This window comes from Saccostrea echinata, unplaced genomic scaffold, assembly GCF_033153115.1.
Source record: "Saccostrea echinata isolate AGI-Se365-2 ecotype Australia unplaced genomic scaffold, CSIRO_AGI_Sech_v1 ptg000016l, whole genome shotgun sequence".
In the NCBI taxonomy this organism is placed as follows: Eukaryota; Metazoa; Mollusca; class Bivalvia; order Ostreida; family Ostreidae; genus Saccostrea; species Saccostrea echinata.
The window spans coordinates 5,219,709-5,341,604 of record NW_026889765.1 but is presented as its reverse complement, the minus strand read 5'-3'; the positions used below and the strand labels follow the sequence as shown (position 1 = coordinate 5,341,604).

Below are 121,896 nucleotides of genomic sequence, written 5' to 3'. Positions count from 1 at the left end.
GATGTCCTAAATTATATTATTAAGGCAGCCATCTAACATTGAACTCATTTATTAATTTTTCATTTGACATATGCAGTCTGCCTCTTGTAAAAATGCCCTTTGCAATTGCAGTTGATATTACCAACATTAATACTGAGTTCAAAGACAAACTGCCTGACGAATACGTATTGAAAATTGATATTTCGATCATTGCGCTCTTGAATATCGATACGTATCGACAAATCGTTTACATAAAAAAAAAACATGTTTGTGTTTATTATGAAAATATTGAGAAGGACAAGTCAAAAAAGTAAAGGACACTTTTTAAAGGAGATTTTAAATGGACCATACTCAGTCTGTTATTTTTGTTTAATGTTTTATCCATAGAGAATATAGCCTTTTTTAATAAGAATCCTTACCCCTTTAATTTTCTGTCCCGTGTATTAGGATAATAAGGACAAACTAACATAACAAGAAATGAAGAAATAATAATAATACTACCACTCAAAGACAGAAAAATGCTCGCATTTTGTACCTAATAAATAAATGTCAGGCCCATAGGAAGCAATTTCATTTTGAGGTAGCACAACCATACATTTTCAGTTGGAAAGGGGGCACTATCAAGTACCAAATTTCCTTGACTAGCAAAAAAAAAAAATAAATAAATAAATAAAAATAAAAAAGGTCATCAGACGCGTTATTATTGAAGGGGAGGGATCATAAAGTAGGTATATTTTCTATAGTAATCTAAATATCGGCGAAACTATTGGGGGTTGGGCACAACCCCCCCCCCCCCTCCCGCCACAGCACCCCTGGTTCCTACGGCCATGCATTTAAATGATGAACATCATGTTAATCATAAAAACAAATATGTTGAAAAAAAGTCTGTCTTGCAGTGATTTATGGTGTGTTGTGATTTATGATGTGTTAAGATATATTGACATTTCAGATCATAGACCAGTTAATAATATCCAACATGAGATCGTTAATTAAACGTATCGTTTCACATACACAAATACATCAAAGACGTTTTGCAATGTAACAATATTTCGGCGTTATCATGGCATACAGGGTTTCTTTGATAAAGTACCGTCTGGTTTCTTGATCGTTAAGATTTTTTTTTTTTTTTTATAAATTTCTCCAGAAATTCATTGATATCATCCTGCATGTAGTTTGTTTTTTGCTTTTTCTTAGTGGAATATCCTCATACCAGGGAGGGACTCCTAAACATTATAACATTGCTTACATTATTTTTCATTCAATTAAAGCTTCTTCCTATTAGCCTTAACAAATCTTATTATTGTTTTGACTTAGTTCTTACTATTTTTTTTATTCCAAATGGGAGGTCGAAAAGACCCAACGTTATACACATCATCTCTCCTTTATGTAAGAAATACGCACATTTCGTTATTTAAGATATTGTTTAATATTTGAAATGTACCATGATATAACCGTACCCATGGCCATCATTTCCTAAAATGAATACGGTAATAAACCTCATGAATATTCAATGAATTTAAAAGTTTTGTCTCCCTTTTCGCAGTTCGAAACTTTCATGTTGATATTTGGTATTTAAAACACTGAATGATGCATTTCTGCTTCATTGTAAACAGCAATTATTTCCCATGATTGAATTTTACATGTACAGCACAGTCTCTCCAAACGCAATCCAGCTCAAGAAGAACAAAGCAAAAAACATTCATATTTCCATTCCTACCAATTACAACAGCAATAACACTGATTACATAAGATATTAAAACTGCCGAGAACACGCGTGCAGTTTTATTTTTTGTTGTTTTTTTTTTTCCATCCAAGTACGAGATATGGAATTTAAATAAAATATACATGTGCAAGATGATGAACATGTCATTATGTATCTAATCTATACAGACGAACAGAAAAGAATTAAAATAAACATTATGTAGTTAACACAACTACTAACAAGAGGCTCATAGGCCACAGCGCTCACCTAAGAAACTAGGCCCTTCTGTTCTTTATCCGGAATTTTTCCCAATATATTCCTATTTAAAATTAAGATAATATTTGGTCATCCCGCCCTACCCCCAGCCCCACCCAACCCCCTCATGTGTCATGATTTGTGCAAACTTGAATCTGAGGATGCTTCTATACATGAATAATCATGGCTTTGCTGTTCTGAAGAAGAAGACTTAAACAAGATTTTTCCTTTATATTAATTATTATGTAAAACTTTGATTATGGCCCCATCCTACCCCAGGGGATCATGATTTGAAAAACTAGAATCTTTACTACCTGAAGATGCTTCAGTATAAATACAACTAACGATCGCTTTGCTGTTTTTGAAATGAAGAATTTTAAAGGTTTTCCCAAATTAGATGAAAAACTTTGATCGCACATAGAGGCCCCACCCTACTCCCGGGGGTCATGATTTGGACAAACTTAATATGACTTATCATGACCTTGTTGTTCTTGAGAAGAAGAATTTTAAAGATTTCCCCCATGTATTCCTATGTAAAACTTTGATCGCCCATTATTAAGACTTACGATTTGCGAGTTATGATTAAATTAGCTGCAGAACTGTAGCCTTATGGTTTTATATTTTAGTCTTTGACCGTAACGCTACAGATCTCGTGATGCAAATATGGTGCAATTTACAGCGCAAGATTTTTTGCGCACTATTGGGGAGAATTTCTCTGCTTTACAGCATTGATCAATCAACTACCTCCCACTCCCTAATTTTAGACATATTCTTCAACCAACCTAAATATTTTATCCACCTCCTAACCCTTTACAGTCGTCTCTACAAACAGTAATCTTGCTTGTTTTGAACTTTCTGCCATCCGACAAAAAATTCAAAAGAAGCGAGTTTATTGGTCTGTAGAGACGACTTTAAACGGAAAGGAGGTGGATAAGATATACAGGTTGGTTAAAGAATATGTCTAGAATGGTTAGGGAGTGAAATATAGTTGGTTGATCAATGCTGGAAAGTGAATGAAATCTCCCCAACAGTGCGTGCGCAAAAAAGGCGCTGTAAATCGCACCATACATGTATCTGCATTACTAGATCAATGGCGTTATGGTCAAAGACTAACATATAAAACCATATAACGCTACAGTTCTACAGCTACGATTAAAGTTGCTTGCAAGTCTACGGGCAGTCAGGGGCACTCGCAAATTGACTTGCGAGCACGTAGATAAACGAAAATGGCGTCTGTTTTCCTGGAAGCAGACGATGCTTAACAAAACCTGATTCTTGGTATTTGAGTTTACCTTGTCGAGTTACAGATCAAGTTGGCATTTTCGAATCGTTTTGATGATTTTGACAGAATTACAGCCTTTTTAATTTTTGAGGAGAAGCAGAATACACTTACCGATAGGGGGACTAGTATTGCTTATGCAAAACTCTCAGAATGCTTGTTTTGATTTGATTTCATCTGCTATAGAATTTTAAAAAATGTATATACTGTGAAAACATATATTTTCAATACATGTATTTATTTTATACATTGTAAATAGATTTGTAGAAATGAAAAAAAAAAAAAAAACAAGTTAAAAAAACTTTTTACCCGAACAAAAAGGGAGAGACAGGAACATTACACCGTCAAAAATCAGAAGTTACAGGAACAAATACCAGTGGAATTATTCTGAAATGCAGTTAACTGTAGACGAAGAGAACTATCGTTGCTAGGAATTACAAATAGCGCTTGAAATAATGTAAAATAATATATAAAATACAGTTTATTATGTAGCATAGTAACCATTGTAAATATATATGTAAGCTCATTATATTGAAATGCAAATCTGATCATTATGTATTACGAATGATTCATTAAAACAATAATTTGCAGAATAAGTGCGCACATCTTTTGAAACATTTTAAAGGTTCTTGTCATATTCGTTGATCCTCACAGTTCTACTTAATTCTATGATCGTTACTATTGTTATTTTTTAAAACTCTTTCTTTTGTAATGTTTTTATGATCTCCTGTTTCTAAATCAAATCTTCTCCATGAAAAACTTATAACCCCGTTCTTTCATGCCAAACGATTAGCCGCTTTTACATTTATAATATTTTCTTTTGTTTATTCTCTTCAAAGTCCTAAATTTATTTTTATTTTAGAAATGTGATTCTTTATTGCCTGACGCCACGTGCATATAAGGCAGTATAAGGATTAATTTTTCCATGATCCGAATCTAAGCGATCATTTTTAATAAACTAGATTTTGTGCAAGCTGATTCACATCGGAATTTGTTACCTGCATTTAAACAAATACAGTTTGCAGAAGAAAGAATCATATTACTGATGCAAAATAATGATGTGTTTCATTCCTTCAGTTTTTTTTTTTTTTTGCATGCACATGTTTAATCTTTGCGATTCTTTGTACGGACATGTCCGTTTAACATTTTTTCTGTGTTTCTAAACAACTGTATCAGTCCATTTGCCTTCTACGAAAGGGGTGACACAATCATTTCGCGCCAAATGTCACATGTAAATTATCTCGCGCCTTTTTCTTTGATTGTTCTATTGAATGGGTGTGATAACTTCTATGGAAATATTCTTTTAACCTGATTCTTAAGCTTCTTCTGCCCTTTTCACAAAAAATCTTACGACTAAGATTAAAATTTGACAATTCTGCAATTTTTTGTTCTATAAAGATATTTAATTTTTTCTTTAAATATTATTTACAATGTAATCTAGTTAAATAGAAATATGAATTTTGGTGATCTACTACAGTTAAGATACTTCTTAGAGAATGGGAAAATATTTATCTTAGTCGTAAGATTCTTTGTGAAAAAGGCCATAGATTTTTTTATAAACAGTAAATTTTATCTCATATTTTAAAACACCTTGTATACGGGCAGGCAACACTAAAGCAATGGATTTGCTGATTATTCTTACTATTTATCCCATAAGTGGACTAGTCCAATCATAAACAAACTCCCTCCACCTAGTAAATGGGACATCTCTTTGATTCAGTCTGCCCCCCCCCTTTTTTCAATATTACATTTATTAATAATGTACGTTACAAGGTTAGGTTTTTTAAGAAAGCTCAGAAAGTCTTCCAGTAGCATATCATTTCATGCTTTTTGATGAACAAGGGTTTCCTTTTAATACAGTGATAAGAGTGTAGGCCAGTACCCGTAGAGGAATGGGCTTCACTCCCGTAAGGTTCTAAGTAAAGAATCGGCAAAACGAAGAAGGCACTCATCATGATCCGTACTAGTTTTCATTTCATAAAAAGCACGTTATTATAATTATGAGAAAGGTCCTGAAATTGATTGAGAAGAACAACTAAACAATTTTAAAACTGTACATAAAGATGTATTTTAAACTCATTTATAATACTTGTACATCTATATATGGTAAAACCATCATCGCGTGAGTTTTGTCGGGGGTGGGGGTGGTGAGGGAGGGGGGTGGTGGTGGTGTCGTTACATGTATTGATATCTTGTTTTGCTCTAGCTATAAAGTGTACAGGCCATTTACTTTGCGTCCTAGAGCAGCATTGAAGCATTTTTGTCTCAAACACTTCAAGACAACTTTCCCAGTTAAAACTGTTCATAATTTACATAACGACGGAAAATAGACCAGTCTATAAATAGAGACCGTCTCATCAGTCTATCACTGACCAGAGAGTGTGCATGAAGAAGCGCGCCCTCTAGTAAGAGAGTACATGTAATATGAATTTCTTTAAAACGAATCATCTAACTATTTTTCCCAGAATTATAATCTACGCTAGCGCACTTGCAGTTTCATCCCAACGTAACTAGTCAGCCCGTAGGCTAACTAATAAATGACCAAATAGTGGCATGTCTTAGATATTCGTTAATTTGTAGTATTTCGTTATGAGAAAGTCAATTGTACATCTTGTGTAATGAAGTATCGCAACACTGTCGCTCCTTGATGACGGAAACGTTTAGCACCTCTCTTGCTTATACGTTCCATAGATATTGATTGATTAGTCAGGCAAGCTTTTTGAAAAGCTATTACTTGTTTTAGCTTAAAGTTGTCTTAAATGCGCTAAGTTTAACGACATTGGATATATCTAGCATTGTTCTTGTATTTTCCAACGATATGTAAGTATCTGCATGTCTCTCAGTGATAAACATCCAAGGTCAAAATAATTTATATAAAATGAAGAGAAATCAAAACCCAATTTACAGAATTGTATCTTTGTGTCGTCTACTTATGAACCAAGTTTCATATAAATCATATCAACCTGTATGAAGAGTAACGTTTTGAAAGAAAAAAAACAATTACGAATTTTTCTAATTTTTGAACTTTCACAACGTCTTTTATAAGGACTGATTTAAAAATTGTTAATCGTAGTGTAGTCTACTATAGTATGTTTAAGTTCTATTGAAGTTGGACCAAACCCATAGGAGGTGTAGCATTTTGAATAAAAATTTCCAGAACTTTTATATATTTAGTAACATTGGCAATGGTAACACTTTTCATCAAAATAAAAAAAAAACCCCGATCTTAAGATTTATTTATCCACTTAAGATAGTCTCCCATATACCAAGTTTTACTGAAATCAAACCAAAGCTGCCTTTCATACAGCTTGAGTTGGATTAGTATCAAAATCTCAGTAAACTACGGAACACAAGGAAAAATTTAAAAGAATATTTGTTCATATGACATAAATTGGTATTTCTGTCTTTCCACCTGAGAAACAGAGGGAGAAGGTATGTATTTATGAAGAAAAAGAATGAAATGAATAAAACACATTTCACTTTTCTTTGGTACAAGTTCTTTATGATATTTTTTCATGATCCAAATATTTTGATAACTACTTTGTCTATGTTTTTACACTAAGATACTCCTTATATCTATGTGCTGTAATTCCCATCGCTGAGTATGTTTATTATATAAAATAGAGAAATTATTTTTCTTTCTAAGTTATAATTCTTCTTTCAAATACTGTTATATGTCCCTTTCTTCCCTCGTCGAACTATAAATAACACACCATCCTTCAATAAAAACAAAGATATTATATTATATTCTAATAATCTCTTTCAAAATCGTTGATTTACTCCGATAAAAGTAATTTTTTTTAAAAGTAAAGAAAAGAAGATATAATCTTAATTACACATTTATTAGCGCACAATCTTCCTCATAAACTGATAAGCGTAATCATGAATTAGCACGACTTCTACACGTATTTGCTATTGAATAATCATATATTAGTGTGTACATTAGCGACCAAGAATCAGCGCGAAAGGCGCTAAAGTCTGATTACTGCTAGATTAAGTAAGTTAACAGTAATCTAATTTTTTTGTTCGATTCTTAACCTGGAAGTAATAATTAAACCTCTCGCTGATATACCAACAAGAATGGGGGAAGAAGAACCCAACAATATCTTATATAAATTCAAAGAATCAGACACCAGACACATTTCTGCCAACCTCTTCATTTATTATCCTTATTAATATGGGGAGTTGCGAAGTGAATTGTACATTTCATTCTAAATGAGATCAATGTGCTCTGTTTTTTTTTTTTTTTTTTTTTTTGAAATTCATGCATATCACAATACATGCTTTTCCAATTTAAATATTGGGATATAAAATTTGCTTGAGAATTGGGTGTCCGTTTCCTGAAAGTTTACTAATAATGAAAAATGTTCATGTCTATGCTGTGATTTAATAATAAATACTCAAATAATTTTGAGAATTTTGAATGGTATCGTATGTAACGGTGCTTCCAAGAAGTGCCTGTAGCGCACATATACTTCTGTCCTGACATTGTAAGTCTTAAACTTAAATCTTGCCTTGCGAAAAGATTCATGAGAAAGATGATCGAAAAGAAGTATTTAAAAAAATGAAATATAAATTAATAATTGTTAAAAAGATCTATCTTGGAGAATACCTTAATGAGACCTGGAAGTCCGAACCAGAAACTAGAATTAGGTATTGCATGCTTGCCACTATTCTTCTTGATAAAGATTTGGAATAACACTCCGCCAATCAAATAAACAAATAACAGGCTAAAAAATCTAAAATAGAAAAACACGTTCCAAATATGGCGACTTCAATGGAAACAAAATGTTGTTTTTATCAATATTGTTTTGGTAAAAATTTATAATTGACTGCATGTCATATTGAAAATTCGAAATCTAATAATCAGAAACAAAATCCATATTAAACAGTTTTAAAATACGGTGTTTAACACAGCTGCTCTTATTAAAATCTCCATAATCCTATATAATACCATGATTGTACTTACATTATAATTAATATGGTTCCTGCAGATATCCCACTTTCCTTTCGGGGACATGCGTATTTACTTTGAAAAGTTAATACCTAAAATGCAAATGATGTATACATGTACGCTATAAACATTGGAGGACTTACACCCTCCCTCTAGCACCCATTGAAAACAAAATATGATATAGAGATTATTACAATATTTTTTGTGATATATGCTATACTTGAAGAGATATATCATTATTTTGTCTATTCTTTAATGGATGTTTTCTAAGCTGATAATGTTAATATTCATGGGTAAAAATTATAAACTTAAAAGAAGGTATTACTCGTCTCATCTAATTTAATTCATGGTCATGACTTGTCTAATTTATGTCAGATGAAATAAAGTTGAAAGCAATTACAATACGGTTAGTGATGTTTCCTAGCTAGACAACATCTAATAATCTAGCTTTTTGAAGTACTTATATTTTGTATATGATGATGACTGCTAATTTTTATAGGTAGACATATATATTTTTGAATACGCACATAAGTTCCTTGGGTCGTTTCTCCAGCAGGTGTAAAGACATCCGGGCCTTGAGCACACTTTAGATATAACATTGTTGTTCTTAAAATGAAAAAAGAAGATACATGTAAAGAAGGTATATTGCACTGTACTACCAATAAATTTCATATTGACAGAATGCTGAAAAGTACTTGCACCTTAAGGAGACCAACCTAATTAGTTTAAAGTTGAAAATCATGTCGTTTAAGCTTAAGACAGTGCACAATAGATAGGCCAATTTTTCCCTCAAATTCAATTTTATTCAAACTTTGATATTTTGTTCTAGGATACAAAATCTCTGTTTATATGTAATATGAAAAAACAAAACACAAAACAAAAAACAACCATACATTTTTTACCCACATAGTTTGAAATATGACCCATCAGACCCCAGTGCAAAAAGGTTGTAAAATCAGACAGCCGACATGAGATTGTGCATTATTTTCAAATAACCAATTGATCTATTGCAAACTTGTGTGATGCTATTTATGAAGGCAACCTTTTTTGTACTAAAATTTAGTAAAATAGTTTGATACCAGTATATTTGAGTAAAATGTGATGTAAAAAAAAAAAGAACATACATAGTCCGGATATTGCAATTTACATGTAAATATGCCACACATTAAGTCCTCTTCAAAGAAAATGTATAATTCTATTTTTACAAATAATCAATAGAATAATTGAAATGGAACCTGGATTAAAATATGTCAAAAAGAGGAAATTTGAACAGACAGTTTTAGATATTTCGGCGATTTTAAATAAATCAAATGCAAAGTGTAAAGATTCATCAGATGAAGTCACTTTATATGACCTTTGTCCTCTTAATATGACCTTGACCTTTTTTGTACAAAAAATCGAGACTCCTTATAGATATGTCCAAATATCAGGTCTCTACTATAAATGGATCAAAAGTTACATTGCATTTAATAACAGACAGTCATATGGCATGTGGATGGCATAAACACGATCCAAAATGTAGGCTCCCGAATGACCAATATATAGGATGTCTCTAAATTTTTTTCAAAATATGGAGAAAACATGTCGCAGCTTTTTATTTTTCTTAAAAAATCCTTAATTATTGACCTTATAGTGAAATTATTCTTTTCTCTGGTGTACTTTATAAGATATGCAATAAAACAGATTTCATGGGTGTTGTGTACTACCTTAAGTTTATACTATCTATACAGTCATGTAATTAGAAAAAAAGATAATCTTTACTTATATACAGTATCTTAAACATGTTTTTCTCAGTATTTCCCTATAGAATATTATGTGTTATTGGAACATATAGAAAACAATGGTTCCAAACAAATACCAGTAGACTTCCTATATATATATCCCAACCGATCTTACCTGAGGTCATTGCTCTTTGTAACAGTATCTGCGCTGTATGTTATTGTGTATAGTTGATTAGTAGTATCATAATCAAATACAGCACTGTCTTGTGTACCGCAGTTATACTGTAGGCTAGCGTGGGTCTGACATACCTATAGAGTAAATTAAACACTGCTTTTACAAAAAAGAAATGAAAAATCGGAAACTCTAGATCGATCTTTGAATAATTTAACGTGATTTCAAAAATGATATTAAATCGTTTGGACATTGAACCCAATGTAGTCTCGTATAAATTAATTGATCATTTATGATTTCAAAAATATGTTAACCTTATCAAAGATATATACAAAGCTTTCTTTACTTAATAGAATGTCGAATCTGAATCATTATTAAAGTTAGTTATAACATATGAATAAACTAAATTAGTTAATTCGGAATTCGGATATTCCATTTAAGATGTGTTACATATGTATGTTTTAAAAAAAACAACAACAACAGTATAATGCCAACTAAATTTATTACCTTACAGGTAACTATATTTTCCCGTTTCTATAGATATAACTCAGATACTGATTCCTACATTTTATTTCGAAAACATCGACTGTGACCTTGAAAGTATCTGAAATGTTTTATCGAAATAAAAAAAATTATTTGCATCGGTTTGAACGCTCGACGAGTAAGGCTACTAAGAAATAAGTTGATGTTACAATTATTTCAACAACCTCGTACAAAGTCAGCATTTTCTAGATTCTATGGTCGTTATTATGACCTTGTAAACAAATATAACCTATCATTAGGTCGTTTTTTTTTGGCCGAGGTATTTGAGAAAACACTGACTTTAATATTAAAATAAATAACACAACAATTGAAGATCAAAAAAAAATATGGGTTGGTACATGTAATGAATTTTAAAAGATTTTATACTTATAGTGGAGTGCACAAGTCTGTTACAATGTGAATGATAAAAGCATGCCCTCAAGAGTGATAGAACGTAGCAATAGTCAACATTCCTTGACGACGGGTGACATTCCCAGAACAATGTTGACTGCACAGAAATTATGCGCTGACGGTTCACCAATATATGCATGCATGTACATGTATTGTATAAAATATTCAATATAATAAATATTGCATGAAGTTGAGGGTAACATTAAACCTCCCCCCTCCCCCCCGAAAACTTTTTTCCTTGTGGTGAAAATGTTCTTGGTTTTACTCAACAGCATGCAGTATTTATGTAATATACATTCACAAAATTATACGAGGGTTGATCTAAAAGTAATGTCACAACTACTATAAAATCTTTAATAATCGAAAGTTATCAACAAAAAATTATATACTACCTTTATATATTTGGACTTCTGCCTTATAATTTCATTCAGATCTATGCAGTACGTTTAAAATAAACACAACGCTGGCTCTCGTCTATCGGCGCGTGTACTGGCGTCGTTATGACGTTTCTCTTTGACACTCTTTTTTCAGTTCATCTGCAACTAAGATCTTCGCAAAAAGGAACGAATTTAAAAATATCATCAAGACAAAGTCCAAATGATTTTAATAAAGCAACTCAAAACAAGACGCTTTATAACAAAATTGCACTAAGATTATTAAAAAGAAACACCTGAGAGGTTAATCAAGATATACGGATGAACTGAAAATTAAGTGCCGAAAAAAAGAAACGTCATAAATTCGTCGGTAAAATTCTTGCGGCGATAGACAAAACCTAACGTTTTTTAAAAAATATTTTATATAACTGAATGAAATTTTTCAGGTAAACAAAATAGATAGAGGAATTACTTTGTAACAATTTGCTGATAACATTCCATTATTAAAGATTTTATAGCAGTTGTGACATTACTTTTTAGATCAGATACGTAAATTTATGTTAAAGATATAAGCGCAGTATACGGTATTTTGGGACAACACTCATGAATATACTGTTCAACGGCTGATTTAAGACACTTTCATATGTACATCAGATGGTTTAAAGTGTGAGACTACACGTTTGTGAATCGAAGTAGATTTATGCATACATTCGACGACTTCCAAATCAATTCCCTTGCCTACTTAAACGTTCGTAAACAGCTGAACGCGATTTCAAATTTTACAATGCTCAACATAAAATTAATATTTATAGACCTCAACATAACCCCCCCCCCCCCCCCCCGGACTGGACAGTCTTATAATTTTATTTTAAGTTACCGCTGCATTGGTGCACGCTCCTTCTGAGAAAGATTTACATGGATTCCAAGAATACTGGTCAAGCTGCGCAACGTCAATAACGTCAAGAAAGCTGTATGAAAGGAAAAGATATCAATTTCTAATACATTTTTCATATATATTCTATTTACATATCTAATATTTATATCATTATCATCATTATTATTAATTATCATTATTGCATAAAAATTGAGTTTGATCCCAACAAATAGGGAAGGCTTGCCTTTGCAAATCCTATGATTATATCATAACTTAGAATAAAGTGCATTTATTGTCTACTTAATCTTACTATTTAAGATCCATTCACATATTTAGCCACTGATATAAACTACTATACAATAGCATAGCTAACCTAATATTATCAATCGTAAAACGTTCTAAACATCGCAAAAAAAAGAATGACTTACGCAGGTCCATTAGATTTTGCCACTGGATCCAAGTCTATTACTTTTCCATCATCCAATTTACATTTACAAGAATTCACTTTTTTACATGCACCTTGCCCAGCTATAAATCCCGATAACTTAAACAGAGTTAATATCACCATTAAATATTTCATGGCTGCCGATATATTAGACTAAATGGACGGTTTATCTCATCCCCACTGACTTCATAAAGATTTCTATATCTACATGTGATACCTCATAAAAATAAACACTGACCATCGATATCGTCAATACAGATAAAGGTAGGTAGGCTTGTCATAAATTAAGGGTAGCTTCCTGTTTAAAAAATCATAAACATATATGAATGTAAATTAAATAAATTTGTTTGAATGGGACAGGTTTTCAGTATGTCACATAAATATATAATAATTAGTCATAAAATATATATATTTGTCTAATTGGAACAGGATTTCAATAAGTCATATAAAACCTCACATTTGATAAGGCAGGTGTAAGTTATTTATATACAAATTATATATTGTTGCTGATATGAGCTTATTATGATAAAAACCTATCATTAGTAATTCTAATCTAAACTATTTATATAGGTTTTTAGTATTTTATCAGGAATGATAAATGTTCCAGTAACTATGAATCATATTACTTCCCAAAACAAATGTAGCTGTATATAAATTTCATGTTTTCTATTTCATAAGACGATAGGTTAATAATTACGACATTGCCCATGCATATATGCAATATGTTTTTACAATGAATTATCAGAGATCAGCAATAGTCTTTCATACGGATGTACCATAATAAAATCTGCACACATCATCAAAGGACGGAATTTTTTATTCTTAAATATATAACAGCAATAGGGTATAATCTTATAATAACTTGATTTTAATCATCATTTTCAGAGGGCTGAAAACAGAGTCCAGTTTTTACAACAGGGTGTTTATTTTCCCACAAGCTTCATATACTGTTGTATGATCCTTTCTTCCCTCCTCTTCTAATAATGAGAAATACACCATCCTAGAAAAAAAAAACCAATTTCAGTCTATAAAGATTCAACACATATAGAGAGTTTGAGGAGCATATGTTTATTAACATTTAAATATTAGAAAGAAGACAAAATAGTCCATGTTGATGAGGAATTCTAAATTTCGTGTATTTTAAGCAAAAGTTAAAATTCGATTTTGGAAATCCTGTTTTTTTATGCCCCCGGATCGAAAGATCCCGGGGGTATATTGTTTTTGTCCTGTCTGTCTGTTTATCTGTTTGTCTGTCTGTTGTCAACTTTAACCTTGCCCATAACTTTTGATTGGTTGGAGCTATGACTTTCATATTTCACATGTGTATTCCTTGTGACAAGACCTTTCTTTGGGTACCATCATATTTGACCTTTTGACCTTGACCTTGGAGTTTGACCCACTTTTGCAAAATTTTATGAGACTTTAACCTTGGCCATAACTTCTGAACAGTTGGTGCTTGGGGTTTCAAACTTCACATGTGTATTCTTTGTGACAAGGCCTTTCTTTGGATACCAACAACTTTGACCTTTTTACCTTGACCTTGGAGTTTGACCTACTTTTGAAAAACTTTAACCTTGGCCATAACTTTTGAACAATTGGTGCTTAGGGTTTCAAACTTCACATGTGTATTCCTTGTGACAAGACCTTCCTCTGGATATCAACCACTTTGACCCTTTGACCTTGACCTAGGAGTTTGACCTACTTTTGAAAAACTTTAACCTTGGCCATAACTTTTGAATGGTTGGACCTAGGGCTTTCATACTTCACATATGTAATCCTTGTGACAAGACCTTCTTTCGATACCAACCACTTTGACCCTTTGACCTTGACCAAGGAGTTTGACCTACTTTTGAAAAACTTTAACCTTGGCAATAACTTTTGAATGGTTGGTGCTAGGGCTTTCATACTTCACATATGTAATCCTTGTGACAAGATCTTCCTTTGGATACCAACCACTTTGACCTTGACCTTGACGTTTGACTTTTATTTAAAAAACTTTAACCTTCGCCATAACTTTTGAACAGTTGTATCTTGGTATTTCAAATTTCACAGGTGTATTCCTCGAGACAAGACCTTTCTTTGGGTATCAACATTTTTTATCTTTTGGCCAGGATTTTGACTTGCATTTGAAGAAACTTTAACCTTCGCCATAAGCTGCCATTCGGGGGCATCAGTGTTTCACAAACACATCTTGTTTTAATGATGTTTTAATTATTAATTTATTTTACCCATCAAACACCAATTAGAGCGAAAGGAACGGTTTTCTTTACTCATTTAAACTACTATTACATTATTTAAAAAAAAAAAAAAATATCTGCCTGATGAAGGGCATATCATACCAAGCAAGGAGTAAATTACAACACGATTGCATTGAAATAATATTTTATTGATGCAATAAAAATTCCAAATCATAATCATTATAAAGATATTGCATGTAGTTGAAAGCAACATTGAAAATTTTCACCCCAAGAAAACCTTTGTCAACTGAAGCACAGCAATCAACATTTTTAGGCACTTTTACACTGGAGGGCGTGGTCTCATCATTTACAAGGCAATATAATATTTTTTAACAATTGTTTCTCGACGAATCAGATTTAACTAATTCACATGTACATAAACGTATAATATTGTTTTGAACAAACTTTCCTCTACAAATCAGATATAGAAACAAATATTTAAATACCCACCTTAATTAGTCCCGGAAGTCCAAACCAGAAATTTGAATTAGGTATGGCATTTTTACCACTATTCTTCTTGACAAATATTTGAAATAATACTCCGCCAATCAAATAAACAACTAGTAGGCTAAAAAATCTATAACAGAAAACATTCTTATGTGAATGCACACACTTTGGCATTGTTTCCTGTATATTTTAGGCAATATATGTTTATGTGCATGTTATTTATATTGTGGGAATTAAGAAATATTGTTTAACGTACAGTACTCATGTATCAGAATGTTTAAATAACTGTTTCTTTAAACTCAGAGTAAAGGAAGTTTGAACACCTACATACGTATCTAATCTGCATACTTCAAGGTACAGATTTTTACTATCAAAATTCTCCTAGGAGTCTAGTGTACAAAGAAAACGCTGAAAATTTCCAGCGCACTAATTCACAATATGAATTAATGATCACTGATTATGATAAATTACTTGACTTATGCGTGAATTTTCCGAACAAGTAATTCCTATATAGACTTACATGATTATTAATATGGAACCTGCAGAAATTCCCGCACTCGCGGTCCTTGGGCATGCGTATTTACCTTTGAAAATCAATGCCTGAAAATCAAAGTAAGTATACAGTTGTTAAAGCCGCCGCATATTAAACATATTCTTAGCGAGGAAATATTTCTCATGATTTTTGTCTACTTTACTTTACAATTGCCTTAACAGCATCAGGTAATTAAAAAAAATAATGCAATTTTAATCATGGTAGACACAGTGCCTGGGAAGGTCAAGCAACAGGTGGGGTCAATGGCCCCACTAGCTGTTCATAAAATGATGGGGCCATTTTGAAATTTAAGGGGCCGAGGGGAAATAAATTGGGGCCATTCTAAAATAAATGATAGTATGATGCTATATGATAATGCATATATCTCTGACAACAAAATTTAGGAAAATTAAAAAGAGAGAGATTATTACGTCAGGCCAAAAACTCTCTCGGACGTTATCGTATAAGCGATACATTCTTAGTGTACCTCCGTTGCGTTTACTTGAGGAATTTTCAACGCAATGACTGCAGTGCTGTTTAAGGATTAATTGTGGGATTCTTACGAGATGCATAGTCAATCCGATAGCATGAACTAAGACAGAAATATATGTAGAGACAGTGTGAACCGACATTTTAGGTTAAAATAAAATAAATTCATGTTTTTAAACCCAGAAAGACCAGTGGGGGTACAACGTAAACAAATCGAAGTGGCATACCTTTCTCTCGTATAATGTATAGTGTGGTATTTTTGTGTGGAACGATTATTTGGGGGGTTTCACGATTTTTTCCTATGGTACACATGATGAATAAGTGCAATAAGTATAATTTGTGAAAAAAATGACCGACAAGCCCCGGGGTTGAATATCAGAATATCAAGGAGGGGGGGGGGGTCTTGTGGAACTTACAAAGTAATAAAACATGGAATCCGGGTCATTTCCCTCCAGTGTCTGTTCCGCCTAGGTCATTTCAACCCAGGTCATTTCTCTCCTAGGTCATTTCCCTCTCTTACCCGGGTCATTTCACTCCAAACATAAAAGTTATCGGTTTATCTATGGAAATGATTTTCGTGATCATGGTGGACAGACACGTTTTCGATGAGCTCGTGATTTCTTATGATTAGCAGTGTTTTAAGATGTCCAGTTCCATTTGAAAAGTGTGGAATTTACAATATAAATGGTACTAGTGTATGCTAGTCACTTTGCATTGTTATTATGGGAGGTTCAAGGAAGAAAAGAAAGAAGTCAAACAGTTCAGACGTCAGTGGCAGTGAGAACAGTTTATCGCCATTGGTCAGTAGCGTTATAAACGAAGTTAACAAAGTTTTGTATGGAGCGCCAGTAGAGACAATCAACACCACTGATCCCTGCGAGCCGGGAACCACAGAATCAGATACTATGACAGATGATATGGCTACATCCACCCCAAAAGCAGCATCGCAGAATCTGACGGAGCTAATCGATGTGTCAACTAAATTCGCAGTGCTTCAGAAACAAACTGAATCAACCAATAAAAAGCTAGACATTATAACAAGTAAGTTATCAAAATTAGACACCATTGAAGCAAAATTAGTAGAAATGGAGAGATCTGTTAAGAATTTAAATTCCAGAGTTGGGAGACTCGAAAACAAAAATCACGAAATTGAAGAATCGGTCAACTTTATGTCAGACAAGTTTGATAGTGAAAGTAGCCATATGGCAACATTAACGAAAGAGATTCAGTTGCAAATGAAAGATCAGGAGAAACAAATACTGGGTCTGCAATAACATATAACAAATATAAAAGAATTAAATGCAAAGGTCATGGAAAACGCCACAAAAGAAAAAAAAGAAACAATGCGGCACTCAAACATGATTGAAAACATGTCCAAAAATTTGGATCAAATGAGACGTGACGAGAAGGAAATGGAAGAGCGATTAGTGGATCTTCAGTATCGATCAATGAAGATGAACCTAATTTTTGAAAACCTGGGAGGTGAAGGTAGAGATGAAGATATTTACTACAGCTTAGATGTTTTCTAGCAAATGAATCAAACATACAGCACGATGTTCAGTTTGCAAATGTGCATAGATTTGGACGGCACTACAGAGGAAAAAATCGTCCGGTGGTCGCTAGATTTATATATCAGGAGGATCTTGATCTCTGTTTACAGCGAGCATCATTTCTAAGAGGGACGCCGTTCCGAGTCTACAGGCAGTACCCAGCATCAATGGCTGAAAGGCGACGCACTCTTATTCCAATCATGAATAAATTCTGGAACGATGGATCTCGAGTGAAACTTGTACGCGATCGTCTTTTTTTGACGGTGTACTCTATGATCCGAGTGATGATCAGTGGATGGAAGAACACACCGAGGAAGTCCAACCGATGGACGTTACGAGGGAGGCAAGGACTGAACGCGAGCTTACAGCTGGAAGCCGTCAGAGTAAATAGGATCACGCGGTCGCGGGATCGAACACAGACAACAGCGCAACTAATAGCCGCGGCCCCGAGACACTTAATGTGCTATCGTGGAACATTGGAAAGGGACTTAGAGTTAAACAGAAGGATAGTGATTTTTTATCTATTATCAATAGTGTAGATATAGCATGCTTAACTGAGTGTTAGATAACGGATGTCAACAGTGAAGAAATCAAGATATCTGGGTATGAGTCTTTAATTTTTCCAAGGAAGAAAGGTAAAGGAGGAGGATTAGTAATTTTTATGAAGCAAGAAATACATAAATATATAAGTGTGGAAGAAAATTTTTTAGATACCATTTTGGTTATACAACATACACATTGTAAAATTGAAAATAGACCAATTTTTCTGTTTTTCTGTTATATACCACCTGAGGGTAGTGTTTTTTATCGTAAAGAAGATATAGATTTATTTCAATGTATGTATGATCTAATTAGTAAATACACATCACTTGGATGTGTATTTTTGTCAGGCGATCTAAATGCTAGGTGTGGGCTAAAGGAAGACTTTATTGTAAATGATAATCTTTCTGAACATGTATCTGATGCAATACAACATTTGGTATCATATACTTCAGATATGTGTAATATTAATAGGAAAAGTCAGGACAGTTATATAAACCAGCACGGTAGAAAGTTTTTGAATTTATGTAAATCCACAGGTTTCCGAATTGTAAATGGTAGGCATTCCGGAGATTCTAAGGGAAGTATAACTTTCTACGGTGCCAATGGAGTCAGTTTAATTGACTACCTTATATGTCGACAGGAAACTATGCAGTATATCTTAGAATTTTCTTCTGGAATATTTAATACTTTATCTGATCATTCGCCTCTATTTTTCAAAATCAATTGCAATAATCTTCATGAAAGTACATATTCTTCTAACGACATGTCAACAAATCACTTTAGAGTAGAGTGGAAAAATGTAAGATGGAACGAGGACGAAAAAGACAGTATAAATCATGATCTAAGTAATAATGCAGAAACATTAATTAACATAGTAAATTGTCAGTTAAAAGACCAACAAGAAGTAGACAATTGTGTTAATAATCTGTGTAATGTTATAAATGAAATTGTTTTACCAAAATGTCAAACAAAACGGGAGCAATATACAAGTGAAAATTCACAAAATAAGCATAAATCTAGAAGAGATGATAAACCTTGGTTTAGTGATGTATGTAAAAAGAAATATTTGGACTATAAAAACGCTTTGCATATTTTTAATGTAAATAAATCAACGGAAAACAGAAACAAACTATTGCAGGTAAAATCAATTTATAAAACACTCGAAAGAAAACTTAAAAGAGCTTATAAATGTCAAGAAGGTAATATGATACAATCGTTAAGAAAAACCAATCCACGAAAATTCTACAAACATTTTTCAAAAAGGAAAATCAAATGTCCTGCAACTGAAATAGGGTTGGAAAATTTTTATAACCATTTTAGGAATCTAACTCAGAATACAAACTCGGAGGAAGATCAATATAACCCAGATATTGATAATTTTATTGAACCTGTATTTGATGAATTGGATTATGAAATTTCTGTCGAGGAAATTAGACATTGTATACAAGATTTAAAAAGAAATGAGTTGTAGTGAGGATTTCATACTAAATGAACTATTTATAGACTGTAGTGAGACACTCATACCGGTTTTACATAAAATGTTTAATGCTATATTTATGTCTGGGTTTTTCCCACAATCTTGGTCAAAGGCTATAATTGTACCAGTATATAAAAAGGGAGACGTTAATGACACAAACAATTATAGGGGTATTTCCTTGGTTAGTTGTATGGGTAAACTTTTTACTTCTATTCTAAATCAACGACTACTGAAGTGGGATAAAGATATATCTGTCATAACAGATGCCCAATTTGGCTTTAGACATGGTTATGGGACTGTTGATGCAATTTTTGTATTACAATCATTGGTAAATAAGTTTCTACGTAAGAAGGGTAGGAGATTATACTGCTGTTTCATAGACTATAAAAAAGCATTTGATTTTGTTAATAGGAGCAAATTATGGGCTAAGTTATGTAAGCTTGGAATACAGGGTAAATTATTGAAGATAATTAAATCTCTTTACGAAAATATCAAATCGTGCGTAAAATATGATGGTGTCCTTTCCGAATATTTTGGAAGTCAAGTTGGACTCTTTCAAGGTGAAATTTTATCCCCAATATTATACTCTTTTTATGTAAACGATTTTGAAATGCATTTGTTGAGCGAGAACTGTCCATCGATTGAAATTAATCTAATTAATATATTCCTTATTATGTATGCTGATGACACTGTTATATTAGCAGAAACACCCGAAGCTTTACAAGAAATACTTAACTCTTTGCACAATTATTGTAAGAAATGGAATCTTACTGTAAATACAGATAAAACTAAAATAATGGTTTTTAGAAATGGAGGAAAAATAAAAGAAAATGAGAAGTGGTTCCATGACAAAAATGAATTAGAAATAGTAAATGAGTTTAATTATCTTGGATTATTATTAAATTATAACGGTAAATTTACTAAAGCACAACAGAAGCTGGCAGAACAGGGGAGAAAAGCTCTTTTTAGTGTTCAAAGTAAACTTTATGATTATTACTTTAATACTCAAACAAAATGCTCCGTTTTCGACACTTACGTCAATAGTATACTTTCGTATGCTTCCGAAGTATGGGGTTTAAACAAAGGAATTGATATAGAAAAAGTTCATGTACTGTTCTGTAAAAAAATTTTAGGGTTAAAAAAGAATGCTAGTAATAAGCTTCTTTATCTTGAACTAGGTAGATTTCCCTGCCATATTTTAAGAAAAATAAAAATTATGAAATATTGGTTAAAGCTGAGAAAAACAGAAAATTGTATTCTGAAGACGTGTTATGAAGAAATGGTACAGGAAAATGATGAATGGATTGTAAACATTAAAACAGAACTAGATAAATTAGGATTAAACTTCTTGATGCATACATATTATGATGAAAAATATGCATTTAAACTTATTGAACAAAGAATGAAAGATATTTACATTCAAGAAATAAGAGCAGAAATTAACATTATGCCCAAAGCTAATTTATACAAATATCTTACAGAAACACATTGCCTTCAATATTACCTAAACAAGCCTTTAAGTGTTAAAAATCGAGAAATAATTTCAAAATTTAGGATGTCTGATCACAATTTATATATTGAAAGGGGTAGATACACGAATACTAGTAGAAATGATAGAAAATGCATATTATGTAATCAGGATGAAATAGAAGATGAATTTCACTTTATTTTACAGTGCCCAACATATGAAAATATAAGAAAGAAATATATTAAAAGATATTATTATCAAAATAGTAGTGTATATAAATTAATACAACTATTTAGCGCTCGAAATGTAAAGGAATTAAGGGGTCTTGGAAATTTTTTAAGAGAAGCAAGTCATATACGGGAAAATAAATTAGAACTACACGTATAATATTAATTTTTTAAGAGTGATTTACTATGTCACAACAATATATATATATATATATATATATATATATATATATATATATATATATATATATATATATATATATATATATATATATATATATATATATATATATATATATATATGTAAACATTTAATCTCAATGTCACTTTAAATTGTGTGAATATATTGTAATATATATTATATATATTCTCTTCTTTAGCCATGTCAATTATGTATATACTATATGTAATTACATGCATGTAATATTGTATCTCTGATGTATCTGTTGATACAAGGAATAAAAGAAATGAACTGAACTGAACAATAAATGTATAAATGTGATAGGATTTTTTAAAGTAATTTAATTATTTATTTCCAATTTTAAATTCTATTTGAATTATTAAACTATTAGTATTCTCATACTAGCCCAACTTATACTAATACAATTATTATTTAAAAAATAATTATTTAAATCTGTAAACATTTGTGGGTTAATTAATTCTTATTTAATTACTCTTGTTTAATGATTGATCAAATAAAATGTGAACGCAGTAATACAAGTCTTTTTACAAGTACAGTAACCAGATGAAATCCCGTGCAAGCCCGGGGAATTGAATTTCATAACCGCTGACTGATCATTTCAAATAATATATAATTATCTTAAGTTTCTTCTGACAATTAATTACAGGCGTATAGCAGGAAGAAACAAAATCCCGCAGTTAGTTTAGGAACTAACTTAAAAACTATCAATTTCATTGACGTTTTCTTTTTACGTGCGACTCTATTTTGATACTACTATGTCATTACTGTCATACTTTGGGAACTCTGTTTTCATTTCCATAAGAGGTTAAAGAATCGGATATGCACATATTTGGGGGTAAAAAAGCCTTTCCACCCCCCCCCCCCCAGTATTTAATATTTCAAAAGATTGTATGTAGAAAAACCACTGAAATGTATTGGTTAAAGCATACTTAATTTTTAAAAGCTTTAGTAAAAAATGTGAAAACCTAGAATATAGCACTTTTCTTCTTTATGTTAACAATAATTTATCCATCAATTGACTTTTTTTCTTCTTCTAATTTTAGCAAGTTTATTACTATATTTAAATTGTACTTCGTATTCGTTTCCATTATGCTCTTAATGGCGAATATGCACTAGTACTACTATCAAGACTCCGATCAGATATTCATATAAAGGATTTGCACATCTTAATTTGTAATCAATAATCAAAACTTATTCACTCTATATTAGTTAAAACGAATTTTGATCGAATAATTCATTAATGACGTTTTATCAAATATTTAAACGATTGTTTTTTGTTAGTTTCATGAAAATGAATTTGTATGAACTCTGTTGCAGGCGTTTCGGAGTTTATCTGCAAAATTTATTATGTAGTTTATAAGTATAGATTTTATAGAATTTAAAGTCTATTTATGTTTTATTTATTTATTTATTTATTTTTGAAGACTTAACAATATCGATTATAAAAATATTTAAAAAAAACAAAACAAAACAAAACAAAACAAAACAAAAAAACAGTACCCGATATATAATCTTTGTTCTCTTTGCTTTATCTTTTTATTGCTTTTATCAAGAATATGTAATGTAAAAATGCTAATTTTTAAGTTGTTGTCTATCAGATTTATGACACATTATACGAAGGCAATAAATTATACATGTATACATGCTGTGAGCATATGTTTATGTGTGAATTTTCAATTGCTTTAATTCATTATCAAGATCGAGAATCCATTGTTATTGATTATCCATTTTGGAAAGGAACATTAAGCAGTTATATTTTTTTTGAAATAGAAAAAGACATAAAATTGCAAAATTTAAGGAAACTTGCTAGTTTTGAATTCTAAACATTTCCCGATCAAAATCAAACTGATCCCGACTGGAGTTAAATAATGTAAACATGTTTATTTGTATTCACAAATACACTAGATTGCTTTGTTTTAATATCGTGTGAAAATTGACTGAACTTAAAAAGTGAATTATTTTTCTGCGGTTAATGCATCAGTAATGTGATTTTCTTTTTTTTATGTTGCTTCAATTTTTATCAGAATTGGTGCAAATGTGAAAATAAAGGACTTTTCACAAAGATATATACATGCAGTACATTTATTTCATATACGAAGCGTTTGATTCATAATCAATGAGTTTTTTTTTTCAAAAATAAAGCTTCAAATAGTTCTTGTATTTTTTTTTTCAACAGTCTCACCTACTTTAAATGGCGTTCATGTTATAGACATACCTTCAGTATTGTAACGCGACGCATCCGAACTAAATTAATATATTTCCACAGATCATCAATTCTTTTGGCGATATGCAAATAAAGATATTATCATAACATTTGACAATTAAATAGCCATGGTTTCTAGTATTAATTTATCTGGGGCTGAGTATTAGGATGAAATAATTACAACAGTGTTTTCTTATAGGTTAGTTTGGGCAAACTGAGTACACGTGTAAATCAATTTTTAAAACTGATAAACCGTTTAACTGCTTCTACAATTTATTTCAGTTAATATATTGTAGTCAAGTGTATAACTCTAGAGGCTACTAAATGAATGTTATTTACACTTTTAATATGTGAATATATGTATTTCTATATCTTTTTAATTAGCAAACTATTGTGTTTGAGTTTTTTCTTTTTATGTGTCTTCATTTCCTAGTTTAAAAAAGTTTTACAAAGTGATAACTTAAACAAAAATAAGTATTTGTATTTCCATTTTGTTATTACATTAAATAAACCCTTTTTCTAACAACAATAATTAAATTATTTACATTTGCGGCAGATCTTTTTTTTTTTAAAGCTTTTCGAAATAAACCGATTAAAGTAATTTCTCAAATATATATAATTAATTGATAGTGCCGATTTTGATTTATTTATTAGAATGTCTTGTAAATCTAAGTGCTAATCTATAAACACACAATTTTATTATATATGGAGCCGGTTAAATGATTATTATGATAAAATTTATTTACTCTTAAAATTTTTCATTCAAAATATGGTTTTCATGGACGAGAAAGCCCTCTAAAAGGCAAAAGTCTGGCAAATGTTTTCATCAGTGTTATGAATTTTATTTGAAAAGACATGAATCCAAGAACACAGACGGGCAGGGAGTGAAATGACCCAGGTAGGAGAGTGAAATGACCTGCCATGAAATGACCTACCGTGAAATGGTATTGGAGAAAAATAACCTAGGAGAGAAAGGGTTTTAGAGAGAACTGACCTGACACCAAAACATGCATACCCGCATTTTGCGGGGGGCGCCGCATGGCGCTGCGCACCATTATTTCATTGCGCCATTTTTCGACAGTATGCGCATATGGCGCATGGCGCGGCCTCTTACCAGGCCCTGTTAAGACAAGGTTTGAAATATCTATCATAGTATAATGACAAGACGTGCAAGATCCATAACGCTCATCAATTTCTCATTGGTCTTGATAAGATCTTAAAAGCGATTTCCTTTTCATTATGTATAATTTCCATACTTTCTGTAGTCCCTCCCTTGCAAATTGCCCCAGGGGCAATGACTTCAACAAACGTGAAAGTACATTCGCAGAGGAAAAGGTAGGGGGTATGATATCAATGCGATTAAATGCATTTGTAGTCCTTTTGATCTTCTTTATTAAAAAGGTCTTCTCTATCTATCGGAATAAAATATTTGACTCTTATTATTGTCTTAATCTAATCTTGAGAAAATGAATTAATGTTTTGTCAAGCTTTGAACTTCGTACTCAACGCCATCCTATCTCTAGGTGCTAAATCCCTTAGTGGGTGTTTCAAAGAAATTTGAATCTACATTATAGAGGAATGCTTGTTTACTTAATGAATATGCCTAACTTCTGTTCTTTAGAATTTTTACGAAGATTTTTCCAATTAAAATTTTCATTTTGCTGAAGCCCCACGTTTGCCCCAGGAGCTACGAGATCTTAATTAACTTGAATCTTCACTATGTATTGATTTTTTTATACGCAAATTCCAAATTTCAAGAGAAGAAAAACCCTTAATTTATCCAAAATGCTATGTGGCACGTTGGAATGAAATCGGCCCACTGTGCACGTGTATGAATCTTGAGAAGACGAAATATAAAATGTAAACGACGGCAGGCGACTGGTAGTTATGGACAAACCTTGATTAGAAAGGCGAGAAATTAGTTATGCTCTTGCGTCTCTGTAAAATGTCTTGATCTCTTTTAAAGAAAATAAATTATATAAGTACATAAGTTCCTTGAACAGCCTCTCCTATTGGCTGGAACATATCTGGACCTTGGTCACAGTATAGGTAGAGGGTTGTCGTTCTGAAATATATAAAGATTTCCTGATTGTTTTTGTTCATTGTGTAATGGTTTTATTATACACTGTAGCTTAAGATATCACTACATAATCTTGCTAAGCATATCCAAGTTCCAAGTTGAGAGAAAAAGAATCTACTTTTATAATTTTAATACATGACTAAACATGGCAATATAAATTTGTGGTACATGTATCTCTGAATTTAAAAAAAAAACATGCGGATAGCAAACAACTTAAATTCTGTATCAAGTTTTCCACAGGTCAATAGTCATATCCCGTTATAAAACTGAATGGTCACTGAAATGTCCGGAAAGATGACTGAATGACAGAGCTCTGGCATTAAGTCACCTTTCACTGAACTTTTAGTCACCTTTCAGATACTAGTAACTGAATGGCAGAGTTCTATCCATGATATCCTCCTGTATTAACATGTACATTAATTTCTACACCGCAAGATATTTCTTTCATTTCAACATTAACTTTATAACAATCACTTGATTTAGTTAATTTGAAGGCATTTTTTTTTTTCATATTTAAGAAATCTTTATGATACTTAAACCACTGTCTATTATATGAAAATAGGACATCATGACCTCAAATTACCTGACGTCATTGCTTTTCACATAGCTTTCTGCACTGTAAGTTATAGTGTACACACTGTTCGCATCATCGTATCCGAAAACAGCACTGTCTTGAGTGCCACAGTTATATTGGAGGCCTGAATGTGTCTGACATACCTAGAGAGGAAATTTTAAGGTTAATATGAACTTTACAATTTTAATTTCAGTTACTTTGAGACTGTTCGAAACAAACGTCACAGCACATTTTTAGTCATAAAATACCACTTGATCAATCATTTAAGTATTTATTAATTTTGAAAGATATGATTAAGGTTAAAATGCAGACAATGGAAAGATAAACTGAAAACAATATATTTCTGATATATGAATTGATAATTTAAAGAAAACTGTATAGAGAAGTTGATCAAATTAAATAAGTTTGGAAAAATTGCTACAGAAGCAAATAAAACTCAGAGTTTATTGCTAAAATTAAATGTTATTCAAAAACGTTGCCACAATACCGCTGCATTAGTACATCCTCCTTCGGAAAATGGTTTGCAAGGATTCCACGAATATTGATCCACTCCACCACTGTCGAGAACATCGAGAAATCTGAAAACAAAATGCGACACTCAGGGCACGTCTGGTGCTAGTAAAAACCGCATACTCACCCGAATATATGTATATTTGCAGTTTTTTTTCGCAGAACATTTATGCACTCCTGAAAAGAGTTACAGGTCTTACATACAGACTGATGTAGTAAGAAAAATAATCCTTATACACAACTTCAATCTCCTTATTTCTATAGGTGCTGATAATTAAAAGTTAGCCTGCACATTGTAATCAGGATTTCAAATAAACTTAATAATTTCATTTTGACAACGAGGAGTTAGGAATACATGCACTAATATTTAGCGACTTTCTTTTTTAACATTTATGTACTTTTTTAAACAAACTGAATTATCGTATACAGTGTCTATTCTGAATTTGCAAATTAAAGATAAACTATTAATTTAATATAAAATATCTTTTTATGCATGAGAAAATTAAAAAAAAAATATCAAATTGAATTGTGCATAGTTTAATAGATAAATAGATTAAAATAATTGGCTATCATAAATCTCAAGTCTATACGAAGAAATAAATTCACAATTTTACTTACGCGGGTCCGCTTGATTTCGCCAATGGATCCAAGTCTATGACTTTTCCATCATCCAATTTACATTTACAAGAATTCACTTTCTTACAAGTCTTTTGTGCAGATATGTAACATAGGAGTTTGAATAAAGTGAAAAATATCACCAGGATTTTCATGGTTGCTAATGACTTGTTAACCGTTAGGGTTTATCTTATCCACTTACTCACACATTTCATTAAATTTCGTTGTCTATCAGTCATATGCATTAGTTAAGATAAACACTGTGTATTGATATGGTACAATACAGATAAATTTATTGACAGATCAGCGTAGGATGCATTTACATTGTTGATCCTGAGCATTTTTTTTTTTACATTTAAATTATTATTTATGATATCATTATCAGAGTGTGAATCGCTTAAAGTAGTGAGTTTTATTGTAATTATACTAACAGTTAGTTTAATGCTCCTGCATTAAAGTGGCTTAACTTTTGTTGTGTCCGTTCTTCATTCATGTTGTCATTCCCTCCTATCATAGCTCGTTTACAAGCTTCAATCTACTGTATCTCTATGTTTACATTTGTTTTGTATTTTTGGGGAGATGCTGCTACATGTAAGTGACGGTAAGCGCAATGTGTTTTCCTCGAAAAAATCTTTCATTTAGAGCAAGATAGCAGATGTTTAGAAGTAATCTTTTTTTTAAAAGACTAAAGTCTTCTGTCCTTATAATATTCTTAAATTTCAACAAATTTATCAGGAAGTTTTATTGTTTAAAAGGTCAACCTTAATGATGAATTATTTATGAATATAATATCTTTTTTGATATTTGGGTAGAGAATTTACACGTTTGTAACCTGTGAAAGAATTTGAAGGCTTATTTGTTACTTGTCCCCTTTCCATCATTATATATATATATATATATATATATATATATATATATATATATATATATATATATATATATATATATATATATATATATACTTACTTACTCAAAAGTTAGGGACCATCACTCTTTCTGTGAAATTTCTTTAAACTTTTCATTCTCTTAGACCAATCCAATTAATTGTTTAATTTTTGTTTTTAAATCTGAGTAGATCTAAACTCTCCTTTGTCAATGCATGTTTCGAAATCATCTGATAACTTATCTGTTTTATGCAAATGATAGTTTTTCAATGAAAAGAATACAAGTCAAAAAATGTAGAATTTAAAGTTTCACTTTAATTTGTTGCGGACAAAAATTGCTAGCAATAAGCATGTTTAACTTTACTGGGTGAATTAAAAAAAAAATGACCAAATGCATATTTATCAACCCACACTTAAAATACAGGCAATGAAAATAGATTTCTATGTCTCAGCATATGTCTTTAGATAGTGTCTAAATACCTGCCAAATATCTCGTTGATATCTCAATTAACAAAAAAGTTATGCCCAAAAATGATGCTAAAATTGTCGGGATTGCAACTACTTTTTGTGACATTTTGAAATTTCAATATTATTTGGAGATCTGTGAAATAAAAAATAATGCTTCATGTTGAAAATAAAGACTTTCCTGAAAATATTCAAAGTATTGAGCTTTAAATGTGGACTGTTGAAACTTTTGTTTAATCAAGTTTTGGTCATGGCTGATGTTTAAAAAAATGTTATACCATGTCAGGAGTGCAACAGAAAAAATGTAGTGTTGCCAAAAAACATCGATTGTAAAATTCTGATAGAAAATTAAGACAAAAAAGAATTTTGGAAGTGTAAAATAATAACTGATATACATTTTAAAACTTAAAAATATTATATAAATCACAAGCAGTATTAATGAGAGTCAAGTATATGTGCATACCCAAAAATGTCAGGAGTGCAACATTTGATGTTTTGCTTCCAAGCATGAAAAAACTATTATCATTATATGATTTTCTGATTTTTATTTTGGAAAATAAAGACACGAAGAACATTTTTACCAAATAGATTTATCAATTACAGGATCTGTCTGTGCTTCAGATCCATATTTCTACGGTCAGGAGTGCAACACATTTTTTAAAGATTCAAGTTCTGTGACGAAAAGACTTCTATTCATGCTTAGAAGTATTCATTAATTAATAATGATCTTTTTGTATAATTTAATGCTATATCATTGACAGTTTTATTATCAAAATCCTTCCTTTTTCAATTTTATCAATTCAGATGTGTTTTTATCTTTTTTGTGATTTTTTTAATGAACGTTAAAAATAAACACACTAAAACATTGTCATAAAATTCAAGTAATTCCTCCTCAACTTCACTGAAACAACAGAACAAGTTCTTATGTAATTTTCACTTCACAATTCAGGCCCCAATGCTTTTGGTCAGGAGTGCAACAAATATGTTAGAATTATAAATCATCCAATAAAAATAAAAATAAAGAAAAAATGATGAGTAGAATTTTTCTGGTGGGTTACTGTGTTTGTCCTCTAAAGGAAAATATGCTTTAAAATATATTTTATCTTCTAAATATACATTTAAGCTAGTTTTTTGGCATAAAATAGGGTATAATTCCAGATAAAATGCGAATTTTAAATACTTTCATCTGTTTTAACTATGAAGTATTGGACTATAAGTATTGCACAATTTCATTACCACTTGATGTTGCCAACACTTTATGAATTTTTGTGTTCTATGGTTTTAATTTTAAACTTTACTGCAGTCAGGAGTGCAACAAAACTGCTTCATAATTACCGATGCTTTTTAACTATCTTTTCTAAAAAATAAGTTGAAAAAAAATGCTTGATACTATTTGATGTTCAAAACACTATGTCTATCAACAAATTACAGAAATTCTACAGTCAATTCAGGGTATAGTTTTCATCATATCACATATATTTTAAATACAATTTATATATATTACACTTTGCAAATAATCATGTTTTAAGGTCTTCAAAATATGAAAAACCTGCTGTAAACGATGAAAAATATCAACACGACAAATTGATTTACAAAGTAAGAATGGGTTATTGTGTGTTATAATTTTTAAAACAATGTTAAATAAAATACATATCAGATGTCAGGAGTGCAACACAATAATGAAACATAGGGTGACTTCAAAATCTAGCATTTTTTGTAAGAGAACTCGTATATAACAATTCTTTTTTGGCTTAGATTTAAAGAATTGACTTGAACGGACAAAAAAGTGAATTTGGGGGAATTTTATTGCTTCATATTTTTTTCATATTAAAACTTTTCAAACCAGAATTGAAAAAATAATGTAAAATAACAATCAAAAAGATTTTTTGTCACATGTACAAGACAAGATACTCATTCAAGGTCTAGATTTAATCATTTATACCCCTTTTACCATTTTGAAGCATAAAAAACTATAATTTCTTGTGATTATGTATTTTAGAAAGTCTTTTAAGGTGTAATGATATTTTCTTTTTTCAAAAGAAATTTCACTAATAAAAATTCTGAAACTTTTTAATCCAATTGTCTATTCTATTGCCACTTCAGGATTTTAAACTAGAATGCATTTGCGATATGATGATATAAGTGAAAAATATGTTATAAGTAGTTGAATTTTGCCAAAAAATTCAGTTTGGTGGTCATTTATTTTGAATTCACCCTACTTGAATTTAAAGAGTCATAAATTTCCAACACTTTATAAGCATAGACATTTAATAATGTGTATATCCACCACGACTTTTGTACAGTTTTTTACACGCCTTCTCATACTGTGGACAAGTCGTCTTAGGCGGTTTGGGGGGGGGGGGGACTGTCTCCATTCCTGAATTAACGCGTCTTTCAATTCCTGTAAGTTTTCACATCCTGGGGTCCTTTGATTAATTCTACGACCAAGGTATTCTCAAACATGTTCAATTGGGATCATATCTGGGGACATGGCGGGCCAGGGCATAGTTCCAATGGCTTCTTGGTGAAGATAGTCTTTAACTATTCGGGCCCGATGAGAATGAGGTCTAGCGTTGTCATCTATTAGTACAGGTCGATTACTAATGAATGATCATCGAAATGAGACACAAATAATTGGCTTAGTATGTTGTCCCTGTACTTTTGAGCAGTTAAGGTGCCATCAAGAATGTGCAGCTCCAGTTTACACCGCAAAGAGGAACATCCCCATACTGTTACACCGCCTATACCAAACGCTTTTGTCCCAATACATGTTGTTGTTTGTATGCAGAATTTGGGAGTCTCCATACCCGAACCCTACCGTCTACCGGGTACAGCAAAAATCGGCTTTCATCTAACCAATGTATTCTCTGCCACGACCGAATGTTCCACCTCCTATGCTGTCGTGCCCATAGTTATCTTGCTTCTTTGTGTCTCTGGGATAAGAGTGGACGTTTTATTGGCCGACATGATCGCATCCGTTTCTTGTTAAGCCTCCTGCTAACTGTGCTTCTGCTGATTCGAGCGTGGGTGTTCCATTTGCTTCTGTGTTGCAGTGTCAAAAGGACTCTGTTTAGCTAGTCGTTTTAGAAGACTATCTTCCCTCTCTGTAGTCTTTCGGGGTCTTCCAGATCTTTTAGCTTCTTCCACACCTCCAGTTTCTCTCCAGCGCTGTGCCAGACGCAAAATTACAGTGTGACTGACATTAAAGTGTTCGCCAACCCTTCTGTACGTCATTCCAGTTCTCACCATTCCAATGGCCTGCCAGCGTTCAGCATCCGAGTTTCCGACGAGGCATGGTTGCACAAAACTTATAACTTTTTTTCTTTCAGTTAAGCTCATGCGAACATGGATGTGAATACAATTGAAAACTGCCTTGTTCGAACAAGCATTGGTGGCCTTGAGGAAACCGGTTTTACAAGTATTTAAATGGAGATATCGATGTAATATAGACACAAATAATAAATAAACGTTTGATTGACTAGTAAATCTGAATATATTCAATCAAAATATTTTTTTAAATTTTATTTTCATATCAAAGAAGGTGGTCCTTAACTTTTGAGTAAGTGTATATATATTTTCCAACGAGAGAAACATTACACTACGTAATTGTCAAATTTTTGGGACACCCTGTCCTTCCCTGGGGATAAAGAAAAAGATTACAAAGAAAATCAGAATAAACAAAGGAAAATAAGAAAAAATTAGAAAACTTATACAACTAACACTAAAAAAAGAAAAAGCTGATATGAAATAATGCCGTCCCCTGTGTCCGGTCTTTGCGGTGTTCTCAGGTAAAGTGCGATTTCATAACTGAACGAAATTATTATCGCTAATTAATTACGGCAAATAAGGTAATCGTACAATCATGTATTCTTTTAAAATAGCGTAACTGTAAATAACGAGCGATAATTAAGGAAAATTAAAAAAAAAAAAAACAAAAAAAAAAAAAAACAAAAACAAAAAAAAAAAAACCGTTTTTGGAAGAATAAGAATTTTGAGCTTCTTTAAAGTTTTAGAATATAATTTTTTTTTTTCTTCGAATAAAATGAATTAAAAAAAGAGTCATATAAGCAAAATTGAATATAGTCTATTGTTTTGCGCCGATTTGGTAGTATTTCAGCCACATTTCGGAGGCTTATTTACATATAGCTAAGTTTATTAAAAAAAAATGAAGATGTGGATTAACTGTCAAGTTCACACTCTTTAGAGAGAACTATAGTTTTGTTTGTCAAATTCAGGAATAAGGTCTAGTTCACTTTCATCCCGGTGAAATAATTTAATTTGTTGATATCATTGGGACGGGATGACTTCAAATGACTTCTGCCTGTGAATACAGAACCTTTCTTTGCTTTTTCTTTGATATATCGGTCAATGTTGGGCTATGGGCAATAACAAATACTGTCATGTCCTCCCAATTTGTGGCCCTTGATGTTGAAATGTTCCCCAACTGGTTCATTGACTGTCTTGGTCTTAATGGTCGAACAGTGGTTATTGATTCTTCTGCAGAGATCTCCAGCTTCTCCGACATATTGTTTTTGACAAACCGTGCAGCTGATTGAATATATACAATTGTCTGTTTGACAGGACACAATTCCTAGTATTCTGTAGCTGCGGCCTGTAAGGGGGCTGTTAAAGATCTCTGTGTCAGGCCAAGAAAACAACTTCTGTCGGAACAAGTTTTGAAGCCCCTATTCGGTAATGGGTTGTTCAATCTGGCTCTAACAATCATATCCTTTAAATTCCTCGGTAGTCTATTGGCAGCCAATGGAGGTTCATAAAGATCGCTGGTATGAAGAATTGGCATGGTGTTTTTAAGAGAACAGCTGAGGTTCTTAAGGACGGGATGGTATAGCCATTGGATCCCTCTTGCTATTTTTGTTCTTCATAATATGAAAAGTTTTGTCTATCGTGTCTTTAAACCTCATCAACTCATCAATAGCCGTTTGAACGTTTTTCTGTTTGTAAACTCCCTTGCATAAATGGTACTTTTGGAGATTCTCTTTTCCAGGTACAAAGCTACTGCTGAGTTGGCATTACAGGTCAAAGTTCGTGTGATTTTAGTCCCCCGCTTTCCCTGATATTGGGGGATTTTAATTTCGGTCTGTCTGTCAGTCTGTCTAGCTGTCCGTCTAGCTGTATATATCTGTATGTCTGTAACACTTTCGTTCCCGCGCAATATCTCAAGTAGCCTTTGAGCTTTTGCAATGAAATTTTACATAGCAACTTTTTATGGCCTAAAAAGACCCCTATTGATTTGAGGTCAAAGGTCAAGGTCATTAATTAATAAATCTGTATGTTTTAACACTTTCGTTTCCGCGCGATATCCCAAAAAGCCTTTGAGCTTTTGCAATGAAGTTTTATATCACAACTCCCTATGGCCTAAGAAAGATCCCTATTAATTTTGAGGTCAAAAAGTCAAAGGTCAAGGTCGTAAATTCATAATTCTGTCTGCGTGTAACACTTTCATTTTCGGGCGATATCTCAAGAAGCTTTTGAGATTTAGCAATGAAATTTTATACCATAACTCCCTTTGGCCCCGCCCGCCCCTCTTAAAGTATCTCGCCCCATTTTTTTTCTTTATATTAGTCAATTGGAAAAGTGTTGGCATCGGTCACGCTCAAAGTTTTAGAAATACTCCCTGTTTATATTAAAAGTCGCGTGGCACTATTTTTAGCACAGGAGCATGTGGAGTTATTACATATAATACAGGTTGTCGGAGGACTCTATATTCTAATTACATCTATTAGACTGTTTAGTAAAGGCTAAATTAGACACCATGTGTTGTTTAAAATTTTGACAAAGAACGTGAATATGTATATGTGACCATGACCTTATGTTTGCTTTTGATTTGATTTAATATCAAGCGCCTCTTTGGTCTAGGGGTATGATTCTGAATTTTGAATGCGAGAGATCCCGAATTCAAATCACGGACAATCCCGTATTTTTTTTTTTTTTTTTTTTTTTTTTTTTTTTTGATTTTTTTTTTCGATTTACTAATGATAGTTTTCTAGTATTCAACATAATAAATGAAGAACTTATGACGTCTGGTGTGTACAAACCTTCTCATAAAATTATCATTACTGTGTGATAATTATTTTATACAAAAAGAATCTTCTGTACACATTTTAAAGAATAAGGTCCAACCCCCCCCCCCCCTTAGATCTGCGCGTGTTCTTTTTTTCTTAAGCGGGGGACACAAATTCTCTGAATTAGCTTGTTTTCTGTGCAATCAGGTGCAATCAGGCACACGTAGCTCATCATAAGTTGAACTCAGAGATAACTTCATAAAATTGCATGACAAAATTCACCTTTATCTCTGCAATACCTGTCGTGATCTTCTGTTTGTTCAAAGTAAGAGTACACATAATGCATCGTATGTATTTACTTGTGTGTCTAAAATCTTTCAAATACATGAGCAACCTATACGATATCGTCTTGTTCTACATGCATGACCTGAGCAGAGGTATGATAATTGAAACTGACCTAGGTTTCGGAGAGGTCGATTTCGTTGTAATATTGGCTTGTACATTTACTAATTAATATGAGTTGAAACACTAGTACTACACTGTATGATATTACAAGTACTATAATCGTACGCCTTAGAACTATACTTCCCGTGCCTTTCACTTTATTGTGATGTACATCAATTGTACGATGGCTGAATGGCTATCAAACACTCGAATTATAATAAGTAGTGTTATCTTCAAATTTTTCACTAGGACAATAGAAGCATGCAATGGAAAGAAAATGATAATAATTTGAACTTTCTTTAAATTGAATTGAGATATTCGTCAAATTTGTGAAAGTTATATTTCCTTCACATTAAAGGCATTTTCTTTTTCATCCTCATAACTTTCATGTCCTGACAATTGTTTTTGTAATATATATAGTCACCTTACCAACGGTAAATACCTGTGTATTCACAAGTTTGTAAAAATGGAATATATAGCATTGACCTACTTTCGTGCGGTGGTAAATAATTGACAGCGTTGCCTAATGTGTGCAAAAACTGTGCAGATTTCATACGGTCCAAAAGATTAACAAACAGATCCGGTGAATGCCTTGCGCAAAAAAGACAGGCATTCCGGATCATAATATTTTTTAGTTGCATTGAGTTTTAGTTTATGAAAATGCATGACAAACTTCTGTTTTTTCTCTGCATTTCTTTTTGTGTTCTCGTGTTTGTGCAAGGTAAGATGTACGCATACTTTATCTATATTTATGTAAATCTCTCAAATGAAATCAATGTAAAATCTCCAATTTAGCTTGTAATAGCACTAGTTAAGAAGGTCTACGACATTTGAAACTGACACAAGTTTTAGACAGACAGATTTGAAAAGTTCGTTGTAACTATGAATATGAGTTTGAATATATGTTTAGCTCAATCATCTGTAATCTGTGTAATTGTAGTGGTACAATCGTATGCATTTGAATCCATGCTATCAAGTTATCGTGATATACATCAATTCTACATTTGATAAATGTCTATTAAACGCTCAAATAATGGAATTCAGTTCAGTTTAATTTAATGTTCTACATTTTTTAGCTCACCTGAGCTGAAAGCTCAAGTGAGCTTTTCTGATCACCCGTTGTCCGTCGTCCGTCCGTCCGTCTGTCCGTCCGTCTGTCTGTCCGTCCGTCTGTAAACTTTTCACATTTTCGACTTCTTCTCAAGAACCACTGGGCCAATTTTAACCAAACTTGGTACAAAGCATTATTGGGTAAAGGAGAGTTTCAATTGTTAAAATAGAGGGCCAAGTCCCCTTCAAAGGGGAGATAATCAAGAAAATACAAAAATTGGGTGGGGTCATTAAAAAATCTTCTTCTCAAGAACCACTGGGCCAGAAAGGCTGAAACTTATGTGGAAGCATCCTGGGGTAGTGTAGATTCTAAATTGTTCAAATCATGACCCCCGGGGGTAGGGCGGGGCCACAATAGGGAATCCAAGTTTTACATTGAAATATGTAGTAGAAATCTTTAAAAATCTTCTTCTCAAGAACCACTGGGCCAGAAAAGCTGAAACTTATGTGGAAGCATCCTAGGGTAGTGTAGATTCTAAATTGTTCAAATCATGACCCGCAGGGGTAGGGCGGGGCCACAATAGGGAATCCAAGTTTTACATTGAAATATGTAGTAAAAATCTTTAAATATCTTCTTCTCAAGAACCACTGGGCCAGAAAAGCTGAAACTTATGTGGAAGTATCCTGGGGTAGTGTAGATTCTAAATTGTTCAAATCATGACCCGCGGGGGAAGGGCGGGGCCACAATAGGGAATCCAAGTTTTACATTGAAATATGTAGTAAAAATCTTTAAAAATCTTCTTCTCAAGAACCACTGGGCCAGAAAAGCTGAAACTTATGTGGAAGCATCCTGGGGTAGTGTAGATTCTAAATTGTTCAAATCATGACCCGCAGGGGTAGGGCGGGGCCACAATAGGGAATCCAAGTTTTACATTGAAATATGTAGTAAAAATCTTTAAATATCTTCTTCTCAAGAACCACTGGGCCGGAAAAGCTGAAACTTATGTGGAAGTATCCTGGGGTAGTGTAGATTCTAAATTGTTCAAATCATGACCCCCGGGGGAAGGGCGGGGCCACAATAGGGAATCCAAGTTTTACATTGAAATTTGTAGTAAAAATCTTTAAAAATCTTCTTCTCAAGAACCACTGGGCCAGAAAAGCTGAAACTTATGTGGAAGCATCCTGGGGTAGTGTAGATTTTAAATTGTTCAAATCATGACCCCCGGGGTAGGGCGGGGCCACAATAGGGAATCCAAGTTTTACATTGAAATATGTAGTAAAAATCTTTAAAAATCTTCTTCTCAAGAACCACTGGGCCAGAAAAGCTGAAACTTATGTGGAAGCATCCTGGGGTAGTGTAGATTCTAAATTGTTCAAATCATGACCCCCAAGATAGGGCGGGGCCACAATAGGGAATCCAAGTTTTACATTGAAATATGAAGTAAAAATCTTTAAAAATCTTCTTCTCAAGAACCACTGGGCCAGAAAAGCTGAAACTTACGTGGAAGCATCCTGGGGTAGTGTAGATTCCAAATTGTTCAAATCATGACCCGCGGGGGTAGGGCGGGGCCACATTAGGTAATCCAAGTTTTACGTTGAAATATGCAGAGAAAGTCTAAAAATCTTCTTCTCAAGAACCACTGGGCCAGAAAAGCTGAAACTTACGTGGAAGCATCCTGGGGTAGTGTAGATTCTAATTGTACAAATCATGACCCCTGGGGGTAGGGCGGGGCCACAATAAGTACTTATGGGGGGGGGGGAGAAATCAGGTGAAAATCAGCAAGGCCAAGGTTACTCAGGTGAGCGTTGTGGCCCATGGGCCTCTTGTTTAAAGATAGTGCGACAGTCGGATAAATTCGCGACAGTCAACTTTTCTATCCTCAACTCCCTTACTTATGTAGCAACATACCCTATCACCTGCATATGGGGTTTATATATCCCAGTTGATTCGATATGCAAGAGCATGCTCTACGTACGATCAATTTTCTAAACGAGGCAGGCTATTAACCAACAAACTGATGAAACAAGGATATCAACAGTCTCCTTTGAAGTCATTATTTCGCAAGTTCTATGGTCGATACAGCAAATTCAATCTATCATTAGGTCAAATGCTGACTGACGTCTTTTATACAATTTTAAGGCCATTATTTACACACTGAAATTTCTACGGATTTTTTCCGTTAACCCAATCATGACAAGGAGCATACGGAGGGTGTAACCATCGACATGGGCTGCTTACTCCTCCATGTCACCTGATCCCGCCGCTGAAATTTTTTGGGGCCGGTGTTTGCTCTGCTCTCGATTTATTTTGTTTAGATGGACTATGAGCTTTAAAACTGTTCGTTATCTCCACATTTCATTTCAAATGGACAGACATGGATCTGTCCTTAGTGAACATGTTTTAACTTGAGGTAATGGTAGAATGTAGAAAATTTATGATTTTTAAAGTTAAAAATGGACATAATGCGTAGTTTTGTCGTATTCCTGTCATATAACATCGAAAGGCATCACAGGACAAATCTAAAACACAAGAATGAAGTAAAAAATACATGCATCTAATACCAATGTTTCAAACTTTGCAACAAGGGACTAAAAAGTAACGGCATTTTCCGTAAAAAAGAAAGAAACGTAGATTAAAAGAATGTGATATAAGGAAACAATTGTCCAGGATTTTTCCTGATTTTTTTTGTCGCTGAACTGTTTTACACCTAGTTGTACATGTAATGTTCGCTAAAGGGGTTTAAGATACGATATTTCAACACATTAGAAAAGTTCCTCTTAGATCTGTTATTTGTCAAAATAATACAAATAAACTAGAGCCGAGCTCGTTGCAATGCAACGAATAGGTCTTCCGTCGGAGCTCCGGACAGGACAGAGCGACCTTGAGTCAAGGTCATGCAACATTTTAAGGCTATAAACAATCCTGTAAGGGGCATCAACTTTCAATGTTTCAACAGTAGAAAGACAGTAAAGGAATGTAAAATTCCCCTGTCAGTGAACTTGAACTTGTCCAAATAACTTTGCGTCAAGCCATGACACATTCTGCAGCTGGTTAAGAGCAAACACCATCTTTATGTCACCGACATAAAAAAAATCACAGTCACATATTCTTTCAGACTATTTATCCAAAACATCATATTCTAAGTGACCTCGGATTTAAGTCAAGGCCATTACACACTCTGGATGATATATTTATCATCTTTTCAGGGAAATGCAAATGCATGCAATTTTTTCTATTACAAAAGTATAGACCTTTTTGTTTATTTGTTTGTATGTTGTTTACCGTCCCTTTCGAGAATTTTTCAATCATATGGAGACGCCACCATTTGCCGATGGAGAGTTGCAAATTTTGACCTATATTCGGCACACATGGCCATTTAGCAATGAGGGATCTTTTTCGTGCCAGCACCTACTGCCAGACGGGACCTCAGTTTGTACGGTCTCATCCGAAGGATCAGTCTCTGCGTCCCACAGTGGGATTCGAACCTGCGACGTAAGGATCAACTCCATAATCCACGACTCTAGAGCAGACACTCTTACCATTGCGCCACTTGGGCGATTAGACCTTTTTGAATTTTACACTTGTTATATCAGTGACCTTGAACTTGCCTAAATGACCTACGTTAAGGTCAAAAACAACCTTTGAACAAATTATGAGCTTCCAGTGATACCCAATGACAAAGATATACCTGAAAAAGAATATTGCACTTTTCTGTCAGTGACCTTGAACTTGCCAGAAAGACCTTGGATCAAGGTCAAAACACATTCTTGGATCATAAGCAATCTCTGTATCAAGTAAAAGCTTTCAGTGATTTTATATAACAAAGTTATAGCATGTGGAAAAAAAAATAATATTTATCTGCCAGTGACCTTGAACTTGCCGAAAAACCCTTGTTCAAGGTCAGGAAAACCCATCTCAAGCAATCTGAGAAAAAGTTTCCTGTGTTCCTCCCACCCCTTATAAATTTATAATCCAGGCATGAATTTTGCCACTTCTTCTGCCAGTCTAGTACTATGTTATCTCAAACCGGTGGATCATAAGCAATCTTTGTTCCAAGTATGAGCTTCAAAAGTTATAACACATACACTAATCTTACAGTTTTTTGGCAGTGACCTTGAACTTACAGGAATGACCTTGGATGAAAGTCGTGTCAAACCCTTTAATTTTGTCATAAGCAATTTCTGTATCAAGTATGATACTTGCTATTTTTTTTCCAATGACCTTGAACTTGCTGGAATGATGTTGGATCAAAACCATGACACACCTTCGGATCATTAGTAATCTTTGTACCAAGTATGACCTTCCAGTTTCTTCATAACAAAGTTGTCGCCCGCGTGGCGCAGTGGTTAGAGCGTCTGCTCTAGAGTCGCGAAGTAAGGAGTTGATCCTTACGTCGCGGGTTCGAATCCCACTGTGGGACGTTGAGACCGGTCCTTCGGATGAGACCGTATAAACCGAGGTCCCGTGTCGCAGTAGGTGCTGGCACGAAAAAGATCCCTCACTGCTCAAAGGCCGTAAGTGCCGAGTATAGGACAAAATTTGCAGCTCTCCACCGGCAAGTGGTGGCGTCTCCATATGAGTGAAAAATTCTCGAGAGGGACGTTAAACAACATACAATCAATCAATCATAACAAAGTTATAATATCCTTGGCGAACTATCACGTACAGACGGACAGCTAGGCAGACGGACAGTGTGATTCCAAAAGACTCAAAACACCCCCACCCAAAACCCACACACTTCGTTTGGGGGGATATATAAATTCCTTTGTTAAATTATGAACACTCTTTCCGGCCCAAACCTTCTCCCTGGAATCAAAATTTGAAAAAAAAAAATGAATGTATGCTATGTTGGAAATTTTCTCATTCTAGTCTAGGGATTCTTGAGAATACTATTTTCAAATGACCCCATGCGCGGATCTAGAGGGGGTTGGGGGCAGTTAAATGTATATACTAAGCAAGAGGCCCATGGACCACATCGCTCACCTGAGTAACTTTGGCCATGCTGTTCATTACCAGACTTCCCCCTTGTAATACCTATTGTGGCCCCACCCTACCCCCAGGGGCCATGATTTGAACAATTTAAAATCTACACTACCCCAGGATGCTTCCACATAAGTTTCAGTTTTTCTGGTCCAGTGGTTTTTGAGGAGATTTTTAAAGATTTTTCCTATATATTTCAATGTAAAACTTGAGATTCCCCCTATTGTGGCCCCGCCCTATCCCCGGGATCATGATTTGAACAATTTAGAGTCTACACTACTTGAGGATGTTTCCACATAAGTTTCAGCTTTTCTGGCTCAGTGGTTCTTGAGAAGAAGATTTTTAAAGATTTTTCCTATATATTTCAATGTAAAACTTGTATTCCCTATTGTGGCCTCGCCCTACCCCCGGGGGTCATGATTTGAACAATTTAGAATCTACACTACCCCAGGATGCTTCCACATAAGTTTCAGCTTTTCTGGCCCAGTGGTTCTTGAGAAGAAGATTTTTAAAGATTTTTCCTATGTATTTCAATGTAAAACTTGTATTTCCTATTGTGGCCTCGCCCTACCCCCGGGGTCATAATCTGAACAATTTAGAATCTACACTACCCCAGGATGCTTTCAAAAGACGTTTCAGCTTTTCTGGCTCAGTGGTTCTTGAGAAGAAGATTTTTAAAGATTTTTCCTATATATTTCAATGTAAAACTTGGATTCCCTATTGTGGTCCCGCCCTACCCCCGGGGATCATGACTTTAACAATTTAGAATTTTCACTGTCCCAGGATGTTTCCACGTAAGTTTCAGCTTTTCTGGCCCAGTGGTTCTTGAGAAGAAGATTTTTTAATGACCCCACTCTATTTTTGTCTTTTCTTGATTATCTCCCCTTGTAAGGGGACTTGGTCCTTTATTTTAAAAATTTAAACTCCCCTTCCCCCAAGGATACTTTGTACCAAGTTTGGTTAAAATTGGCCCAGTGGTTCTTGAGAAGAAGTTGAAAATGTGAAAAGTTTACAGACGGACGGACGGACAGACAGACGGACGGACGACGGACAACGGGTGATCAGAAAAGCTCACTTGAGCTTTCAGCTCAGGTGAGCTAACAAGTAAAACAAACCATCCCCCCCCCCTTAGAAAACGCGGATCTGTGTTAAAATGGTATGAAAAGTCTTAGGTATGAAGCTTTAAAAGTCAACGACCCCCCCCCCCCCCTCCACCATACACACACACAAACACACACACGAAACAGGTTTTTCACGTTTGGGAAAAGAGTTTCTTTTTTTTGGCTCGTCAAGAAATTTCTGGGTTGAAATATTTTTTTATTGGGATCCCCTCCCCTCCCCCCCCCCCACCCCCACGTAGAAAAAAATTCCTTGATCTGCGCCTGGACCCCATCTAATTTGTATCCGTTAAAAGAGGATGTGACCCTTCATTTGAACAAAACTTTACCAAAAATATTCTGTGTTAATTTTCGTTGTTATGGTCCAGTGGTTCTTGATAAGATAAAAATGAGAAAAATTTACGAGTAGCTTTAGAACAACAACGACGATAATGCTTATATACACCAATATAGCAAACAAAGATGAAGAATTATGAACAGCAAAAGCTTACTTGGGTCTTTGGCTTAGGAGATGAGATACTTATTAAAAATTGAAATTATTTTGTCATTTTTTTTTTTTACAATCGACGGGCCTGCATTTCAAAGAGAGAGAGAGAGAGAGAGAGAGAGAGAGAGAGAGAGAGAGAGAATTTCTAGCTAGGTCTTTGAATAACAGTGAGATCGGTTCAGAAAACCAGGTCCCTAAGAATGTACATGTATATAAAATAGGCAGTGCCTTTCTCTCGGAATTCATCACCTGCTTCTATAAAGCTCCATCCTCACTTGTACTGACATGTACCTGGTAAAACCAACCGACTGCGAAGGAAAACATTCTATTTATTTCGAGGATGGGGGTTTACGTATAGTGATGAGAGGAAATTTATTCACCTATACGTTCATTAAATATGAAAGATTGCTTCTGAGTATTTGTATACGATCGCACGACTTTCGTGTTAATTTATAAAAAGTTAGATTATGAAAGCAAAGAACTAAACTGACATTTGTTGTAGATGAATTAAATAATTATTTAGCCGTTTATAAGGTTTTTTTAACATCTGTAAGAACCACTTTATTTTAAAAAACAAGTATTATTGGCGCCCATGATATATTAGACTATGTGTTTAAATAAAACATTATTCAGATATCGACATCCAAGAGAACAACACATTCTTTTTCAGTGGCGGAAACAGGAATCTTGAAAAGGGGGCCCGACCAGTTTTGTGTCGGGATAGGGGCCCAAAGCCACATTATAAATTGATTTATTAAATCTTGTGTATATTTTGGATACAAAAGGGGGCCATGGGCGGATATAGGATTTGTGATGGGGGGGCGTGGATAACTTCGTTCAGGCAGGGGGTCTGGGGGCCGCCTTAAGGCCCCCAGTGGGTCCAGGGCGAAGCCCTGGTGGTGGCCTAGGGCGCGAAGCCCCCGGAAGCTCCTGGGTTTTCGTGAATTTTAAGAGTCAGTAAAAGCAGACACAAAAATAGTTGTATTGATTACTTCCTTTACACAAAAGCCTATAAGATATGAATTAAGTTTGTAACTTACAATACTCTAAAGTCTTCGTAGGAATTTCACGTCTGCTTAAGAATAATGTATAAATTTATTAATCATTTGATAATTTTTTTTTCAAATTTACTCTTGAGAAAGCAGAAACTTTGTGTATCTCAGAACTTCGTGAATCTCCGAACTTCGTGTATGTCAGAAGTCGTTCTGAATCATTATTATCTCAGCAAGGATGCTAGTCAACCTGATATTTGTATGTAACTCTAATGTTATTCCAAAAAGTGTTGTTTTTTTTTTATTATTAAATTCCATTCACTGACCTACACATGTATCTCCACCGCAGCCAACGAAACAATATAAACAAACACGCTGTAACGTGCAGTTCCCTTTATAGCAGTATGAAATAAACGAAGCACAATGATACACAAAGAATATCTGAATATTGAAAAATTAAATATTGCAACGTTTGTTTTTATAAGTATTATACATATATGACAGGTACACTGTAGGGTAGGGTGGTGTAATTTCGACCGATTATTTTTTTATATTTAGATTTGTTCAAGTATGTCACTGCCTATTGCATGTATTACGCTCAACATTTATTGGATTATTTTTCCTTCGGAATACCTTTTATTGTTCAGATTACATTGTGTTATATGTATTATTCGTCATGATATGAAATAAATGTGTTCGATTTACAAGATATGTGTGTTGGGTAACTTCAACTGCACACGGGGTATTTTCGATCGATGTGCAAATATAAATGAAATTATTCGCGTCATCTCTAATTTAAAAAAATACATATATATTAATTTAAATTATTTTGTTGTAAAACATAAAAGATTGTGAAAAATGCTGACAAAAAGAAAAAAAAAGAAGCAATTTTCAAAATGTACCTAATTTGAAGACATTAAGTGCACCAGGTGCCTAGAGACTAATTTACCGATTTATCAAGGCATGCTACAAATATATATATGCGCAGGAATCTAAACCGCATGTAAACAAAACAGATGATTTTTTCACGGTTATAGAACTAGTTTCTACGGAGTATTCTTGTACATAATACTTATCCTAATACTTTTTTTTATACGGATGGTGGTCATGATTTTTTTTCTGGTAACAAATAGCATTGCGTCATTTTCATTGGTCGAACTGAGTTACTTGCTGACGCCGTATTCATGCAAAGGGTAACTTCGGCCGATTTCTGTTCAGCTGATTTGCATTTTATTTGTAAAAACTAAATACTATAAATTTAAAAGGTATGAATTTAAGTTGCAAATTTAAACATAGTTGATAAATTTCACGCCAGGAATATCCACCGTGTCTTTCTGTATATACAAGATATTTTTAGAGGTGATAAACTGATAATTCCTCGCAATGGTTTAAAAATACTCGTCCGTAATTTTTCGGGCGATAAAGTTTCTTCTTGGATGTAATTTTCCAGTAAAGAAATAAATTTCGCCTATTATTATCAACATTGATTTGTATATGAAAAATGCATTTTCTTTCTGCATAAAATAGATGTGTGTACACTATAATGGGTTATAAACAAATTATGAACAGTCGAAATTAACCAGGTGGTCGAAGTTACACTCGTCTGTGACCATCATAACCTATATCCTGACGTTAAAAAAAAGTCTTGTAACTATGTAAGTAAATTAATGCATAGTTACACCATTTGATAAATAAATACATCAATCAGTGGATAGGTTTGTAACGTAGACCTTCTGATTTTACCTCACTCGACACACCTCGGCCGATTCGTACCTCATCTGGATGAAGGTGACGGAATCAGCCGAGGTTTGCCGAATGCTATTTACCTTCGACCAGCCTTTATTTCTTTGCATCATCATAGGAAATTGACAAGTGCTGTCTACCCTTCAAACGAAATCGGGAGACGTTTTCCGCTTTGAATAATTATGAGATAATATTCATAGCCTAGGGAATGCAAGGTTTTCAGACTTGATTTTTAAGAAAACCGATACTTGGTCATAAAATAAAATAAAATTACCATTTTTTAATTGACCATTAATTATAAAACCAAAGTATGGCATTATTAATATTTTGAAAATTTTAGGGGGGGGGGGCGTGCGCCCCCGAGCCCCACTTAAATCCGCCAGTGGGGGCAGGCCCCCTGAACCTCCTTTAAATCTGTCAGTGTTTTCTTTCATTATACGGACTTGCAGAATAAGCGAAATACTCCAGATATTTAATAAAAATCTCAAACCCGATCAAAAACGCGTTGACAAAGTCAAACCAGACGGTTTTAGTTTTTACGGCATTTTTACAGTGATATGAGAAAAGTCGGATAATTGCTGTTAATTTTAAGAAATAAAGTTCGGCATTTTTCAACCTCGTTCGGTATAATATAATTTACTGATAATTTTTTCCGTTAAGGAGGAACACATGGACGAAGGATAAAAAAGAGGTATTCTGCATGTACATGTACACATCATTGCTATAATTGTGTACTCGGGATTAAACCCAAAATCCTTCGTTACATTGTATTTGGGTATAATTTTCACATGTTCTCAGGCGGATAATCATTTATTTTTATCTGTCTAAAGACAATAATTTCAGTTAATAGAGAAATGTTTTTATTTCGTCGTTTTTTTCCCATCCTTTTGGTTTACACGTTTGCTTTGTACACAAAAGCATGTGTTCATATACCGCTGTTTCTACACGCTATCGATGTGATCAGGGAGAACATGATATCCTCCAGCAATTTACTTCTTATGAAAACACTCAATGGAAACATATTAGGTGAAAATATATACACCCATTAGTATCTTAGTACCTTAGTATCGACCTGTTTAATTGCAATGTCACCAACCGTAACGATCGCTGGCCCGGACTTGAATATAATTTATTACCGTTATTAAAACAACTCGTCAGCTGAGTGGACCTATGATTTAAACAGTAAAATAGGGAAATTCCAGAGTTCGAAGTGTATTTATTATTTTGGGCGCTCTTCCGCATAAACAAATTAAATCGCATTTACGCGTACTTACATGCATGTACCAATAATTTGTGTCATGGGTATATATTAGATGAAATAAAACAAATGCATAAGATTAATCTTCCTAAACAACACGTTTTTAAAACAATCTATCTGATATAACCGACGTTATAAAATAACAAAGAAAATAAAAGGTTTGTGTTTGTATTTAATTTGGAATGAGAACAAATCTTAACCTGTCAAATAATTTATAAAACGTACTTCGTTTTCCAGACACTAATTGCCATGCGTAATCTTCACATGCACTGACCAAGAGGTCACAAGTTTGAAATGTATGGCTTCTCATTGCGTGAGTTTTGTCAACACATGTCGGAGTAGACTATCTAAGCCAATTGATTCCCAAAGAACACTGCATAGGAAGGGTTCTTTTTTGGTACACTTTTTAACGGGTAAAATTCATTCGACGCTCGATAGAATTTTCAAATACAAGTGAAATATTGAGGCGGTTAAGTTACATGCGTCCGACATAGTATTTTGTATGCAATAATATTGTAAGTTAGGAAGAAAATAATACAACCTCAAAAGTACTTAATTTTATTTTCAATTTTCCTGACAATTAAAAATGTGACCTCTACATACAATTATCGTTTTTAATTATATACATCCTGTTTAATGTTCATGAAAGAAATAGCAACTCGTTAAATAATAACATAAGAGAGATAAATAAACTGTTTCTTTAATACGCAAACAAAGTGGTCTTTTCGGCATTCAAAATGCATTGAATTTGAAGTGAGTAAGTGAAAGGCACTTAAGACTAGCTGATTAAAACGAGCGAGTGATAATTAAACAGTAAGACGGAATCATATGAAAGATTCGAAATGATTTTAAAGTAATTTTCCACAAAGCGCAATTATCTCAACAATGCAATGTTTATAAGAATAAATATGCAACTTTCTTGTAATTGAGCGAATAAAATATAAATCGAAATGTACTAGCGACTTAATCAAAGATATGAAATAATCTGAAAGATTCAACATATTTATCCACTCATCACTTAGTTAAAATGTATTTGGAATGGCCATTCTATGGTTTGTTTTGTGTATGACCTTAGGTCGCTGGTTCCCACGCCGATTGATCCTCGGTGACCTCCTTTGCCACGCGCTATCGAGGGAGGGGTTACATAATTGTAAACACACGAGGTGAATGTAAAAGGCGTGTACTTAATGGCTGTGACTAGTCTATGTTTAAAGTTTTGTTTTATTTTCTAACTTTATTGTTTGTTTTTATATGATAAGAAGAAAAGGTTATCTTTTTTTCCCTGTTTAGTAGACTGGTTTATCCAAATTTGAAAACAAACGAAATAAAAGGGAAAGTTGTCAGTAAATAATTTGGAAATAAAGCACAAAATACTTCAAAAACCTGATTCTAAAGAATATTAGCATCTAATATAGCAAGGTTTATTATTTATAGTAAGTTTATTTTAATTACACGCATGAAGAGCTCTTGTTTACTTGCTGAATGAAAACACTTACCTGTATATGTGTTATGCTTTTAGCTCATTTAGAACACAAGACTCAAACAAAATAACATTTTCTTGAGATCAATAAGATGTTAAATAACAACTTTAATTACGGCAGCTATTTCGAAATATTTACCGTTTTTGAGTTATAAAGCAAAAACTTTAAAGGGCCCCAGATCCCTAATTTAAGGGGCCAGACCCTTTTTAGTGGTCTCAAATGAAAGGCCTTAAAATTGTGCACAACTTTTATTCTACATGTTTTATCAAAATATTTTTAGTTTAGAAGATAAAAAGGAAAATATGTGTAAATTTTCGTTCTTTTTGGCGTTCTAATTTTTGACCCCTCTCTAGCGCCATTTTGAATACAGAAATTGAAAAACAAAAACCGATGTGCACAACTTCAGTGCTTCTATTATTTAAATTCGGTAGAATTTCTACTCCAGCTTCAGTAGTCTCTGAGCCTTTGTCTGGAAATGAAGCCTCCTAAATTTTCATTTAAAGGGAGATAACCCAAAAGCGGAAGTGGGTTTTTGAAATGTTTGACAGCCTTCTGATAGAATTTTGTAACGTCTTTAAACCCTGCAAATTTGAGCAAAATCCGTTGAGAAATGAGCAAGATATGAGGTCTCAAAGTTGGCGTCTAGGAAAAAAAAAAAGAATAATAAGAACTAGAGTGAGCTCGTTGCAAAGCAACGAATAGGTCTTCCGTCGGAGCTGCGGAAGGAAGAAGTGACCTTGAGTCAAGGTCATGCCACATTCTAAAGTTATACATGTAAGCAATCTTGTAAGGGGAAGCAACTTACAATATTTCGCTAGGAAAAACTGTAAAGGAATGTACGTGACCTTGAACATTCCAAATGCCTTGCGTCAAACCATGACACACTCTCGTCATAAAACCCAATCTGTGTGTTACCGACTTGAAAGTTCACAGTGACACGTCATGTTCTTTTAGTCCATACATACAGTCAAAACATCTTATCCTTAGTGACCTTGAACTTGAGTCAAGGCCATGTCACACTCTGCATGATACCAGCAATGTTTCACTAGTACAAATACGGTAGCGAAATTACAGTTTCTCTGTCAGTGACCTTGACTCGACCAAATGACATTGCATCAAGGCCATAACACACACTGGTTAAAAGCAATCCCAGTCTGTGAGTTTCTGAACGGATAAGTTCAGCCATGTTTTTTCAGATCATACAGCGAGTCGGAATATTTGTTAGGTTCAACATAATGATTTAAAAATTCATTGAGAATGTTTTATGCCCAGTTTGGATAAGTAGTAAAACGAGGAGATCGATCCTTTGGATGAGACCGGTGCTTGTGGACAGCCCCCCCCCCCCCCCCCCAATATACACCCCGGGGTCCAAGAATATTTTTATTCGTCTTTTTCCATAAATTAATCTTCTAGTACACATTTACAATGTGTTTCATATGAAAAATACATAAAAATAACGTAGAATTAACGTTTTATTAAAAAATCATACCCGCGGTATTATGAAATAGAGAAGGTAAGTCACTTCCAGTTGTTAACACTGGACCCCTCTTGGATATCGGGCCTAAAATATCATATACATGTACCTACCACATGTCACCAAAATATGTTATTATATCTTGTTTCATCGTCGCAAGCCACGGGTTTTGTGTCCATTCTATTTCCACAAACCCGTGGCTGCCTCCATCAAATTTCTCTCGTTCTCATGAATATTAATAACATACATTCAACCAATTGAATAACATCTGACGCTTCAAGTCAGAACCAATGAAAATGATGTCTATCTTGTATTTGGATGTAACCATAACCACGAGCTGTACATCAACTTCGGTTCGAATTTCCTTTCTTAACGAGTAACGCTATTCAGCGTTCTCACACAACGTCTACATTTGAAACCCTGTATTTTAATGTAAAACCTTGTAAGTATTTTAGAATATACGTTACTCACATCTGTTCTTCAGGATCTATTGTATTTTTTTCAATAAATCTGCCACGCATAGCAAACATGATTTCATTATGGGCGCCGCCATTTAAGCGTACCAAAAATTGCTACAGAGTGATTTCATTGGTCAGGGTAAATCTGGCGTCACTTAATAAATATTCAATGATTCAGTCGCGAGAACGATAGAATTTGGTAGGAGGCAGCCACGGGTTTGTTGAAATAGAATGGACACAAAACCCGTGGCTTGCGACGATGATCTTGTTTCGGTAGATATTTTTGTCTTTAATCGTGCTATTTAAACGGAAGACCTTAAATAGTGTCTGTGGCTGTCACTATTTCGGTGTTTTTCAGAAACTTGATCGTAGAATTAGTCAAAGTCCACAACTGGACAATAAACTGATAAATCGGCTACGGTATATTATCTGTTCACAGAAACGACATATTGAAACTGAAAAAAAAATAATCCAGAAGCAATTCATTTCATTGAAATTCTATCAGGAATATTTTGTTTTAATCGATGGACTCGATAAATCAATAAACTGACCGAAGGGAAAACGTTGCACGTGCCGTAACATTCTGTACGTTTTTTTTTTTTTTTATTTTACATTCTACTTGCATAATACATCCACATGTACATGTACATATATATTAAACAGAAACATAAATACCAAGCCCGTCGGCATTTAAAAAAGTAATAAAACATAATTTGATTTGATCTATTTTATTTCATTTAAACTCTATTGATTTGTTTTAAAAGTATGATTGATCTTTTTCCTTTTAATATACACTCAGGGTAAAAAAAGAAGAAGTATATATTGACTAGCGTAACTTTCATGGTTGTTATATTTGAAAATGTAGAAATAATGAAATAATGAAACGTTGAAGGGACTGGTGTGTTGTATGGCTAGACAACGCCTTGCACATGCAGAGAAATTTACCACAGGTACTCTAGGACAGGTGTGAAACCCCTAGGGCATGCCGTTTCCTGCTCTTGCTCTGCTAATCCCTATACACAGGAAATGATCGCGACTAATACTTAATACACAAAGAAACAGAATATATTCAAGTAAACTTGGCATTGATTTTTTTCTTGAGTATAATTGAGAATAATAAGTTTTAGTGATATACCCCCCCCCCCCCCCCGTTTTAATTGTTTTGTGAAGTCCATCACCATGCACATTCCATCTTCTGTAATTGGAGAAATGTTTAAATTAAAAACAAACCACTGTTTACAAAAGAAGTAAATATCGAGGGGAAAAAAATTGTATATTTTATTGATATCTTTTATAACGTTCACGCGCCCGCTCACTGCAAACGCTCACCATCGAATATTACAGCTTTCCGGTCATTCGACAATTTCAGGGAAATGCTTGCACATTAATACAGTAAAGTGAAATTATTTAAATGAATTATATTGTTCTAAATTTGGTAAAAAACAAAACAAAAACAAAAACAAAACAAAACAAAACATGAACAGTATATAGATATATTTTTTTCCTCATAGGAATGCTGAAAACTGTTAATCGGAAGCCGCACTGACTATTGTTTAGCACGTGTATGTAACATTGCAGTTCGCATATAATTTGAAAAGAGAAGTTATTATAACTTATATTTCCGACATTAAAATTTGTCACGTTAAACTCTCAAATGACTCAGCTTATAAATAGTTTTCTTGATACTATTTAAAAAAAGATGTCGCTTTAGTATTGATATATAACTTAACAAAATTAATAATAATAAATAAAATTAAAAAAAAAACGATTAAATATATTCTGCTTCACAATTTTTTTTTTTTTTTTTGTTCATTCATTATTTTCACCTTTTGCGAAATAAAAGAAAATACTTTCATAAATATACATACACTGCGGGATTTTAATTTGTTTTTTTTAAAGAGGGAATTTCGCAAAATTCCTGTTCGTGGAGATAACTCCCGTTTGTTTACGATACTAGTTGATCGATGATTTAACCGCGGCGGGGACAGGTACATGTAGGTGATGAATTTCCCGCGGAGGGAACGCGGTTTACGTGTCTCACCTGGCCAAATCCCGCGTTGTGTTTATACCGCGACGGGGCGCGGGAAATACGGGATCCGCGTTGCCTGTACTGTACATGTATAGTCAATCAGATTAGAAATACAGCGACTATCAGAATTTCGGGCCGTAAAAAAGATTAGATTTCAGGTGTAGGCGAATGTGTGTGTACTGTTGGGTTAGTTAATTCATTCAAGATTTATTATATTGTTCGTTTGGACGAAGGCTTCATAAAAATATACACATCAATGAATGTTCAGATTAATTCAAAACTCGGCGGACATTAATTTAATTTAGTTATCTAAAGGCAATGTTATTTCCAGAGACATTTATATTTTCTGTTTTTTGTCTCGGATTTTTCTTTTTTGTGATTTACCGGTTTACAAAGGCCTGTGTTTTAACAGCTGTTCATAAACGCTGTCAATTAATATATGATCAGAGAAAACGAGACATCTCCCGGTAATTCATTTCTTATGGAAAATATATGGATTGACATCTTAGTATTTACCTGTGTAATTACGATGTTAAAAACCGTGACGATGACTGGCCAGGAGGACTACCCGTTATGAAAACAACTCATGATCAACTCAGCTGACCTATAATTGACTTTAATATATGCTGTAAATCAATAAAATCATTTCAGTTTAACCGATATTTTATTGCAAAGATAATGGGAAAAAAAGACTTGGGATTTAGGATTTTTCTGAATTTCAAACGCTTGATATGCTTATATTTGGGGCGCTCTTGCATATGCACTTATAAAACGTGCATGTTCTATACTTGCATGCGTGTACATTGTATGTATCCGTAAAACCTTAAGAGAGCTGATAAATGTGTTCTGATTTTCAGAAAAAATAATGGGAACCTATAAATAATTACATGTTTATCATTTTGTTCGCATACAATAACAAGTTTAGTAGAAAAAAAATAATTTGTTCAAGGTTAGGTGTCTAATAAATTTGTAATATTCAAATACAGTTACGCATGTATGTCTCATTCTACATATTTTGGAGGCGCGTGTGAATGTGGGATTTTGTATTTCCATACGCTCGATATGCATATATTTGGGGCGCTTTGTATATATACAGTTGTACATTTTAAGGGCGTCGACAAAAGAACGTATATTAGATTACATACATGTACATTTAAGTTTCAAAAGTTCCATTACTAGTAGGAATTAATTAAGGTTACATATTTTGAATTTTATTATGAATAAAACAGACAATTAACTCGATATCGAGAAATAAATTGTTTATAAAAATAACTATGCAACTTTCCTGTAATTCAGCGAATAAAATATTAAATAAAATACACTAGCGATTTAATCAAAGATATTATGAAATAATCTGAAAAATTCAACATATTTATCCACTCATGACTTAGTTTACAAAATGAATTTGGAATGGCCATTCTATGATTTGTTTTGTGTATGACTAGGTCGCTGGATCACACACGCCGATTGATCCCCGGTGACCTCCTTTGCCACACGCTATCGAGGGATGTGTTACATAATTGTAAACACACAAGGTGAATGTAAAAGGCGCACACTTAATGGCTGTAAATAGTCTATGCTTCAAACTTATGTTTTATTTTCTCAGTATATTGTTTGTTTTTATATGATAAGAAGAAAAGGTTATCTTTTTCCCCCTTTTTTTAGTAGACTGGTTTATTCGAAAAAAATGAAATAAAACGAAAAGTTGTCAAAAAATAACTTGGAAATAAAGCACAAAACACTTCAAGAACCTTATTCTAAAGAATATTAGCATCTAATGTAGCCAGATTTATTATTTATAGTACGTTTATTTTAGTTACACGCATGAAGAGCTCTCGTTTACTTGCTGAATGAAAACAGTTACCTGTATATGGGTCAAGCTTCTGGCGCATTTAAGACACAAGACTCGAACAAAATAACGTTTTCATGAAATCAATAAGATGTTAAAGAACAACTTCTTTAACGACAGCCATTTCGAAATATTTACCGTTTTTGAGTTATAAAGCAAAAACTTTAAAGGGCTCCAGATCCCTAATTTGAGGGGCCAGCCCCTTTTTAGTGGTGTCAAATGAAAGGCTTTGAAATCGTGCACAACTTTTATTCTACATGTCTTATCAAAATATGTTTAGTTTTAAAGATACAAAGGAAAATATGTCTAAATTTTCGCTCTTTTAGGCGTTCTCAATTTTGACCCCTAATTAGCGCCATTTTGAATACAGAAATCGAAAAACAAAAACCGATGTGCACAACTTCAATCCTTCTATTATCGAAATTCGGTAGAATTTCTGCTCCAGCTTTTGTAGTCTCGGAGCCTTTGTCTGGAAATGAAGCCTAATAAATTTTCATTTAAAGGGCAATAACTCAAAAGCGGAAGTGACTTTTTGAACTGTTTGACAGCATTCTGATAGAGTTTTGTAACGTCTATAAACTCTGCAAATTTGGGCAAAATCCGTTGAGAAATGAGCGAGATATGAGGTCTCAAAGTTGGCGTCTAGGAAAAAGAAGAAAAAAAAAAAGAATAATAATCTTAACCATCAGAATCAGTAGAAGGTCTTCCGTTGGAACGGAAGACCTTAATAATCTTAACCATCAGAATCAGTAGAAGGTCTTCCGCCTGGAGCGGAAGACCTTAAAAATGAAATACTATTTGGAATGTCTTTAATTTGTTTTGAAGTGAGATATTCCTTTAAGTTATGAAAATTATTTTTCCTCATAGTAATAAGCACTTTAATTTCAATTCTCATAATTTTTTGTCATCACCATTGTTTTTGTCACCTGTATAGTTACCTTTCTACAATATTTTTTTAACATTGTCCTCGTCTGTTTCCATGATGTTTGCACGAATTATAATTTTTGTTAAATCCATTGTCATTCTATTATGTTTAATTGGCATAACCAAAGTAAATTCTTATCACAGCGTTAGTCTTATTACAACTACAGTATTCTTAACATTCATTATCATATCAAAGAATCTTTAAACAATCAAACTAGATAGCATTAAAGAATAACAACATTTAGCCGCTTTATCCTGATCAATTGTATTTCTTATCTTATCTATAATTATTAATACCAAAGTGTTTATCGACAAAATACATCGTTTGCTAAACACGATATGTTTAAAACATTCCTTAATATGCCATGCACATTAAAGGCGACGAGTTACAAAGATCATTTCGTTCTGATATAATAATTTGTTTTGAAATTTGAAAATAATTATTAATCACTTTGATTTTTATATTTATTATAGGATTGATATTATTTATTACAATTTACTTGAACATTTTTTCATTGTTTTTTTATTGCATTATTTTGAATTAAGAAAACACGGTAAATTTCTTTTTAAATCACACAAAAGAGAGAGAGAAAAAAAATCATAAAAGATGAATTGTTATCATGAAAAGAACATAATCATTTTTTAGGGATTTAGTTTAGTTGTAATAATGTCATTCACCTTTCACTATTGCACTGAATTAAAATACTGATGAAAATCATGTAAATTACTACTATAAAAGGAGTTTAGACATATGACTTGAAATTAAATTCATCGAAAAATGAACAAAGCAATCTCTCCATAGAAAACTATTGATTCTAAGTCATGAATGTAAGGGAAATTTGAATAATTATCGTTTTAAAATATAATAGAAATGATTTTTAAATATCAATATGAGATATATTATACTTTTATTACGAGATTAAATATCAGTAACAGAAAATTTATGCAGCTTTAAAATTACCATGTATGCAGATGTTTATATTTGGTAAAGTTAGATGTTTACTTTAAAAAAGTCTTTGTACTGAAATTTTACATGTTCAAAGAATTTGATCACACATGTACAAGAAGTACATGTAGTAAGACTAAATAACATCACACCAAATTTGTAGGTCTACACTAGTTCAATCCAAACATATATATTCCTGAGAAATCCTCATTTATTTATTATTATCTTTGAAGACACTTACGTAAAATATAACAGTTAATGATATTATATTGCCATCTCATCTTCTGCAATTAGTAATTCATTATATAACTTCGACAGAGAATCGACAGAAAAAAAACCCACAAACTGTCGTGTAAAATAACGTAACAGCATACTTTGTAACAAAATAAATTCGTTTCTTCTCACAAACTATGAAAGATTTTGGAAAAATTAAGGAAATTGGGGTTAATTATCAATCATTGAAAACCAAAGGACACTAGAGGTCTCATATGTCCGTTGCCCAATCATATATAAACTTAATTCATTTTATCTCGATTGAAGACATAATGAATAAAAATTCTATCCCATCAAAGGTAATTAAACGGACTTGCTAGTGAGACCAACCACTTTAATGTGAAAACAACTTTTAAAAGTGGTCTTTTATTTCATATGTATCTGGAACTTTCCTTTCTTCAATTGGCTGAAAACATAACATATTAAAATGACATGAAATAAATGATTTAATGAATAAACAATCTTCGACCAAGTCTACATTATACTCATTAAATTATCAAACACTTTTTACTATATTTGGAGGGAGGGGGGTCTTGAGGAGAAACAGGAAGAAAGACACATATTTACAGCTGAGAAGGAGAAACTTTGTTTTTGGAGCAATATATTTAGGAAGTGGAATAAATCAAATGTGGATTCTAAAAATTTCGAAAATTTGAAACGTACTGTTGCACAATATACTGTACGTGTACATAAATTGGCGTATTAAAAATTTAGCACAATCAAGGGGTATGGAGTTGTTGGCGTTATCATGAATTAGCGCTATACATGTCCGTGCCGTGTATTGTAGTAGTAAATGATTTCTTAGTGGTATTCATGAATTAGCGCATCGTTGTCAGCGCCAAAGCCGCTAAAATATGAAGAATATATGAAGTGATAAAAAGCAAATGCGGATTCTCAAAAACTTTGAAGAACTTTTTAAAAAAAAAAAATTAAGAAATCACATTATTTTCTATTCCTCCTGATAAATTAAAGACCTGGATTTTTGACATCATGGACAACTGCTTCTTCAATAAAAATGGTAAACGGAAACTTTCTTATTTTGTGGTTGTTCATCCATGAAATTACGTCTTTTAAAATATCACTCTGATTCTATTCACAAGTATATCGTATTTGATATGAAAAAGAAGCTAGAGTTCCTATGACCAGGCCTCAGGATCATGAAGCAGTTTTAGATTTGAATAAAGTCAAAAGTTTTACATGCAATTTGTCTCACTAGAAGTTTTATTATAGAACACACATAAAATTTGAAATGTTATTTAATACTGTCTCCCTTTTATGTTGTTAATTTAGATTCCCAAGTGTTATTTGTAATAAATATTCATTTTCTGGATGACTGAAATTCTCATTAAGTCTAAGACTGCTTCACGATCCTCGGGACAGGTCTTCCAAAAACCTGCTGGAATTCCCATGGATAGGAATTCTGCCCCTTTATTAGCCAACTCGTTTTTTTTTCATTCATATGAAACACATTTTTATTTCAAAAACTTCTACATGGAAAGAAAAAGTCTTTTGGTGTGGCCTTCAATTAAAAATTGAGATATATCGACGATGTCTCGTCATTGTCATCTCTCTCGAGAGATGACATATTAAGTTTGTAACCCCGGATATGAAGCCCCAGTGTAAGCTGCCATTGATAAGCTGGTGGTCTGGCAAATGACACGATTTCTAAATATAGATATGTATACAAAACTGCTCAATGACAAAGAATGGGCGATCTGTCAAACAGGCCATCTTAAAAAAGAAGAACTACACATAAATCATAGGGAGTAACAGAGACAATATTGCTTGGGTAGTGGTGGGTCTTCAAAATACATGCAGTTATCTAATCATGGTCAGCGCGTGTGTATCAGAATGCACTAAACATGGCATCGATTAGAACGGCCAAGGCGTGGATCAAAGTATTTACAGAAAAAACAAAGTGGCGGGTCTTCAAATAACATGCAGTTATCTAGGCTGTTACGTAAATGATGACCAGTGCGTGTGTATCAAAGTACACTTTACCTGGCATCGATTAGATCAGCCAAGGCGTGAATCTAAGAATTTACAGAAAAACAAAATCAAAGTAAATACTCGCATTAAACACATGTTAAAAGTTTTAAATACGACTGATGTGAATTGATGTCGAAAATTTTACCTTTATGTGTATGTTAGTCATTTAATAACCTGATGCCATTTTTAAAATATTTTTTTAAAACAAATAGTTAATGTTAAAACTACAGGCATTGGAAGAAAGATTATATAATCATTGTGAATTTTTACGCATGTCTGCACTATTCTTTTTTTTTTTTGTTCTATAAAAAATAAATGTCAGAAATACAATATTGTTACCTCTGTATAAAAGACGCAATTTCTTTACCCGAGGTGTATTTTGAGAATTTATAATTAAAGCATCTGCAATCATTTTCTTTGTGTAATTTTAAATTGCATTATTGGTTAGTGGCAAAAAAGCTATCAAATCACTTCTCTTATTCTTGAAATATTATTATATAAAATGATTGTTTCCTTGAACAGCCTAAATATCAGGGTTGGTAAATTGGTACTCTTTCCGATAATTTGTAAATGCCTAATTTTAGCTTATACCGTGTAAATTTTATTACTGACCTATATTTAAATGCATGTGAGGGTTATTTCTTTGGAGAAACCATATATTTAAAAGTGGAAAATCTTTCGAAATCAACTGAGGGCCGGTGTCGTATAGTGAGACTTCCCCATAGTGAGATTTCCCCCTGAAGACTGGCTATATAGTGAGATATACCCCGATAAGACTGGCTATATAGTGAGACTTCCTTCCGGAAGATCGACTGACAATAGAGTGAGACTTCTCCGGGGAAGTCTCACTAATTAGCCAGTCTCCCCCCCCCCCTTTCATGGTGAGACTTCCCCTGAAATGTAGTTTCCGGAATATTTTATTTCATTGTAAAACAATATTTTTCAGTATATGAATAAAAGTTCTCCGTTTATTAATAATTAAAACATCTTAATAGCCTTTTAACAGATTGTTAGCCAAAAATAATTATGGGATGACATGTACATGTATATTGATGCGAGATAACTGAATGAAAAATGTACGTTATTGTTTCAAGTATACATCTTTCTTTACTATATTGTATTTATTGCGTTCCCCATGAAGGTTAACATAAGCAAATTCCAAGAGTCCACGAGTAATGATCTATTAAATGTTAAATGTGTTTCTTTTTATAAGAATTATTTTGGAACAATTCAATTATTTACTGTGCACGATAAATTTTTAATACGCACTTCTATATTTATTCATACATGTATCTATTTTATAAGATCATTATCAAAATGCAAATATATATACATCGTCGATGTAAATAAAATACTAATGAACATGGAAGGGGGAAGCTTCACTATGGTCGTTTAAGGGGGAAGACTCACTATATAGTAATTCTCCCCCACCGGGGAGTCTTACCGCTATATATAGCCATATTTCCGGGGGGAAGTCTCACTATGGGGGTGGGAGTCTCACTATATGACACCGGACTAATTCAAGTTAGCGCTTTAAACTTCTTGGCTGTTGTCCGAGTAAGCTGCTGTGATTTAAAGTCAAAAGGAACGCTAAGGTTTTACCCATCCATTTTTTAAACACATATACAAAAAATATTTGAAATTACTGTTGCAAATGTTTACTGAAAGGCAGTTGGCCTCTATCTTCCCCACATTTTTTTGTTGCAGCATATTCATACTCCCCCCCCCCCCCAATGTGTTTTCGAGAGAGTCAAAAAGTTTAAATCTTCCCTCCCATCCACGAAATAAGAATTTCGAGTTTGAACACCCCCTTTTTTCCTAGTGAAAGATTATTCAGGTAAGTTGTAATTTTTTTTCTGACTATACCCCCCTCCCCTTTTTTGAAAAAAAGTTCTTCTGCTTGTAATCGCTGAGGAAAAAAATGTTACATTCCACTGTTTATTCTGTGCCCCCCCCCCCTTTTGAAAAAAAGTTCTTCTGTCTGTAATAGCTGAGGAAAAAATGTTACATTCCACTGTTTATTCTGTGACATTAATGAAGCCAAAGAGATGACATTTCAGGCTTTCTGGAAAGCCAAACTTGTTAAAAATATTATTTTCATTCATATGTAAACTCAGTATATATCAGTAAACTCGAAACAAAAGACACCACAGAGTCTGCAATATTATTTTGTTTCCTATATGGATGATTAACGTTAATGGAAAACTAACAATTACACTATACGACAAACGGGATGACTTCAGCTTCTCTTTGTCAACGTACCATACTTACGTAGCAACATTTCATTTCCACCGGCGTAGTGTCTATGTTTCCCAACTGATTCAGTGTGGAAAAGCGTGTTTTGTGTACAATTTTGTAAGTCGATTGCTGACAACGTTCGTGTTTCAAGGCTTTTAAAAACCTCGTTCAAAGGCAACATTTAACAAATCTATGGCCGCTTGAATGACCTTGTTTGCAAATACAGCCTAACACTGGGTCTTCTATTCGTCATGTTTCATACAAACTGTTGGGCCATTCTTTTTATATTCATTTTTTAGCACGGAAACTCCGTTTACCTTATCAATACAGATGGCTCAAGGTGGGTGTGAGCGGTCGACAGAGAATGCTTACTCCTCTAAGCACGTGATCTAAAACTCTGGTGTGTCCAGTGTCCCCTTCTTGATTCGTATTGTTTTTACGATTTATGTGATTGATTACTAGTACTGTTCGTTGTTTTCAATTTTTACGGTTTTAGACGGGGGAAAAAATAACCTGTCTTTTAGTGACCTAATATGTCGTGTTTGTGCGTAGAAAATTACGTGTTTTTCATAAATGGTAGTTTTTAAACCATTTAATAAGACTTTATGAAATTAAGAATTAAAACCTTAGTTTTGTGATACATGCAGTTTGTCTTAATTATGGCCAACAATTGTTTGTTATCTTTTAGCGAAGTTACAAGCAAATGAATATCTCATCGCAGTACAATTATACACTTAACTCGACACTCATTTGGTTCCTCCAATTAAGCTTTCTCTAGGTCTCCAACAACAACAACAACACAAAAATGAAAATTAAAAAAAAAAAAAAAAATAAAAAAAAAAAAAAACACATATAAGGTCACTTAAAGACAGATAAATTAATGATTTAAAAAAACGATTTTTTTTTAAAAATAAAGGTGGTATGGACTTCGGATCCATCTTGAATAATGCACTCGGTTTTGCTGAAGCACTTGGAACATCCGGCTCTGGAGAGGTGAGAACAAATACGTACATCCATAAATAATTAAGTTTACTGAGTCTTATGTATTTTTATGCCTGTTACCAGTGAATGATCTGTTTATATTTTAATGGGTAATGGGTAATGGTCACGTCACTTTTGTTTAATAAATTATAAATTTTTAGGTCACCTGAGTCACTCAGGTGACCTATTGCTATCTCTTTTCGTCCGTCGTCGTGCGTCGTCCGTCGTTCGTCGGTCGTAAACTTTTGAACATTTTCAGCTTATTCTCTGGAACCAGCAGACCAATTTCAACCAATTTTGGCATATAGCATCTATGGGTAAAGGGGAACAAAAATTGTGAAATTCGTGGCCCCTGCCCCCCTGGGGCCTGAGGGGTGGGGCCAAAACCATCAAAATTAATGCAATCTTTAAAAATCTTCTTCTTTACTCCTGGACATCAAGCAGTCAAACTGTTAGCATGATTGTAATAAGCATTGAGCCATCTACCAAAATTTTGAAATTCATGGCCCCAGGGTCAGGGGTTCTGGTGCTAGGGCGGGGCTATATAGATCATATAATGAAAGTGCATTATTTCTTTGAAAATCTTCTTCTCTACTCCTGGGTATTATTTAAACAAATTAAATACATAGTTATGATAAGCAAGGGTGACTCTACCGAAATTGTGAAATTCATAGCCCCAGGGTCAGGGGTTCTGGTGCTAGGGCGGGGCTATGTATAGATCAGGCTAAATAGATCATATAGTGAAAGTGCATTCTTTCTTTGAAAATCTTCTTCTCTTCTCCTGAGTATTATTTAAACAAATACATGTTATGATAAGCAAGGATGCCTCTTCCAAGATTGTGAATTTCATGACCCCTGGATCAGAGGTTCTGATATTAGGGTGGGGCTCTATTTATTATATAGTGAAAATACATTAATGCTTTAAAAATCTTCTCTGCACCTGGGCATATCAGAGGCAAAAAGAGTAAAAGTTTTAATAAGGAAGGGTATTTTTACCAGATTTTTGAACATCAGAATCATTTGGTCAAGTGTTCTGGTTCATGCCAGGGCTCTATTAATTTGTATTCTACTGAGAGGAGTTATTCCCCTTTGCCATTTACTTGTGATAATTAATCACTGTAAATAATGTACTTGAAAGGTTAATAGAATAAGAGAATTATGCAAGAATTTGTATTGTATAATACAAAAAGTACTTTCATGGTTATAATGATCAGGTAGACTTGTAAGTAACAGAAAAATAAAAATGAGACAAAAATAACTTCTCTTATTAAATGTTCATCAAAGACCAAGAGAGGCCAATGTAAGAGATTTCAACAAGGAATTTAAAGAGTACAGAAGCATTGATTATAAGTTTGTTTATATACTGTTTGGTGAGAGTGATAAATGGGGAACAGATTAGAACCTAATTTATGTACAGTAACTGTAAGTAATGAACACTAGACTAATTATTTTGTTGATCCAGATCACCCTATTTTTCTTGCTTTTGGGCAACAAAGCTTCACCTTTCAGTTCATTTTATACTCTATGGATCCTATAAATTGTTGTATTATACTCAGGTGACCGTTAAGGCCCTTGGGCCTCTTGTTTTAATAATTATCCTGTTTTGTCTGTATACAAGTTCAACTTCATCTCACTCACAAAATCCTCAACAATAGATCCCCCAAAACAAAATCTTAATACTTTAGTAGAAGCAAAATGCACCAATTAATCTTCAGGAAAATCACACACAGGAACACCCCCCCCCCCCTCTTCCCCAAAAAGAGATAAAAATAAAGTTAACGTTCGCAAGCCTTTTTTTTTTTTTAAAAGAATTATATTCATTTAATGAGCTTGATAACTTTTCTATAACACTTTCAAGGGCCATATGTAGATAAAATATAAATGTGTATTTTTCATCATTGATTCTTGCTACAATACCTATTGTAACAGTCACATTTATACTGCTTACAAATATGGTCTTTGGGAAGTGTTTTCTGATTACGTAATTATTGCTTCAAGGGCAAATAGTAGTAATGAAAGTTCTGCTGCATTTGAAATGATCTAAAGTGATGATAAGAACTTTGTTTGTTAATTGTTTCTTTCAGGTAGATCGAGGTAGAGGTTGCACTATCCACTGGAAATTTAATGGAAAAATCAGTGGATTGAAATGGAAATATGCTGGAAAATGTTCCGATTCCTGCACGGGGTTGTCAGCTAAGTCCACAACTCACAGCAGGGATGGGGCAATTGAACATTGCCTCCGAGATTTGTTCGACAGACTGTCGGCTAGGAACGAATTATAAGTGAAATTTTCTTGTGTTTTACATCTAAACAATACAAAACTTGAATACTGTTTTAGAAGTTAATCATATTGTTTTTGTACTGAACTAATCTGAAGTTAATATATATTTTAATGTTATGTTAACAGGTAAACTCAATTGTTATATGGCAAAAACATATAGAGATGATATTCTTTTCAAATGAAGAAATTCTATGAAAGATTTCATCAGCATGAAAATACATGGTCCTATACTGTAAAATCACATATGTTCGTGGGGTCATATTTTCGGGTTTCCTCTGAAGATTACGTCCAATTGATACATTTGTATGTACATATTTTATGAAGTTATAGCTTCTTTAAATCTTCAGAATATTTTTACTATAATTGTAATATGTAAAATCTCTTCACAGACTCTTTATGTTGTTGGTTGATGACATATGATAGGGCTGCTTATTTGAAAATTTATTGATGACAATTACTCACTTAAAATTCAATGATATCAACAATATGGATTTTTTTTCATTATTGTTTTGTCTTTAAAAACAAGAATTGTGTAAATTCTGCTTTTTAACGTGTCATTGTGATTCTATTTTCAAATAAAACGAACTGAATAAATTCCACAACTGTTTTTCTTTAGATAAATTTATACACTTAACAGATGAAATAGGTAAAAATAACGAACAGTAATGGATCTCAAAAAACCTACATTAAATATAAATCTTAGAACGGAGGGGGGGGGGGGGGTGTCATAAAACAATTCCAGAGGTGGGATCAAGCATCTCCAGTTGACCGGTTATCCGCCCCGTGAGCCTTGTGTATTGATCAGGTAGACAAAATAATTCATAGCCAAATTTAGTATAAAAAACAAAGGCTACGACATTGGTATGAAATATGTCAGTCAAAATATGCCCCAATGATAGGTTGAATTTACAAAATACTTACTTTTAACGAGTTTGTTGAAATTCCTTAACATCAACTTATTTGCCAGTAGCCTGCCTCGGGTTTTAAAAAAATGATCGTACTCAGAGCATGCTCGTGAGTATCGAATAAATTTGGAGACATAAGCTATATGCTGGTGATAGTGGAATATTAATACATTAATAAAGAAAGTTGACGATGGAAAATATAGTTATCTCGTTTGTCATACAGTTATGTTGTTAGTTGACTCTTATCGCTTTTAGTCAGTGAAACATCCATATATAAAGAGATATGGCAGACTTTTTGGTGTCTTTTCTTTAAAAAAAAAAAGCCTGACTCGAAGAACTTAACTGTCTAAAAGACGTACGCTTTCTCTTATCATTTGCTTAAACTAAAACCTAGTCTCAGATTAAGATTTAACGATATTTTTTCTAAAATGCAAAATGATCTCTTTAACTGCCATTTTTTAAACCTTAAAAGTATACCTTGTAATTGTGTATGAGGCGATTAAACCACAAGTTCCCTCTTTTGAAATTATAGAAGATTTTTTTTCTATAAATGCATTGCAAGTCAAGTATTTCAGCTTTGAGAGTTTCTGAAGGTATGGCCTGATACTTTTCGACAAGCCTTATTCCATATCAATCACGCCATAGCTAGATCGAAAAGGATTATTTTCTGTAAAAGCATATTACCTGGGTGATAAATATTGTTCTATTTACAGCTGGAGTGGATGTAGGAACCATAGTGAACACAGTATTAGGACTTGCTAAAGCTTCTGGGACAGAGAACTCTGGAAAAGTATGTAAAAATGACAAGCTATGTTGTCTGCACATCTTGTTAAATAGGAAGCATAATATTTCATGATGTTGACAACAATGACATTATTCCATGTACATGCATATTTATAAGTAATTTACTCATATTCTGATTAAAGATTTGTTGAATGCAATTTAATTGACTTTCTCATTATGACATATTAGCTTGAGATGTTAGAAATGTAGCCTTCACTTTTCATGTAACTCCGAGAGAACCCCCCCCCCCCCCCCCCCCGAGAATTTATATAAACCAACCACTGTACAGTATAAAAAAGGAATATAAATTTATGTCTCTTGAAGGACTCTCTTTTATATTCATAGCAATTAGGTACAGCAAACCTTAAGGCAGAATTAACGAAAATAGCCAGTACCATGCGCATTGAAAATGATTAAAAATTCTAAAAACCAAAAAGCTACTATTCTAATTATCTTGATTTAGAAAATAATACTAAATAACAATCCGTCTGAGTTTAGAACATGTTGATATACATGTATGAACGAATCATGTTCTGAATTAATTCACAATGCTTTCGAATACGTGCTTGAAGAAACAAAACCTCGCGAAAGATATTATAACAATGTCAAAAGATTTAGCAAAACCAACATCATAGTCATAAAACAGTATCAGATAAATACTTTTTGCTTGAAATGACAGTTCATGAAAAACGGGATTCTCTTACATAAAATGCTATTTATTCTTCAAATCCAATTAGAAGAAAAAAAACTTGTTGCATATGCAAATAGCCTATACTACATAAAGTATTTCTGTATTTCCATAATAAAAGTATTCATATTTTGTTCTGATATTACATGAAAATGTAGACATTGACTCGGCTTCACGTTACATATACCTGTCTCCTATTTCAGGTAGAACGAGGCAGGGGTTGCACTGTAAATTGGAGCTTTAAAGGACAAATGATGGGATTTCAGTGGAAGTATATCGGTGTATGTGTGGATTCATGCACAGGACAGTCAGCTACGTCCGTTACACATAGTAGAGACGGTGCAATTGAGCACTGTCTCAGAGATTTGTTCCAGAAGTTGTCCTCTAAGAATGAACTGTAATTTTCTGTCATATGGACACCTCCTCTTAAGATACATATTCTATTAAAACATGAAACATTTTTGCACAACTTTTATATCTAATACACACGCCAAAAGTATTTTAACATGTTACATCATTTATTTTGTCATATAACTTTTAATATTTCATTCCTAGAGTTAAAAAAGGTGTTCTTCTGCTTAATTAAGCGCCTCGGATTTTCGGAATGAGCATATACATATACCGTGGAATCTAGAATTTTCATATTTTGTTGTTTTCATGGTGTGAAGAAACCCACAAATTTTTGTCCTTTCAAAAAAAAAAAAAAAAAAAAAAAAAAAAAAAAAAAAAAAAAGTAAAAAATTCAAACTACAGTATCATCGTCATTTTTTAATACCCCACAAACCAATATGAAAAAGGTGAAGATAACGAACAGTGATGGATTTAAAAAATCTACAAACAATACAAATCTGTGAACAGGGCATAAAACAGGGTCCCCCGGAAATTCCAGAGATGGGATCAGATGCCTAGTAGGAGTAAGCATCCCCTGTTGACCGGTCACACCCGCCGTGAGCCCTATATATTGATCAGGTAGATGGAAAATTCCGTAGATAAATTTTGTGTAAAAACAAAGGGCTAACAATTCGTATGAGAAACGTCAGCCAAAATACGACCCAACAATAGGTTTTAATATACCTTCATTGAGAAATATATTTTGTTACAATGTCAAGAAATGCAGAGTCGGCTCTCCTTTACAGTGAGATTCTGCCCCAGATTTTCATTGTACTCAAGAACAGTAATTGTCAGTTATAATATTACATGTTATTATCAAATTCAAAGTCACGAAAGTGTTTTAATCAGTAAATCGGTGATGCAGAAACACGACTTGCAAGCTTAAGCGTCAACGTAAACAGTTTCACTAGCGAATCCCGATCCCGATCAAGGAACGAACTCTGCGACATCGAGTATCATACACTCATTGCATATACATGTATCTTCCCAAGAGGGTTTCTTAAACAAGGGCTGTCTGGAAAAATATTATAAATGACCTTTTTAAAATAAATTTTACTTCCTTTTTTGTAATCCCATTCCAGTAAAGATCAATATTAGGAAACGGTCGACAAATCTTTACAATTTTAGAGAGAAAAAAAATCTTATATCGGGTATAAAAACAATTCATTACCTTTTTTATTTCAAGTTAACTGGGATATATCGAGTCGACATATGAATGAAAGGAACCATTGTTAATTGATAAAACGTCGTCGATATATCTGAAAGTAGAGTTGATGGCCACGTCAAGCAAGGTTTATTTTTTCTTCTCAGGTAGAAGTATTGAATAAAGTCTGCTTAGGAATATAAAAACACGTCGGCTAATAAAGGAATTCCACAGTGTTTTGGAAGACCTGGACTCCGAAGACTACATAAATGTTGTCAATGAGGAACTTCAGCATCCTTTTAATGTCAGCTTAAGAGTACTTGTGTGTACAATCAGAGGGATTTTTTTCTCAAAACACGCAAAGGAGAGGTTTTGATAAGGCTGTTTTCAGCCCCTCAAGAAATATTATGACATTTTTATATGTTGTAAATAAACTTATTATCTACCAAAGAATATGAAAATAATTTAAATGGCGCATTTCCTGGTCACTTAATAAAAATGTAAGTATACCCCCTTCCCTTTATTTTTGGAGTAGACATTTCTAAAAGCAGATTATGAAGGATGATGTTAATAATATTAATCACAGTCAAAATATTTTTATCATGTTATGTAATAATATCCCCAAATGATGAAAAAAGCCTAAAATATTTAATTTGAGTGTCTTCCTTTATTTATGAGAGTTAGAAATATTAGCCTATATACAGATCTGCATTATGTTCTCATCACAACTTAATAAACTTTCCCAGCCAGGACTTATTCCTTCCTGCTTCCATTGAAACTCTTATTGCTTCAACAGCTCTATTCAATTCTCATTTAGAGAGTTTTGCTAGACTACATGTATATCAGCAGTTCAAGATACGTTTAAACGCCAAAGATATGTGTTGGATCCTAAATACCACAAAAAATATTCACTTCAACATCCAGACTTAAACAATATATGCTCCTTCTATCACCCACAAAGAGATATACTACCAGTACATGTTTAAGGGCGCCTTTCTATATAGCAAGTTGGAGTGAGTAATTATAATAATGCATAATTATACAACTAGAGTTAACGGTATGATCTTACTCCAAAACTTACTTTTCCCCGTTAAATCATCCCAATCAGCATCTGAAGTTCTGAACCAAGTCTGGTAGTGTGCAACCCTAGATTTATCATCTGAGCAGGTTTATGGCTTATATTACAAAATCTTCAACCTGATCTTCAAAAATCTTCTACCTGATCACTCATCCAGAAAATGTAGGGCAGATATAGCATCTGTAGAGAGTCTGGTAATGTGAATCCCTAGATGCATCATCCAAGTTTGGTCTACAAGGGCTTATAGTTACTTTGCCCTACACTTTAATCTGCTCTAAAAAAAGTACATATATACCTGGACATTGCTTGGCTGAAAATGCAGCATCTGAAGCCTGACTGGTGACAATAAAATATATTGGATGCAGGCGACTCTGATTAATATAGAGCATAAACGTACTTGGAAATCCGCATAGAAAAATTTTAACCTGGGATGTCGATGCCGACACCGACGCCCTATTCATAAGGGCGCCCTCAACTTCGTTGAGATGAGCTAAAAATTTGATGTTAACGTTAAACACTGGTGATGAATTAAATATCGAAATGAAGATTGGATACGTTAAGTTTTGTTTTGTTAATATTTTCCAAAATTCTCTTTAATTTTTTAAAAAAACGATATCTTTTGATACCTATAGTCTTTTCAATTTTTTTATACATCAACTCGCTGCAGAATCATATGATTGGTTGGGAGGTATATAGACCCAAAATATGCATGAAAATTAGTGCCACAACTCGCGTCTTACTGTATCGGAGATACAGGGCAGGGTCTTTCTCGAGCTCTCGCTCTCGCCTAAAGCCGCCCTGTATCTCAATAAAGTAGGAAACTCGTACTCTAACTTGATACATATTAGGGTCTCATCCTATGCCATTGGGCGATGATTATCTACACTTTGTCAGAAAATTTATAAATGAATTTCATCTTTTCTGGCCCACTGTTTTTTAAAGAAGATTCTTAAAGATTTTTTTCCGATTTATTTGCATTTCAAAATTTTATACCCTATTGTCACCATTCCCTACATTAAAAGTCAATGGTTTTAACATTATGTCAGAAAGCTTTTACATAAAGGTTTTATCCTTTCTGGCTTAGTGATCTTAAAACAAGAAATTTCAGAACAACTTATCCCAAATTTGCCATTTCTTCATGATCACCTCTTGGAAGGGGATTGTTCTTTAAATAATTGCATAATTCTGAACTCTCTTTAACCAAGAATTCTCTGTTCCAAGCTAAGTTTCAATTGATTGGTCCAATGGTTTTAGAGGAAAGGTTAACACTGCGTAAAGTTTATCGACGGACGGACAGACAAACAGAATCCGGACAATAGAAGAACAGAAAAAAGCTCAAAAGTCATATTTAAAAAAAAACAAAACAACTTTACGTATGCACTGGATTAACAGTATCTACAGTCTCAAAAGCTTAATGACTACTAATATTGTGCTCTCGTTATTGAAAAAAGCTTATATCACTACCCCCCCTCCCCTCCCCCAACGCCTACTACTCCTCCCTTCCTTTCTTCTCCCTTTTTTGATCTATGGTGTCTGATAATCTTATTTATTGTCCTTTTATTTACATTAGAGATGATGTCTTTAGAATACTAAATTCACATCCTAATGAACTACAACCGATAAGTAAGGTAATACATGTACATGTTTTTATCTAAGTCAGTTGACACTTGACACTAAGTACTGTCATGTTGTAAATTTTGAATTTACTTTTGGCATAAACGAAGGAAATAAACCAAAGACAATCTGTTAATTTCTGTGTGTTCAAATGTAATAAATGTGCTCCAATGTGATAGGTGTCTATCAGAAAAATATTTCCTGAACTTCTTAAAAATAAAACCATTTAAATCAAAACATCTTGCTTGGAATGTGTGAGTGTAAAATGTATCGATTCAAAGTAGGTTGGTGACGCGGAGGGTACATTTCACATATTTTAACCAGCGATAATATGTACCTATATGTACATGTACCATCATTGAACATATTGTCGTCCATCGCCACCTATTGATACATTACATATACACTGTTTGTGCCGAGATTAGCCCCCCCCCCCCCTCCCCCCCGCGAAGATTGGTGACAAAGTTTCAAACCTTGTCATATTAAGCCACGAACTGGTCTATTTCCATCCACTCCCGCAATTAATGCAACATGTCGAAATTAATCCACGTATCTTTCATATTTTTTTTTGTTCAAATTAATGTTAATATCTAGGATATGCATAGATATAAGAATCTTAAAATACATGTGACTAAATAGGCTAAGCACATTTCATTTAACATTTGTTATCAAATAAACATCGAGAGGGAAAAAATAAAGACAATTTTACTCATCATCAATCCCTTTTACATGTAACTGATAAACTGACAGGTACACTCGAGTCCCTTCAGAAAAATCCGTTTTATAATACTGTCCTTTGTATGAGATTTTTTGAAAGCAAATTGAAAGTAGTTTATGCTAAAATGCTTATTTCCCATGTTAGTTTAGCAAAAATGAAAGTAAATATATAAGCTATGTAGTAAAATCACAGGGATTTTTTGTATGAGTAATGGTCAAATACAAAGGGTTATAGCATCGTTGCAAGCCACTGGTTTTCATATCTTTTTCCTAAAAACTATTTTGCAAAAATAAAAAAAAAAAAAATATATAAAGGATATATTTGTAAACTTGTGGCTTGCGAGGATGAGTGCATGAGTACTTCCTCTGGCACACGTTTTTCTCCGACAAATAACGCGATGACTTCAGTCTAAGTGCTTGTGTCAGTGTTTAATAATACCGGTAAAATTTTTATGAGAATAACTTGTGTTCTCATCATTAATGTTCGTGTTTTGTTTTCAAGGAAGTTAAATAAATGAATATACCAGTATATGTATATACAGAACTACATGTGTCTATCTATAAAATGCATTGATTAGTAAATTTTTGCAAATGTTGTATATCTTAAAACTTCATGTTAAACTGTGTCAATTTAAATTTGTAATATACATGTAGGAAGAGGGCGTAATAAGATTTCAGAACTTGTGCCCAATCCCAAAATTCGTAATTATAATTTACAATAAAATATGTTAAAACCAATAAGGTATTTAAAATTATTAAAAAAATATATTTCTAAAATGAATTGCTTACATTGACTTTGAATCTAAAAAAAAGAAGACATAATTTACACTTTAGAATAAAATTAAGTTATTATGAAATTTTTTTTTTAAAGGGTGGAATCCTCCTACTCTTCCTCCCTCCTTTAAGAAATCTCCATCAAGCATGTTAATCTGATTGTATAATAAGTCGATCTATGAATAGCATCTGGAAAATAATGCCATTTAAATTTTACATGTAATCTTTTCTTTTCATTAAGATCTTCTTAACAAATAATTGTTTAACCTTTAAATATTGACTGGAAACACCAAATGCTAAGAATAAGTACCCAACGAGAATACTTGTTGATATTTTTAGATCTTGCCTATGTACACGTGTCATAAGCACGTATATATATGAAATAAATGGTAAGGTTTGAAAGCAAGGTACCTCATATCTTAAGAATAGGAATTCATCTGAAAATCTACCTACAATTCACATCAAGAAAATATGTCCATTAAAGCGTTGTTCTGTCTTGGACTTGTTATCTGCGGAATGAAAATGGCGAATGGTATGTGTTACTGAATTTTAAAAGTATTAATATGTTCTATGTTATACATGATGAAGGTAAACGTATAATCCAACCGAATCTAATAAATTAACATTTTACAATATGTTTGTGACCTCTGTGGTAGTTAATGTGTTTAGGTCGTTGGATTAGATTTAGACATTTTAATGTACATAATATACACACATGGACAAGGGGAGAGGGGGTTCATATTATATAAGAGTTCTAAATTTCTTTTTCATAATCCTCTTGAAATGTACACCCCGATTTTATAAAGCGTTTCATAAAGTAATACAAAACTTTAAATTAATGTTACATGTAATCAATTTGTTTCTTTCGAACCATACTTTTTATTTTTAATCTATCTTAATGACTTTTCAGCGTTCATCATAATTACAGTTTGTAATTGCTCATGTCCGAAAATCAACAGATCATTGACTTTAAATTTTCGAATTTGCATGGGTATCTTATGACCTTAATGGTAGTTTTAGAAAAATCCTTCAATAGTATTTTTTAACACATAATTTCCATGGTGCGGGAAATTAAAATTAATATTACTTGTATAGTTTTGTTTAAATACGAGCGTGCGGGTCCGACGAACAAAACATTTTATTGGTGTGGCCTAATATTATTATTTAACCGCTTGCCCGCTCGTACTTTTTTTCATCAAATGTCCGACGAACAAGAAATAATTAAATTGGTGTGGCCTTTCATCTATCCTTACGAAGTACATGTAACTACAATTTACATTGTTTATGAAAATGCATAGGAGAATTTCTAGTTAGGCTATATTCAGATACAAACAAGATATCCCCATACATTTATATTGGAATCATCATCTTTCAAAAAGTAACATACATCCAAATTAATTTCGCTTGATTTAGCTGTGACTTTTTTCCTATTTTGAACATATTTTATTCCCTAAAATGTGAATGGGATTCGACGCTCTTCATCTGTCTGTTTTAAATTTACATTGTACCATCTTTTTTAATGATTTTGAAAGGATTCTACCGCAGTGTATTCTTTATTTTGATGTCCTCTTTCAGTAACTTGTTTTAAGTCTTCAATCTCTCTCCCTCTCATAGTTATAGACAAATCCAACAGAAATTTGCTGATCCACAATTTAAAATTCTTTATTTTAAAGAATATGACTCTTACATTTTATCGGAAATACTGCGTCCTTTTTATGACCTGGCCCCAAGACCATAAACTGAGAACAGATTTAAGTCAAAATTTCAAATCAAAATAACTTTTGAAATAATTTTGATAATGAAACAAAATTTTCATCATATATTTCAATTAAATTTTTTTACTAATCTGCATATTGTTAAGTACGTATATCAAATAAAACGCAAATATTCAAAATAGAAATTTTGACTTAACTCTGTTCTCAGTTTATGGTTTCGAGGCCTAGTCTTGAATTTAATCAATTTCCTTCAATTCAGGTCTTTTCAGTATTTACATAACACTGCTTTGTGGCTACAGTGTGTATACGGTCAGTAGGAAATGTATGGCATGTCAAACGTTGCAATATTCGATCTTTTGCATTTGCATTGTATAATTTTCCATTTGCATTGTATAATTTTTATTTGTATTGTATAATTTTCTATTTGTATTGTATAATTTTTCATTTGTATTGTATAATTTTTATTTGTATTGTATAATTTTCCATTTGCATTGTATAATTTCTTATTTGTATTGTAAAATTTCTTATTTGTATGCGATAATTTTTCATTTGTATTGTATCCGCGGACTGTTTATTTGTTTCGTTACGAAGGATTTCATTGGTCAAGTTTCAGCCTGTATCGGGTTGAAGATGTTCCGGATGCTCAAAGCAAACTGGGCTCATATGTATTTGCTTGATTGATTGATTGATTATTGTTTAACGCCGAGTCGGCAATATTTCAGCCATATTTCGGCGGCATATGTATTTGCGTGCATGTTAGACGGTCATTGGATTCTAAAAAGGGAGCGCTGGTAGATGGCAAATAAATAATCTGTCCTTAGGAATGCTGACTGAGAAAATAAATAAATTGACCTTGAGTGGTGGTAACTACCCCCACCCCCAAAAAACTGAGTTTTCGGGTTTGGGCGGATTTTCTTCTTTTTGTTTTTCTCCTTGTCTCTGGTCATATTGGAAATAAATATTCTCTCCTGCGAGAGAATGAAAATAAATAATCGGATTCGACACCCCCCGAGAATCAAATGGTCGTCCCTTAGCATGCATCGCAAATAGAGGAGCCGAGTTTGTGTTTGTAGAGAGTGCGCGATCGGAATTGTGGGAAGGGTACCAGACTAAGTTTGTGATGGGCACCTGAGACCTTTATACAGACTAAATTTTATGACCAATGACATCCTTCGTAACGAAATAAATAAACAATCCTCGGATACAATACAAATGAAAAATTATCGCATACAAATAAGAAATTATACAATACAAATAAGAAATTATACAATGCAAATGGAAAATATAGAATACAAATGAAAAATTATACAATACAAATGATTTTTTTACAACACAAATGGAAAATATAGAATACAAATAAACATTATACAATCCAAATGGAAAATTATAAAATCCAAATGGAAAATTATAGAATACAAATAAAAATTATACAATACAAAATGAAAATTATACAATACAAATGAAAAATTATACAATACAAATGAAAAATTATACAATACAAATAAAAATTATACAATACAAATGGAAAGTTATACAATACAAATGGAAAAGATCGAATATTGCAACGTTTGACATGCCATAGAAATGTACATTTTTTCCGCATTGGTTAATGTGAAGCGATTAAAGGATTGAAAGATCAAAAGATCTAAAAATAAAACCTGGAAATTCCCTATCGATATTGATATTATGGATAGTGTCTGAAAATGATTCACATCTAGGCACGTTTTGGATAATTGAGATGAACTGATAAGGGATAGAAAAAATAACCATATTTCAGATGTGATTGTTTTAATTTGAATAAAAGAGATTGTGTCAATACGAGTCATATTTACCTTGCAGCTGATAAACGAAAGTTTTTACTCTGAATATAACTTTGGCTGCATGTTTAATTATTAGAAAAAAAAAATGAAAATGTGTTTCTTAAGGACGTTATAGACTAACCCTAACCGTAATAAATTTTGGGGAAACAAACTATCAGAAGACCACAAATAATGGAAGTAAATTTGAAAAAATAAACAATGTATTGTAATATAGACATATCACAAAACCCTTACACAGTGGTAAGCTTAAATTGTTTCCTTTATAAATAGGTAATTTGGGCGATTTTCAAAAGGTATTGAAGAAAGCTGAGAATATCGCTAACGCATTTGGGATGTCTGGCTCTGGAGAGGTGAGTGTATTTCTTTTATTACAGTCTTACTTCTATTAAATTCTACTAATTATAAATTATTAACATATATGTTTCTATATAACAGATATTAAACGCATCAGAAACTTTGAGCGATGTCACGTGTGTATTCAACGCATCAAAACGCGTTTTGAATTTCAAGTAACATAGCCCTTTCCTTACGGTATATTTCGATGGGAAAAATTCTCGGCATATTTGACTATTTATACCTTAGAAAAATGAGTAGAAATAACTGGAATAGTACGCTTATTTTCGTTTATTTTATAAACAATTGTTTGTATATAAATGTAAGCATAGAAATAGTCAACAATATTTTACATAATTTTTTTTTAGTTTGTGTGCGAGAGTGAGAAGAAAATTTCGAAGCGTAAAATTCCTGTAGAATTCATAGTATCCCAAAACATGCATAATGCAACTCAATCTTCAAAGAAGAGAGAATTTTCTTTTAGCATCAGATCTAGAGAGTGAATTTTTTTCAAAAATTAGTTTTTTGGTTCTTTTAAGGTTTTTTTTTTTAAATTGTAATACTCCGTGAATGGGTCATAGAAAAATATTTTATGAAGAAAAAAAAGTTGAAGAACCCTTGGGGTACAGAATGGGGAGGCGGGTCCGTCCACAAGTACCTGTGAACCATAGTAGTAACTTCTTGAACCTTTTTCACGTTTTAGGTAGATCGTGGCAAGGGCTGTATTATCAGCTGGAACTTTAAAGGACAACTGATGGGTTTTGAGTACAAATACCTCGGAGTTTGTGTTGATAGATGTACAGGGGAGACAACCACATCGATAACCCAAAGTAAAGGGGGCGCAATTGAGCATTGTCTGAGCGATTTGTTCCAGAAGCTGTCGGCTAAACATGAATTATAATTATTTTTGTGCCTTAAATGAAAACAAAAGCCTGTCTCTCTTATTACAATTTATTTGAAATCTGTAAAACCTGTTAGTTATTTAAGGCATTAATAACAAATATTTGACTCAAATAAAAAAGTTTTACATATATATAAATTGTCACTTTTTTTTTTAATTAAAAACATTATGAATTTATTCCGCTTGAAAAGCAGATTTCATTTGTCTCTATACTCATGCCGATCGGCTTTTACTATCATGGTTAATCTATTATCGTATATATAGGCATAAATAATCTATTTTTATACATAAATGAATTTGAATTTAAACCTTCTTTGTTTTCTATGTCAAAAATTGGAGGATTTCGCAAGTCTTTTAAAGTCTGCTCCATTCATACTGATTTTTTATGGTTTTATAAAGTTTTCTATGGTCAGTTGGTTGACGAAAGGAATGAGTAATTTCAATTTGTAAGTTATCCGATTCTTTCAAAAGGAAGTAAGGTACAAAATGAAAAAAGATCGTTATTTACGTATGTCTTTGTTTAATCACAAAAGCTCATTTTCTCCCAATACAATGTTGTTGTGAGACCAATGCATAATAAATTTCGTAAGGAAATACGTGATTGTACATACCGACGTTTCACAAATGTTCCTCTTTCTGCCAACTCTATATATTACATGTACAGAATTTTTAATACATATTCCACAACTTTGCTATTTATCTATCATATAAAGTTATATGAAAAAAAAAAAAATAATTCTGAAAAAAAAAATGTTTCCTTGGTTTAAGCTCTCTCTGACTATACCTTTTACGATTGAATTTATCTGAGTGAATGCATTTTGAATGATTGATAAAATACTTCTATTTACAATTTTCAAGCAATAAACTACAAAGTATGAGAAGCCTGACTATTGACAATAAAGTACATGTAAATATATCAAAAAGGAATTTGTACATTTGGACGGATAGTAGAGGATCATCTTTGTACATTTGCTAACTCCAGTTTCTAGGTAAACACAATTTTACTTCATTAATACTTTTATATGACATTTGCTTAGTGAAGCCTGCCTTCACGTTTGAACCCTAGTTTTTGTTCGATTTTGTGAATCTGGAAGATTTTGCATTGCATGCCCAGGCCAGTTAAACTCTCTCCCTCTCTCTTTTCAAAGATTACGTTAAGAAAATAAAGGGAGTGGGTTGAAAGATTTTAATGTATCAATGACACATGAAGGCCGTTTCAGAACTTCGTAGTGAACATTGGTGTATTTTTTCCTTTCAGAAAAGAATTGGAGATGATGGTCAAGTCAACAACATGTAATACAGTGTATGTACATGTAGTAACACGTGTATCATCATTGTCAAAAATATATCGGCTTCAAAATATAATTGCCTTTTTTATATTTTTGTGTAAAACCCATAAAAATGAATTATTGAAAGTTATAACTATAATCAAAGTTTTAAGTACATGTATATTGTTGTTTTCACTGACGGTCAAGTATAGGGTATTTTTTCAAAATTAAACTTTAGGCATTTCATGTCATTGCAGAACTGATAATAATACAAAAGATATATGTAAATGACCGGATTTTGAAACAAATTTTATTCACTGCATAGATATACTAAGTGGTCTTTGATGTTTTAATTTCGTATACTCGCATTGCGGATTTAACCTGGACGACTCTGTTACTGCCGAACACCAACAAAGGCAGATAAGAAATAGCTTATCCAACCTACAGTGAGAAATAAAAAGTAGCTTAAAAAGTCATAGTGATCCTACATCTCATCGACCGGTTCAACATCTAACCTAGCGGTCTTGCATCGATTTTTTTTGACCGCTCAGGAAAACACTATAATTTTTTTTAAACTTTTTTAAAGCATAAATTTATACTGGGAACAATTTGCAAAGGTATAACAATAATATTTGTTGTGTTTTGATGGTTTCTATACCATCATTTAAGGAGTTATTTTTATACAAGACTTTTGCCAAAGATTGACAACTTATTTATTCAAGCCAGGTAAAATTGACAATGTTTCTTAATTCCTCATGTAAACTATCACAATCACAAAGATAACAAAAAGCTCTATCTTGATTACATATACATATATCACATACCATACGGTTACAAAGTAGTAGAAATGAAGGATCTGCTTATACATTATTAATAAAAAAACTGAAAACAGAAAAAAAGAGAAAAAGTCAAAGTTTCACAAGTGTTAGTGATAAACTGATAAAAAAAATTGTTTCAACAACAGAAATATAAAAGGTCCGTGGGCCACAACGCTCACCTGTGTAACTATGAACCTTCTTGTTCTTTTCCCGTTACATTCCTTTGTAGAACTTTAATTGCCCTTGTACCGTTACCCTACCCCCGAGAATCATGATTTGTATAAGCTTGAACCTACATTACCTGAGGATGTTTCCAACTAAATATGAATAATCATGGCTTTGCTGTTATTAAGAAGATTTTTCATGATTTTTCCTGTTTTCCTATGTAAAACTTTAATTACCCAATTGGCTACACCTTTTCCCCGGGGATCATGATTGAAAGAAACTTGAATTTATACTATGAGGATACTTCCATATCAATATGACTGCTCATGGCTTCTCTGTTCTTGAAAATTGATTTTTCTTATGTTTTCCTATTTAAAACTTTGATTTCCCCATCTCCGGGGGTCATTATTTGAAAAACAAAAATAATGTACTCTATGTTACAGTTGTAAGAACCTTCATTGTAAGTTTCATCTTTTCTGGCACAGTGGTTCTTGAGAAGAATATTTTTAAAGACCTATCCCAATTTTTACTTTTACTTAATTATCGCCCCTTTAGAAGAGGTTTTGACCCTTTATTTAAACAAACTTTAATCCCCTTCACCAAAGTCTGGTTGAAAATAACTAAGTGGTTAGGGGAAGAATATGAAATTACAAAAGGTTTATGACAACAAGGACGATGTCGGCAACAGCAGACAACGGACAAATTTTGATTAAAAAGCATTTTTGATCCCTCGCCTCAGGTGAGCAAAAAATCAACTATCCTTTCAGACCTTTGGTGGGGACTACAAAGCCGAGAAACTACCAACGTTTTACGGTTGTGAACCAGTTGTCTGTGAGTATTGAAACGGCTGTTGTGTACTGTTTCCTGAAGAATATTGTGTTGAGTAATTTCCTGTTGGATACAACGTGGTTGTGTTGCTCGACTGTTGTGTCGAATATGTGGCATATGGAATACCTGGTTGGTTTATTGCTTGACCTTGAAGAAATTTAATATAACTTATAAATATGCCAATGTTTCCTTGAAGAATACAGTTCAAAATTCTGGAAAACAGTATCTTAATAATAAAGGTTTTTAGGAAAAAATCTTATGCATCAAATATACTAAACAGAACTTCTGATAACTGTTCTTGAAGGGAATAAATATATATTCATATTTTTATTACAGTAAGGAAGACAAAAGTTAACAAGCATTCTGAGAGTATTGCATTAGCAATACCAGTCCCCTACCGGCAAGTGTAATCTGGTTCCCGTTAAGAATTGAAAATGCCATAATTCCGTCAAAAATTAATGAAGCGGGACGAAATGCAAACTTGATCTGTAACTAATCAAGGTAAAGCCACATACCAAAAATCAGCTCAATATCTACAAGCGTTTAGAAGAAAATTGCGGAAAACCCGTAAAAATTGAAAAGGCCGTAATTCCGTCAAAAATCAATGAAGCGGAACAAAATGCAAACTTGATCTGTAACTCATCAAGATACACTCACATACCAAAAATCAGCTCAATATCTGCAAGCGTTTGGGAAAAAAATGCGGAAAACCAAGTGGGACAGACTGACAGACAGACAGAGGGACAGACAGACAGACAGACAGACGGACAGACGGACGGACAGACTCAGAGGAAACCTATAGTCCCCTCCGGTTTCACCGGTAGGGGACTAATAAAATAGTACACCGTATACTTAGAAAATGAAATATACATACTAGACTTGATAAAAGCTAGATTTAATATTTCTCTTAGAATAAATAAATTAAACATAAATGCACCTGAGGTATTCTGAGTTGTTTCTAGTACTTGACCTCGAGTAGGTTTCCGTCCGCATAAACAGACACAAACTATACCTGTTAGTATTATAATTAGAACTATGCCGCCGAGCACGCCTCCTACGATTGTTCCAACGAGAATTCCAACTGCATTTTGTAAAAAAAAAAAAAATCAAATTACAAATATACAGATAATGACTATTGATTTAATATTTGTTAATTATTTCTGTCAACAGTACTACGATATTCAGGGCAGGCAGACAATTTAAGGGAGGAACAATACGGAACTAAGAAAAGACAATCGAAGTTCAAATATTCTTTTCTTTTGAAGGAAAATAAAACTTACAGTCCAAAACTTTTTCAGCGGTGACAAGCAGCTTGAAGCTAGCACTTGATGTTGATTTACCATCACGTCTCTTGAAATTGATATAAAGATAGTCCTCCTCTTTACCACAAAATCTAGTGTTGAAGTTTTTTGAACAAGTTACACTCTAAAAAAAAACCATTCAAAATTATGTTTCTATGCCAAACGTATTAAAATGATAACTGTAGTATCTAAACTCTTAACTACATTCACGAAATTTTAGGAAAAGGAGTTTTGTATTTTAAAAATTTAGTTTAGTGTTTTAAATTGTATTTAAATAAATAAACATGATAAAAAAAAATGAAAAACACGTTAACTGTCCTTGCATGAAATTACAAAATACGAACCTGTAAAGGTGTGCCAAAAAGTGTAGATGTATACACTAACTCTATGGCACAATCTGAATCGTTGAAATATTGAGGTGTAACACAGACTTTGTACTCGTCAGCGATTACATCTCCTTTTCCATGGAATGAGTAGTCATCGCAAAGGATACTAACAGGCTTCCCATGGTATTCAACAGAATATTGAACACTTTCATCCAATTCTTTTAAGAAAACCAAGCAAGTATCTCCAAATTCATCTGTAAATAATTCAAATGAAGCCCAAGTTAATTAAGTTGTGTTTAATTTCTTTTTATAAATGTAAATTGATATCAAAACTACGATGGCCAATTTGAGCCATCAAATTACATGTAAGAGTAATTCTATTGTGTATGCAGAATTAATTGTCTTTAATAGTAATACCAGTGTCATTCTGAACATGTACATCTTTGTCAATGACAAAACACTTTCAGTTGTAATATAAATTTGTACATGTACAAATTTTGAGTCAAAATACATTTGAAACTACTAAACAATCCTCAGATCAATTGGGGAGATTATCTGTAAACTTAGAAAGGCATTAAAACAAATACACATCTGCGTGGTTTTCATTTCATATTCTCCCTTTTTCTTTGGGGGGGGGGGGGGGGTTAATTAATGCTGTAAACCTAATTTTTAATGATATTAAAGAGAGCAAGACTGCTTTTACTTTCATATACAATGTACGTGGTCTGAGATCACAACTTTCGGATTTTTTCATGAAAGAATATTTTGTAAGTGTCTTTATTCAGATTCCTCTGTCTTTGTTTGAAGTTAACTTCTTTCACGACAACTTAGTGTTAACGTAGGTCGCGGGTTTGCTGACGTCGTTAAAACTGAGTACTACGCAATTTATTAAGGAATGTTTTTCAGTTGTGTGTGAGTTATTGGTGTGTAAATCACACAGACTTGTCACGTAGGCATATTTCATGAAGCGCGCTAGCGCTTCATGAAGAATATGCCTACGTGCAAGTCTGTGTGATTTACAAACCAATAATTCACACACAACTAAAAAACATTCCTTATATTTACATTTTACATGTTTAAAAGCAGCAAAAATACACTCATTGTTTGAATTTCGCACTGTCCTATATCTTTATAGTTTTAATGACTTCTCTTTAGCCTCATTGTGACGTCACTTTAACGCGAGTTTCTCCGTGTATGTTTCTACGCGTGAGTATACACAAAAATGACATTCACAGTTGGCTTAGTAGAAAAACACAGCAAATGTAAATATTATGATTTGGGCGACTTTCTTATGCACATTTGATAATGACGTCACAATGATTAAGACAATTGTTTTTTAACACTCTTCAATACAACAAACTTAAGTTATCACAGATAGAAAACTTTTTAACGATTTTTTTTAATGTTCGAAAATCGAAAGCGTTTATTTATCATCACTTTGAGACCACAACAGTATCACGAAAAGATATGGAACAACTAAACAAGTGTCAACTGCATGGTTATTTTTTCCTTTGACGTATTTTAATTAAAAGTTTGTTACACTGATAACCGTCATTATATAAACAACCGCAATTACAGCTGTTATAAGAAAAGTTTAAACTTTATTTATAAAAAGGAAATTTTAAAAATACATGTATATCTATATCACAATTGAAAAACTGCTCAAGTATGAAGCATAAAGCATAAAACGACACAGACCTTCATTTCCATTTACCTCTCTCAAAGTGTTTCGTCCGATGGCTTTTTATGTTTTTTTTAAATTCTTTTCAGAAATTATAAAATCAAGGTAAAAGTTTAGGAGGTATTCCCCATTTGTATGCGAAAAACCGAATAAAGAATTTAAAAAAAAGGTGAGGAATGCAGTGTAAATGCACTGTATCAATACAGATATGTATAGAGAATTAAGGCAGTGATGTTTAACTAGATTTAGATACATCTATTATCATAGAAAGATTTGAACAAAGTAAAAGTACTGAGACGAAAAAATTAAAGCTCCAAAATTACAACGTCTCGGAGCTAGAGGTACTTGTGTTTTATTTCGCCTGATTAAAAAAGGTCGCTGGCAGACTTATGAGGAATTCGTGCCAAAGAAAAAAGGGATATTAATTCGGTATGAATCTGAGGAGGGGCGTGCCCCCATAATTTTTTCAATGTATATAAATTACTTTAGAAAATCGAGCTGATTTACAGTTGTTGTTCCCCTCGATAATAATACCAGTACATTAAAATATCATTAATATTAGAAAAAGAGCTAATTTGTGGTTGTGCCCCCTCAAGAATGTCTTCAGGCCCGTAGAATGCAAGGGGGCGGGCTCCCCACTGTTTTCTGTGAATAGTCTTTTGCTACAGTAATTCTTTTAGATGCATGCTGGATACAACCCCCCCCCCCCCCCACACACACACACACACATACGTTTTTTGTTGCTGTTAGGTCGAGCCTGGCAAATCCAGGATTTGGTCAGCTTATTAGTTTTTTTTTAAGTTACCCCCTCCCCTTTTCGAAACTGTTGCTACGGGCCTAAACTTGTCCGTATCTGTTAGGTTGTGCCCCCCACGAACTTAAAATTGTATCCTATGTTCCTGTGTATTTTGGTATCCTCAAAAGAAACGATCATCAAAGACTAAATTTAAAAAAAATTACACCATGTTTTGCAAATACTTTGACAATATCGAACGGTGTCGAGAATGAAAAATCTGACGCTGAAAAAGTTCGGTGAAAATTTGTGATCTTTTCATACAAAACACGAGTAGTTCTTGGTTCCTTTTTTTAAATTTACCAACAGAATGGGATTTATTTGGAAAAACGCTGCATGACGACATGTGGTGATACCACAGCGACATCCTGTTAAAAGAGCAGTTGTATGCAGCGTGTGTACTCGCATAAGCTTACCAATGTGAAAATTCTGTATACGGGCCATTTGAAAGCACTTGATATACGTATCACAGGCATCGGAAGCAAATTACTTTAGAATACAAGTGTGTTGGCGGTCCAAACTTCGTTGATCGGTATTGAATTAAGAAAAAGTCTATTTGTTAGCACTTCACGTGAATATTACTTATTTAGGATTTATATCAAGCAAAATGGAATTATATCAAGCAAAATGAAACGAAAATTAGTCTTCGATTTAGGAGAAAATTGGACATATAACATGTAACATTTCAACTCGACAGAGAATAGATATATATTTGTTGAAAAAAGATTATTTACCTCATCCCCTACCACATTTGCTCCTGTATCTAACCACTCAACATTTTCTTCCCTTATGTTTTGGCGATAACCCATTTTCTTACTTGTCAGAAAATTTTGAACTTTTTTTTCTAATTTAATATCTAATTAATATTCGCTCCCCCATTGTTTCTGAATCACGCTAGGACTACTGCACCTAAAAGCCCCCCTCCCCCTCAGCCTTCTCTCTCTCTTTCCTTTAGTTACAGCTTAAACAAGGTGTTTTAGACAAGATACATTGTTAACTCATACCTCTGTGCTTATTTTAGATATAAATTATACATTGAATAAATAAAAACAAAAATTTCTTTCTTTCTTTGCTTTTCTGCACTTTATATCGGACCGTATTCACAACGTCAAGCGTGGCGTCGTGATAGTTTATAACGTCACTCTTAAAAATGTTACATTTTGCAATGTAAAAAAGCAATTATTCGCATTTAAATTACAAGAAAAACTAACTCGAAGACATATTAAGAGCCATTCTCTGTAATGACTTTAACTTTTATATAGGAGCTGTGGCACGCATATTCTCAGAATTTCTCCAAACTCTCTATGATAAAAGTATTTGATACCGTAAACTCAAATCAGGCAAAAATTGGTTGCTACGTGTAATGGTTACCATAGCAACATGTCCTAAAATTTGAAAAATGACATTTTCCAACTTGTTCAGAGTCCCACAGTTAATGTTTGCAGCAAAGCAAACAAGTGGCAATGACTGTTTCTGAAAGTTGAAGGCCTGATGTCTTAAATGCATGATAAACATGCTTGGTAAATCAACTATTACATACGTTACTATGGAAACAAAGTATTCAAAAGTAATAATTTTGTTCATTTAATTTTATAAAGTCATACACCTAAGATTAAAAATAATAATAGGTTGAAATGCATGCAAATAATAGACAAGAGATCCTTGTAACATATACAGTACCAACCAGACCCAACCTGACACCAAAGCAGTCCCCGGGACTGCTTTGGGACCGCTCTGGGACTGCTGTGGGACTGCTCTGGGACCGCTGTGGGACTGCTCTGGGACTGCTCTAGAAAGCAGACCCAGCAGTCCCAGGGACTGCTTTTTGGGACTGCTTTGTTCACTCATGCGTGAGAAAGGTTCTGAGTGACATGATAGCTCCGCCCCTTGTGTATTCTGAATTTGCAGCTCCTTGTTGTTGTTTTGTTTACTTTCTGCAGAGAGTTGTTTAAGATAAAAACAAATATACAAAAACAAGTATTAATTTCTTACAAAATTTAAATAAATAGAGATAGTTATACATGTAATTACTAAATGTCTTCAGAGGGCTATAAATTTACACAATTGTAGTCTAGAATTAATTTTAAGAAAATAAAAGTACCGTAGTTAAAAAGGGAAGTCATGGGAAGATTTTAAACTTCAATACAGGTGTTTGAAAATTTTTTTTATCTAGGCCTATTTAATAAATTAATGCTGTCAAATTACATACATGTATGTACTCAAAGTTTGCATTAGCACTATTTAAAAAAAAAACAAAAAAAAAACAAACAAACAAACAAATAAACAAACTTGTCATTTCAGTAAGATACATGTATTTAGAGGAACGTACTGTACTGGATTTTTTTTTCTTAATTGAAAAAGCTAATACAATGCTTAAAAAAGAGCACTCCAAATAATTTATTTAATGGCCATGAAATAAAATTATTCTACCATTCTTCTGTTACATAAACAATGTGAACAATTATTCGGGATTTATTTGGCTTATTCCCCGAACGGCTACTCCCCAAAATCAACATCTAATTATCACACCCAATTAAGGGGCCCTCTAAGGGGTACAGGTAGACTTACCTGTATGAATAAACTACCTGAATTTCAATGCATATAAACAGAACAATCTATCAAGTCATTTTTAGTTCAATATAACCTGTAAAATGTTGGGTTTTGTTTGTTTGTTTTTAATTTATTTACCTATTTCATTTATTTATTTATTTATTTATATTTATTTTTTATGTTAAATAATTTCTATTTCTATCTAAGGGTATAGAGTTAAGGTATTTCTACCCTCACAATTTATGGGTTTTAAAGTAGAAAAACTGCATTTATTTTCACTGAATATCGTTTAAATTAATCAATAACCGCAAAAGATATATAAATTGCCATATTTTTTCTAAGACGTAAGACATAAAAAACAAAAGTGTATGTTCAAGGAACCATTTTACATTAGAAATACAATAAATAAAATGCCTGAATGAAGATACATGAGAAGGAGTTCGTGCCCTGACCAACATTTTTTAAAGAGTGAATTGTTGATCAAATAAAGAATGTATTCATTTTTAAAATTATTTTTCTAAACATTTTTTTCTTACGCCAATTGAAAAGCATTCTTCCAAAAGATTGGGTAAAAATTTAAATTAATAATTAATTCACAGTTTTGGCAGAAACATATGACACCACAGGAAAGTGGAAATACCTTAACAAGTAATTATAACTTCCAGGCATGAAGTTTCCAAGCTCTCTCCCCCCACCATACACTTTTTTTCAAAACATAACAATATACTATTGAAAATGTTTACTGAAAGGCTGCCCCCCCCCCCCTTTCCACACACACACACACAACTTTTTTCTTGAGGAAGTTAAGTCATGGAGAAGTTGGACCCCCACTTCAAAAAATTTGAGAAAAAGTTGTACCCCCACTTCAAGGTCAAAAAATTCCCCATAATAGTATTTAACATTTTGAAGAAAAATTATTAAAGGTACAATAATATTAAAAGTGCAATAATGCAAAGCAATGTATAATATATGTTTTGATAATATTTTGAAATTTTAAATTTATTTATCAAATCTTGGGTTTTTTGAAAATATTTTTTAATGGAAAAACATGAAATTTAATATTTTTATTTGATTTATCAAATATTGTTTATCCAGGTAAACACAGGTAAATCTACCTGTACCCCTTAGAGTGCCCCTTAATTGGGTGTGATAATTAGATGTTGTTTTTGGCGAGTAGCCGTTCAGGGAACACACCATTTATTTATGAAATTAGTTTTTATAAACAAGTTATTAAAAGAGTACATTTATTTAAAAAATATTTATAAAAAATTAAAAAATAAACATTTGAAAATATCGGGAATTGTGACTTGTTTCTTATTTCTTTTGTTTGTGTTTACCTGGCCGGTTAATACAATGGGATTGTATAAAATGGTGTCAACACCTGAGGTTCAATTGCCTTTGGGCATAATTAACAGAAAGTCAATGCATGTTATTTGGGTATCAGTGTTACACATCACTGAACACGCTGGTCAACATTGACACTAATTTCAATCTATGTCCTGCAAAAAATCTTAGTTTCAATAATTGTGTATAGATTTATTTCAGGATTAATTAATTTTGAACATAATCTGAGGGTTCCATTTGCATGATTTACAGATGTACACTCGAACATTTATATAATAAAACACTTAAAACTGAGAATCTAAAGATAATTAAATTGGGAAGTAATTGAAAATAATCATGACTGAAATATAATACTCGGCAATGTTTAACAAAGAATTTTTCAAAAGCTCCAATACTTAAGAAAAATGCATTCAGAGTATAGTATGGGAATCGGCCTTGCTCTATAATTATTATTTTCTATTTAAAGCTAATTCTGGTATAAAATAAACAATTCAAGTTTAATTTTCTATATAAAAAAATAAATATGTTCATGTTATTAATAGGTGTGAACGTCTTCTTCATTCAATAATTATAATTTGTTTCTATACGCGTACTGTGATTTTCTTTACAGTTCAGAAATGACTGTCGCGTAAGAATTGTAAATATTTGTTGATACTACTCAGAAAGAATTGCTCATCAATTCCAACTGCCTTTTATATAGTTACATTGTTTATTGGTAATCTCATTCTGAGTAAGCTCCGCCCATTAAATTAATTAACCCCGCCCACTGGGACTGCTGGGACTGCTTTCTGGGACTGCTTGGACTGCTTTCTGGGACCGCTGGGACTGCTGTGGGACTGCTCTGGGACCGCTTTGGGACTGCTCTGGGACCGCTGTGGGACTGCTTTAGCAGTCCCAGAAAGCAGTCCCCGGGACTGCTCTGGTTCTGCTTTGTGTCAGGTTGGGTCTGGTTGTTACTGTACCAAGGACGAAATATGATATTTCTTATAGGTTAGCAATGGTTTCCATGGTTTTAATACCACAAAGGGATTTTAAAATTTGCTCTCTTATCTCTTATCTTATCCTATCTTTTTAAAAAGCATATTTATATATAACTGAGGATAAATTTTTAAAGGCGTTGGTGTGATCCTAATTTTCACATTTCAAAAAATTCAAATTCAACTCTTTAAATAGAGCGTTGCTTTGGAAATAAGCTGAAAAAATATGCAAAAAAAAATCTGAAAAATATTCTGTTTCCTTGGATACGTACCCTTGTATGTAGATTCCAAAAAACTTTTATGATTGATATATATGAACAACTAACCTGACTTTCATTTTTGACTACCACCCAATCTCTAACTGGATGCAAAAAGCTGGCTCATAGGATTTTATATTGATATAAAATTAACAAAATCGAACATTTTCCCTTCTTGGTAACCATAGCAACAGTGTTGTATTTTTCAACAAACTTTATCAATATATGATATTCAACTATAGTTCTACCAGATAAGTACTATTCAAGGTGAGTCAAATAATATGTTTCTTGATTTAAAGGTAAGTAAATTCCTAAATCAGCAAAAAATATCACTTTTAACAACTGGTATGTTATTTCCATGGTTACACTGCAAATTAACAATTAATCCCAATTTTTCTTATTTTGTCGGTGTTGCAAGGTCCTAAGGATGTATATGTGCCAGTCATGAAGTTTATTGTTTTTCCTCAAGATAGTAGCATTAACCCAATCTTAGCAACAGATTTTGCATGGTTACATTGTTACCATGGCAACCATGAAAGATATTTTTAGAATAATATTACCAATACCTAATTACTTAAGGTCAAATATTTTTATTGGTTTTTTTTTTTTGGTTGTTGATTGAGTTGGCCGCGACTGACCTAAGTACATTAAAAATAGGTTGCAACTGTTCCTTCGCCAAGCGCTGGGCAATTTGAAGTGAAAGTTGCGGGTCCTTCGGATGAGACATTAAAAGCCGAGGCCCCGTATCACGGTAGGTGCTCGTATGGAAAAAAATCCCTCACTCCTCATGGCCCTGAGTGCCGAGTAAAGGTAAAAATTTGTGCTCTCCCCCGGCAGGTGGTAGCGTCTCCATATAAGTGAAAAATTCTCGAGAGGGACGTTAAAAAGAAAAAAAACTAAAAAAAAAAATAATAAAACAACAACAACCAATAAATCAAAGATAAAGAACGTCTCTGTTGATAACTGTGGCATATTATCAAGAAAGTTGGTAGAAGATACGTAGTTACGGAAGCCGGTAGGTGCCAGGTAGAAAAATATTTTATCTGGCGGCCGCCAGATAAAATATTTTTTCTACCTGGCACCAACCGGCTTCCGTACGTAGTTACTGTAGACTATAGCTAAAGTATTATTTTTCTTTAATAATAAAACATGCATATTAACTTACAAGTAATAGTTTCCGTCGCAACAACTTCTGAAAAAATTATAATTACAAAAAATCCACACCCTACTGCCAATCTTGCTAGCTTCATCCTGTCAGATCTGTTAAAAGTGAATATATTTTTTTATCATATTTTATATTTTCTTTAAATTCATTTTCTTAAAATACAGAAATTACCAACCTCTCTCTGAATTTGCTATGTTTTCGTGTAATTGTACCTTGACATCGTAAAACGAACATTGCGAAATATCTACAAGTTGATCCAGAATTAAGAGTTTATACATATCTTAACCTCAATAAATACTTTGCTTAGATATTTTTGGACATTTTTGGTTGGGTGAACATCTACAAAACAGCGACTACGGATCTTTAGTGTGGATCGTATTATGCATTTAAACTAGTGTTGTCAACGTAACCCGGTTATTAACACCAGTCTTGCCGTCCAAAGATGCGAGTATCGGTTAGTAGATCTGTCACCCCATTCCTCATATATTATATAGACATTTTACTGCTTAAATAAGTAGAAAATAAACGTTGTTTTGTTTTTAAATGCATAATTTCATGTCATCCAATTCATTTACCGTTAGTCTCGATCTAGAGTTTCACAAATGCAATTCGTTTTGATTATTTTCCAGGGGATTATCTAATTAATGGTTTAGATTTCCGAGGGCATACAGACTTAAATAAATTATTACCTTATTAATTACTTGATTTATCAAGACAACAAAAGCCTGGAAATATTTTAAAAGAAATGCGGTTTTAAAATCAATAAACTGAATTCTGAATATCTCGCTAGCAAGGATGTTACATGTAAGCGCTGTAATGAAAAAGCATCCGAATAACCGGGTACACGATAAGAAAAAAGCTTACTAAAATAGTTCGACTTGACATCATTTTGGTAAATCACACACGTTTTGATTTATTCCACCATTCTGGAGATTAAGTAGGGCAAAATTAAAATCTTCTATGAGGATATTTTCTATTCCTTGTCATAATTAATGATAAGAAGTAATAATTCTTTAACTGAGTCATTACGCTAAGTCATTTATGGATTTTACAAAATTTCCACACACGGTAATTTGAATTTTCAAAATATGTTTTTCAAACAGCTACGTATCAAACACTCTTTCCATGTTTCAAAATATAAAACTTATTTATTGGATTAATTAGATCTTAAGTGATCCAAAAGTCTTTAGAATTCATTCATAACATCCCATTTCCAATTAAGTTTAGAATATAATTCATTTTCAGCATCATGAAAAGCGGTATATAAATTAAGATGTAAGAATACAATTATTTGTAAGATGTACTTAAAACTAGAGTTTCATATCTAATTATTTATATAACCATTAGCTAACGACCTAATTTTCGCTAAACCATACAACAAGCAAACCCTTTCACTCCAAATACGTTTCTAAGAATTTATTTCAGATTAGTTGTAGAATCTCCAAGTTTTGCAAGCATAACTTAATGCATTTGAATGTATGTATATCTATACTCATCAGGGAAAGATAAATAACAATGGGAATACGGTTGGGAATACTTATTTCACCCAACATTCGATCCCCGAATTATCAACTGTACAATAATTCTTGTGTGAATGGTGTAATAGTGTGTATAACTAGGGCAATGCAGTTCTTTGGGCTCTATATAAATATATTCCAAAATCAGTTCAATCTATAGCACACATTGCAGATGACAATCATAAGATAAACATGTCGAATTTTCCTCCATTGCAAAACAAGTTCCAACGTTAATGAAGGTGTTAAGCCTCAGTTCAGAGGAGGACACATAACCTCTGATAATTTTCATTAGACAAAATAACTTATTAAAAATACACGAATTCCTAGTCTATCATAACTGTATGCCAATATCTGATATTATTTTCGGTTTTGTGGTTAAGTTTTAGAGATCGCCCCTTCATGATATATAAAAAATACTAAAAGCAAGAAACACAATCTTATAAGCAAAAAGGATGTCCCGTTTCGCTTGTGATTTTCAATGTTAATATAGCATTTGTGCAAGAGGCGGATCAGGGTGATAACTTTTGACAACTCTCTTCTCTTCACATTTAGATTTTGAAATATATGGAGATAACGAACAGTATTCAAGCTCTTAAGTCCATTTAAGAATACAAATATTGGAGCAGAGCAAACACGGACCTTTCAAACATCGGAGGTGGGATCAGGTGCCATTGAGGAGTGTGCATCCCCAGCCGACCGGTCAAACAGACATGATATTTTATCAATTTTATTCGTATTAGTTGTTTCATTTTTTACAACATTGTTTCCACACTTTTTTTTATCCATAGTCGCTAATAGCTGTAGACGTTCACCCATTAGAAAATATCCATTAAACTGGTATTATAATAGTAATATCTTAACTTTTGGACAGAATTTATATAATTCCAAAACTTTTCACAAAAAAAAATTACAAATTGAGGGAAAGTTTATTTTACCAAATTAAATAACATCAACATTATCTTTCAAATTCCTTCCATTCCTCCCCTTTTTTCTATTTTATTTGGTTTTCGAATATTAGTATTAACGCTTAACATAAAATAAGAAATAATGAGTCGTAAATATACATCTGTAATCACATACTATGATATAGTTTGTGATAACAGATGCATAATAACAACTCAATATCCATATGTCATAATAACAAGATTCATAACAACTCAATATCTATATGTCATAATTCATTCATATTTAGACATAGATACCAGTATCTTTTCTTCTCGTTTTTAAGGACATACGCAACGTACCTTACCTACTGATAATTTTTCGAGATATTCTTAATTAAAGATTGTAGTGCCATCAGATGTTCGTAGACAAAAAAATCAGTATGCGTTACCAGGGGTTTTGAAATGATATCAATTGATGAAAATTCTGGTATAATTCAAAGAAATATATACAAAAATTACTACACATATATTCTAGATGTTTTGTTTATCCAAAATTGTTTTAGAAAAAGTGTACAATAGCATATATAGACATTAAAATGTAGCACACAGTTCCTTTAAGTATTGGAACTCTTCAACCCCAGGGAAAAAGACTATAAAGTTCAAACTACGATGCGTATGTCCTTAATAAAATGTATTTTCCCTTCAGTATACAAATTCACCTGTTTGCATATAGTTTCTCTGACATATACTCTGTATATTTGACCATTTGCAAAGTTGATTTATAAGTATATGAGCCTTACTTTCATCACTTTGAACTAATGTACTTCTACGGAGAATTTTTTCTGTTCATTTTCCGATGAATGTTATGTCAATTTTAGTAGCCGAATTACTTATCATTATTCATTTTGATAGAGTTGTTGTTAGTGTTTGTCATTCCAATAATTGAATAAACCCGACTTTGTTATAAACTAATAGTCTCTAAAACGTACGACAATGTTCTTTTCATGATTTAAATTCAGCTTTTGTAAATCTTTTGTTTCTCTCCGTTTGCTTTAAAGGAAATATTTTAATCATATGTTTCTATTTTCAAATTATACAATAAAAATTCTTGTTGAGAAGAAAAAAGAAAAATATTCAAATAAATTATCAAGCGAGGTAATTGTTGTCCATGGGTAATGCCGGGGATGGCAAGGGATATAACTCTGCATAGAAGCACGTGTTTTACGTTTTTTATTTGTAAAGAAAGAATTTACATTGAATTTAGTACAAATTGAAAACCAAACTAGAAAAAAAAATGTTATGTAGGTTATGAAAATTAAATGATAAGAAGGACCTTAGACTAAGTTTTCCTGATATGAGTGTTATTATCACATTCTCAAGTATTTCGTCTGCACATAAAACTTATACAGGGTATTAACAATGTTAATTGTCAGAAGTTGTACGTATATTTTAAGGTGTATCGACAAGCAAGTTCATTTCTAGATTTATTTAACCTGAAATTATCTCTTTCTAATATTCCATTGCACTCCACTCGACGTGTTACCGTTGACCGTTTGCTTACTGACAACAAAGCAAGTTTCTGCATGCTTTATGTGTAATCGCTTTTAAAAATTGCACGTGCAGATTTTCATAACTCACGTAATCGATATCTTAGTAAATCATTATAAAGACAATAAAGCATAACGGGGAATTCTTTATTTTTTTAACACTTAAAAGAAAATTATACCCGCCTTGTGTAATACAGGCTTTTAGATCCGCTCCCAAGAATCGTGTAATTTTCCAATAGATATATTTCTACGCACCTGTCGGCATGTAAATTTCTTGCACAATTTTTTGAGTTAGCTAAATAATGGGTAAGTACATGAAAAGAAACATGTTTTTCGCTGAAATTGAATTATAAGCATTGACTATATAAATTATTTTGTTCATTGAGAAATGAATCTAAAAAACGAATCGTTTTTTAGATTCATTTCTCAATGAACAAAATAATTTATATAGTCAATCCTAAAATGATCAAACAGAGCTAAATTTTACGAATTTGGTCTTATTCTAAGTAAACTTGTTTCCAAACACAAAAAAATCTTATAAATATTTACACCAATGCGTTCATTAGCAAATTCCTCATTTTAAAATAAAACGTATGTTGTACATTGAAAAAAAAATCAATACAATGAATTATAAAGAAAGCAAAGTATTCCATTCTATGATAGATGTAAAAAGTTCGATTGAATAAAATAAGTTATTTCAAGTTGATAACAGATTATCATTTTTTTTAAAATGACAAAAGTAAAGAACATAACTGTGTCCGATCTTTCAAATTCTGTAAATAATAATTAAAAGGCAATAACACGGACGCTCCGGAAACAACAGAAGTGGGACCGGTTATTTAGGAGGGGCCCCTTGTATTGATCAAGTAAACAGAATAATCATTAGTCTAAATGAATGTAAAACAATTCCATAACAATTGGTATGAAAGACGCGAGTCATGCCACTCACAGTGGAGATTCTTTGAAACCCATAAACATGTATGTATTTTACCTGCTTTGAAAGGTCACAACATCTAGGCCAGCTTTTGACATATGACACCATTCAAATAAATATTTTGCTTTTTAATTTTTACATGTGATATAGTATTAATAATGTGTACATCAATAATAAGGTAGAATTAATTTAACTGTCTACATACCTTGTGAAAGAAAATCAGGAAAATAGCTGTAGTAAAACACAGAAATATTTAATTTACGAAACTTCGCAGCCAATTTACCAGTTCCTTTGTGCGTAAACACCCGTAATGAGATGAAAAAAAAAATATGGTAACCTGAAGTCGTCAACAGAAATAATTAAGATGATTACGCAATCACATTCAGTATTTTTACCCGGACAAGATACTACATGTACAATCATAAAGGTTCAATTGGTGTCATTTTTTTTTTATCTAAAAAGCATATTTTAAAATTTTAGGCCATATTTTTTTCAAAGCCTCAAACAAATTTACATATATCAAGATTATGAGTTTACTGAACTGAAACATTAAAGGTTCACATGGTATGAGTCAAATCATCTGCACCCTTAACTGTTAACTTTACCTTTGAAATATTTCATGGGATTAGTATTGCCGTTTACCTATTTTTATTTGGAAATTAAAATGAGTACAGGACTATAAATTTAAAAAAATATGCCTAATACTCTTATTATTTCATGATTATCAACTTTGATATGTACTTTCTTTGGTATACTCGAAAAAAGGCTTGAAATGCTCCCGTTCAACTTTTTAAATGATCTAATCATGACTCCTTACGAAACAACAATAATTAGAATATTAATTGTTTTTATGTATTTAAATGCGGGTATTTATGTAGAGGATTCCATAAAAATAAAATGCTTGTAAACTTCCTTTATTGTAAAATCTTTTAGATCCACACCTTGGCCAATGTACTTATTAATTTCGCATAGCCAAGGATGGTATAACGTCACGTGGTCAGCTTAGCGAGTCAGTTGTATTTTGATACCCGCACGCTGACCACCGTTTACACGAGGCACGTCTAATTTGAAGAAATTACAACTTTCTGTGATTGTTATAGTCAGCTAGGAGGCGTGCTTTCTCATTCTGTCGAGTACCTGACGTTTAAATGAAAAGCAAAAACCAAAGTTCTGTCGAGTACTGTCACAGTTTGTGCTGTTTGAGTATATTTTAATGTTTACTTGACCGATAGTGTTGGTGGTAGATGAGCGCAAGTCATACACATGTACAGATATTTCAATACCCATGTGGTGTATATTTTTCTGATGATTGGACTTTATTAATATTGTGTTGTGTTTCTGACTTGCACATTTTCGTTTGTTTGTTTGTTTGTATGTTGTTTAACGTCCCTCTCGAGAATTTTTCACTCATATGGAGACGTCACCACTTGCCGATGGAGAGCTGCAAATTTTGTCCTATGCTCGGCACTTATGGCCATTGAGCAGTGAGGGATCTTTATCGTGCCAGCACCTACTGCGACACGGGGCTTCGGTTTATAAGGTCTCATCCGAAGGACCGGTCTCCACGTCCCACAGTGGGATTCGAACCGGCGACGTAAGGATCAACTCCTTACTTCGCGACTCTAAAGCAGACGCTCTAACCACTGCGCCACGCGGGCGACTGCACTTTTTCGTAAATTTGATGGACGGTGATTCACGCATACACACATAGGGCGCGTGATAATATTCTGTGGTTATTTATCTTAATTTTTCCGGCAAACGAAGTTTTCCTCAAAATCATAAAATAATATAAGTGAATTTGATATTCGAATGATTTAATCGGACACATTTATATCAATGACGACTCGGAATTGTTTGGCGAGGAGTTGTGAATTTGCCAGTGTCTGCGGGATGGCGTTGATGTGAAAACGAATACGCAGCTGGAGACCTTGACCAAGTCTTTGTAAGGGAGTCACTTTTGGCGCCACAGAGGTTTCAGGAAGAACTTGAGCTATCAGGTCCAGATGGCGGACATCTGTGCAGCACCCCCTCGCACGACCAGCCCATGCGGAAGTTTATTCGATGTATAAGAAATGCAGAGATTCAGTCGTCTTAATTATTTAGGTCAGTATAACTTTCTATTTTATTGCACAGTGGGGTCCTTATGTTTGGGTTAAGTTATGAATATTTAGGTCATAGAGATAAAGTTTGTCAGCCAATATTGTAAAGGCAAGGATATGAATTTCTGTGTAAGTATTTGATATTTTCCAAATATTAATAATTGCGCAGGCAGTATTGTTAACTCGTTTCCGTGGAAATTATTTTATAAAACAGATTTTGCCCTATGGTTCGGTTATCATAATGACAATAGTTTCCGCCCTATGATGTAATTATTCATATAGATTGGTTATACAGATCTATATGTACCATTTGAATCAAAGTTTCTCATATTGTTTAATCTTGGTACAGAATTTTTGGAGAACTATGGTACAAAGTTTTTATTCCAATAGTTTGTTTATTATTGATACGTGATATAGCGTTTAGGCCTAATGTACGGCACGAATGAATTCTGCATGTCACATCTTGCATTGTTGTGACTTGCATATCACATCTTGTGGCCCATTTTGTTATGATGTGCCATCTTTTTGCTAACTTTTTCTTGTTATGTTTTGTTTGTCTTGTTTTATATGTACATGTACTTTTTTCTACTCGTTTTTCGGGGGATCAGATCTAGACATTATCATATTTTACGTAACTTACAATCAGAGCTTGTGAGTCTGTTCCCTTCTTGTGTGTTAAATTGTTAACATTTATACCGTCATTTAAATAAATGACATAATTCATCTCTATAAATGTGTTTTATTTGATTTTTACAAATTTAACAAATTTAGCCAAAACAAGCTGCGGTGAGCTTGCCTAGCATTAGAAGACATAAAAATATTGTAAAGGAGAAACTTCAGACCAGTCCTACTGTACTACAACATATTCTAGAAGTGGAGTAAATTAGAATTTAAGTGCATTCTCTGTACGATTTCTTTTACACTTTGTACATTCATTCCAAATGAAAAATGAAAAATAAGACTTACTGATATCATAGACAACAGCTTCTTCTAATTTTTATGAGTGGTCATAAACAAAATTCTTTCTTAAGAATCGATCTGACTCTACACACAGGTACCCTGAAGTTGATATTAAAAGGATGTTGGAGTTCCTCATTGACAACATTTATTTAGTCGTCGGAGACCAAGTCTTCCAAAAACTTTTATTTCCGATGGAACTTGTTTTTATATTCCTATGAAGCAGAACTTATTATAAAACTCATACAATAAAAGAAGAAACACTTGCTGTGGTCTCCAACTCCACATTTAGATATATCGACGAAGTATTATCAATGAAATTTAGTTACTTTCATCCATATCCCTTACCAAACTGTTATGTTTGCTGCAGACCTGCGGCAGGTTTGCTGCAAGTTTGCAGCAAACAAAATTGTTCGCAGTAAGAAAATTTTCCTTTTCGCAGATGATTGCCGCTAGCAGCGAGCTTGCGGCAAACATTGCCGCAATTGCTGTAAGCTTGCAGCAAATTTGCAGGAACTCAACATGTTTGCAGGAACATTGCAAGAAGCATACACGCCAATCTGTTGTTTGCAGCAAGTTTGCCGGAAACATTTTAACAAATTGAATGTTTGTAGGAAGTTCGCAAGAACAGTAAACAAGTCAAATCAGCCAATGATATGAAGATTATACTGGGTTCAACACAGAATTCGCCATTTTGAAATTTATGAATTGAAGTTGTGGACGTTTCAGTATTTTGTTAGGAATATATACCATTTTGAATGATTACAAAAGCATAATTCTGGATGTAGGTGTACATTGGCATCAAAACATCTAATTGGTAATATCTGATTTTATTTTATTTTAATATGAAACAATTATCTCTTTAAAGCATGTATAAGTTAAACTGATGTACTTGCTAGGTCAAATCTTAATCTTTAAATGAATTTTAATCTTTATTTTAATATCACATTTGTATGTTTCTTTAAATGTATTAAATGTTACAAATCAACTATTATATTAAATGTTTATATGATAATTTTAAATAAATTGGTATTAACCGTAAAATTTTATTGTTAAAGTAATGTAATGTAATATATCTTTATTAAGAATAGTATGTGAACATTGTCAAGGAACTTAAAGAGATACTATCAACACTTCAGAAACTAGCTTGCATCATTTCAGACACTTGTGGTGGATTTTCTCTATAATTAACAGATTAAGGTCAGGACAAAGGCTTTCTGTGAACTTGCTGCTTGTACGCAGGAATGTGCCAAAAACAATAATTATATTCCTTGCCGCAAGTTAGCAGCAATGTTTGCCGCAAGCTTGCAGCAAGGTTTCCATATTTGGAAAAAAAAACCTCATTTGCATGGTAAAATGTTTGCTGCAAGCTTGCTGCATACTTGCCGCAAAGTTGCTGCAAACACAAAGGCTTTGTATAGGCTGCCATGGTTTCTTTAGTTTCATTGCAGCAAGCTTGTAGCAATGTCTGCAGCAAGTTTGCAGCAATGTTTGCCTCAGACTTGCAGTAAATGTTTGCAGGAAGACAATATTTTTGGTAAAGCATATGTCGATTTGATATATCCACGTGAACTTGAAATAAAGGACAACACATAGTCTGCCACAACTGTTTACCATTTTGGTGTTTCACCGACATCCAAATCGTAAACAATACAGTTAATGAAAAGGCAATAACACGGACGCACCGGAAACAACAGAACTGGGATCGGTTATCTAGGAGGGGTCCCTTGTATTGATCAAGTAAACAGAATAACCGTTAGTCTAAGTGAATGTGAAAACAATACTTTAAATATTTGCATGAAAGATGTGAGTCATGCCACTCACAATGAAGATTCTTTGAAACCCATATACATGTATGTATTTTACTGCTTTGATAGGTCACCACATCTAGGCTAACTTTTGACATGCGACACCATTTATAAATATTTTGCTTTTCATTTATATATGGCATATTGTATTATTAATGGGTACGTTAATAATAAAGAGGAATCTATAAACTGTCTATATACCTTCTGAAAGAAAAGAAAAACACAGAAATAGTTAATGTACGAAACTTCGCAGCTAATTTATCTGTACCGTTGTGTGTCAAAATCCATAACAAAATGAAAATATACGGTTACCTGTAGTTGTCAACAGAAATAATTGTGATGACTACGCAATTACATTCAGTATATCTTTATTCATCTTTACCTGGGCAAGATTCTACATGAAATATCATAAAAGTTCAAATGGTGTCATTTCTTTTTTTTTTTTTTTATTTGAAAAGCATATTTCAAAATTTTAGGCCATATTTTTTCAAAGCCTCAAACAAATTTACATATATCAAGATTATGAGTATACTGAAACATTAAAGGTTTACATGGTTTGATTCAAATCATCTGCAACCTTAACTATTAACTTTACCTTTGAAACATTTCATGAGATTAGTCGTGTCGTTTATCTATTTTTCTTTGGAAATTAAATCTAGTACAGGATAAATGTAAAAATATGCCTAATAGTATTATTATTTCATGGTTATCAACTTACTAGATATGTACTTTCTTTGGTATTCTGGGCAAAATAGGCCAGAAAAGCTTACATTCAACTATTTTACTAATCTAAACATTACTCCTTACAATACCTACTATAAAGGAGAAACTTCAGACGTACTGTGCTACAACATATCTTAGAAGAGTGGTGTGAATTAGTAGTGGATTCTATTTGCGATTTTTTTTTTACACCTTTTACATTCCTTCCTAATGATAAATGAAAAGCTAGACTTTTTATATCATAGATAATAGCTTCTTCGAATTTTTTGATTGGTCATCAAAAAAATTTCTCTTAAAAATCGATCTGATTCTACACACAGGTACTCTGAAGTTGATATTTAAAGGATGCTAGAGTTCTTCATTGACAAGCATTTTTAAGTCTTTGGAGAAAAGGTTTTTCCAACAAACTGTTAGAATTCCGATGGAACCCATTTAGATATATCGAAGATATATTATCAATGAACTATAGTTTCTTTCATCCATTTGTCGATGCGATATATCCCAGTGAACTTGAAATAAAGGACAACACAGGGTCTGTCACCTCTGTATGATATTTGGATGTTTTACCGACTGTATACGATAGGGCCATCAAACAACTAAATTGCAAGACAAACGAGATATGACTGCATCTTTTCCATTGTCATCTTTTCTTATTTATGGAGTAATATCCCGCTATCACCTGCATATGGTGTTTACATCTCCCAACTTATTCGATACTCAAGAGCGTGCTCCGAGTACTATCAGTTTTAACACCGAGGCAGGCTACTGACTGATAAGTTTATATTACAATAATCTCGTTTAAAGTCAGCATTTCCTATATTCAATGGCCTTATAATAATCTTGTCAACAAATGTACCCTATCATTAGGTCGTATTTTGACTGACTTGTTTCATACCAAGTGTTTGGCCTTTATTTTATACTGAATTTGACCAGGAATGTTAATCTTTCTATTTGATCAATCGATAGGGCTCACGGCGGGTGTAACCGGTCTACAGGGGAAGCTTACTCCTACTTGGCACCTGATCCCACTTGTGTATTCACTTCAGAAATCCAACATAGGGAGATATTGTTCATGTATTTTTCCAACGTTTAAAATGATACCCTTTAACTCTCATGGACACAGGTAAAAAAAGCAGGCAATGATATTTCTAAAAATTAATATACATTTCTTTCACTTTTTTATATTAAAGACAAGAGAAAAATACCTGAAGACCATCCCTAGATAAAAGAGTTGGCTAGCAAAAAAAATTAAATCTTTACAAAAATTTTAGATCCCCTTATGCTATTTCTGCTAAATATAATCTTTAATTATAAAATATTGCATTATCTCACTTAGATAATAATGTTTTTCTGATATTCTTATTGTGTTCTGCTACATTATTTTATACCTTGTATGTATTTCCAAATACAACATCGTATTTTCGTTGAGAATAATTTTTTTTTCAAGAAAATACATACATTTAACCCCCCCCCCCTTCAACTCTACAAACTCTACAAATTTTTGTTAAAAATTTCATTAGAGAAAAAGTACATAAGGAATAGACTGATTTGATAGACATTCTGCCTTTAAAAAGGGCAATACTAGTATATGTATTTAGAATTTGCGGCCTAATTTTGTTTGATTTAAGTAGAATGAAGTCCGTTATCTTTTCCGTATCTTTCGAAGAACCTCTCTTCTAAATTTGAATTAACCAGTATTTCAGAAATCATCAAAACGTCTCTCATGCAGGCCCTGTGGTGGTGAAAATGGGTGAAATTCTGTTAGTGAAAATTTGAGGAATAACATACAATGTTTCCTCCAATGGCAAGAAAAATATATGTGGCAAAAATTTAGTACTGAAAATTGTTGTGAAAAAACCGAACTTTTTATTTGAATTTTAAAGCCGAAACGTAATAGTCTATCTAAATTACCTATGATTTTCCCGAATCTTTTCCAGATTGTATTTTATTATTGATGACGTCACCATATCCATATTTCAAAATTATCGTCTCATCCAGTCAAAATAAGTTGTGAAGCGATTTATATATAATTTACAAATTAACAAATTAATTATATCAACACTCGGACGACTCACGGGTGTAGTGTCATCTTTGTAAACACCCAATTAACACGTCCATCCCAGCCCCAGGCGTTCACATTTATCCAGGTAAGTTCAAACTGCACTAATTTTACGTTTGATTGGCGTGTATACATGCGCAATCAAAACTTCGAGAGATAGAGAGTAAAAACGATGAAATGTGTGTAACGGGACCCAGGCCTTGATTCGAGAGAGAGAGAGCTTCGAGAGATCGGAAGTTCGAGAGATCAGGAGTAAATTTGCTAAGTTATATAGAGGGAAAAACGGGACCTGAGGTTCACTTCGAGAGATCGAGAACTTCGAGAGATCGGAGTTCGAGCCATCGAGAGTCACCTGTAGATCATGTCCGCCAATCTAAATATAGCAGATACGTCTTCGGTATGGATATGTTAAACTTTTTTCATCCCAACCTCCAGAACCATTGAGCTACGTTAAACCAAACTTAGCACGGAGTATCCTTGGTTGAAGGGGATTCAAGTTTGTTAAAATGAAAGGGCACATTCTCATCCAAGTGAAGATAATTAAGAAATTATGAAAATTTGGTATTATCAGTCATTTAAACATTTTCTTCTCAAGAATCACTGAATAAGAGAAGATGCAATTTATATAAAAGCTTCATGAGGTAGTAAAATTCAACGTGTTTCAAATCAGGACCCTCGGGAGAAGGGAGGGTCGACAATAGTGGATCAAAATGTTACGAAGGAATATAAAGAACAAATTTTAAAAATCGTTTTCGTAAGAAACAATAAATTTATGATTAGTAATATTTATATTATCAAAGAAAACGTAATGGAAATATGCGTTGCAGTTGTCCTGTTTTTTTTAAATATAGATGCACAATACTTTCTTTCTCCTTTTCTACTTAAAAAAATAAAAGTTTAAATACCCAGTCAAAATTTATACGTCAGGAGGTATTGTAAAATACTATTACAGAAGTTTTTCTACATTTTCAGGATAATTAAGAATTAGTCAAAAAGTGGCGATACTTTCAAAACATTACGTAATACATTTTTATTTTAAAATCCTATGCTGACTATGTGGCATTGAATAGATAGAATCTTTACATATATACTAGAACGTGATATTTTTCCTTTTTGTTCAGAACATGCTAATATCATCAATCTTTAATAAATATAATAATATTTTAAATTGACTTAAAAACCTTTCCTTCGAAATTACGAAAGCCAAGTGAAGTAACAACACGCTTGTATGTGAAACTAAGAATGAATTATACCTTCCTTTTAAAGTGCGAAGTATATATGGACCAAATTCAATAGACATGATGCAGTGATAAGAAACTTCATGAAAAATGTTGATAGAATGGCCATTAAAAAAAGTGGTCACTTTACAGTAAAGAATTCAGTAAGAATAAATCGATGTCGAGTATGATAAATTGTATAATCACGCATTATCCGTTATTTCCGTTATTAATTATCATGCATTATCCGTTATTTTAAAAAAGTGCACATTTTTTCCGTTTTAACTACTTTAAAACAAATGTCAATATGCATCACAAAATACTTATTACTGCTATGAAATCAAAACATGGTTGGAATTAATGCAGCGTAAAATATTTTTAAAAAACTCATATGAGTATTCTTAATACTCCAATATATAAAATAGAAGTATTCAAATATAATCTGAATCAAATTCCAAATATATAGAGACGGGAATGCGAAAATGTCACATTTAAGTTCGATGAATCTTTAACTAGCAATGTTTTGCAAACAAAAAGACCACATTAATGTTTTGAAAATGTTATCATTATCATTCTTGTCGTTTATATCGTAGTTATTGCAAAAAATGCAATAAACAACTAGTACTTCTTATGTATAGGAAGAAAATATTGGATTTAGGAGGTTTGACTTGATCTTACGTGTAAATGTAAATAAGTTTGTTTAATATAAGGATGCCATTTCTAAGACCACTGGCAATGAATAAGTAGATGTATTTAGAGTATAAAAAGCTATTTAATGCTAATAAAATCATTTGGAATGATGTTTTATGCTTATTTATTTACTTTTTGTAATATTGTAAATCCCTTCATAGGCCTTTCTTTAGCAATTAACCACGGCAATTCTATATTTTCATCATTTCTTTGAGATAAGGGAACGAGCAGTATTGTAACACAATGAACGTACAAATTATAATTTTAATTGATATATTACTTTAGTACATTGCGTTAATATTTTAAATATTGTGTTTTGAATTATAATCGATACTATCACTATGTAGAGAGACGGACAATAACCTCTTAATTATGAACTTGTTTACAAACTCTGGGAGATTGGATAGAATAAGTGAGCTTCTTCATTTTGCGGACAATTAGTTTTGACGATGTGTTGTTCACTAACATTGACACTTCCAATCAGTCTTTGTGCAAAGCTGCAACCATCTAATTAACTGAAGAATATGCAAGATACACAATGTTCATGTAAACACACGATATTGCCGTATCCTATAAGGAGAGGCAGTGAGGGGCGGACTATATCAGTAGTATAAGGCGCCTAGATAGCCGGGTCAACTGAGTGCACTTTTGGGGCCCTGGGGGGATGGCCGGGTCAACTCAGTGCACCCCCGGGGTCAAGGTCAGAGATCTGGAAAAACCTGCACGCGCTCAGCACTCACCTGGAAAAACCTAGCCATTATGACGTCATACACTGTATAAGTATTGCATGTGTCTGACTTGAAGCTCATTCTGTTGTCAGTTCCATCAGCTGTCGACATGGATTCTGCTATGAAAAAACTGTTACATGCCCAGCAACTGATGAGATGGAGAAGACGGGCCAAAGAGTTAGAAAGAATTATTTACAACAATAAACACAGAGAATTAGCGCTCAGAAAAAGAAATGCGAGAATATTAGAGAGAACGCAGAGAGCCCAAGTCCAGCAAGAACAACAAAGGACTGTGTCGGATGAAGAACCACACTCATCAACCCATTCACCACCCCAGAAGCCAAAGGCCATTTCCCAATACTATCAAGTGAGACTGAAACAAGCCAAGCATTCCAGAAAATTTAAAGCGCATGAAGATGTCTACAGTGTGAATTTTAAGGAATTTCCAGAGGAGGAAAACAGAGGCTTTGTTCGACGATTATTTAGAGACATGCTGCAAAATGTCAAATATGAAATGCAGTGTAATCCTAACGATTACGTACGCCTGAACATACGCCATCCTTCTCTGGATTCCGACATTTGGTACGAGTTTACGCAATGTAAACATTTAAACGAGGACGTCATTTTAGACAAAATAGAAGCCGTGCAACAATCCAAGAAAGATTTTAAACTGGGAGACGGGGCCATGGAATTCGACATGTTTCGGGTCAAGTATCCGGAAGGGAGTGGTGGAGACAAAACCAAACATCTGATGGTGAATAAGGAGAGTTTTAAGAAGGGAAAAAGAAGTATCGTTCAGATCGACAATCCCTGGGATAAGTTTTGTTTAGCTCGGGCCATCATAGTCACCCGGTTATACAGTGAAAAACCTGAACATCCAGACCCCGAATGGGAAAAACGATGGAAACGCATGAGGTTAGGAGATGTAAGAGCTAATGACCAGAAAAACGAAGCCCTAGCTCTCATGGAACAAGCCGGGTGTGATATCCATCGGCCTTGTGGACCCGAAGAATGGGGGAAATTACAACAAGTGTTAACCCCTCGCTATCGATTGAAAATATTCCAGTTCAAGTCCACCTCCTCTAAACTCACCTTAGAACCCGTTTACAAAGGCTGCGGAGATGGAACTTGTTTGAATGTCCTGTTAAACTACCATCATTACGATGCCATCATATCTATGCCAGGTGTGACGGGCAATCAATACTACTGTGATCATTGCGACGTGGGCTACAGTCATATTGAACACCATCGTACCCAGTGTCCTCACCGATGTTCCTTTTGTTTAACAGACACTCCCTGCCCTCCAGACGGGAGCCGCATTCAATGTAGCCAGTGCCAGGGATTTTTTCAGAGTAGGACTTGCTACGAAAACCATCTACAGCCTCACAGTATGAATACGGCCACCACGGTATGCAGTTTAATGGGACGATGTAGGCACTGTCAGAAATGGATGCCTAAAAAATTACTCCCTCATCATCATTGCGGAGGACAGAAACAGTGTAAGATCTGTAAGAAAACCGTAGACACGGATCATCAGTGCTACGTTCAACTCAAGCCCGAGAAAAAGAAAAAGAAGGGCAAAGAGACCTTACAGTTCTACATCTATTTCGATTTCGAATGTACGCAGGAAACCGGCATCCACGTCCCTAACCTGTGTGTGGCACACCGCGTATGTCAACATTGCGGTCACTTACCCATAGAAGATCCCTGTCCTCACTGTCGACACATGGGACCCCGTCAACACGTGTTCCGAGGGCCAGAGACCTTAAGGCAGTTCATGGACTGGTTATTACAACCCACTACAGGAAATAATAATTCCGCCTTATTACACGACGAGGCCATCATCATCGCCCACAATTTCAAAGGATACGACGGACAGTTCATTTTAAATTACCTGGTTCATTCCGCCTGCCTGAAACCTACCGTCATCATGAACGGCAGTAAAATCTTATCCATGCAAATCTGCGGACTGAAATTCATCGATTCCTATAATTTTTTACCTTTTGCCCTGTCCAAGATGCCCTCTGCTTTCGGATTCACCGAACTGAAGAAAGGATATTTTCCACACTTTTTTAATACGGAACACAACCAGAATTACGTGGGGCCTTATCCACCGGCAGCTTACTACAATCCCGACGACATGTCTATAAGTGGACGACAGGCTTTTTACCGATGGTACGAACAACAAGCCGGAAAAGTGTTTGACTTCCAGAAGGAATTTTTAGAGTACTGTGTCTCGGACGTCGATATTTTACGACGATGCTGTGCTCAGTTTAGAGCCACCCTCAAGAGCTTGGTCCATGTAGACCCCTTCCAGGAATCCATCACTTTTGCCAGTGCCGCCAATTTAGCCTACCGTCGAGGATTCATGCCCAAAGAGACCATTGCCATCATTCCCAACCTGGGGTATCAGCCTGCGCGTCGATATTCTGCCAAAGCCTGTCGGTGGTTAAGCTGGATGAGTCACCAGACCGGATCTCACATCCAACATGCTAGAAACGGGGGAGAAGTCAAGATCGGAAGTTATACCGTCGACGGATACCAGGAAGCCACTCGCACCGTCTACGAATTTTACGGATGCTATTGGCACGGATGTCCCACCTGCTACCCTAATTTACAGACCGAAAGTCATCCTCACCGGACCCAATTTACCTATGAACAATTACACGAGGAAACTTTAAGACGGAGTTCTGTTTTAGAGGAAATGGGGTACTCCCTCCGTAGCATCTGGGAGCACGAATTCGATCAACAGGTACAAAGAGAGGTAACTCTACAGAATTATGTACGAGACCTGGACATTCCAGATCCTTTGAACCCCCGAGAAGCCCTGTACGGAGGTCGGACGAATGCCACTAAATTATATTGTGAGGAGGGGGACATGAGATACGTGGACGTCTGTTCCTTATACCCTTACGTATTAAAACACAGACCTTTCCCCCTAGGCCATCCTCAGATCATAACAGACCAATTCCAGGACGTGAGAACTTATTTCGGCCTCATTCACTGTCGGGTCCTACCACCCCGAGGCCTCTATCACCCCGTTTTACCTTATCGCACGGGAGGCAAGTTATTGTTTCCCTTATGTCGAACGTGTGCGGAACGACAGGACTCTACCTCTAAACATCGATGTCAACACGCAGACCAGGAACGCAGTCTTACGGGTACCTGGGTGACTACAGAATTACATAAAGCCCTGGACATGGGATATACCTTAGAGCGGATTTACGAAGTTTGGCATTTTTCACAAAGCAGTCGAGATTTATTCAGATCTTACATCGATACCTTCTTAAAGATCAAACAGGAAGCTTCTGGATTCCCACCTGATTGTCAGACGGAGGAACAGAAACTAGATTACATTCGTAAAGTCTTAGACAGAGAAGGGATCAGGATGGACCTGTTAAGTATAGAAAAAAATCCGGTGCTAAGAACGATAGCCAAACTCTTTTTAAATTGCTTGTGGGGAAAATTCGCTCAACGCCTGTTATTACCTAAAACTCGATACTTGACCGAAGAAGAGGAATTACAACAACTCTTACAAGATTCGACCATTGACATCAAAGGGATAGAACTCTTAGAAAATAAAGAGCAGGCCGAATCGGACATGATGCTGGTCAATTATCAAGAGAAACAGGAATTCGTGGAAGAGTGTCCCTTCGGAAACGTGGTACTGGCCTGTTTCACTACCGCCCATGCCCGATTACACCTCTACGAGACTTTACAACCTTTGGGAGATCGGGTCCTTTATTTCGACACGGACAGTATCATATACCAACATGAGGAGGGACAATTTAATCCTACCCTTGGCCACAGTTTAGGAGAATGGACAGACGAATTAGACGGGGACCACATTATCAAATTCATGTCAGGAGGCCCCAAAAATTATGCTTACCTCACCGCCAAGGGAAAATCCATGTGTAAAGTCAAAGGATTGACTCTCAATTATCGGGCCTCTCAGATCGTGTCACCAGAGACTTTAGAAAAAATGCTCCAGAAAGAAATTGATGAAATCCAAGTCTCGTATCCCTACAAAATACAGAGGACTCGTCAACATGAAGTCAAGACAATACCTTTAGAAAAACAATATAGAATTGTCTATGATAAGAGACAATTGATGGAAGATTATAACACTTTACCTTATGGTTATTAAAAAAAACAAAACAAAACTGTATTTTAAGTGTTGTTGTTATTTTATGGGGAAAACCCCCTAAAAAAATGAGGGGTTATAAAAAGGGGGGGAAAATAATATAACACTTCAGTCATGGCTGGTGTTGATAAGGAGCCAGACTACCTTCCTGTTTACCCTAAATATGCTCTGCTCTTAAAGAGAGAAGCTACCTTTGATGATCGATGGCCCGATTCTTTAAAAGGATTAATACCCGACCTAGCCAAAGCCGGATTTTATTACAGAGGAGTGAGTGATAAGACCATCTGTTTTCATTGTGGTATGACTTTAAACCTCTGGTAACCTACAGACGATCCTTATGTAGAACATGCTTATTGGAACCCTAATTGTCCTTACATCAATACCTATAAAGGACGTGAGTGGGTGATGATCGTATTCATTAACCATTTACTCCGGGTGGGATACAAACCTTCACCTGAAATCAAACCTCTACTAGACCAAACCTCTACAGAGATCCAGGCCACAGGAAAATGTCACATTTGTTTAGAGAGAGAATTACAAATGGCTTTACTCCCTTGCGGACACGTATGTTGCTGTTATTTATGTTCTCCCACCTTCCGGTATTGCCCCATCTGTCGAGCCGATGTGAAGAGAACCCAGCGTATATTTCTGTGTTGAATAAAAAGGATTGAAACCCTATTTTTCTCTTCATTTGTCATCATGCAACCTGAGGAGACACTCCCGTCTTTTCAATTGAAACACGAATTTACCATGGTGGTAGCAGGACCTTCTAAATCGGGGAAAACGGAATTTGTCAAGAAATTGGTGGAAAATTTACATTGGATTACCCCCATGCCACAAAAAATTGTCTGGTGTTATCGGGAATGGCAACCTGCTTACACTACTTTAACAGATCGGGTCTCCTTCATTCGAAATATTCCAGAAGACGATGAGAAATTAGTGGCCAATATAACTATTCCTCACTTACTCATTTTTGACGACATGATGGGAGGAAAAGCCATCGAATCGATCGTGGATTGGTTTACCCGTAAAGCGCATCATCGGAATACCAGTGTGATTTACATCACTCAGAACTTATTTGATCGAGCACCACAGCATCGCACCATTAGTTTGAATGCTCATTATTTAGTGTTGTTTAAAAATCCCAGAGACAAATCTCAAATCAGTGTCTTGAGTCGACAGTTAGCCTTACCTCATTTGATGTCGGCCTATCAAGAAGCCACCAGTGTTCCTCACGGGTATCTCCTGGTGGACTTGAATCCACAGACCCCAGACGAATACAGATTGAGAAGTCGATTGTTTGAATTGTTAACTATACACATGCCACAAGAGTATAAATAAAAATGTATCAACATTACACTTGTCATTCATCATTATACAGTCGTCATGGGTCGACCTCTCTCGGCCAAGAGTAAATTAGTGAAAACCTTACGACGTTTACAGCGGGAACGAGATCCTGCCAAGCGAGCCCATTTAATCGAATTAGGGCGTAAAGCCTTATTGAATTGGTTTGCTATGGGAGCTCGAAATTTGATACGTGGGGTCTTACCCATCAATAAACAGACTCAAAAGTTTATTAATAATCATCGTCAAGATTTAAGCATCATAGCCGATAAGTCGGCGAGTGATCAAGACAGAAAAAATGCCATTTTAAAACGCGGAGGAGCCGGATTTCTAGGCGGAGTCATCATTCGTCATTTATTTAAATGGAATGCACCTAAGAAACGACGTGTCCGTCGTTTGAAAAGTGTGGTAGTGCGAGTCGATAATAAGAAACAAAGAGTGTTTCCCGACTGGATGGTCCGAGTAGGAGGAGCATCTCAAAAGACCAGAAAGAAGAGAAAACCTCCTAAGAGAAAACCTACTCAAAGAAAAGCCCCTGGTGGTAGAAAGAAAAGAAAAAAAACCACTCCCAAAACTCCAGCTCAACGAAAAGCCATGCCCGAAAGTCTAAAAAACGAAATCAATCAGTATTATAAGGAACAAAGACAAAAAACTATTGGGGAGTTATTAAAGAAACAAGCTGAAATGAGAATGGATCGTCCTATGGGGCCCATAGGCAGTCAAAGAGCTACCGATTTAGAAGTGTTTCCTCGAGTCAATGTGGGAATTCCCTCTCCTAGAATTAAAGTCCCCATTCACACTCCTAAAATAGCACGCTTTCAACCTCTGACCGCTTCTACTCCTACACTTCCTAAAGGAATGAGATATAAATGTCGATATTGTTCCAAAATCTACGTCACCCAGAAAAATAGAGACAAACACGAGAAGGACAAACACGACATGTATGCTCCTCCTCCTTGAGGGTATAAAAAGGAGAGAAACCTGGGACATGTCCTCATTTTAACCCCAGGATGGCTAAGAAGAAGAAAAGAAGGACTTGCTGTTCTACACGATTAAAACCTCATTGGCCTCTTTTAAGAGTGTTATCTGACCCTCACTATTCCTCTCCATTAAAGACGGGTATTTTAAAACATTGTTCTGGAGATTGTATTCTCAAAATCTGCGAGATCGTGTACAACCTATTAAAAGGAGTGTTACCTCTCAGTTCGGCTCATAAACGAAAACTAGCTCCTAAGAAACACATCTTCAGGAGACTGGTCAAACCTCAATCTGTCCATAAATGACGAGCTTTATTACTTCAACAAAAAGGAGGAAACATTTTACCCCTTTTAATCTCAGCAGCACCTTTACTGTTGGGTGCCGGTCAGTCCGTCTATAAAGTCATCAAGAAGAAGAAGAAGAAAAAATGAGTCGTAAAATGGTGTTAGTTCCCGAAGTCTTATTGAACGATCTCAAGGCAAAATTACCCAAACCTCCGGAATTTCAATCCACCATCAGTTTAGGTCAGGAATTGGACGAGATTACAAGACGTGAAGATTTAACCCCAGAAGAAAAAGTCGCTTTATATGGCCAGGAACTTCATCGATATAGGAATTATTTACAACAAGCTAGACAGGAACCTATTTCTAAACCCCCAGCAGCAGCAGCTCCAGCAGCAGGAGCAGCTCCAGCCCCAGCAGCTCCAGCAGCAGCAGCACCAGCAGCCCCAGGTGAAATTGAAGATGAAATCCTTGAAACAGTGAATAAAAACATGAAAAGAAAAGCTGGATTATTATTAAATCATTTAAAGAAAACTAAGGTGTTGAGTTGGAATAAGGAAGGTGAAATTAGTTATCGAGGTCAAAAAGTTCCCGATTCTAACATTGTGGATTTAATGGCTGATAGTATGAGATCTCGTTCTCGTAAAAACCATCCCCTTCCTAAAGGATTAGATGAATTTGCTCAAGCTTTAAAAGAGACGCGAACTCCTCTGGAATACCTGAGCAATGGAAACCTTATAAAAGCCATGCAGAGACCTGGAAAAATCAGTACTCCTAAAAGTATCCTCAGTGATAGTGAGGACGAGGGCGATAGTGGATTTAAAGATGCTTCTTCTTCATTTTTGACCCCTATTAGTAGACCTGTAGGAGATAGAGGAATAAAAAAAATCCACTCCTAGACCTCTGTTAAATTTAGCGAAGGCCATCAAAAAATCTAAATTCAGTCCAAGTTTACCGAAAAAGAGATTAGAACAGATCGACGAAAATTGGCTTTCATTACCTAAGATATGAAAAAGAAACCAGTGGAAGACATTTTAAAAGAGATTTATTATGATCCTAAAAGAGGGTACGGAGGACTACAAGCTTTGTATCGTCAGGTCAGAAGTCTGGGACATAAGATTTCCTTGAAAAAGATACGAGAATGGTTAAAAGAGCAAGATGCGTATACCTTACATAAACCCATTCACAGAAAATTCCGGAGACAACAGACTAGAATGACGGATATAGACGAACAATGGCAATTAGATTTAGCAGATGTGTCCAGTTTAAAGAAACACAATGACGGATATACGTTTTTATTGTGTGCCATTGACGTCTTATCTAAATATGCCTGGGTGGTGCCTTTAAAACAGAAAACGGGAAAGGAAATGATTCGAGGATTACGAGAGATTTTTCAACAAGACGGTCGACGTCCCGTCCGCATTCAATCCGATCAAGGAAAAGAATTTACCAATCGAGAATTCTTACAAGCTTTTAAATCCATTCATTTTTTTACCACTCGTAATACGGACACCAAAGCCAGTATCGTGGAACGATTTCAGCGTACTCTCAAAGCACGCATGTGGCGTTATTTCACCCGTCATAAAACCAGACGGTATTTAGAGATCTTACCGGATTTAGTGTATGCTTACAATCACACTTATCATCGCAGTATCCAAAGAACACCAGCTCAAGTGAATGCTTCTAATGTGTTAAAAGTCTGGAAAACTTTATATGGGAAATCCAATCGGAAACAGTTTCCTAAACCTCAGTTTAAAGAAGGAGATCGGGTACGCATCAGTAAAGCCAAGCGCACATTTGAAAAAGGATATTTACCTAACTGGACCACAGAACTGTTTACCATTTCAAAAAGAGTTCCTGGAAGGTATCCTTACGTGTATAGAGTGCAAGATTATAACGGAGAGGAATTAGAAGGGACTTTTTACGAGAAAGAATTACAAAAGATCATTAAAAAAGACGACCTGTACGAAGTGGAGGAAATCTTGGGGTATAAAAAGCGACGCGTAGGGAAAAAAATCATTCAAGAAGTCAAAGTTCGGTGGAAAGGATATCCCCCTAGTTTCGATTCATGGATTCCCCAAACGGATCTCATCCAATAACTCCTCATTGGAAATTTTGTGGAGAGAATGTTCCTCGAGAAGAAATCGTTTATTTCGCACAATTATTGATCTGTGTATCTCTCATCGTCACCAGTGTGGTCATGTTAGCTTTACACGATCCTAATCGAGAATATTGGATGGTATGTGTGAGTTCTTCAGTGGGTTATATCATGCCTAGTCCTACGATGATGCATCATACACCTACCCCTAAGAAGACCACGAATGCACAGGGGTAATGTCTTTTTAAAAAAAAATAGATACACCACAGAGTGTATATAAAATGGGGAAACAACAAAGATTTTTTTCATTTCTGATCTGACTGAGGACAGAGCACAACATGGAATTTTTAAGCTCCGAGTATCGTTGGAAAATGCAAGAGCCTACAGGTTCCACTAAAAAAGGAGAATGGATGAAAAACAAAGAGGAATGCATCCAAGATTTCATGGATAAGAATCCGGGAGAAACAGGACTCAATGATGTGTACCTGTATAAGAGATTCAAATTACCGGACCATGAATGTGAACTAATCATAGTATTATTATTAGGGTCATGGCGACCCCAGTATCAGGAATTCAAATGGAAAGTCAAATACGTCTTGGCTCACAAAACAGAGGCACCAGCAAGGACCTGGATTCAAGGAAAATGGATGGAAGAAGTCCGAGATTGTATCAAAGATTATGTAAACAAAGTGCTCAGAGAAGGATACGACATCATGGACTGTGCTTGTGAAACAGAATATTTGTACATGAGGAGAACTTTTCCTATTCAAAAAGAACTATGCAAAAGTATTCCATGTTTGTTAATTTAATGTTGTTGTTGTGAATTAAAAACCTAAGAAAAAAAAAAAATTCTGGTGTTGTTGGTTTTTCCGCTTCGACTAAAAATAGATATCCCAAGGTATATATATAAATCTTAGCTTTGAGTTCACTGTGCTCATTTTTTTCAATCATGCCTTCTGTGTGGAGAATGTCGTATTTTCTTCACCAAGAAAATAGTGCCTGTCCTCATTGCCATAGGCAGTTGAGAGAGATCAGCAGATTACCTGAGTATGACAGTGAAGACGACGACCTTATTGGTTGGTATTGGGGATGTAATGAATGTGGAGAACGTATACCTCACTGGGAAGTAGACGATCCCCCTAGTTTGCGGTATTGTCGCTGTGATTGGTGCCTGAAATATTACCTGTGGAAATATGGGGTTGATTTTATGATGCCACGTTGGGCTAAGCGCATGAGAAGAAATACCAAGATCGAGAGATGCCCCTCCTGCTGGGAAGAAAACACCCAAGGAAAATGGAAATGTCAACAGTGTATGAAATATCCCTGCTGTGAAAAGTGTTACAAGTCCATTATACGGCTTTCTTACAGAAATTGTCCCTTGTGTCGATTTGAACAATAATAATAATAAAAAAAACTATAAAAACAAACCAGGTCTTATTTTTCTCAGCTGAATACATGTGATGACGTCACAATAGGCAGCTTGATGACTTGAATCGGTGCCAAGTTTATGCCCTAGGTAAAAAACCTGAGGTTTTTTTTTTTTTTTTAAATCTATTTTTAGACTTTGGAAAAACCAATAGACTTAAAAAAATTTATTTTTTGACTTTGGAAAAACCAATAGACTTAAAAAAAAATTTATTTTTTGACTTTGGAAAAACCAATAGACTTAAATAGAGTAAGAACGTGTGAAGCACGTGTGGGTTTTTTCAAAGCGACTATAAATAGTCAGATCCAAAGGTATTTAAAGCTGAGCTTTTTTAAAAAAAATTTCACAAAGCGACTGTAAATAGTCAGATCCAGAGGTATTTTTAAAGCTGAGCTTTTTTGTGAAAAAAAAAAAAATTCACCACCACCACCACCACATTTCATCATGATTTTTATGTGGAGACTGAAGTATTTCTTTGAGGTAGAAAAGTATTACTGTCATTACTGTGATAGGGAGATGATCCATGAGCGTACATTTACGGTGTATGATCATCCAGGATGGCATCACAGAACTTATCAATTTTGCGAGCATTGTGAAATGGCTTTTCCTCACTGGTTTGTGGATGATCCCCCTTCCATGGAGACCTGTGGATGTAGATGGTGCGTGAAATATTTCACATGGAAGTACGGGGCAGAGAATATGGTGCCCCTATGGGTCAAAGTGACCAGGAAGAGAGCCTTAAAGAAATGTCTGACCTGCTGGGAGGAAAATACGGAGGGGAGATGGAAGTGCCAACAATGCCGACAGTATCCATGCTGTGTGAAATGTGTCGAGAACTTCGTCAAGATTTGCTACAGACTTTGTCCATTATGTAGATATGAAGGAAATAAATCATAAAATCAAAAAAAAAAAAAAAAAACTGTTGTTGGGTTTTTCCTGAGATGCTAAAAATAGATTGGATAAGGTTATATAAAGAGGTATGACCCCCAAAAAAATCATTCATTCTGAAAAAGTTCATTGTCCAAGTCAGACGTGTTTTAAAAGAGATGCAGTATCGTTGGTATTGTGAGAGCCCCGTCACTCGGTTTATTTACATGGAAGGAGGGTGGATGAAAACTAAAGTAGGAGCGATCCTGGATTTCTTTGAAAATCATCCAGGACATTCCCTGGAAGACGTGTGGCTGGAAAAAAGAGTCAAAATCCCGCATCCTAAAGGAACTAGAGTGAGGGTGAAATTCAACCAGCATTACGAGCAATATAAATGGGTCACCTGTACTCATCCTATGAATCGTTCGACACCGATGACCCTGGTTCTGAACGAAAGTCTCTGGTACTCCGACATAGCAGAGTGTGTGAGACATTTTTTCAAGATGAAGAAAAAAGAACTGACCTTTTCAGATTATCACGACGTTAAACAGTACGTGTATTGTCGCATCCCCCTTTCCCAGATCAAAGACAATATGGAAAAGGAAGGACCTGGTGTTTTGGACAGAGTGATTGATTACAGATCAGAAGAAGAAGAAGAAGAAGAAGTGTAAAAAAAAAAAAAAAAAAAAAAAAAAAAAAAAACTCAATAAAATTTAAAAAACAAAAAAAAAAAAGTGTTGTTATAAATAGAAGGGTCCTAAGTTATTTTGTCTCAGTATCTCACTGAACATGGCCGAGAGCAGTGGCTTTTACATGACTTTACCCAGTGATGGGTCCATGCAATCTTTTCCGAGTAATACGACTGCTCAATTTAAAACCTTATTACCACAAACAGTAGATTTAACAGATGGACAATGGGAAGTGGCTTTAACAGAATTGATGTATCCCATTTCATTGAAAAACATCACAGAAGAGGAAGCTTATTTTGACATCCTGCTTCCTCAGTTTTATGTTCCAAAACTCCAAGAACCTAGTGCCTTTAAATGGGGCAGATTTAAAATGAAAACCATAGAGGCGCTGCCATTAAGCCAATGTCCTGTACTGTTAGATTGGGACCATACCGAATTTGCTAATCTCATAACGGAAGACCAGAAGATGGAAATTAAACGAATTCACTTTAGACCGGGGCCTTACATTCATCCCATGGCTTTAACAAATGAAATCAGTCTTGGACTGGAAAGAACTTTGAATAAATTATGGAAGTTTTTGGGTGATCCTAGACAAGAGAATGTCATGAAATTAGCCTATCATGACAAATATGATAAAGTGATGTATCAGTTTACGGGGAGAGAACTTAGAAAATATCCCTTATGCATTCGTTTTCCCACAGCCTTAGCTTATAAGTTAGGAATAGAAAGTAAGAAGGTGATGCTTCAGAACGATACAGAAACCAAATGGATCAACGTGAGTTACATGGGCAACCATAACGTCGATTTATATGGAAATCTGAATTCCATGTACGTGTATTGTGACTTGATTGAACCCCAGACGGTAGGATCCAATGCCTTGAAATTATTAAGAGTGGTTCCTTGTACACTCAATCTGGAAGATAAAAAACAAGCTAAATGGGAACCCGTTAGAGCGGAATATTTGAAACTGAGTAAAAAACATTTCGATAGCATTGAGATTCATATCATGACTCCTTTAGGGACTCCCATGCCTTTTTTAAATGGAAAATCGGTCGTGAAACTTCATTTCAGAAAAGTGTACTGAGATGAGTGTACATCTTTTTTGTTACATCCTATTGGGAGTGATGACTTGTCTGATATGCTGTCTGTATTGTATTCAACCTTAAGACAGGAAGGGGTATAAAAAGGAGTCCCCGGAGTGCATTTAGGTCAGTCTGACACGAGTCATGAAAACATGCAGTATCATCCAGGATTATTGAGACAAAGAGGACACGGACAGTTTGTCTATCATAGAGGTTTATTACGTCAAAAAGGACACGGTGTAGGTGGAATTAACTCTGGATTGGTGGGAGCCCTTCCCCTTGATTTTACTGGATTACCAATACCATCCATATTTCTTCCACCCCATATAAGGGGAATTCGCCAGTATTTGAAATCTCAAAGAGGAGGAAATTTTATAGACTTCCTGTCGGGAATGGTACCGAACCTACCTATAGGGATGACTTTAAAAGAAGCTGTCCAATTAGGCTCAGGCCGGCGGCGACAAAGAGGTCGAGGATTTCTTAAAGATCTAGTCAAAATGGGTCGTAATCAAGCCTTGATTGCCGGAGCTAAAATAGGAGCGGATGTGATTAAAAAAAGGAAAAATATCAAAAATGCTCTTTTAACTCATGGACTCAATGCCGTTAAAAATACGGGCTTATTTGCTCTCAATAGAGGAGGAAGTCTAGCTTTTAAAAAGATGAATAAGAAAGGTCAAAAAGGTAAAGGGAGAAGAAAAACAAGAAGAAGAAGAAGAAGAGGGCAGAGAGGGAGAGGAGTCGTGAGAAATTTACTGAAAACGGGAGCCAAACATGCCTTGACTGCTGCCGCTAGAACGGGGTTAGATGTGTTAGAAAATAAGAGATCTTTAAAAGACGCTGTCAAAACTCACGGAGTACAAGCCCTGAAACAAAGATTGAATCTCGGTAAGAAAAGAAGAAGAAGAAAAAAAGCACCTGTGTTAGCCCGAGGAGGTCCTAAGAAGAGAAAAAGGGGTTTAGATATCTTTGATTGAGAGACACTATAAATAGGAAAGTCGAGTGAGATTGACCTTCATATGTGAAAAATCCATCTTAGTAGACAGACATCATGTTGCAACCAGATTCCTGTGCGTGTGGGATGAACAATTTACAATTGTTCCAAGTCCCCCCGACCAATATTGCTTTAGAAGACTCCAAATGGGAAGAATATTACCCCATTTCTAGTACTTTAAATTCGGATACGGCTCCCATTGAATTTGAAATTAAAGGACAAGGAGATCAATATCTGGATTTATCTCAAACGTATGTTCAAATGGTGTGTAAATTCACCAAAGACGATGGTACTGATCTGACTGGAGCTAACACCACTTGCGCCCCGGTGAATAATATCTTTCATTCCTTGTTTACGGAAATCGATCTCAGTGTCAATGGAAAAATAGTGTCTCCGGGAACCGATACTTATCCTTACAAAGCTTATCTGGAGAAATTACTTTCTTACAAACCCAGAACTTTAATGACACAGATGAGAGCCTGTAGTCTGTGGGAAAAAGATACGGCAGGACACATGGACGAAGTGGGGGTAGCAGACCTTGGAGTGGCTCAAAATAAGACATTTGATGTAACCAAAGGTGGAAGTGGTGCTGCCGATACTGTGGTCATTGACGAACCCATCGTCCCAGAGTTACCAGCCAATTCTAGAAACGAAGGATTTAGAAAACGTCACCAGGCCATCAAAGATAGTAAGAAAATAGCCTTGTTTGATCGTTTACATCTGGATCTATTTCAACAAGACCGATTTCTACCCAATGGAGTAGACGTCCGTTTGAGATTTAATCGAGCTAGACCTCAGTTCTATATGATGATCAAAGCACTAAGTACGGGAAAAGTGAAAATATTGAACATGGTCTTGTGGGTGAGAAAAGTCAAACCCACGGCCGTCATGATGAATGGCATTAATCAAAGTTTGAACACTCATAGAGCCAAATATCCTTTGAGAAGAGTGGAAGTGAAAACCTTTACCATACTGACAGGAACTCAATCTAAGATTACGGATCATCTGTTTCAAGGCCAGATGCCTAAACGTCTCATTTTAGGCTTTGTGGAAAATGCGGCTTTTAACGGAGATAAAACTAAAAATCCGTTTCATTTTCAAAACTTTGGAATTAAGAAATTAGATGTCAGTATCAACGGAGAGACCATGAGTACTCGTTGTTTCGAGCCCAATTTCAATGAAGATTTATATCTGAGATCTTATCTGAGTCTATATCAAGCCTTGGGAAAATTAGGAGAAGATTGGGCTCCGGACATCACCCTAGAAGAGTATAAAAACGGATACACTCTGTGGGGCTGGGATTTCACCAAAGATCAAGAAGCGCAATCGGACAAATTCCACATCATAGAAACCGGAAATCTGAGAATAGAAGTCCAATTTACGAACAATACGGTGAACACCTTAAATTGTGTGGTGTATGCAGAATTCGATAACCTGTTAGAAATTAACAAACAGAGAGAAGTGAGTATTGATTACTAATGGATACGGGACAGTTGAGAGAAGTCTTATCCAGAGAATTAAAGAGTTCTTTTGGTGGAGTGTACCCTTTGGATATATTACCGGATCAATTAAGACTTGGAGAAAAAGCCATCGTGGTGAATACGGATCCTCAAGATCAACCTGGAGAACACTGGGTGTGTCTGTACGTGAGCAGTCCAGTGGTGGAATATTTTGACTCTTATGGATTTCCTCCCTTACAGAAAGAAATTCAAGACTTTATCCAGCGTCATGCTCACCAATGGATTTATAATCCGTATCGATATCAAGATTGGAAGACCGATGTGTGTGGACAATATTGCGTGTATTATTTACATCAAAGACACAAGTTGAGAAAGAAAGCAGACGAGTGGTTATTTCCCTTTGACCATAGTACAGCTTTACAAAGAGATCATTATGTAGCTCAATGGTTTAAAGACACTTATCATAAAAGACCTACGGGTCATGGACAAACTTGTCAATGTTTCTATCAAAATGTCATGTAATTAATTGTTGTTGTTATCAATAAAAGAATTTGAAAAAAAAAAATCTGTTCTTGTTGTTTTTTTTTTTTTAAAAAAAGGGGGGGGTTTTCCCCATGATACTAAATATAGATAGAAAAAAAAGGTATATATAAAAAAAGAAAAAAAATAGCCTCATTTGTTGATCATGAGTCTCCAGGAGATACAGGGTGATTTATTAAACATTCCTGTAGAAGCTATCGTACATCAATGTAACTGTTTAACAGTCAGAGCTCATGGATTGAGTCAAAGTATAGCAGATACATATCCTCAAGCGAATTTGTATGCCACCCG

General features: G+C 34.0%; 5 protein-coding genes across 6 annotated transcripts; 2 read left to right on the top strand and 3 right to left on the bottom strand.

Moving 5' to 3' along the window:
- Positions 1-6,695: 6,695 nt before the first annotated feature.
- On the bottom strand, positions 6,696-12,823 carry LOC133188757 (uncharacterized). The gene is made up of 7 exons (XM_061324245.1): positions 12,672-12,823; positions 12,247-12,337; positions 10,066-10,199; positions 8,697-8,775; positions 8,185-8,261; positions 7,828-7,954; positions 6,696-6,932 (listed from the first exon to the last, which is right to left on the bottom strand). The coding sequence occupies exons 1-7, from the start codon at positions 12,821-12,823 to the stop codon at positions 6,876-6,878; spliced, it is 717 nt and encodes a 238-aa protein (XP_061180229.1). The 3' UTR covers positions 6,696-6,875.
- An 805-nt stretch (positions 12,824-13,628) lies between these two features.
- LOC133188845 (uncharacterized) lies at positions 13,629-28,001 on the bottom strand. Its single transcript, XM_061324328.1, has 7 exons — positions 27,846-28,001; positions 27,205-27,295; positions 26,727-26,860; positions 26,050-26,128; positions 15,893-15,972; positions 15,376-15,502; positions 13,629-13,688 (listed from the first exon to the last, which is right to left on the bottom strand). Exons 1-7 carry the CDS (start codon positions 27,995-27,997, stop codon positions 13,629-13,631), a joined length of 723 nt encoding a protein of 240 aa, XP_061180312.1. The 5' UTR covers positions 27,998-28,001.
- Positions 28,002-36,199: 8,198 nt separating this feature from the next.
- On the top strand, positions 36,200-67,085 carry LOC133188844 (uncharacterized). Of its 2 annotated transcripts, none has more exons than XM_061324326.1 (3): positions 36,200-36,379; positions 65,829-65,905; positions 66,790-67,085. In XM_061324326.1, exons 1-3 carry the CDS (start codon positions 36,313-36,315, stop codon positions 66,985-66,987), a joined length of 342 nt encoding a protein of 113 aa, XP_061180310.1. In that variant the 5' UTR covers positions 36,200-36,312; the 3' UTR covers positions 66,988-67,085. The 2 variants fall into 2 exon arrangements, with proteins under 2 accessions (XP_061180310.1, XP_061180311.1); XM_061324327.1 differs by lacking the exons at positions 65,829-65,905; positions 66,790-67,085 and adding exons at positions 61,865-61,941; positions 64,014-64,695.
- A 5,662-nt stretch (positions 67,086-72,747) lies between these two features.
- LOC133188843 (uncharacterized) lies at positions 72,748-77,186 on the top strand. Its single transcript, XM_061324325.1, has 3 exons — positions 72,748-72,835; positions 76,109-76,188; positions 76,875-77,186. The coding sequence occupies exons 1-3, from the start codon at positions 72,775-72,777 to the stop codon at positions 77,070-77,072; spliced, it is 339 nt and encodes a 112-aa protein (XP_061180309.1). The 5' UTR covers positions 72,748-72,774; the 3' UTR covers positions 77,073-77,186.
- Positions 77,187-79,037: 1,851 nt separating this feature from the next.
- On the bottom strand, positions 79,038-90,630 carry LOC133188756 (uncharacterized). The gene is made up of 5 exons (XM_061324244.1): positions 90,546-90,630; positions 81,797-82,032; positions 81,432-81,576; positions 81,089-81,232; positions 79,038-80,298 (listed from the first exon to the last, which is right to left on the bottom strand). Exons 1-5 carry the CDS (start codon positions 90,628-90,630, stop codon positions 80,132-80,134), a joined length of 777 nt encoding a protein of 258 aa, XP_061180228.1. The 3' UTR covers positions 79,038-80,131.
- Between the last annotated feature and the right edge of the window lie 31,266 nt (positions 90,631-121,896).

Coding starts and splice junctions, on each gene's coding strand:
- LOC133188843 (XM_061324325.1), top strand. CDS start 72,775: ATGTCCATTAAAGCGTTGTTCTGTCTTGGACTTGTTATCTGCGGAATG. Junction 72,836..76,108: donor CGGAATGAAAATGGCGAATG/GTATGTGTTACT, acceptor CTTTATAAATAG/GTAATTTGGGCGATTTTCAA. Junction 76,189..76,874: donor GGATGTCTGGCTCTGGAGAG/GTGAGTGTATTT, acceptor TTCACGTTTTAG/GTAGATCGTGGCAAGGGCTG.
- LOC133188845 (XM_061324328.1), bottom strand. CDS start 27,997: ATGAAAATCCTGGTGATATTTTTCACTTTATTCAAACTCCTATGTTAC. Junction 27,296..27,845: donor GCGAAATCAAGCGGACCCGC/GTAAGTAAAATT, acceptor TTTTGTTTTCAG/ATTTCTCGATGTTCTCGACA. Junction 15,973..26,049: donor AGGCTGTTCAAGGAACTTAT/GTACTTATATAA, acceptor TTTGATTTTCAG/GCATTGATTTTCAAAGGTAA.
- LOC133188757 (XM_061324245.1), bottom strand. CDS start 12,823: ATGAAATATTTAATGGTGATATTAACTCTGTTTAAGTTATCGGGATTT. Junction 8,776..10,065: donor ACAAAGAGCAATGACCTCAG/GTAAGATCGGTT, acceptor TTTCATTTTAAG/AACAACAATGTTATATCTAA. Junction 8,262..8,696: donor AAACGACCCAAGGAACTTAT/GTGCGTATTCAA, acceptor TTTGCATTTTAG/GTATTAACTTTTCAAAGTAA.
- LOC133188756 (XM_061324244.1), bottom strand. CDS start 90,630: ATGAAGCTAGCAAGATTGGCAGTAGGGTGTGGATTTTTTGTAATTATA. Junction 82,033..90,545: donor TGCGACGGAAACTATTACTT/GTAAGTTAATAT, acceptor AATTATTTACAG/ATGAATTTGGAGATACTTGC. Junction 80,299..81,088: donor AACAACTCAGAATACCTCAG/GTGCATTTATGT, acceptor AATTTCTTCAAG/GTCAAGCAATAAACCAACCA.
- LOC133188844 (XM_061324326.1), top strand. CDS start 36,313: ATGAAAATGCATGACAAACTTCTGTTTTTTCTCTGCATTTCTTTTTGT. Junction 36,380..65,828: donor TGTTCTCGTGTTTGTGCAAG/GTAAGATGTACG, acceptor TTCTATTTACAG/CTGGAGTGGATGTAGGAACC. Junction 65,906..66,789: donor GGACAGAGAACTCTGGAAAA/GTATGTAAAAAT, acceptor CTCCTATTTCAG/GTAGAACGAGGCAGGGGTTG.